At 40.2% G+C, this 114,699-nt stretch overlaps 1 protein-coding gene across 4 annotated transcripts; it reads left to right on the forward strand.

Annotated features, from left to right (window-relative positions):
- Window positions 1–14,215: 14,215 nt before the first annotated feature.
- SEMA4D (semaphorin 4D) lies at window positions 14,216–113,598 on the forward strand. 4 transcript variants are annotated; one of them, XR_009420452.1, is made up of 21 exons: window positions 14,216–14,321; window positions 69,004–69,066; window positions 76,974–77,366; window positions 79,574–79,719; window positions 80,885–80,947; window positions 83,322–83,420; window positions 84,569–84,662; window positions 85,594–85,707; window positions 86,624–86,775; window positions 88,510–88,685; window positions 88,814–88,970; window positions 89,722–89,944; window positions 90,367–90,482; window positions 93,472–93,644; window positions 93,879–93,922; window positions 95,022–95,348; window positions 97,844–98,050; window positions 99,908–99,932; window positions 106,928–106,949; window positions 109,156–109,365; window positions 112,045–112,139. XR_009420452.1 is itself a non-coding variant. In XM_059492863.1 (20 exons), exons 3-20 carry the CDS (start codon window positions 77,273–77,275, stop codon window positions 112,697–112,699), a joined length of 2,523 nt encoding a protein of 840 aa, XP_059348846.1. In that variant the 5' UTR covers window positions 14,216–14,321; window positions 69,004–69,066; window positions 76,974–77,272; the 3' UTR covers window positions 112,700–113,598. The 4 variants fall into 4 exon arrangements, 3 of the variants coding, with proteins under 3 accessions (XP_059348846.1, XP_059348844.1, XP_059348845.1); XM_059492863.1 differs by lacking the exons at window positions 99,908–99,932; window positions 106,928–106,949 and adding an exon at window positions 112,670–113,598 and having other exon boundaries at window positions 112,045–112,142; XM_059492861.1 differs by lacking the exons at window positions 97,844–98,050; window positions 99,908–99,932; window positions 106,928–106,949; window positions 109,156–109,365; window positions 112,045–112,139 and having other exon boundaries at window positions 95,022–97,490.
- The last annotated feature ends 1,101 nt before the right edge of the window (window positions 113,599–114,699 follow it).

Raw genomic sequence — 114,699 nt, forward strand, 5'->3', positions numbered from 1 at the left:
GCCCGGCGGCGGCTCCCGGCGGGCCGGGCACCGAGCACCCAGCGGCGAGGGCAGACGGGAGCCGCCCCCGGCCCGCCCGGCGCCTGCGGGCATGGACGGGCACAGCAGGCCCCGCTCTGCTACGGGCTCTGGCAATTCAGGCCGTAGCTGGGAATTGCTAATCTCAAAGGAAAGTATTCGGTGCAGAATGTGCATAACCATTAACCTAAAGTGCCAGGGCAAATTGCCTGTTCTCATGCAGGTAAACAAGCTCCGGGGACACGCCAATGCCCTCCTGAAGGGAGGACAATGTCGCTGTTATCAGCCTCTCCTATTCTTTTTCATAGCTGAAGGTGAAGCCCTGATGCTTACACAAACGCTAGCCACAGCGGAAGATTCTTTTTCCATCGGATCCCTGGTAGCACAGTTGTCTAGTGCAAAAACTTCATTAAAATTCAGACTTCCACTCCTACCTGATTATTCCAGCAGCGATCCGCAGGAGGTCTGACAAGGCCCGGGCAGGTGGCAATCCCTGTCACATGCGATAGTTTCCGCGCTGCCTTTTTGGAAAGTGGCCAAGAAGCACGAGAAGCACCAAAATTCAGAAAACAACAAATATAACAAAAGATTTGGGGGGGTGGGGGGTGGGTAATGTGGAGCAGAAGTGCCAACATTCAGATGACCCAAAAGTGGTTCCGAGCAGCCTTCTGGGCAGTCCACAAACTGGAGGTGCCATGGACCTCATTTATCCCTGCAGCTTGACCTCTTACACAAATTAAATTTTTGAAAAGGGGAAAAAAAAATCTCCCTATCTTTCTCCAGAGACTATGTACACCTCTGCAGGGCAGCCAGCCAACAACTGCACAACGTAGTGCACATCTGCCTTGGAGATCTTTCCTTCTCATTTTGGCTCCCAAGGAAACATGATTCACAAATGAAAGGGCACTTTACCAGGCTTACAGCACATCTCGGAAGAAATTCAAAGTTTTTATGTCTAACTGTTGTCCCAAAGAGAAAACTCCCCAAACCAAAATGTTATATTCTTAAAATGATAGGAAAAACTACTTTTTGCCACATCCTTCCGTCAGGAACATGGCAAAACCAAGAGCAGTATGTTCTGCATGCTGCAGTGCCTCCTTGTTTCATAATCTAAGCTTCATGAAAAAACTGTTTTCTCTTTCTGTAACTGACTCCGGACTCACTAAGGATGCAATTAATTAAAATTATATTTATTAATGAATAACCATCTTCATTCATAATAAACGCAGTTATGGACTTCCTCTGAAAGGGTTAAAGTGCTTTTTGGCTGCTTACCACTTACTATCAATTTGCGTAGTTAACCCAGCAGGGACTGAAGAGTCAGGCTGGGAATAGCAGTATGTTTCCAGTCTACATCAAGGATGGAAGCCTGACACTGTATAAAGTAAACAAAGATGGAGTACTGCAGAATACTTATTTTAAGTAAGGACTTTATCCCATTTGAGCAAAAAGGATCAAGAATGTTTATGAATAAACCATTGAGTGCAAATACTTTAGACTCCACCATAACAGGCTAGAAATAAACAAGAGATTTCTGTAATTTTAATTCTGGTTTAAGCAGTAACTGTATGCATGCTGAGGAAAATTAAATTACACCAAAATACTTTGTGTGGGAACAAGTAATTCTTATCATTTTATGGTGCTGCACAAATGGTAAATAATATCATAATGCAACTGCTTTCTACAAAACCCGATAGCACATAATTTCTCCCAATTTATCGTGCTGGTTCGTACCAATAAGTTCCCAAAGGAGCAGCTTTGTTAGCAACAGATATTGATTTCTGAGCTCAGACTGCATCTTCCTACTATTACATTTCACTTGAGAAATTAAAATGTTTCTGAAGACTGGCAGTGGGGCGACACATCACCTTCCTGGCAAGGAAATATCACAAGGCACTTACTGCTCTCAGCGCCAATTCCATTTACAAGGCTCTAGTGCATGGGAAACTTTTCTGCATTACTAATGAATAACGACTTCTGAAAGATGGGAAATTAATTTGATAAGAAGCCACCCAAAGCCTTGCAGAGCAGGATAAAGGCATCCAGGAGGAATGCATAAACAGGATGGCTGAGTCGGCAGGGTAAAGCAAGAGGGCTGTCAGAGCAACACTTTGACTTTTCTAGGAGACACTCCTCAAGGAACAGCTTCCCTGAGCCCTGAAAGCCACATCAGCATGGCACTGATTTCACAACCAGCTTCACCTTCTGGCCTTCTCTAGATGGCCCTACTCACATCACTACAGCAGTAGTAGGTCTGGCAGGAGTCAGGAAGGTACTGAGAGCTTCTGACCTCCCTAATTAACTCCTTAGTCATCACAGCCCTTGATCTTTCTAGCATGGCCTGTCTTCCTTGTACTAATCCCTGAAATCAAGAGAAGTGCTGACAAAAGTGTAATTACTCGGGCTGCTGTTTTATGGTATGGAGCATTTGGTGGCAGGTCTACTTGAAGGTGTTCCTGTTCCCCTTGCCTCTCCACTGCTTGCTGCTGGTGGGGAGACCACTACAGCAGCTTTGTTGCAAGCTGCTTGAGGAAATGCCCCAGCTTAAAAAAAAAAAATGAAACCTGCAAACAAACACCATACCTGAGACAGGTCTATTTGTGCACAGAGGAGACATTAGGAATGAAAGCTGATTTCAGCAGGGAGACCCAGAAGCAGGGCTGCCTCAGGCTTGGATCATCTCCAAACACTTGGTAGCCTTAAACATATGAATGTCCAGGGACATTTCTGCTCCAGGAGGAACTCACTGTTTTTTGTATGCCAGGAGACAGCCATGGCCAGCAATAAAATTGCTAGCAAATGTGGTAATATTTCCATTAGGGAAGATGTGTTTGCATCTGGGTTCAGCTTTATGCCTAGAGAGTTATCAATCAGTGCTCCTTCCTTTTGATTCTGCACTATCAAGTCTGATTGGTGTTTTTGTCTCTGAGGTTAGAGACAAATTTATTGTTTTTTCTTCCTAATACCATTACAGCTTTGTCCTTTTGGCTTTGCGAGATACTTTATTTAATCAAAAACGAAGAGATTTTATTTCTGCAAAGACTAACAGGAGGCAAGAGCTGGTATTACCAAGCTTTGAGAACAGTTGCTATCAGGAAAATTATTCTCCAAATGGAGGCTGAGGGCACTGACCACAGTGAACTGAACTGTGACATGTAATTTCATTACTTTGGCTAGGCTAAGCTGCCTAAGCTTATTGCTGCCTTCAGCAAGGGAGCACGCTGGCTTGCAGCCACAGTGGAGGGATGTAAAAGGCTTGAGGGATGTAAAAGGCTTGAGGGTTGCTACAATTTTCCCAAGAGCCTAAAAAGTGTCCAGTTGGTCATTAGCTGATCACCTCTTGGTTTAAACAGATCACACACTACTGTGTTCTGAAAACACACTGGTTAGGCAGTATTGCTGATACAGACTTGCTCTTGAAGAATTACCATGCATACAGGAAATCTGTTTGATTCCCACATGTGTTTGGTTTTCAGACTTACAGGCTCCATGGTGGGGTAGGGGGAAAACCAACAACCAAACCATCATTAATTCCCTTGAGATTTGTGCTGCATTATTTTACTCTGTGCAATCCTTTGTTCTTCATGAGGCTGTATATACCAGTACAGCATTTCTTCTCCTTCCTGGCTCTTTGAAAGTAAGAGAGTAGGATGAATAACAATCTTGCATGGTGGGTATGTATATCTCTCTGTAAACATTTATATGTGACTCTCATGTCTGTGAATTGTGCTGGGCAGATAATCACGAAAACTTGACAGTCTCTCCTTCAAAGCAGAACTGTGAGAAGCAATTACATATACTTTGAATACCAGCTGGACAAGCTTCCCACACCATAAAACACCATATTTAATTTTGAACCTGGAGGAGTTGCATCCTGCCATCTTTACTCTGCCTTCAAATAAGATTACTGCACTGTGTTCCAGGAAAAAAAACCATGATGTTTATCATTTGCACTAGCTGCAGAAAACCCTGGCTGAATTCACTGACCTCTGTGATACACGGGGTAGGACTGAATGATCAATCATCTTTAATCCTTAAAACCTAACAACAGAAAGAGGGAAGTGCACAGCTCCCTCCGATATGTGCTGTTCTGTTATCTGTGGCAGAATCCCTGGTATATAAGGATCTGAGCTTTGTAAACTGCCTCATAAAATCCTGCATTTATCACTGGTGTCGGTATTGGGTGTAACTAAATGAGCATGGAGAGTGGTTTAGCAACATGTATAAACACGACCTAGCAATGCAAATCACAGTTCCTGCAACTCTTTCTGAGCTGTTCTTAGAACAGGGAGGAGCAATACACAATAAAGGGTGAAAATCATCAGTTTTCCCCTTTTTGAGCTTTTCCTTATTGTTAATTGATTCATACTGTGAATTAGTTCTGGTTGGTGGATACATTTCGGTGTTTTGTGAGTCTGAGAGCATGTCCTTACCTCCATTCACATTATGAAACAAGCACAACAAACGTGCCTATTGACTGGGTATCTGCATTTGGTCATTTGAGAAATGTGTCACCATAAAGGTCACTTAGATGCCTGAGGACAGGAGGAAGGAAGGTGTAAGTGTAGAGGCCCACACATTGCACAAGGGCTGTCAAGTGACAGGAGCTGTGGACAGGCTCTTTTGCACCCCCATAAAACCTGCTACTCCACACACCACTGACAGCAATGTGTTCACTTTTTTTTTAACTCAAGGCATATACCTGCGCTCAGTCAGTTTCAAATTATCATTAATCAGCACTCCAAAACCACCCTGAAGTCTTCACATGCTCATTGCTGTAAGTCAGTCAGCCAGAACACAGGAAAAAAATCTTGTGTGATTTAATTTCCTTGGTCTGAAACATCAAAAAGGAGTGTTAACTATGTGGACAAAAATCCTACTCTGATTTATCAGGACTTAAAGACGTTTTTAAGTCACCATTAGCATTTTTCCCTCGGTATATGTACAGCTAGCCACTGGAAGAACAGTTTCTGCTTGAGTGCTAGCTACACCTGTTTATGATAAAGTGACTGGCCAAGAATTATCAGTAAAACCCAGAATATGATACAGGTGGAATTGGCAAAATTAAGGAAAAAACTGTGAACATTCTAAATAATGGCATTTTCTTGCGTCATTTCCTACTATGGGAAAGCTCCGTGAAGAGGGCTGTGTTTGCAAGGATTTTCACAAATCCTACTGAGAAGGAAGGTGTTACCTGGGAGGAACATGTTGTCCTCACGTCTGTACTTTTTGCTAAAGATGAAGCAATTTGCCCTGAAACTTTGTTCCTCCATATCAGGTCAGGATTTTGCACAAGTTGCTCTGGTGCCAAGCTGAGCTGACAGCACACTGCTGACACTTGGGAAAAGGGGAGAGAGGTAACAACACCAAGGAGCAGCCGAGTCTCCCTTGTGCCCACAAAATGCAGCACAGCAGACGCAAGTTGTCTTGCACCACCCTCTGATCAAATTCAGTTGATGATCAGGGAGCTGGGAACAGTTGAGACCATCCCACAGAAATTTTTGTCCAGAGTAATGTTTGAAGACCATGAAGAGGATGGTCTTTAACTTCTGAAAAGATGAGCAAGTGCCATTAAAAGGCCTAGAAAGGGACCTTGTGTAAATTCTATTTGCCTTTTCCATTTAATTGAGAACAAAGTAATTAGCAAGATTCAACAAAGACACAAGACAATAATGCCTCACAACTAGGACATGGTACTAATAGGCTTAAAATCCCTCAGAACAGCATTTGCTTATTCCATTTTTAAATGTGTTAAATAAGTACATTGCATGAAACTTTAACAATACATGGTGTAAGTGCACGTTGTGCCACTAGTCCACTGCACTGAGACTGGAGATAATTTGACTTCTCAACTTGGCCTACTGTACCACTGGCATTGTTTTCCCCAGCTCGTACCACTGGTAATTTCCTGCACAAACAGGCAATCCCAGCCTGCATTTTGAATCTGTATTTAGATTTTGGAAGATGTATCACTTAGCGTTGGTGAAAGTATCTGTTATTTTTGCAAAAATAGCAGGCAGCTTAACATGTCTGGGTTTCAGTTTGGCTTCTTTCTTTGCTTCATGCAGAGACTCATGAGCGACTCTTTTGATGCCATTGGCTTTTTCATCATTACATACTATCTATTAATTTCATATTACCAGACTTCCTTGGCTGTTACGTACGAAATGATTTCCAAGTGACTAACTTGCAGACAAACAAATGAGGTTGGGCTCTGGACCAGGTAAGGGAGCACCAGCCAGGGAGTCTGGCACTGTGTTTGTCTTTGCCTTAAAATGATGGGACTTCATGCAGAAAGAAGGCAGGAGCATCTGTATGAAGTGTGACAGTGAGCAGAAGGTGCTGATATGATTCTGATCCCTGAAATCTATTCAGAAAGTCTTTGATTGAGCTATTTGTGCAGCTGCAAGGTCAAAGAAAAAGTGGGCACAGAAAGAAGTAGATACTTTTTCCTTATCCCTTTTGTTGTAGGGTATTTTTTTTTCCAATAAAGGAGTGTACACAATAGATTTAGACTGAATACACAATGCAAGCAGACTTCCAGTGACTCTCAAAAGCATTGCTTAAAAATGTCTGCCCCTAGGCATATCACTCAACGAATCCCAGAAGCTGGAAACTTCAGACCTACCCTAGCAGTGAAGACATATAATAACTAGAAACAACAGGCCTTGAAAGCAACTTCAAAACCCTAGGATGTCTGGGAGTGAACTTTCTTTATTGCTCCTAATTACAGAATATTTCTTATCTTTCTCCTTATCTCAGTGGAAAAACATATTTTAAATGTGAGAAACATATAAATAACAGGCCCAGCTAAGTCATTACATTTTCCTGGTATTTTTCTCCTGATCTTGTTTTCTCTACCTCTTTTTTTTATTTTTCTTGGATTCCTCTTACTAAAAATGCTTGCTTTCTACTTGACTCTCCTTTCTCTATTTTCATTCCCAAAGCCAAAACAAAGAACAATGGCTATCAGCTAAGGTCCTTCATAATTCCTTTGTTGACATTTTTCTTAGCCTTCTTCTTGCCTCTCTTAATCTCAAATAGAAATGTTAAGCCTTAATCAAAGAAAAACAACGGGTAAACATTATGTCCTCCCAGTTCTTCTAGTTTACTCCTAAGGTTAGTAGCTCTAGCTATATCAGCCATACCTGGTTGAATGTAGCAAGAGTCAGGGTTCCTCAGCAATGAGGTATAAGGAAGAGGTTTCACTTTTGTCCAGGACATGAACCCAAATGCACAGTACAGCCCCTCCCGTGCTCCCTCCTGCCTCCCCTTTATGCCAGTGAGCATGCTGTGGCAGAGGGAAGAGAGACAGCTGTTTGGCTAACAAATCACTTTAGTGTCACATAAAAGAATGCAGAACCAAAATCTGAGCTAATAGGTTTTACTTTACAGTTTTGCCAGGCCCAGCACAGGTAAATTACCAGGGCCCTTCTGGAGCAGCAGTAGCCCACATCTCTGACATCTCTGAGATGTAAACCTGAGGGAACAACAGACCTCTACTGTCATTATTTCCTATCATGCTTCATTACCCTGAAGACTACCAAGAATTTTGGACTCCTCCTTTCTCACCTTAGAATTTCCCTTGATGTTAAAGCATTGCAGATTTACACCAGAAAATCAGTAAATTGTTCCCAGAGAAATGGTCAATCAAATTATTTCACCATTGTTTCAATCAAAATGTTTCATTATACGTATTTTTTAGTGTTAATTAACAAACATTAATTTTCAAAATGAGAAGACCTTCAGGATAAAAACTTTTGGCTAATGGATAAAAATTTTGATCAACTTGATAAATTTAGTTACAAAAAGTGTTTAGTTACAGGAACTAAATCTGTTTTGTTGTAAGTAGTTTTTGTTAGGTGATGGAGAATTTTCAGGATTATATAAAAATAATCTCAACTTGCTCTGCTATGAAACTTTTGCTTCCTCTTCTTCCCAAACGATTTTTTAAAAATTTTCCTGTATGGTCTGGCAGTTCAGCAGAAAGACGAATAAAGAACTTTTAAGGAGGGGAATGTTTTAGACAGAAAAAAGACATCTTTTCCTAATAGCTAAACCTTTTGATACACTTTGAAGGCATTAATCATCAGTCTTTGTATTTTTCTTTCCCTTTCAGGGAGGATGGCAAAGTGGAGATGCTTAAAATGACCTTTTAAAATTATCTTTGTGAGTCTCTTGTCAAAGACTAGCCTTGGTCCCTTCCAACCTATCTTTTATTTGTCTTTTTGTTACTCCCTGGAACAGACGTCTGTGTTCCCAAGAGGGTTTTGATAGTAGCAAATCACTCATATCAGCTTAGAAAAACCCGTCCTCTCCTGTACTGTATGTCCTTTTATTTAATTTATAATAGTGAGGCAATTGGATCCTTTGCTTTGTTCTCTATATAAAGTAACAGAAACCTAATAGGAGCAACCGGTGGAAAGGAAAACCTTACTCTAGGGCAGGAAAAAAATGTCCCTGTGACAGACATTACAGCGGGAAATCATGACCTGGTTTAGCTTCAGCCAAAGAGGTGGTTATTAGGGCAACTTAGTTCAAGAAGCAAGTTACATCAGGTTTTTGCATTCTTTGGGAGTGAGAAGGACAAGAGATGCCAGCAAAAAAAAAAAAAAAAAAAAAGTCACACAAGGAGAGGAAAGCAGTCTGCTTTCACCTTTTATTCACAGTATATTTCCACTGCTGACTTCTCATTTTGCAGATTCATGGTTATCTCAGTGTTGACAGGAATCAATTGGCTTGTCATTACTTGAGATAGATGCGCTGTACAAGAACAGAAGCAACTATGAGATACATGTTTTAACATTAATATTGTTTTTCTATCAAGGTTCAAAGCTGGGAGTCTACAGATTTTAGCTGGGTAACACAGTAGAAGTTACAGTCAAAGATAGTTACAGACATTGGTACAAGTCAAAAAATCCCACTAGTCTTGTGGCCCTCTCCAAGTAAAGTGTGTGTATGGAAAGCAACTGAATTAAAATGCTATTCTGATTGATAAAAAGGCAGACTCTTCACTCACTACTGTGGTGATGCTGAGACATGCATACATAAAAGACACAGGTCTTTTATTACTATCTTTTGGTGGTTACTATCTTTTACAATCAAGTTTGTCACCAGAAAAATCTCTTATAATTTCACTTCTTAATTTGTTTTTGTAAAGCATCATATTAAGTTATTAGTCTATAAAAAGAAGTAAGAAAAGTAAGAAAACATCATAAAATATTGTAATAATGCAGGCAATAAAAATGTAGGGTTCATATAGGAAGAATGCAAGCTTAGTATAAAGTTTACAAATGTCTCAATCCAGTACTGTCAAACCCTACGTTTGCTTTTCCTGTATTAACAACAGAAGACCTTTGTTATCTCTCTGGTTTCATATTTATTCATTTGACTAGCACATGTTACCCCACACCAATAGTTTGATATTGGTATTATACATATTAAAAACATGTATTCAGAAATAATTCCTGAGATTGGTAATGACTCCATTAAACAACTTTCATTAATTTGATCTTTTTGGAAATGTAATTGCATTTTCAAAAAACATAAAAAAATAGATTGAATTTTAGTTTCCTCATTATTTTTATTGTACTGCATTATTGATGTTGCCTCATTGACCTTGTCCCCTGAGGTAAGCACTGCTGACACCTTTTTTATTATTTTTCTCATTAATAAACATGTGCCTTCTTCACTAGCCCATGTATTTCTTCCACCATGTAGAGTGGATAAAGCATCTTTTATCATTCATTTATTATTCATTGACTGTTGATTCCAAGTCTTTCCATGTCATCTTCCTATGGAAAAACCAGTGGAGTGGTTGGTTTTTTAATTTTGTAACCATGCACATAACTTAGCTGTTTGTGTAAAAATTACAGGCTCTGTATTTGGACACTGATAAGTGAAAACAGAAAATATTTATTGCTGTTTTGCCTAGGAACAAAGTATGTTATTAATGTAATTTGCTAGTAATATTTCATTTTAAAATACAAATGCTGACCCAGCACCCCAATGATGGGAATTCCTACCACTTTTGCCAACCTTTCCTAAATTCACCATGTCCCTTATCCCTTTAGCAAACTTTCTAACAGGCTGTGCTGTGAGATTTAATAGACTAGACTACAGATAACTTTATGGTTAGACATCAACCTACAGTGTAGCTCCCCTAAATCTGTTATTCCAGATTAGGAAACAAAAAGGAAACAAAAAATATTCTCTGTGACCTTTACAGTGTTCTTAGTCACACAGATGTACCAAAGGCAGAGAAAAAGACCTTCCTCTGCCACGTCATCCAGACACGCACTTCCCCTACTCTGCTTCATCTAAATGCAGATGGTAATGAGTAACGTTTACTTAGCTCCCTCTTCTCCTGTTTTAGGCATACAAACATGGTAAATACAGGGACACTTTTAAAGTCTCTGAGTGTATAATTGCCATGTTTATCCATAATGATATAGGAAGTGTTCAGTCCAAAGAAACCCAAAAAACCCCAAGGTTAGGAGATAAAACCCCCTGACTATTATAATTTAGTTTCACTGACTCTGTAATTGCAAAAGTGAAGTCAATGCATTTTCTCTGCCTGATGGGGAGGATACAAAAGTAAAAGGTCAAGGCTTTATCCATCTGTGGTTCTGTCACTGACTTAGTGTATAATCTTGCACAAATCACTTTGAGCTGTTGTGTATCAGGTTCCTAACTAGCATAGTTAATGGCGTCTTCTTGCTCTGCAAATAATTTTAGGTCTATGTTAATTCTAGTAGCTTAATAATGTTAATCAACATTAATTTATTGGACAATGCTTTTAAATGACTTTTGTGTGCCTATTTTTCTGTACTAACGCTTCCAAAACTGTTTTTATTGTCATGACTGTAAGATGTATTTTAAATCCTTATTTTTACTATTTTATTTTCCCACAATTGGTAGCAAAAAGGGATTTTCTTTCAGCAATGTGTGCTGTTTTCCTCTAATGCTGGCTTACATCAATGACAAGTGATCTGAAAAGTCATGCCATCACAGCAGTATAAAAGTATAGCTTGAAACTTTGACTTAATTCAGAATTGTTCACAGTTGCATTCATTCAACACAACTATTTATTCTTTTATTCCCTCATCCATTCATTCTCTCATGCACCCTGCTATTCCCTGCATTATGTATCAGTTTGCAAACCTCTGGGCATGTTCAATGCCCTTTTCACTGACTTACTAATAACCTACCACCTGTTCACTCACTCACTCTTGGACAGATCTGCCCTCGGTCTCAGACCTGGCTGCTTTTGGTCTCCTCTCAGACCCTACTCTGCTCCTGTATCTTCTACCCTGTAGCTTATTTGTTTGTGAGTTTAATTAAGGACTGCAGGTTTAAGAGCACCATCAGTTGTTACAGCTTTCTTTAACCCCTTTTTCTTTCTTAATTGCTTATTTATTTTTCCTGGCACAGATTTGATACAGCTTGCCTAGACTTAATATACCCATGTGTATATTCAACCTCAACACATTGTCTAAATAAGTGTGTTAGAACTGAGGCAGTCTTTATATACTATTACTTTGCAGAAAGCATTATGTGTCCTTTTGAAGATTAGGCTTTATTATGCTTATAGTAGAGGTTTTTAAAAGCATGTTTCCTCCATGTCCTTGGAATATCCATTATGGAATTGATGTGGACATGTATTAATAATTGTTCATTATATGATCTCATTGCCACAGTATGCAGTATTTGGAAGATTATTATCTCTTTTAAGAAAACAAAATCAGTTGTAATTACCATGAGGACCAGAATCTTTAGCCCTACACCACTAGCTCACTTACAACCCAGATTAATATTACAGGCCTCTGGAAAACCTCTCAAATTTGTGTCAGAGGTCATTTGGTTTTTAGTCCTGTGAAAAAAATTACTTATAATTGTAACCAGAAGGAATTTTCAGTGGTGCAATTCATGGTACCAGCTGTAAGTTCCCAACACTGTTATTACTAGTGCTTTCTTTTTCTCATCAAATCCCATTTGGTAATAAATACTTGAAAGAAGGTTTTAAATGTGATTGAGAATCTGCCATTTGACAAGGTACAAGTGTAAATTCATTGTTTCACGTCCAATCTTCAAGTCTGTAAGACTCTCCAGGTTTTGCTGAGAATGGAGATTGAAAGCTACTTTATAAAAACTAACAATATAGTTCTTAAAAGGTAATGACATACAACCTCAATAGAGTCAGAAATAATGGAAATTTTGTCTTGGTGCTAGCCTTTGCTCCAGTTCTTGTGCCACTCCCAGTTTTTGGAAATTTGCGCACACTGCAGGCTTCAAGGGGAAACCTGACAAAATCCCTGTGATTTTCCTACTCAGAGCTAAGAACTGCCCAAGCCTAGATTTTGTAAAATGAGAGATTAAAAAAGCATCTTTGTTTCTTCCCTTGGAATATCATTTCATAGTTGTATCCCTCAGGACATGCTTAAAGTCTTGCCTACACTATGGGGTTTTGCTAGCATATCAATACCAGCAGTCAGTCCCAGTGGAGATCAGGTTCATCTTCTGATGGTATAAACTACAGCAATTTCCCAAATACAAAATGGCAAAGACTTTTTTATCATGCTATTCTATTTTCAGCAAAGATTTTTCTGGCATGGGTTCATTTGACCCTTTCATTTATGCTCCTGTAAGACTCATCAGAAGTGGTTCTCCCCCTTTCTTCCAGACTGTGGCTTCTCAGCCTCTCCTGCTTCCCCTTGCTGCTGTCCCCCAGAGCTGGGCATGACTACTTTCTTCTCCAGGCTTCATATCCAATGCTTTGATGGCATTATGGCCCTATTTGATGTCAATGGCGTGATGAACACTGGTTATCCAGTGTTAAGCTGGACTAAGTTACATCACCATTCTGAAAATGTAGCGCAGGAAAACTCATTTCCCACTGTTTACCACACAACAGACTGTTTTCTGGCTATGCTAGTACCTTCCTTCAGATGCTACCATTTTGTACACTGAAATATCAAGGCTGCTTTGCATGTAACTTCTTTAATCTGAAGTTATTATCATGTCTGCATGCTTTAAGATGCTCGATTTCCTCAATGATTTGTTCTTGACATTATTTCTTACCTCACCTAGCTAATGTGAATTATTAGAGATTGACTAGCATGTTATTGTAAAAATATAATATTGTGTAATGCTGGAATTTAAAGGTCAGCCAGTAAAGCAAGTGCTAATACCTGACAAACTAAATATTTTGTTCAGTCTTGCTTCAATGACTACTGCTAACCAAGCTATGGCAATCTCATGACACTGGTATCACCAGTTCCACAGCAATAAAAAACCCAAACCAAACCCCAATCTAAAACCAAACACTCATGTGTTGGTCCATGTCATTCATCTGAACAGTCACACCAGGCGTGCACGAACATGATGGTAATCAATAACTCATCAGTGACTCAGCAGAAGGATCGCAGGTGAGATCTGTGCATTTACTAACCTATTTTCTGTCCTCCTTTTATATACCGCCAAGCAGTCACCTAAGCGAACCTCTGCTTTTAAGGTGCAATACGAGTTACTTCATTCCTATGGTACCGAGAGGCTGGATCCCAGGGGCGGTTTTCCCTGTGGTCTGCGGCGAGCGGATCCATCCTGCCCGCGACGAAAAGGCGGAGGAGGAGCAGTGGAATGCGACAAGTGGCACTAGGTGCGAGGAGCTGCGGCGGCTCTCGCTCGGCCCGGCTGAACTGCGGGACACCGCACCTGCTTTCGGCAGAGGCGCCTCGGTGCCTTGCTAAGCCGCGCAGCCCCAGGTGGCGCGGGAGGAGCCCCGGCCGGGCTAATGTCACCCGGTGCCGTTGCCGCTCCGGCCGCGCCGCGGGGCAGCTGCCGTTAACGGGGCCGCGCCGGGCGCGGGGGGAAGGCACGAGGAGCACCAAAGAGAGGGCAGCTCAGGCCCCTGCCCGAGCCCCGGGAGCGAGGGCCGGGCCCGCCCCCAGCACCGCTCGGCCGCCATACTGCGGGGCAACCCAAACTTGTTACACACGGGCACCAACTCCTCCTCCTCCTCCTGCCCCTCCCGCCGCCGCCGCCCTGCCCCCGCCGGCGAGGGGAGGAGGGGGCTGCGCCGGCCCAGCCCCAGCCGCGGGGAAGGCGCCGAGGCAGGCAGGCGCCGTGCGAGGGAGCGCCGCAGCCCCCCGCAGGTAGGAGCGCCCGGCGGGGCGGGCTGTGCGCCGGCCGGGGAGGAGGAGACCGCGGCAGGGGGCGGGCGGAGAGAGCAGGAGGCGGCGGCGAGGGAGCGGTCGGCACTGGGGCACCGACCGTCCGTGCCCGCCGCGCCTTCTCCCGCCGAGGTGGGTGCGGGGCTGGGGGACCCGGGCGTGGGGGGGGGGGCGGGGGGAGTGGCGCGGCTGCTCCTAAGAAACGCAGTCCGTCCTGCCGCCTGACAGGGCCCGGGCCGCCGCTGGGCTCGGGCGGGGGGCTCGGGCGCTGGCAGCCCCCGCCTGCGACGCGGCCGGACCGAGAAGGAGAGGAGGAGCCTCCAGCTGCAGCAAATGAGCGAGGGCTGCCAGGTTTATAAGTCTGCTTTTCCTCCCACCGCCCCCGAGCCCCGCTGAATCCGGCGGCAGCGACCGCCGGCTGCGGCCCCGCCAGGTGCGTGCCCGGGGTGGCGGTCGGGCCCCCGCCGCCCGCGCTTGCCGCACCTGCCGCGGAGACGGGGTCCGGGGGCGCGCCCCAGGGTGGTGAGGACGGATGCGAGGCGTTTTCGCCTGGCTGAGAAGTGGTCGGTTTCCAAGGGCCAGCAGCTCAGGTTGCCAGGAGTGTGTCCGGGCGTTTCGGGGAGGCCGCTGTCTGCTGGGAGCCGCCGTCCCTCGTTGAGCGAAGAGCAATACGCGGCACTGGGTGCTTGCCGTGGGGTAACCGGCTGCATGTGTTCTGAAGAGCTGTTATGTGCTGCTTTAATTTTTAGCTGTCAGGAGAGTTTAAATCAGGTTTCCACAGAGGTGCTGAGTTTGCAAGGTACTGGTGAAGAGAGAGTTTTCTATCCCCATTTGCCCCTCAGCTCATTCTGAGGGGATGTCCTCACTGCTTCCCGGAGGTGTGGGTTGTTGCATGGTATTTTCCGCGTATACAAAACTACGCATCATGGGCGTTTAAGGGAGAGGGATTGAGTGGATGAATGCAGCCGTGGTAACTTCATTGTTGCAGCTCCTTTCTATTACGTGACTGCCTTTAGCAGGGAGGGGAACAGGAGCTTGATCCTGCCCTGGTGTAGGAGGGAACCTGATGGATGTGTAGATGGAAGGGATTTTTCAAGTCTGCTTTTTGGTTTAATGCTGAAACGTGTTCCTGCCTTCATGGCATTATTGTCACGTACCTCTTACGGGGAGTTACTTCGGCTGAAAAATGTGAAAAATCACCTTTAAGTTTATAGCACCCAGGTATTTCTAGTAGCTCTGGAAATCAGTGTAGTAATAAAGCCTCTTTTTTAAAGAAAATTGAAATTCTCGCAGTAATTAGCACATGTCTGTTGAGTGCTTTGTGCCCATCAGGCTCAGAAATAGCTACTGACCTCATACTCCCTTTTGGATACCTGTCTGGAGATTTTGTTAGAGAACTGTTTAATGACTTCTTTTATTAGAAAGAGTGCAAGCTCAGGCAGTTACGCAAGTGCGCCTAAAGGAAGCTGTGCTGGCTGCATGGATGGCGAATGTGGAGGCCGAGCCGGAGTGGGAGTATCGTTTACAAACTGAGTTAGAAAGGGGCATTGTAAGAGAGGACCGAGTGGCTCGTGTTGGGTGACACGCTGTACGTACCATGTTCCCTGCTGTGCAGGGAAGAGCGTTTGTACCGTGTGCTGCCTATGGATGGATGGCCACTCATTCTTTCTGGTAGCAGAGATGAATTATAGGTGACTTTTTCCACTGGAAGCAAACGGGTGGCATGAGAATGTGTTACTGCGTTTATATGCTTAGAGGGGAAAAAAAAAAGGGAGGCTTTGTAAATGGGGAGCTGGATTGACAGATGAAGTCTGTCTTTACTATCATCTCTTGGCTTGTAGAGGAAGTATTTCACCATCTCTCCCTCCTTCTCTGAAGCAATTACTTTATATGGCTTTTTCAATGGTCCAGGATTGCTGCAGAGTCTGCTGACAAAAGCTGCTTGCATTCATACCTACCAAAATAGGTCTATAGCTGGTTTTTAAATTTCTCTCGTGTTTTTTTTTTTAAGAACAAAAGCCATTGTAGCTACTTCCACAACAAATTAAGTGTTTGATGTGAACGGTTCTGTTTCAAAACTGTAACACTGATTCATAGGTTTTTCTGGACACTCTTAAGTACAGGTGTGCCCACAGACTTAATTTAATATGATGTGTTGCCATCTCTTTGCTGGTACTATGATTCAGTCTTCTTTCCTCCCCCCACCATCCCAGTCCCTGCATAAACAGCTATTACATTGAACACTTGATAACCTTTTCTTCCAAAATGCGTGGATTCATACCATTAAGAGGTCCTGCAAAAAGAAGAGATGTTCTAGATGCCTTGGCACATCCCATGCTGGCCTGCCTCTTGAGCAGCTGAGCCTCAGAGTTGCCTGCTCCGTGCAGCCTTTTGCTGGGGAGGAGCTAGAGAACTCGAGAGGATCTGTCATCTGCTGAAGGCCACTGGGGTGGAGTTGAAAGCTACACTGTGCTTGCTCTGCAGCTCACTCTTGTCCTCTCTCCCACCTGTCTTAGGGGGTGTGTGCCAAGTGAATATTTTCGTTTTAAAATACATTTTCTTAGCTGTTTTCTTGCAGGGAAGCAAGTGGGAGGTTTCTTTCAGTCATGTCGAAATCAGTTATTGTTCTGGGCTGCTAGCATTAGATGTAATACTTGCATATGTCACCTAGTTTGCAAAAGGTGTTGATAAGTAGCTAGGTGGTTGTGCCATAATCTGATTGTTAAGTATGGCTTTTCTAAGTGGGAGTCTAAATCAACAGAAATAAAATCTTGGAGCATTTCTATCATGGTTATGTTATCTTGGAACTCCACTGATTGATTGTTTTGTTTGAGTTTTGGTTTTCTCCAGGAAAAAGGGAATCTCAAGCTAGTTGTTGCAACAGGGATTTTGTAGATAACAAGAATATAAAATATTTCTCCTGAATGTTCAGAGCTGAAGTTATTTAACCCAGGTTTTGCCATGCAGAGGTAATGAAATAATTGCCAAAGTTGACTAAAGTGTCTTGTAAGCCTCCAGTGCTTCCAAGTGTTGGATCTCGTTGAATTCATATTTTGTGATTTGAATGAGTTGAAAAGTAGCTTCTGAAGGTATATGACCATAAGAGCATTATTCATGAGTGGGTGGTGATTGATGATGAGTCTTACTAAACTAAAAATCAAATACTTGTAGACATGACTGAGACAATTTCTCACAGTGTTTTAAATTCTGGGTAGCATGTGAGAATAAGGTTTGAGATTTAAAGATGACAACAGAAACAAGTAAAGCAGATAGGAAACTTCCATTGTGGTAATATTAAACAGTTTGGTGGGGGAGTGTGGTCTGTTGTGCCCTATACTCAGTTGCTGTATGCCATGTTAATTAACTGAAGAAAGGTATGCTCATTTGGAAACTTGCATAATATACAAGGAGCTGGAACTGCTTTTGGCTTTTTGTTTGGTTGCTTTTTCTCTGAAGTTTTCTGCCTCCTTTTTTCTAACTAGTCATTTCTCTGATGATAAAGCAATGTTTTATAAGGCCTTCTTCATCTGGCTTTGCATGGTAGTCCTGTGCCTGAGTGTTTAGGTAGATAGGTAAAAGAAGTGTATTGAAAAGAATGAAGAAAGTCCCACTTAAACTTTACTTATGTCTTGAGCTTGGGAAGTTGAAGTGCCTAAAGAGCTGCTTTTCATGGAGCATACAACTGGTTGAGTACCAGAAGGTACTTGGGAATGCCAAAACTTGGGAATGCCAAAAGGCACTGCCAAAGCTTCCATTTGCAGTTAACTTGCCTGTGTATTGATATAGCTGTGCAGGCTAGATATAGAAGCTGTTTTAATTGTTTTCCTTCTGATATGAAGGTTTTGTCCTTGTTCTTGGATGGACTGATGAAAGGAACCAAGAATTACTTTTTCTGTTCCCATAGCTCTTCAGCTACAAAGAGAAAAAGTAGAACCTCCTATTTCAGACTAATGTATGCTGCCATCCTGGATTGGGAAGTTACAGATCTTGCTGTCCAGAATGGGATTAATGAGGTCTTACATTTAATTGTATTCTGGCCAAACAGCTTTTATGTTCTTTTATCTGCCTGTAAAGTTCCAGGAACGCGAAGGCCTGTTTAGCTTCTGGATGTGCTACTTTAGCCTGCTTTCATTCACCACGAGGGAGGATACTGCCTGCCTGCAGTAACAAGTATGTTGAGCTCCTCTTCTAGCCAAGGGTGTCCAAGAGCTGCTCTGTTTCCTCCTGCTCCCTGTAACACCAAGTTGTGGTGCAGTGAGCTTCTGGGTATGTCTATCTTTCTGAAAACAAAATTAATAAATGTACCAGAGCTTACTTTTACTAGGTGTAGTGCTTTCTCTTTTTTGATTATGGGATGGAGGAGGGAAAGAAGACTTGTATTGAATGAAGGGTCATGAGTGTTTTTTTCAGTACTGTAACTCTGAGACTTTTGACACATCAGTCTTTTAAAGCACTAAATAGCAGCCTTTACTTCAAGAGTATGTTGTTCTGTACTGGGGGAGCCAGTTCTTGTGGCCTGGGTGAGGGGACAAAACAGGTGCCAAAATAATAAAGAACTGTAAACAGATGAAAATAATAATAAAAATCTGTAGATGTAAGCAGATAAGGAACTTAGGAACCTTTATAAAGACTACACAGAGTTAATTGAAGATCATGTTTGAAGTTTAGAACCAAGTTTGTTGGTACAAGAAATAGTGGACACATTTTTATTTTTCTCTGTTCTTCCACCTATTTCTTTTTGTCTCTGTTCATGTACAGCAGTGAACTCATAATCCACTAGGCATTTTCTGCATTGATCCTCTTAAAAAATTAGTATTAGCCTATATATGAAGCAGGCTAAAGAGGATTGAACACTGCTGCAAAATTAGTACCTGTTGGCCTCATTGGAAGGACAGGCAGGTTCCCTGTTTCTTGTATGGTTGTGTGTTCCACTGCAGGGTTGTGCAGGCTGAGCAAAATGTGTTGATAAAGCACTGGTATGGAAGTGACTTGGGAATATATGGAGTTAGCAGACTGGGAAATTGTGGTGTCGTTCGTGCATCTGATTACTTAGCTAGGAGACAGAAATGAATATGCAAAGCAGGGGAGGGTTTATGGAGATGGCTACTTCTACTGGGAAAGCAGGGAGACGAGAAACTTTTACAGACTTGGTTAGCTCTTTGCTGGTGTACAACAGAGAGACCAAAGGTTGCCTGGAACCTAAAGCAGGTCTGACACAACTGCAGCAAGGCGAGACAATGGGGAGGCTGGAGTTCCCTGTGCCTGAGTAAAACCTCCAGGTCCATACAGATTTGCATACATTGCAAATGGCAGAGCCAAGGAGTAGGGGGAAGAATGCATGAAACGTGATTATAGTTCTTGCTTTGTTGAAGAGTGGTTTTCACCGCCAGCCTTTAACAGTATTTCTGAGGTTTTTTCCTTCTCTCAATATAAAGAAGGCATTCTTCTTGCCCCAAATCGTTGATTTATAAGTATATGCTCAGTTGTGCTTTTTTTTAATAAACAAATGATACTGTATGAACTTTGCCATTGAATATACAAAGAGATGAATAGAAATGTGAAGGCTTTTTGTTTTTATAGAATGTCTTTGTTCTCATTTCCACTGAAAGAGATAATGAGTTACAATTGTGTGTTAGTGGAAAAATAATGCAGGATGTATGGAAGAGACCTAGAGATGTGGAAGCTCTTGTATTTATATGTGAATTCTCTCTCTGTGTAGATTTTAGATATTCTGGGGAGAATGGAGCAATATAGACTTTTTAAAAAACAAAATGCACATTGAATTGACGTCTTAAATCAGGTCATTGAAGTTGTGCTTGACATTGGTTAGGTTTGTTGTAATTAAACTCATAATTCTGGAACACTTCAGAAGGAGCTGTTGTTGGTTTTGCTGAGCATGATATGGACTGGTCAAAGTTTGTGTGAGGACACATTTAATTCCATAATTTAGCTCCATAAAATGCATTCATTAGTTTACCTTTCTGGTTTGCAGATCATTTCTTGTGACAGTAGGAAAGACTAAACTGGTAATACTGTGTGGTGTTTGGGACTGTCATATGGGCATGGACAGTACTGGTTTGTTTGCTAGAATTACAGTAACTTGTAAGAATGCATGTCAATGCAGTATTTTACATATGCTCTTCTCTGTGCTTTCACCTCATCTAGTAATGCTTGAATTTATTCAGAAGATATTTATTAAATCACATTTAAGAAATAAAATCCCAGTTGTTGCAAGCAGAACACTTAACTGTTCAGTAAAATCAGATGAGACTCTTTTTCTTTGTCTGAGGATGTAAGGAAGACAGTTTGTGGAACGGGGGGATCTTTGGACCAGCTGATACAATGACAGGCTTTGGGACAATCAATATTCTCTCGACCTAATCTTATAAAATATTTATTGCCCTTCTTTCTGAGCCCCATCTTGGATGTTCTCAGTAGACTGTAATTCATGCCAGACATTGCACTGTGGGCCATGAGGTATTGCTGTGTCTAAATCTGTACTCAGTTTGAGTATTGTAAGAACTCTCTGCAAAGCACTTTAGAAGAGAAGAGTGGTCTGCGCACAGAAGTTAATAATCAGGCCCTCGTCTTGCTAGCAGGTTTGTGTGGGTGGAACGTAGCTGAGGCTGGGCATATGCCTGCTGAGGTTGCCCTCTAGTACAGGGACCCGCGCAAATACGCTCTCTTGACCTCTCAAAATAACAACGACAAAAATCCAAACCAAACAAACCCCCCCCCCATGACAACAACAACAAAACGATCCAAACCGGCCAAAAACACGCACACAACCCCCCCTAAAACAAAAACCCCAGTAGCAAGCTTTAGTTGTCTGCAGACTTTAGGAGTCTGCTGAACCAGTGCTATGCTTAAAGCTTTTTTTTCTCCCATATAGCTGTTGTTTCTTTTCACTAAAAGTGCCCTAAAATGGCCAGAGGCAAGAAATTCAGGCATTCCTTTTTCCACTCAGCAATTGAATATAATTACTAAGGATTTGCTGTAGGTGAATATGTATGCACACACAGATCCCCATCTGTGTATGGCTAGATGTACCCCACCCAAAGTGTCTATTTGTCAGAAGATTATTGATTGATCAGACCTGTAGATGTAAAGAAAATAAGTGCATTTGATGGAATTAGTGTCTCCGCCCAGAAAGCAAAGCTACAAAAAACTCTGCAAAGCCATTAAAAAGTGTCTGTATTTTGCACAGTGGTAGTCATTAATGTTTTCTTTCCTGTTAAAATCTAGTCTTATTTAGATGAGAGAGTGACTGCCTTTTTCTTCATTAAATTGTTGGGATTGTTGAAAATCTAAATGTTTAGATGTTTGGCCCTATGGAAATAAATTTACTGCTTAGTTATATCTTACTTAGGTTTTACTCAGCATCAGTGATACTGATAAACTGCCTTGAAAGGTCATCTTGATTATCTTCTAGGTAAGTGAGACATAGAATGTAGTTTCATTTCTTTGGTACTGGAATCAGTTGTGAAGGATTGTGTGATGAATATGTGAGACCTTTCCATAGGCTTAAGAGCTTTTATTTCTACAATTTCCTCTCTCTGAAGAATTAAAAAATAAAAGAACCAACCCATAGGTATACATTCTCAGTATATTAACTGTTTAATGTACTTGACTAGCTATTTTTAATGAGAGTCAATACTACTGAAATAGTTTCTTTCTTAAGATATGTAGATAAATTTATTCTAAATGTATGTTAAATCTTACCTTTTATGTGTCTAAGGGATTTATTACTCCAATGTCAAAGGGTATGTGGCACAAATCTATTTCATACAAACATGTGACTGTATAAATGTGTATATTGGCTCATGTGTGTATTAAGATGTTGATAAGAACGCATTTTTAGATGGTTGAATATGCCTCTTTGGAATTAATTTAAAATAATATTTTATAAAGGCATCTGTTTTGCAGTTGCCTTGAAATGGGCTGCCTATGTGCATGAATTGTGCATCAAATGGTACATGCTGATATCCAGGAATTCCACTGAGATTTTTTAAGAACTTCTTTTTCCCTCTTTAGCGCTTACAACCATCAGAGGATTATTCAGACGCTGTCTTGTGTTCTCTAATTTAATTGTTGGCTTTTATGAGAGTTCAGTTCCTGTTGCTGCATGTCTGCCTCTGTTTTTCGTCATAGCTCTGCTTTCCATCTTCTGGAATAGGATGGAGAGTTATTGTATGTCAATTGTTTTGGAAAAAGGAGTTTCTCAGCAGATTATGAAATGACGCTCTTGATCAGGTGGAGCATCTGATGGCCTGTGCAACATCTGGTTTCTGATTAGTGTTTGCTGAGAAGGCAGTATACTTTGAAGATGAATTAGCTGTAATGTGAGGGAGGGATGATGCTGAAGTGGATTTGGGAGCGTGTCCCGGGGGAATGGGTGAGTGCAGCAGAAAGTCACTTGAGCAGGAGTAGTTACTGTTTGTCTGTGGACGGTAAATGGAGTCAGCTGTGCTAATTTCTATGCAGTAAATGGCCTCTGAGAGTCAAAGGTGCTAATGTGGCCCTGTCATTACAAGGCGTCTGGCAGGGAAGGGAGCTTTGAGGTTTCCACAGAGAGATGTTGGCCTGCATATTTCCATGGCAACAGCCATCCTGTACACGTTTAAAACCTTTGATTAAAGATACAGAAGGGAGGGGGAGATGTTTTTAAAGTTACAAATGTATAGCTTTAACTTGATCTTTCATTTTAACAATATCCCTTATTTACAGTCCTTGGAGTGTGGAGATATTTATAAGGAACAGAGCTGTCGTTTTCCCATTTGACAGACTCTGAGATGGCATTTGGGGGCATAAGTGATGTTCTGGAGATGAATATCTGACTTTGATTGTAGCTGCACCAACATCACTCTGCCAGCTTAGTTGCTGTTTGTTCACATTAGTGTATTTTGTACCAAAATTCTACTCAAAGTTTATTATGCAAGGGGTTTGTTACTGATAAAAGTGTTTGTGAGAATTTGTGCAAGAATTTTAAATAAGTTAGAGACAAAACTTCTAAATTGTTTTAGATGGTGGGATCTATTTTTTTTATCTTTTACATAAGCAGGAAAGGTGAGTTTAGCTCACATCCTCACCACATGGCTTAGAAAGTAACAAGACTTCTAGTTAAAAAATCTTTTCAAAATTTATTAACTAATAAAACACTACTAATAAAGCTATTTATACTTTAAGTTAATATTTAAATATTTTATCATAAAGACTCATGCTACAGGGTAAGCTTTCTTAACTAATCATAACACACAAACCTACAATACTATACCCTAAAGCTCTAAATTTTCCTCTACTTAGTTTAATGTGTTTCTACTTTAAACTATTAATCCACATTCTCACTTCCAACACCTAAATTTAGAAGACTTTTCCAAAGTCTCAGATCAAATCCTATGTTTAGTTCTAAGCTTTGTCTTACAAGCCCAAAGTTCTGAGAATTCCCTGCATTTCAGATTCCAACATTTGAGGAAACAAGCTGCTAATTCTCTGTTGAATAAGATTTATTTTCAAAGCGGAGGAACATGAGATAGCCTAAACTGTAGTTTCTTGAGCAGTATAGTAGCTGATGTGCAAAAACCTTACACTGGAGGGGAGAGCAAACTGTTCCTGCAGAAACTTAGGCTTTCTCTTGGCTTGCAAGCTATGTGGAAGGCATATTTGTGCTTGCTGCATCTTCAAATCTCTGCCTCCTTTCCCCATCTCTGTGTTCTTGACAGTATTTTTCTTCATGCAGTGGTGGCCAGGTATCAGGATTGCAAAAGGAGTGTTCTCTGCCCAGGTTAGCTGTTCTTACTTGTAATTCTCAGGTGCACCATGTTGCACTTCCTGGGAGTTTTTGTTACCAAAAAGCACTAGAACTTTGCCACCCACCACTTCTCTTGGATCATCCTTGTGAAGAAATAGTGAATTACTTTTGCGTTTCACGTTTGTGCTAGAAGTTGAGCTGTAATACCAGAACTAATGCAATGGGACCTTTGCAGAAGGATGAAATAAAACTCTGTTTCTTCTGTGCCTTTACTTTGGACAACTAGGCTGTCTTTTTGCTTTGGACTGGTCAGTGGTGACTCTAGGTGAGGCCGTTACTATATTGGTGAGGGAAAATGACAGATATTTTGTCGTGACTGCATGCAGAATCACTCCAGCATTTTGCCATCATTTCTTTCAGAAGGAAGAGGTGTACTGATGCTACTAAGCTTAGTGGTTGGTGATTGATAGTTTAAATGGACAGAGTTGCCTAGGGTTGCCAAAACAGGAAATTTTAGTGCTGCAGATGTATTGTTCCATCTGAATTGCTAAGGCTGAGCAGACTGTGGTTACTACGAGCCTCAAGTACTGCTTCTGCCTTGACCATGAAGCAAAGCACCCTTCATGCTCCACTTATACAGATCCCTGATGTTCCTTGAGGGAGTTTTTGGTACTGAATGACCCAGTTGGTTACTGTGGAAAGTTCATAGTGACTATGCAAATAGGACTGGAAAGTTCACGACGCTGGAAGATATCCCAGAAGGATAATCTCCATTATAGAAGACATAGGGAAAAAAATACTTGGAGGAGAAATTATAAAGTATTGCAAACTCCCTTTTTTCATTTAGGCTGCAAAGGATAATGATCCTGTTACTAATCTGTGTAATTTTTTATTAATTCCCATGTGTTTGGAATGGTTTACAGTGACTTCTGATATGAATAAGTATTTCTGCTCACTTTGAAATAAGAGATATGTGTTGTCTGCTAGGGATCTAAGTAAAAGCAGAAAACAGGTCTTTGTGACATCCGGACCACATATCAAATGGACATGGCAGCATAGTTACAGCATTTCCATCAGTTTTCTCAAATTAGAAAGGTCAGTATGGGTGTTTGGTTTTTTTTAAAGTAGGCAGAGGATGAAGCATTGTTTTGACAATTTTTGGTTTTAAGCAGAGTTAAACAGATGCATTTTAAAGCCAGAGTAGCTTTTGGGTCAAGTTGCCTTAGTGCCTGAATGCAAGATGTCATGCAAGTGAATATAGTAACATCCAGGATGACCATGATCATGTCTTCTGAGAGAAGAGTTCTGTCAGTAAAACACCAGTCACAACCCCCCTCTCTGGGGTTTTGTTCTGGTGATTACCACCGGAGAAGAAAGTTGTGCTGTTTTTTTCAGCTTCTGCAATGTGGCAGAAGGACATTCCCATAGCAGTTTTAGTGCTAGGAATGGATTAGAATAATGCTTGAGAGTAGAAAGCATTATTTGTTAGCTAGCTTCTCTCCCAGTTACAGCTAAGATTCTAATCACTGTTTTAGGGTCCTGAAAACTTGTTTGCAAACTTTGTGAGGATTTATGTCCTGTGTAGAGGATAATAGAGAATAAAACCAAGCAAGATCCATATAAATAACATTAATTGAAACTGCCTAAAAGGGAGATAGAGATGTCTAGAGGTGGGAATTAAGTGGTCTAAAGGATACTGAAAGTGTGTGTTCGAGTTTGTAGATGGGTACATAAAATGCAGAACAGACTCTGATGATCTGAACATGTGCTTCTGATTGGAGAGGTGCTGTGGCAGCTCTGAGCTTGAATTTTCAGACCATGATGTTTGGGTAGTCTTTGAACATTTTGCCCTGATCCTGAAATGTCTGCCTGGATAAAGCTCAGCTGGAATAGATATGCATCTAGAAGATAATACTGTAGCCTTTGTTCGGGTTTTGCAGAGAAAATGAAAAATGTTTGGCTTCTGAAAAATGTTTCAATGATCTCACTAGGAAAAGCAATGTGGATTTTTAATGTAGTACTTACATTACAGCCAGTAACACCATAAAAATGTTTGGTTAGATGTCCTTGCAGGATTGCTGCTGTGACTTCAAAACTTCTTCAGATGTGATCAAATGACTTCAGCAGGCTCTTTTGAGACCTTTCCTGAGGTGTTGAAATCCTTTGTGGTTGCATGAGTTCAAGATGTTAAAGTCCTGAGATGTAAGACTTTATAGAGTCAAAAATTGTACATGTAGCTGAGATTCTGTATTTGGTTACTTAGGCAACGTGCTATTATTTTTTTTCTTTATACATTGCCACCCCTGAGCGTGCCCTGTGTTCAGATAGACGAACCCTTTGGTTAGGGTTAAAATTAATCAAATTGACAGTAAAGCATTTTTATAGGCCATACTATCTGAAGGTGGCATATATTAAGATTATTGTGGGAAGCAAGAGAAAATGAAATTTTATTTGCTGAGATACTGAAAATAATGATGCATATCAATTTTAGCATTCAAAGAGGGAAAGTACAGTTTTGAGCCACTGTTTGTTTTGGCAAGTCATTTTTTTTCAAATGCATTGATGGAACTGTTTGTACTGTTGTGAGCCAGAACAATGTCAGGTGGGTACTGCATGTACTGGAACAAGCAACTTTAGTGTTTCCTGAATCATCCTGAGTAGAGGAATGTGAAGGACAAAACTGTAATAAAAACGTATGATTATTGCTTTTTGCTGAAAGAGAAAAGTTGTAGCTAAAATTCAGCTTAGTTTAAATTCTTATGTTTCATTTCCTTTGCTCCAAAGGAGTTCATAAAAACATAGTTGATACCTTGCTTTTGAAGACAAATGTATTCCATGTGAAGTCAGGCTTCATTAAAATTAAAATCACTTTAGTCTAAATTTTAATATCAAGCTTCTCAGTAATTTTTTTAATGTGAATTTTAAATTAAAACTGCAAAGATAGAGTTGGTGTAGTGTGTTTTTAGTGCCTGATAAGTGTATGTTGTTATATAAATCAGGTTACATATGTAGGTGTTTCTAGTACCTAGGACAAAGATGTATTGTATATAAAGCTTGTTTTTCAGTTGCCTTAAATTCCTAATACTATCATGTTCATCAAATTACACACATAGCTGTTTGTTCTCTTTGCACATTGGCACAGATTTTCCAGACTCATGCCGAACCAGTAGTGGTATTTGTGCCAAAGGGTTGAGTGTTTGGAATAAGAGAGAAGGCGTGCAGTATCCAGGACAGCGCTAGCAGTGTGATGATGGTGTTTTCTGGGGCTCTGCTGTGATTTGTAACACAAATCTGTACACAGATCAGTCTGTGTAGCGATTGTTCAAAACCTTGTATTTGTATTAGTACTTTGAGTGCCTGTGTTTGTGGCAGAGGCAGGGAGTGGGAAGGTGAAAGCTGTTAACTGTTCATGCGCAGCAAGATGAAGAATTCATCAGAGGCTCTGTCGTGGCTCAGCTGTTAGCCAGCAAGTTACCCATAGGAGTAAAGTACTTGTGCTTGTTTTGGGGTTGAACTTTGTGGCAGGTGGAAATCAGGAGTTCACCAAAACAGCTGAGTGTTTGCTGTGGTGATTGTGGCATGTGTCTGGACTTTGGCTGTAATTCACTGCTCAGCTCTTTGGCAGGAGGACAGTGTGATCTGGTTTTAAAGCCTGAGGTCTCTGAGAGGCATGTGAAACAGCCTAGCTCTGAAACTGCTGAAGGGGGAGAAACTGTGATAGCAAGGAGGATCAGTAATGAAGCTTAATGCTTCTTGTGGCCATCTGCAGGGTTGAAAACGTTTTAGTGAGGTTTGCTGTTCGTTTTGTAATGGGCGGTCATGTAGACATGCATCACAGAGGCATACATTGATTAATCAAGAAAGTGTTTCTAGTGAGAACAGGAAACACTTAAAAACCTGAGCTTTTTATTAGCACTTCCCATTTCCTGTCCAGCCTCTCTGTTTGGTGAAATACAGGAGTTTTACTCTGGAATTGAATCCCTTAATTCACAACATTAAGTGGCAGTGGCGATGACTGTTGCTGTGGGAGCCTCACTGAGGCTCCAGCCTGCTTACTGGCCATGACAATCTGGCAAAACTTTCTTGAACTCAAGGTTTCTTTATCTGCTTACATTGCTGCCATGTTTCTTCAAGTTTCTCAGGATGCCTTGATCATTTTCAGGATATAAAGCACTTCTTACTTTTGTATCTCCCAAAGTACAGTTTGAGAGGTTCTTTCTCCATTTTCAGAACTGTGATTTAATTTTAATTCCTAATTGTATTTGTTTTTCAGAGTTTGTGTGAAAAGGTTGAAAGTATTCCTGTATTACTGTGATGTGACTTAAAGCAAGGGTAGTTTAATCTTTTGTAGTTGATGAAAATGTGAGCTTTAAATAACATTCAGGAAGCAGAGAAGGAATATAAGAAGAAATATATGAGAGGTTGGGGAAGTAGTTATAAAGGCTTCGGAAGCTCTCTTCCAGCAGTCACACTGTGCCTGATAAAGCCAAATTAGGTAGTTCCCTTTATGTGGAACAGAGGGACTTGGAGGTTGTGAAAGGATGATGTTTGTTGCTTTCACAATTAATGAGTTCCATTTTCAGCAAAAATCTAAAGACTTTAGGCTCATGTCGTATTGGTGGCTTTATGGTGCTACCAGTGCTGTCATATTCTGGTGGCATTCCAGGGCCCCAAACAGGCAGACGTGTTAAGAGTTTGTGGTACCCAAGTGCCAGTGGGAAGCATGGTCATTGCCACATGAAGTAGTTTGAAAGAAGAAGAAAGTGAGCCTTATGGAAGGAGGAGAAGCGGAATTTTGAAGATAATTTGAGTGGTCCTGCTCCTTTGAGTCACTCAACTTTGCCTTTGGCTGTTATATCTGAAAATGCTTTCCAGGTAAGTCTTTCTGTGGAAGTGAATCCCAAATGCTTGGAGGAGGGAAAGGTCGCAGTAGCTGTTAGTTTATGGAATATACAGCAAAATTAAAAAGGTATGGGGCAGGGGATATAAGCATCAGCCACGTGTTTGAGCTGTGTGGCACAGACATCAAGAGTTAGGAAGGGTGTGGAGTTGGGAAGGATGGAGAGCTGTATAAAAAGAAAGATGTGTGGGATTTACATTTTCTTACAGAAAAGGTAATGTCTAGATTTTCAAGTGAATGTGTCATGTGGAAAGCGAAGATGACTTGCTCTGAAAAAATGCTTCCATGCAATTTCTAAATGCTGATGTTTCATTGTGGAGTGAAACTATAGTGTGTATTACTGATCTGATGAAAGGTGAAATACATATTATTCTGATTCACACATTACCTTCTTGGTATACCCACTGCAAGTATATCAGCAAAGCCCATGATCACATTTTTCTTCTCCTGGCCTCCAATTTGCTGAGAAAAAGGTAACTAGTTTTATTTTCTAAGGTATTTGTGCAGATAAGTAAATTCATTGCATTTTGTAAATCTAGTGGAATTTTACTGATATCCTTCCTGTGGCAGAGCATTAGAACTTGCAAACCTACTGATGCTGATTACCATATTCACACTATGATAAAAATTTAAAGATAATGCAGTTGATTATTGCTTGTGTTTTTGCATCTACGTATACCAAATATGCTGGAAATTCATTTCTACAGATGAATTTTCCCTAAGGTTTGTACTCAGGCTGCACTGATTGATCCTTGGCATAGTTGTATCAATAAGCTAAATCCTAATAGGCAGCTGGTAATTGGGTTTTTAGAGGGGAGCCTTATTGGCATATGGCTCTCATTATGGGGCACTACCGCATCTAAAGTCATTTTAGTTCTTGATGTTGCAGTTGTGCCGTGTAGGGATGGTGCGATTGCTCCAGGGAGAAGATGGAAATGCCTCACATCACTCAGCTGTCCTCCTGCTGATTAAGGAGTGACACTGTCCAAGATGCCTTTAGGAGGCAGGCAATTATTTTCAGACAGAGAGATGTTAACCAAGAACTGAAGCCTTATGGGAACAAAGGATAAGCAGGGCTGGAGAGCGGGGAGGCTATTCCCAAAACATTTATTTTGCTGCTTTTTAGTATTAGTGTCTCTTGAGAAAGTCAGCTCACAAGTGCTAAATGCTTCACCATGTAAATGGAAAACCTGTGTGAAGAGCTAAGTGTTCGCTGTTTCATATTCTTTCTCTTTACACTTGCTCAAATGTAAAACAACCTAGTGCTAATTTGCATCCTGTTAGTGAGACCAGCACTGATGCTCTTTTTTCTTTCTACTCATTTCAGATAGTATTTCGGGGTTTGTTTTGTTTTTGTTTCAATACTGATCTGAAATCTAGTTTTTTAAGCAGGAAAGGGATTTATATCCAGCAGGATGCTGCCATGTGGTCATTATTTTTGTGGCAGACTCATTACTTGATGACAAAATTCAGGGCATTGCCAACTGCTCAAGGCAACCATTTGCTACTGTCCTTGTAATAGAGCTCTCGGAACAGCCATGAAGCTTGAGTTGCAGGTAAGAAATTAATTTTTTAGATATTTTGTTAGGCAGAGTAAATTAGAAGTTCGTTTAGAGATTCTTCTAGTAAATGAGGTGTCACAATAGGGAATAATTTAGTGGCAGTGGAAAAGAATTATCTTGTAAAATGGTGTAATCTAGGCTCCAAATGGGAGAGGTTTACATGGTGTAGTCACTGTTGACTGATCAATTTCATGATATCATAACTTAACAATGAAGCTGTTTGAATTGCTTAGCAGATTGAAGTTTCCTAAACTAACTCTTGAGTCATGTTGCCTATGTAGTGATTAATTGTAAGTGTTCTTATGTGTACATCTACATCAGGATATCTTTCTGTGACTAGTTTTCATCATTTCTGTAATAGCCTTGGTTCATTTGGAGTTCATACAGTTGTAGTCCCCAAGAACAGCAATGCCTCAGTAAGGGCCTCAGTGTTGTCTACTAGGACCTACCGGGAAGCTGTTTTCTTTGTTGTTGTTGTTGGTACATTGTTTATACATACAGTGTGTTTTCTTTTGCCATACAGCTTAAATGTGAAGAAATCGTGAAAAACACTGATACCTGTTTTGAGTAAATTGTAGCTGAACAATTGGCTGCTTTGTTTGCACTGTAAGTGTGCAAAACTGTAACTTGAATCTTGAGATTTATTTTGAAGACGTCAGGCTTTGGTGCGATTTTTAGAAATGTATACAGAATAATCTGTGTTTAGAAAAGTGGATGGCAGCTGCATATCACTATTTTTTGCCCAAAGACATGAAGTTAGATGAATAAATGGAGGTTGGGATGACAGGCACAGACCTCAGTTGTGCTTGTGCTCTAGAATGTACTATTGCATTTTCTGGTTATTGCTTTTGAATCGTGCCAGTGCTTTTGCTTTTATTGAAACTTGTGGTATGTATTGCATAACTAGCATTTGCTTTTTCTGGTTTTGTGATTTTAAAAATTTAACTGTACCTTGATTATCAGCATCACTGAAGCTCACTTGAATAAGTGAATAGAATGCACTCTGCATAAATGCAATATCAGTAGGGTGTTATTTGGAAATATGTGCAAAACAAAAGGGCAAACCAAGAATAAAATCTGCCTTTTAGAAGTCATCAGAATAATCTTTTATGCTTGTAAAAGATCTCTTTTCTTTAATAGCAAGAGTCTTATTATACTGAAAGGATACTGTTACATTTTAATTACATTGATGCTTTGTCTAATTAAAAAAAATGTGGAGGTGAATCTGTGCGCACTTTGAGAAGCTAAGAATTTAAGAAGAAACTTACCTGGTACTCACTTATTGTGTATATTTTCTTCAGTATTTTTTCAATATGTTAATTATTCTTTAATATGTTTTAATATGACCTTTAGTCAAGGTCTCACTGAACCTTTGAATTCCCAATGAGTTTTTAGATAATTTGGTCAGAAAAAGAAGACCAAAACTGGAACAATGACAGAAAAGCAGATTCAGGGAAACTCAATTTGTCATTGAGTTGTTTATTGTCAGTTGCATGTGCAGTGCTCTCTGAAGTTCGATATCATAAAATTTCTTTTTCTCTCCTACTATGACAAAAAAGGTGTGTATATTTATGTTTATTTCCAGGGAGATCAGCAGATAGCAGACTAGAGATGATGATGTAGTGTGCAGAATGGGGAAGGATTTTGCAGCAAATGAGATGATGGCAAACAGAAAAAATTGGATACCTCTCTTGAGGAAGTCCATCTTTGTTGGGGGGGGGAAACTCTCCTGAAGAATGTAGCTGAGTGGATGGTCTGCATAGATCAGTGTGCAGGGAGCATTGAATGGCTGCAGGCAGGGGAGTAGAGTTTGGTCTGGTGGTAGGTACTTCAGGAAGAGTTTGCCACAGCAGGCTTTTTTTTTTGTTTTGGTTTGGTTTTGGAGGCTGCTGGGAGATGAGGATTGTTTTTGTGGGTGCAGGTGGTTTTTCTTTGCAGTCGGAGGGATTTGAGAGGGTGGTCCCATCTATCAGTGGGAGATGTGTGTGATACAGACCTGCTTTTCTTGTGAATGGCTGAAACCTGGCACATGGTGTGACTTTCATTGGGGAGCGGTAAGCTGATGCTTCTGGTCTGCAGTAGCTATCATTGGTGTTTTGCTCTCTCCATTTTCTGTCTGGGTATGTAGCTGTGTCTGCTTTTTCCTATTCCTTTCTCTTTTTATTTTTTATTTTAAGCTAGTGCCACATGACTGCTGTCTTGCATAAATCTCTACAGCTTTGTTTATTGATGCACTTGAGTACAGACTATTATTTTGTCTTTGCTTTTGTTCCTGTCGCTTATGTGGTAGTTAGTTTTCCCCTGAGCTCTGCAGGTGCTGGCAGACAGGAGCAGAGGTGCCGGCGCTCTGGAGCACCTTGGGAGGTCCTCTGCTCACCTGGCAGCGGTGCCTGCTGCTGTGGGAGCCTCACTGAGGCTCCAGCCTGCCTGTTGGCCATGGCCTCCACTGCAGGCCATGGGCAGCCGTCTCCAGGAATAAGAGCATGGGAACTGGCTGTTAGGGAACCTCAGATGGAGCCTCTGGGCAGCCCAAGGTGTGAGGGCATAAACCGCAGCCAGTGGTAGCAAGTGGAACTGAGAGAGTGTTTCTCCCGTGAAAGTTGTGTCCCTCTCCACTGCTTCTTTCATTTTACACAAATCACATTTTACATTGTTTCTTTTCCTTTTTAGCCTACAAAACCATGAATTTGCCAGATAATTTTCATAATGCTGTTTTTATTTATATGCTGTGCACTACTTCTTTTTAGTCAAGGAATTGTGCTGTAGACTTCAGCTGAAGAAGTGTAGTTGCAGATTAGAAGTGGATAGTGTTCAGGTTTTCTTTCTCATTACTCTGTCGAGAATGAAATGGTTAAAACAATGAGAGGTTTCCGGTTACCATGTTTGTATCAGCTGACTACGTGTTTTTCTTATTAATGAACTGTAGCTGAGTAGTTGGCATCTGCTGTGAGGGAGGGTGACTGGGAGAGGGAAATGATCAACCATCAGTTTTGTGACTTTGCTTTGTAGCTATTTAACACAGTGCAATAAAACTTAGCAATTTTGGCAATTCAGAATGATGCTGGCAGTCTCACATTGTTTTCTGTGTGAACAAAGTAGCTGTGACTGTTCTGGTAGTTGCTATTAGCCTTCACCAGTCTAAAATAAGGTCCACAAAAACTGCTGTGAAACTAATGATCTCTTTTGAAAAAAATCACAGATGTTTGAGATTAGTGCAGGCGCTTCAGCAGCGTGACCAGGGACCAGACTGGGGGTAGGCAGAACAGCGTGCCAGAGCAGAAGCCAGTGGTGCATACTGGCTTGTGCAGTTAAAATGGTTTGCAGAAATAGTGCTGACAAAGTCACCCCATTGCATGAGCTACCAGAGATGCAAACAGTCAAGTTGTTTGGGAAGAGTTGCAGTGACTGAGTTGCCGTGCTTTATTTGGCCTCTGGAAAAGTCACTGTATGAATGGTAACTGAACAAAGAAGTCAGTTTTAAAAAGTAGTTTGTTCTAAAAAGTTTTAAGTGACTTTAGGTGATAGCATCATGATCTTGAAATTAGTTTAGGTAGGCAATATAAATTTGCTGTTAGAATTTTACAACTGGGAGGATTTCAAAAAGCTCAGTAAAGTAAGGCGCTTACGTTTGCTTGAAAGACCTAAGTAAAATGAGTGCATAGCCCAGTTTTCATGACTGTTCTTTCCTTTTATATTAAATGTTGCTTTAAACTTTAAAGGCATCAGTCAATCAAAGAAGCCTGTACTTTTCAACATTTTTCTAATAAATACAAGTAATTATATCACTGTATTAATATGTATTGTAGTACCTAACATATAATATATACTAATATATTATTATAAGTAATTATAGTAATTACATTATTAATCATGTAAATACAAATTTTCTTGTCTGGAAATCTGGTGCATGTCAGGATCCTGAAGGACCCTATTTGCTTGAAGTTATTGTTATTCTGAGGATGGATGAGGAAACTTTGGGAAGGAAAAACAAGTTATACGTGTTTCTTTGATTAGAGAAGCTACTAGTCACAAGCTTAGGAGTGTTTACTGATCTTGTTATAGTGTCTGCCTTCTGGATTTGGATTTGTGGGTGAAAGAAACAGATTAAATATTTCAGGAAGTAGTCAAGAATGGAGAAGAGGCTGCTTGAGCTCAGTGTCAACTGGCTATGTTTTGTCCATCTTTCTGATTGATCGGGATTCATTACTTCCTGAGGGGACCATCCGTGCCTTCAGAGGTTCCAGACACACAGGGCCTCTGGGAAAGGGACTGCTTTTATCTCTGTGTCAAGAGTAGCGCTTCAACACCAGGCACTAGATCAGTGATCCTCCTCTGCTTAAGAATTTGTAGTCTTGTGAAGGAAAAGACTGGTGTAGGAGGAAAGATCCTCAGTTGTGCTGGCACTTGCTGTTGACTTCACTTTGACATATGATACGCAGGGTAATGTGTTCTGCTAAACCCTTTGGTAACCCATAATGCCTTCTTCAGGGTAGAAACAGTGTAAGCACAACTGGTCTGGTCAAATAATAGTTTGGACAAGATGTGTGATACTGAGGGATGAGAAAGTTCCTCCAAACCATGGCAAAACATGACATAATGCTGCTTTTCTTTTGCTCCAGACTCTCCCAGAGAGCTTCAGATCCAATGTCTGGTTTTCAGAGAGAGTTTAATGATGGCTAGCATGTATGTGGAATGCGCAGTGTCTGGAGGCTGAAACTTTCCCATTTATGCGATTTTATAGTCTGTCAATTTACAGTTCTACGATGAAATTTTTCTTCACATGGGATATCCCATGAAAGCTCTTAATTATCCTGTGCAGTTTGGGGAGTTCCATTTGCATTGTTACATTGCATTTTATCTTGTGTTATAATTGCTGTTTGTGAGCTGCACTATGCTAGAGTTTATCTAGAAATAGTGAAGTAAATGGTGTAGCACTGTGTAAGTTTAAAGTGAAATAAAATTGTACTGAGACATTTATTTTGCATGGCATGAAATCTCTCAGTTAAATATGTAAAAATATGCAACGAGAACATTTGTAATTATGCCATGTAAGGTTGAAGGAGTTAATATGAAAAACTTGTATTGCAATGATTCATGGCAAATGGGAACAGACTTAGAGAAGTGTGGCTTTGTTACAGAAAATTTTTAAAAACCTAGGGATTTTTCAAAGCTATGTATACAGCCAAAGAGAAACGAGGAAGGTTTTTTCACAATAATTTTCCTATAGGTCACTGAGTAGAGCTTTGCTCTGTAATCACTAGACATTGTTTCCAAAGCACATATGTACTGATGGTAGGATTTCGCTTCCAACTTGACAGTGGGTTGGGCAGATTCATCATGGAAAAAAATCTGTGCTGTAATGATGAATTACTGGTTTTTGGTGTGGTGTGCATTTTTTGGGTTGTTTTGGGTGAAAGAATAGAGAAATGTATTTAAAACAGCCTGATTGCTGCCTTGGTCTTTGTTGTCTCTCTCAGAGGTACACATATGAAGTCTTTCTGAGCTCTGCATGGAATGGTAAGGCAGCTGCCTGTGTAGCAGCAGACTGCTGAGTCGGTTTTGCCCTGAGAAGGGGCTGTGCTACAGAGCTGTGCATGCTACTGCTGCAGCTGTGCTCTAGCCTTCATTGCTTCTGCAACTTTGTGGCATGGCTATGTTACAGAACTATGTAAAAAACGTAAAAGATAGTAAAATTGGTTTGCTTGTAGCGCCCCAGAATTACAGCAGCTGGTGTCCTGCCTACTCTTTCAATGCCCACTCTCTTGCTTGAGATGGGGGGGGAGGTTGGAAGAGGTAGGGTGGTGAGCTTCAGCTAAAAGTGAAAACATAACCTGATGAAAACAGTGAGCAACTACTTCCCTGAAGAAAAGCAAATTAAAGGTGTTACCTTAGTCCCTGAGCAACAAAAACCTCTGGAATGGCTGAGTGAAATTTTGTAATGAGACTTGCCCACTACTCTCAGCTTCCCCATGTAGAAAATCGATTTCTCCTTATTTTGATTGTAATGATTGCAAATCCTCCATGTCATCTTATTTCCAGGCATTAATTACTCTCCTCTGTGAGAGCCTGCACATTTTGTTGTTGATCATCAGTTTCTGGCTGCTAGATCTTTTCATACCTTATTAAATGAATGATCATGCTATTCCAATATCCCCTTCTCCAATCAACATGATAAAATCTTAAATTGCTTACATATTGCTTAGACTGTAATAGGTGTTTCATAGGCATATTGGTTACTGTTGGAAGCATTGATGTTTGTGGACAGAAAGTCTATCATTTGTAGTGTTAAAATTCCAGAATATTGTTCTGCAACAGTGGAACCCTTCAAATACTGTAAAATGAGATAATAGAAAAGAAGTTACTTTGAGATAATAGAAAAGAAGATGGCTGCTTGAGGGCCATCTCAAGCACTGAGACAAAATCAGTATGGAATCTTGTTGGGTTTTTTCCCCATGGATTTACTAAATGTTGTAAATACAGTACTGGATAGTTCACCATCTAAAAGCATAGTCCTGGAACAATGAACCTGATCGTTGGGTTTTAAGTAAGTAAATAATTTGGCTGCTTTTACTTTTCCATGTGAGGGTTGAAGAGGAGGATGAATGTTATTGAATGTACTAGTTAAATATCTTAGGCTGTTTACACTGTAACTAATAATGCTGAGTAACTCTGGGAATGAATCTGTTTTCACTTTGAGTAGACAGCTATAATATAATTGCATGCTATATTAAACTGCAAACAGTTTTTAAATACAGGTGGAGTAGGAATGTTTGGACCGGCAAATGCAGTAAAACTTGAATTGAACTTCTTGTTCAGTTAATTGTGTGTTTGTCTATTAACTTGTGTGGCATGGCCTGCTGCCTGTACGCTCTGTAAAAATGAAAGCAGTATCCACCTTCAGCAAATTTAGGCTATGTCTGCCTTAAATCCTTTTTTAAATCCACTTTTGTGAGTAAGTGGAAGGGGGGGTGTTTTAAAGAAAAAACAGCCCTGAGGTGAACAGCAGAGGCGTGGGGAATGCTGCAGTAGACAGTGTACATGGTGGTTGGAGTCCCTTGGAGGTGTGAGATGGGGCAAAAGCTGCTTTGTACATTGCCTATAGATATGCTTTGCCAGTAAAATAGACTCAGCAGGCGGAGTCACAATCCTGGAGAAATAACCTTTTATTTAGCTTTCCTGTAATATTTTACTACAGGGAGCAGTTGCTCAGTTCCCAGTAGCCTTTTTTTTTCTTTTTTTTTTTTTTAATCTTGATGCATCTTTCTGAAGCTGGACCCAAACTTGGTAAGTTCTTGAAAAACTTTATAGAGAAGTATGTACAAAATCATTTTAGGAGGAGGAAGTGGTTGCTACCAGTTACATGAAACTGTTCATGCAGATGATGCTGACTTGCAATGAAAACGTGTGCTCCTGAATTTATGCCCTTAACTTCACGATGCTGATGTGCTTCAGTGGTGATTCTCATGAGGTATACGTATTCAGTCTCAAGCGTGTCCCTTTACAGTAGCCTTTTGTGACGTAGTCTGGTTTTCAGCACAATTTACTTTGACATTTACTTGAGTGGGTTTTTCTGTTGAAAAGGGTATTTCAGATATCGTACGGTAAGGTTTACAAAAGAGTTGCATCTAATTGCTCAGGCTGAAGTGCTCAACCCTCCTGGCTTGCACACACTCTGCCCATGAAACATGTTAATCCCCTCCTGCCCTCCCCCCCATTGAAGAAGTCTGATACATTTCCTTTTGCATTAGTTGGGCCTTCTGGGAAATACATGCAGAAATAAAAGACTTTTCTATAGCCTTTTCTCCCTCAGGAATGCATAGAAACTGGCTCCTTGGATGTGGTCCACAAACTTGAAACTTGATTGGGAGATGGGGGAGGGAAGGAAATCTATAATCCCATGCACATGTTACTGAGAGAGTCCTAATTAAAAATGGAGGTAAAGGTATAGAACTTCAGAAGATCTCACGGTACTTTGCAAATAAAGAATATGTTTGGTTGGGTTTCTTTTTTAAACCTGTGTGTTTTGCTGAGGTTTGCCTCCAAAGCAGGTATTGAAAATTCTTAGCTTTGTGACCTTTGTTTGTCCTTCATCTTCATTAGCAGTGTCTAACCAGACAGTCTGCATTGAAGAGGCTTGTTTTGTTTGCAGAGATTACTCAGGTATTGGAGTAGTTTCTCAGCTAGTGGTGGTAGTTTCTCAACTCAGAAGTTTTACTTTAACTATAGCAAAAACTGGACCCCTTGCCTTGGGATAGTTATTTGTGCATACCGGTTACACATGCATGGAAGCCCACAAGAAAGGTGGCTGCAGGTTTTTACATGGTATCCCTGGGTTGGTAATTGATACCTGTAGTGTACTACAGGCAAAAAGGCCTTGCTGAGAACGGTAGTGTGTTTGGTTGTATAGGAATGCCTGCACCTTGGGATGGTTGGGCTCTCATGTTGCAAAGGACCCTGAGTTTTGAGCTGCCTGTGGCCTGTGTATGCAGTGGCTCTTGAGGCTTTCCACTGCTGCACCTTTACAGGAAAAACCGTGTGAGGAGCTCACCTGGGTTTGGTTAGCTGTGGAGGTATGGTGGTGCTGCCAGAGCATAGAGTATGGACTGGTGTGGTTGCCTGTCCATGTTGTTGGGCATGTGGCAGTGTCCATGCTGCCCTCCTCCTGCCTGAAAGAGGAGTCTGTGATTTGAGATACGTGAAGCACGAATGCAACCTCTTATGGGCAGGACAGTGTGGTTGTTCCCAACGTAGCTTGCCTGTGGGTTCATCTTTGCTATGGGCAAAACCAAAGTTGCCTCTTTCTCCTCCATGATTATATTTATTGTTTTAATGTAGCCTGAAAATTGCACAGTAAAACTCTTTATTATGAATACATATGCAAATATCTAATGTCGCCACTTGCTCATTAAGATCAACTCAAATATAGCAGCATTAATAGTGCTTTATGTGTTTCCCATGGTCATGGCATCCTGGGAAACTTGTGCCTCTCAGTGCTAGTGCACCACTACCATTGCATATGCCAGAAAAGCCACTTGGAGCTACTTCTGCCAGTTCCCACTCTCTCTCTTTGCTCCCATGCAGGTTCCTCAGAAGTGGTCGTGCTGCTGTTTAGAGGCCTGATGCTGCAGCACATGCGTGCTGCTTGCTGATGGTGTGTCCCCACCAGTGACAAAGCAGCACTGCTGCAGGGCCAGGAGCTGCCTCAGCTGGTTTTGCCAGTAAGAGGAGTATTGGTGAAACCGTGGTGCTTTGGTGAGGTGGAGCATGAAAAGGGGCATCAGCAAATTAAGGGTGCATCTGACTTGACTGAAGTGACAGTTTCTTTCAGCTGACAAAAATATTTCATAAGTGTTGGCTTTCATTTATTATTTAGTGTGGAGTTGTATGTCATGTTCATTGGCAGCCCCCAAAGGAGGGAATTATTTTAATTCCACGCCTCTTCCAGAAGCAAGAGATAATGATCTCTGTGATGATGAGTTGTCAGGCTGTCTCTCCCCCCCCAAGTTTTAGGATGGAATTGCAGAAGATGGAGTATTGGTGATCTTTTGCACAATGTCCTCTTCTACTGCTGCTGATGTCTTTTCCTCATGTCTCAGTGCTCTCTGCACCTTGATTTCTGCTATGGGTCAGTTTAATAAGACCATTTGGCATTCTAATGTTACCAGCTGACAGTTTCTTAGAGCCGCTGCATTTTTTTTCTCTTTGATTTTAATTCGGGTTAGTAGTTGATCTTGTTCGTGCAGGCACAGATTTTCACCATGAGGTTCACTCCCAATAGGTGACATCTTGTTTTGTAGGCTTAGTTTAAGCCTGGACCTTCAATGTAGAGGGAGGGCTTTCTTTAAAGTATGGAAGGCTGGTGTAATCTGGCTTTGCAGGCTTTTGGGAACACTTTCCAGCACTGACCAGCTCACTGTGATTAATTACTTGGATGCTAATGAATGGGGGGATGTTTTCTGCATTTTTGTTATTGTCAGTGGTTGGTGCTTTTTCACAGTTTGCATTCTGCTTAAGTAGTTTCCATAAGATATAATACACTGCTTCCAAATTATATTTTTAATTATGTTGAGCAAGTTGCTGATTTTAATGTGGAGTCTTTTTTTAATAATGGCATCTCAGGCTGTAGACAATGTTTTCCTACAAAACTGGTTCACTTGAACTCACTCATATGTGATAGTTGCCATGAAGTTTGCTGGTCCAGCTGTCGTAACAGCAGACTGCTTAATAGGTGAGAAGGCTGAAACCAGTAGTTTTTGTTTAATTTAGAAACTGACTTTCTGTAGTTTGATTCACTTTGCAGCGAATCACACAGTACATAAACATAGCATGTGGTTAATCTTTTATGGTAGTATTTGCTTTTGAATGGTGGAAAAATTCTAAGAAAAGTGTGTTGGAAAACACAGCTGTTTAATGACAGCTCTTAATTTGCTCCTTGATTTGATGTTTAAATTTCTAAGTATGCAAAAATATTTCTGTACCAAACTTACATCATTGGGACATTATGGTGTGCAGCCTCTTTAATCATCTTCCTGAAAGAATGGTTGCTGTAGACATGATGAATCTTCAGTCTATTTGCTGAGGAGTGCCTGGAGAAAAAAAAATGTACTTAGTTATGCTCTGTGTGTTTATCTAGAACTTTAAACTTTTCTAATTTTCCTTGTTGTTTCAACTGCATTTCTTTCAAATAACACTATGGAATAGGGTTTAGGCATGGAAAAGGTATTTCCTCCTTTTACGAGGCTGGTATGGTGCTCATGGGTTGGAAAACTGCGTGTCAGCAGAGTTTCTTCAAAGCAAGAAATAGGTGGAAGTTTGGTGGAGTTTAGTGTTGGGGATTTTTTTTTAATGTCTAGTTAAAATACAGATCATTTGACAAGTTCTTGGTGAAAAACTTGGGTAAGAGTTTCAGGGTATAACATGTAAACTAATGAAAGTTGTCTTTGCCTTAGGAAAAGAAGGTTAATCCATAATGTGAAACAAACTGATCAGCTGATGTTTTTCAGCATGGATAAGATGCCTTTTAAAGGTCTGATAAATCAGTTGTGTGGTTTAACATTGAACAAAGGCTTTTTTAAAAATAATAAACCTGTCTGATATTGTGTCTTAGAGTGTTAATGGTAGATGATAGCTGTAGACTTCCTTCCTTTTTCTGCAAGGTATTTCAGTGTCTGTTGTATGGGGGCCCTCTGGCTGTAGCAGCAGTGTTGGCCAGCAGCTGCTGGTTTGGTGTGACCAGAGTCTTCTGGGGCAGCCAAAGGCTGTTTGGGAATGTGAGATTGGTAGGGATCCAGGAAGGCTCTGAGCCAAACTCTTCACCAAACAGAAACACCACTGGGCATCCATTAAGGGGGGATACTTACTGCTGGGGTGGTAGGCTCTTCAAGTTTATGGCATCTGAAGATTGTTAGGAGTGCAGAATTAATTTTCTTTCTAAATTAGATGTGGAGTTTGCCTTTCTTGTGTTTGACAGCAGCTCTTATTTTGAATATCTTGATGTTAACTTTTTTGTTACTCCTTTGTTGTAAGTATGTGGAGTCTGGCCTAGCAAGATCAGCCCTGGTGTCAGCAGGGCTGTCTTCTGAGGCCTTTATGCCCTTCTTCAAGGCATGGAGCAGGGGTAGAGGACAAGGACGAGCAGCTGCCATGCCCTTCCTTGCTTTCAGGTAGTGTGACAGGAGAGCCGTTCCTGTCCAGCAACAGATTTTGGGAAGGGCTGCTGGAGCTGAATGGGCCAGGAGGAACCCGTTCTGAAGGATGAGTGGGAAGCACTTTGTTTTGCTTTGCCCTCAGTTAGTGGTTGAGAAAGTTGCAATGCCACAGCTCCTTTCAGCAGTGCTACAAAAATGGCCTATCTCTAGTAATTTATGCCTCTCACCAGGTCTTTACACTTGCTGTATTCCATGGTGATCACTGCCTCTGTCAGCTTCTTGCCCAGCTGTGTCCCTGTCTGCTCTCTCCCTGCCCCCTGTGCCTGCCAGAGAGTGCAGGCTCTGGGACCCTGGAATGTGCATCCTCCATCTCTTACCTTCCCTGTGGTTTTTGGGGAATAATGCTGTGCAGCATGGTTTGGTTTACATTGCTGACAGTTGAAATGGTGGTTTGTGAGCATATGGCTCCACGCTGGCTTCTGATCCAGCACCAGAGGGAGAGCAAACCAAAGCCCTGTGGCACACGGCTTGCTTTGCTGGCCCCGGGAGGTGGAACTGGGCCTGTCACACCGGCTCCATGTCCCATTTAATGTTGGTAAAGAACTGTGAATCACCTCTTTGTATCTGTAGAAATTGAATTCAGCAAAAATGGCAGGTTTAACAGGTAAGATGCCTTTCTAGGTATTTGTGTTTGATGATGACAACAGGGCCTATTGTGAGGGTTGGCCTGTGTCTCTTCTGGGTAGTGATGCTGTTAGTAAGGTTTTCTAATGTGTAATCTGGGACTATTCTTTGTCCAAACTCATCTGTTTTGTCTGAGTGCTAACTGATACAATCTGGATCACCAGGTTTCTACCGCGGTATTGGATTGTTTGGGGGTTTTTTTGTTCTTTTCCTGTTTTGGTGTTGCTGAGCTCTTCTCTGTAATCTTCTCAATTCTGTAGGTATCAATTTTTAAAGTATTTTTGCCTGTTGAGAAGCTTTTTAGAGCAGATGAGGTAGCCACTACCTTACAATTCCCATGGTCACTGCTCTTCTGGTGCCCTAGAACTAAGATGACATCAGTTGCTTCCCATATAAGTCAAATTCTGGAAAAAAAAAAAAGGGCCCCCTATACCAGAAAGTCAGGTGGTGGAAAACAGGGGATCCTTTATCTGGCCTTGCTTTTCCCCATTGTTTTCCTCCGTGTGGTTGAGCAGGGCACTCACGTCTGAGAGGACAGGAGCCAGATGCCAGATGCAGTGGTGGCCAGACTGGCTGCAGGACATGGGGAAGCAAAGCTGTGTTGTGGGACATGTGCAGCGCTGAGCATTATAGTGTGAGGGAACTCTCGTCTTCCCTGGTGTTGTAGCTGGGTGGCCCTCCCCTTGCTGCTTCTTTTTACCCACCCTGAAATTCCTTTCTTTCATCTAAGTTTAAGCTCATTTGAGAGGAAGATATTGGGATTCTCATTGCCTGAAGAAGATAAATTCAGATTAAGCTGAGTGATTTCTGCTAAAAGGTGTGGGCAAGTGGTTTGTTGGCTTGTAGTGAATGAAGGGGGAAGAAGGAAGTAAGTCAAAATATTTGTTTTTATAATCTGTATGTTTCCTTTCCTCTTGAAAATTTTTGTGTAGGTCTTAGTTGATGGGTATAAGAGGATGGAGGGGATTTTTGTGTCTTCTAGCAGTTTAAGAATTGGACTGGGATTGAAGAGAAGTACATGTGTTCATGGCATGGCCAAAGTTGTATCACGAGACAGATCTGTTGTGCTCTAGTAACTTATGTCTGCTCATTTCTTGGTTAGAAGGATTTCTACCTGACATACCTCCTCTACCCCCATGAAGTGATGTAGCTGCAGTGGAAAAGGAGTGCAGAACTTTGTTTATTAACCTTAGGAACTGTGCTGAGCTGACTGAAGTTGTGCAACTTAATGAAAGACTTTGGTGTACTGAAAAGTAACTGTTATAAGAAGAAAGAAAGCAACAAAAAACCCCCCAAAACAAGCCCCAAGAAATGGCTTTACCTATGCCCTATATGTTGTAAAGAGTATCTGTGTTTTATAGATTCTGGAAAGTAAAAGCTTGCTGTGGGCTTCTCTTTTCTGTAAGTCTCAAGCTACCTAAATTGACATCTGAGGACTCCAGTTCTGACAACCCCCAGAGGCTGCTGGTCTCCGTCCTGACTTTTGGCTCTTAACCTGGTTGCTTTGAAAACGGGAGGTTTTGGACAGACATTGTCTGAATGTCTCAAAAAAGAGTTTAAAAAGACACTTGGAAGGATTCATTTGTAAGTTTGGAGATTTATTGTAATGTCTTAGTGATTGTGAGCAGATTCCATATATGTTTTTAATATGTGCTGCTTGTAATGCATATCAGTTTAGTGGAACTCACTGAAGCTTGGTTTAGTCTTCTTCCATTATCTGTTTTGCCTGTGAGGGAGTACAGGATATTATCTGAGTCGTGCAGGGTTGATAAGTACTAGAAAATGTTTGCAGTGAGATAAATTCAAGAAACACTGCCTGTGTGACTTGTCAAAGAAAATGTAATGGGCATAAATGGATAAATACAAATGATGAGGAAGAAAAATTTAGCTGACTCTTTAGAGTAAATTATGTAAGACCACAGTGTTTGGAAACTGAAAGCAGGTATTTCAGAGCAGTAATAAAGCACACTTCCATAAAAGAAAAGTAGCAGTGGATTCTACCACTGCTGTATGTTGGGAACTGCAGGAGGCTGTGTATTGCAAAATGCTTTTCTAGGAGAAAGATTTTAATTTTTCAGATTTTAACTTCAGCTGACTTGTGGACAGGTTTAGCAGCCTTCGTTATGCGGAAGGGCAAACCAATTTTCAGTGGCAGCTTCGGCTCTGCTAGCTCCGTGGTTTTTTCCTATCCATATATTCCCTTCTGCTTGTCATGTATTATTTATTATGAGTTTGTTTCATTTCTTACAGGCTTCACCTGTAATTCACAGCACTGTGTAACTGACTTTTGTGCCTCGACTTCATGCATTGTTTCATCCTAGTGCAGAAGCAGAGGTATTTAAAAACATGAGAAGTGTTGGTAACTGGGAGAATTACAGCTTATATCTAGTATCTAGTTTCTTTTGGTTGATTTTGAAGATGGCATTAAGGCATGTCTTAAACTTAAAGTCATAAAACTTAGTGGATTTTGAGACTTTGTTTAAGGTGTTCATCTGTCATTTTCATGAGATTATCACTTACAGGCACTTGACATCAGCCAAGTCAGATCCATTTTGCTAATTGAAAAACATTATCTCTCTATGGGAATTTCTAAATCATGTGGGTTCGTTACATACCCTGACACTAACAGGCTGTGATAGAATAAATCACTACCATTAGAGGCCCTTTACTTGTCTCAGCCTGCTGTTTCATTTTATTGTGGAATTTCTTTCTTTAGCTGTTTCTGAAGCTTTATATGCTCTTTCATAATTTTTCTCTTCTCATGAAAATTGGGATGAAGGTATTTATTCTGCTGTTTTCAGTTGGTCCTCACATTGTGTCACCTGTGATTGCTGCTTGTAGTTAGTGTGATCAAACATCACAATTTAGAAACAACATTGAGACAATTTATTTCTGTTTTTAAATGTGTTATACATATTAATGGAACACCACCAGAAGTTCAAAATCCTTCTCACCTTCCTTTATGAAAGGAATTTTCTCATTACCATTTCCTTACAGTGTTTTGCAATTTCTTATGTTTCTGTAGTTTTACTGAGGAAAATAACTGTCATATCACAAATGTTTTGGAAGAAGTGAATATCTGATTTTTTTTTAGATGCTTGTCTCATACTCAAGTGTCAAAATGTTGTATTTTTTTCATAGATTTGAAAAGTTTCAAAGGAGCACCTCATTACCATTTCCTTACAGTGTTTTGCAATTGCTTATGTTTCTGCAGTTTTACTGAGGAATAACTGTCATATCACAAATGTTTTGGAAGAAGTGAATATCTGATTTTTTTTTTGGATGTTTGTCTCATACTCAAGTGTCAAAATGTTGTATTTTTTTCATAGATTTGAAAAGTTTCAAAGGAGCGCTCAATGTGGTGACCAAGGAGAATGGAAGGAAGGGATAAACTGTCCTTCCTGGGGAGAGGTTTTGTGCTATCTTTTCTAGCTAATAGCAGTAGTTAAGTTGTATGATGTACTTAAAATCTGCTGGCTGTTATGAAAAGGTGCTGTTTAGTGAAAAACTGTAAGAGGAAACTTCGGGGAAACTTGTTTTATTTTTACTAAGAGTTTTTGCCTCTTCTTTCAGTTCATAATCTTTTTTTTCACTGTTGTGTTTGTTGAGAGATGAGAAGTGGAGCTACCTGCAGTAGTTCAAGTCCTTGTTGACTGTACAACAGTCACCTTTTGTTCTCCAGTTGAATATGTAAGAGACTGACTAACAATGGTTTCGTTATGTGATGGCTCCTGAATGCTGTTGCCTGATGGGCAAGGAAGCGTCAGCTTTAATTAATGGACCGTCTGTTAGTACAGTTTGTTTGTTTAAACTATGCTAGGAGGCCCATTGCTCAGTGCTGCACTAACCTACAGGAGTATTTAGTTGTCTGCCTTGGAAACCTTTCAGACTGGTGTATGAGTTGCAGCATCTAAAACACATTGATTGGCAGAAAAGTTAGACTTGTGCCAGTAGCTGTGAATTATGATTTATCTGTTTTGAAGCTCTGCTTCTGAGAGTGACAGGCTTAGTATCCAGTTCTTCTGACAGGGAAGCAAGTGGATGCCATCATGCTTAGGGCTTTAATCACAGACCTGGTTGTGTTTTTCAAGATGGCAGTACTCACCTAAACATTTTAGTAACTGCTGTGCTGTCTTTGGGATCCCTTTACATTTACAGTAAGGTAGACAAGCCTTCTAAAACAAAGTTTCACATACTTGTTACTCAGGGGTGCATAGCATGAAAAGCAAAGGTTAATGAAGTGCCTGTGTGTGAAAGTCTTAGTTGTATGTTAACTTTTTCTTTGGCAGCTCTAAACTATCCTGATTGCAGCTTTTGTACAAAGCGTTTTCTGTCTGCTGCAGCTGTTGTGACTATACTGTGTGTCATGATCAGACTGTCACTGTTCATTGATCTGGTGGGGGGTAGTCATTAATTACTCACTCCACTACCTGCTTCTCTAGAGGTGCTTTAGAATCTTCTGATGAGAGTGCTACTCTAACTTTGATAGGGTGAGAGGGCAGAATTTGGTTAAACATCAGTGTATTTCAAATTAGTTTACTTCATTTGGTTTCTACACAGAACTGTGTCTTTCAGATTGATTTTTTTTGTTCTCGCTGTCTTTCTTGTCTGAAGTTGCATCAGGCTGAGGCCTCTGAGAGTTTGCGTTAAAACTGTAAATGCAGTTGGTTTATATTTGCCATACCTACTGCCTTGATTTTCTAAATGGTCTTTATGGTACATTTTCAGTCTTCAACATATAGCAAGTACATTTTAAACATGCTAACAGTGCTTGTTCATACTTTTTTTGTCCAATCCAAGTAGTGAAATCAGTTTGTGGTACAAATTATACTTTGCTGACCTTGTCATCAGGCATTTATCTGCTCTATCTCACAGTGCTCAAAATGGCTTTTGGTGTTCTGCGGTCAGTGAAGTTGGAAGACAAAAGTAAATAAACAGGCTTCAGCATAGGCAACCTGTCCCTTTCTGTTCTTCCTCAGTGTTCGTTTTTGGGTCCTGCTGCTGACCATTTGTGATGCATCATTATATTCTCATAATGCAAAATCATTACGTCCCTGCAACAGTCTACTAGTTTTCATCAGCATGGGAACAGAACAGGACTGTGGGATCACTGCAATTCAGTGACTTATTTATTTATTTATGTTCTGGGAGCAGCTCACATTTTGGCTGGCAGTGAGAATGGAGTATGGGCATCCCCCAGACACTGCTGTAGAGAGAGGCTTTGGAGGCAGCTGAAGCCCACATTGTCTGTTTGCTTAAGGGACTGAAATGAGGTCTAGGATGGGAAGAGAGCCAAGGTAGTGGGATCTGCACTGAGTCCTGGTACTCTGAACTTGACATCTTCCACCCTTTAGTGCACCTGCATGACAAGCTTTGACACATTGTTGGTACTATTGTAGATCAGAATCCTGTCTGTGGCTGTTTGTTTCACTGATGCTCATGTTGGTGTTTTTGAAGTGCTCTCCTGTGTATGTGTGTGTGTGTGACAGAAGCATCTTGTGCACTTGCACTTATGCTTATTCAGTCCTCTGGTATCAGCACAGAGTTTTCAGAGCCGCAGAGGTCCTGTATGCTTCTCACCTTCACTTTAGCTCAAACACAAGTTAACACAGACTTCAAATAAAATAGGTTGGTATTCTGCAGTGTTTTCTCACTCGATTAGCAAGAGTGTTAACGCTGTGTGTGCTGTGAGCTGAAGAGGCATGCATTACAGTTCATCAAGTGGAGCTGCCAGAAGGAGAATTACATAAAAGAGATTTAAAAAGTTACACTCCTGCAATTAGAAATTGAAGAGACAAGTGGATCCGTGGAAACCCGAACTTGTGAAGAACACATTCAAGATGCTTTGTTCCATGGCAGCAACTGGTCTGATAGCTTCCAGTGTGTTTTCTCTGGTTGGCAGAATTTCAGTGAAAACCATAACACTTTGCAAAGCTGTAGTTCCACACTGTGGAAGAGAGCAAGCATATTCTTCCTGAAAAGACTGCAATTAAATGAGCTTTTGCTTGTTCTCTTGCTTTAGTACTAAAACTTGTCTGGCTCTATATTGAGCTGTATTTAGAAACTGATCTGGCTGAAAAGTGGTGTCACACCTCCATTTCTCCACATAAAAGCAAATAGCCTAGTTTTCCTGCTGAGTAAGTTTTTTGAAACTTCAAATCAAGTGTTTTCATTTGTCTGTAAGAACAAGGGGAAGAAAACTCTGCATGTGTAGCTTTCTGCATCTCTCACTCTAATGCATATGTTACATATATACTGCTGTTAAAGTGTAATTTTAAGCAGTCTCTGTCTGGTGGTTGTATAAAGCCTGGATTTTTCTGCTTGTGTGGCTGATCCTGTTGTTCTTGTCCCTTGGGTGATGACATTCTGTTCCTGGTTGGCAGAGGTGGAGAGAAGATTGTGTTGGTTGCTGGCAAATCTCTACATCTCCATTAAAACACTGCTAATATTTATTCAAATTACCTTCCATCTTGTGCCTGATACTCTTCAAACATTTGGGGGCTTTTCGGATGGAGCAAAAAGCACTTGGTAATTTACATTCTCTTTAATCTTTGGTAAGTAACGCTGATTGGACGCCAGACAACAAGGGGGAAAAAGGCATGTTGATGTGCAGATGTGACTCCATCAATAACCTGGAAAATATATTTTTGCTTAATTTTTTTTTTGTACATCCTAGAAGTATATTTTTTATATCCCAGAAGTATATTCACCAGACCATGGCAGGCCTGAGAAGTGCTGAAACAAGCAGCAGTGTGGATCCCCGCATTAGTTCTTTCAGCTAGCATCCCTGGTTGAGAAAGTGGTGTTCGAGGGAGTGCCTTTTCTCTTTTTGCCATGTTTGTAGAGAATGCCAGTCTTCTCTCTGTATGGCCTAGGTTGGTTCAGTATGCAGTGGGGGATGGTGCTGGGTATTTTAATTGAATGTGAGAAAGAGCTGGATGATGGTGCTGTTTGAGCAGTAAGTTTCCAGAGTAGCCACTGACAGCCAAGTGCAGACTCCCATACCACCTTTGATGGAAGATCTTTTGCTTGCCCTTTGCACAGTGATGAGGTGTGTTGTTGCCTGTCTTCTGGCCTGAGACCAGGGGTATGTAGGGATGGAAGGCGCAGCGTTCTGGAGGTCTGTTCACAATAAGGCCCATCTTGCCATTCCTCTGTAGATGTGCCTTTAGTATGGCACAGAGGGTAATGCTGATGGAATTCATTTAGTGAAGATTTTGCTGCCATGGCACAAATTCTCAGGCCAGAGCAGAGGAGAAGTATACTTGTGTGTTCTAAATCAGTGAGTGTAACAAACACCATACTTACATAATTTTCCTTTGAATTATGAACTGGTTTTGCTTTTTAGAACAGTGTTGGTGTTTTCAACAGTTGTGGCACCGTCCTAGTGCTTTCTGATGTGATTTTCATGAATCTTACGCTGTAGTTACTTAAGGCACGTAGAATGAGGAAATGACACCGTTTGCAGCAGGAGAACTGGCTTCTATGAGAAGTTTAATTTTGGCCTTGTGGAGGCCCTTTGGTGGCTTTGGCCGAGTTTGGAAGCCATCTCTTGTCAGCCACATGTTATTTTAGATGAGTTGCCTATGGCTGTGACCCTAGATGTGTGATTGCTTTTGAAGAATTTTTGAAAAAAATATACTGCTTAATCATTACAGTGTATTGCAGTTCTACTTCTTTTTCATGTGTAAAACCCCAAAATGACAGCCTTGGTTTCCTTGCTCTATGCTGTTTGAAAAGGCCAAGTTTGGAAGGTGGAATTCTGGTTTTATTACAGAGAAATCTGGGAGAAAAAATGTAAATTGAGACTTTTTTTCCCCTCTCTTCATGCTACAACAGGCTTGGCTCTCTGAAGAAGGAGCTAATTGACAATATGTTCTGAACTGTGAGCATGAAATTTTGACACTCAGTGCTGTGAGAACCGAACAAATGTTCACACGTGTTTTGGTGTGGAATTTTGCTGGTTTTGTTTCTTTTTTAAAGTTTTTTTTTTTTTAAATAGCAGCTTTGATCTGATTTTTGCCTGTCCTGTGCTATTGTCATAACTTTCCTAGGCACCAGATGATTACTGAAATTTTGGATATGCGGTGTGTCTTAGTACATTAAGTGTGAGTCCCACAGAGAAACCATGCTTTCTGGAAAAGGTCATAAAAATATTTGAAAGATATCTCCCCTTGTTGCCAGTCTTCTAGGAAGTCTCGCTGTGGAAGCAATGAACCCCAAAACATGTATATTCAGGCTACTTCCCTGCAAACGAAGTAAGATGCGATTATTGTGCCATTTACAGGTTTTTGGTTGTTTTTTTTTGTTGGGAGTTTTTTTTTTTTGTTTCTTTGTTTGGTTTGTTTTTTGGTTTCTGGGTCATGGTGTTAGGTTGGTAATTTAGCATAACCATTAACTGCGTTTTAAAGTGATGTAGAAGAGCCAGGCAAAATTGAAGCTCCCAGTGTGTTTGGTACCATGATGAATGTATTTTCTGTTTCCCAATGGATTTACAGCACTGTTGATTTCAGAGTTCTCTTGGATGCACAATGAAACAGGTTTTGAGCTTGTGGGTAAAGGGAGTATTTTTCAATTGGAAAACCACGCTTACTCTTATTTGTATTGCCAGATGCCACAGAAGTTAATCTTTTGCTGCAGTGTATCTCCTTGGAATATCATGTTTTAAGTTCCTGCCAGAGAGATGCTAACAGATGACAAATTGGAGGAATGTGCCTCTAAGTTTATAGTGTTAAAAGTTTGTATATGTTCTCTATCTTTACTATGTGTAAAAGCAGTAGAAGGTCAAAAGAAGTAGAAATAGGAAGTATCTTCACATAGAAGATTGACCTCAGGTTCATTCTTGCCTGGTTATGCTGCTTCCAGTACTCTTGTCCTGTACATCCCACATGGATGGCAACATCCTGACAGCTGAAAGCAGCTGTCACAGGTGTGTGGCAATTAAACATGGCACTTTCCTGTGGCGCCTACAGCAGTTGTTTTAAATCTGCATTTCCTGATAGCTATTTTACAGATGCATTGGATAGAATTTAAAGGAACTTAAGTTCTTAATTTCTTGGCTGTGCTTATATGAGGCTGTAACACTGAGGTATTTTTAAATTGTCGATCAGTTAGCTTCCTCATTGGAAGTTGTTTACATTACCAAATAATCCATTCAAATATTTAAAAACAAGCATTCCAAGATTTAATCTGCATTCCAATTTACTAGTCTATTGCCTTTCTTCAAAATACAAGTATTGCCAAAAATGTTGTCAGTGACGTGCTATCTGCATATGATATATGCAGATACTGAAGTATTTTAATGTAAATATGAACAAAATATTTTCAGGCATTTTTGTATGCTTTTTGCAAAGGTTGTAACCTTGGGATGCTAGCCAGACTTTGAACTGTAAAAGAGAGCATAAGGAATGCGGGATGTTTTTAGAATAGACTGAACTGTAAGCAGATGGCTTCATTAAATTCTTTTTGGACAAGGAAAGCAGTTGCTGCTTTTGGAACAAAATTGGCTAGAGCAACTGCTGGTACATTGCCATCCTAAGTGTGTGGCAGGTAGAATATTTGTACAACTCCATGTAAAACAACTGGTCCATGTGCCTTCAAAATATAGATGCAGGAGGGTGGTGCCTTTGTTCTGTGAAATGATAGATATGAATTAGAACAAAAGACTGAATGTTTCATCAGTAAATGTTCTGTGCATGTTTCTCTGAGAGTTGATTTTTTGCTCCTTGACCCCAGAATTCTGTTCTTTGCCACAAAATCCTTTGTTTTACTCTTTTTTTGCTTCCTTTCTGGAGAGCACAGTGGAAAAACTGCATTTATAACTAAATGTAACAGAATGGAGTTATAAATGGCTTTTGAAGGAGAGTGATACCTGAAAGGTAATTTTCTTCTTTTAGAATATAAAAAACTCCTGGCAGAAGTGTACCAAGAGCATGGTTGCTCAGGATTTCAGTGTTCTTTTGTTGATTAAAGTTTTGTGTGTGCAGTGAGCAAATTTTTGCTTTGCTTGCACCTAAGCTGCAGTTAGGTACTTGATGCTCAGTTTTCTCCCATTCATTCTAGCCCCAGTGTTAAAAAAGAGCTTGTAAAGTTTGAGTCAAGGTAAATACTCTCAAGTCACAATATCTGAGTACCCTTCTACAAGCAGAATGTCTGTAGAGCTTCAAAGATAGCTTTAAGGAGGAGAATTTGAAGGGCTGTTAGGTCCTTTCAGAGTTGAATGTTTCCTTTAAATTGTTGTCTTTAAAATTAAATTTAAGGCAATAACCTGATATCTAGGAAGACAGTGTCCTGCTATAATGCTAACTCTATTGGTATTGATTGCAGCATATCCATTCTTTTGCCTGTGAAATGCCTCTTTATTACAAATTGGATATTAGCTTGTTTTAAGTAATGGAGGAGGACTGGTGCGTCTGGTAGATCTGAACTTGATTGTTAAGGCTTGTCTGTTGGTATACATTATATTCTGGGGAGTATAAAACAAGGGCTCTAAACAAGCTTCTTTGTTGGTTTCAGCTCTGTTAAAATGCCTCTAGCAGATAATCCAGGACAGTAGTGTTTGGATTAATTTGTTGTTTATGATTGAGTCAGAGGAATGCCTTTATTTATCAAGGTATTTGTGTACTGATTTGTTTCATCATACTGAACCAAATAACTCAGCGTAGTAGTTGTGTGGAAGTTTGTTGTGAATGTTTACACATATTTGAAAAATAGATCAAGACCATAGTTTTTAGCCAGATTGCATTTTAAAGGGTAAATTTGTAATGTACACATGCATTGTGGAAACTGGCTGAGCCAGACATCATATTGCTGGAGGAAATTTTGTGCTTAATTAGAATCAATACATTCCACCATGAGAGTAGAAAATGACCTTGAATTTGGGAGGATGAATTACGGGCATGTTACTGGCCTTGTTTGAAGTTTTCCCTGTGTTATTTGCACCGTGGATTCTCCTGCTAAGCTTTGTATGCCTATGATACTTTCTTGTAAAATGCTGTCTTTTATCTGTGTGTTTCCCAGAACTGTATGTGGTACTGAGAGAGCTGAGTGCCACTATTGTGATAGAAGTATCTGAGCACATCCACTGTAAATGCAGTTCTGACCCTAGCTATGTCATGCCTGCCACTGTCCGTAAGACAAAGCTTTTGGACTTATCCTGGTACATGTTCATGAAAACAGTCATGGCCGTAAGTGGAGCAGTTCACCCCACCCCATGTTGTATCAGGTATTCGCCAAGATTGGCAGCATTTTTCTTACTTCTTCTTTCCTCTCTCTCTCTTTGTTGCTGACAGATGCAGCACTGCTTCTTAAGGTTCTGGAGACCCTAATGGACAGGTGTTTTAGATTCTAGATTGCACCCATTTTCACCTTTCATTTGAGCAAGAACTGAACTTTTATAACCATAGTTCTGGTATATGACTGAGTGTTAGCAATATATGCTATGAAAAGTAGTCTTATTAAATGCCAGTCCTTGCACGTCCTCTGGACAGAAACTCAGTCCTGTGTTTGTGTCTGTCATTCTTTATTGATGTTTTGCAAACAAAGACTGCTAAGCCATTCAGACATCTGGGCTGAATCACATTTAACCAGCTTATGTGAGCAAATGTTTCTACCCATTCACGTAGTGAAATGTTAGCTGCAAAGCCTGGGATGTTCTGCACAGAGATGAATGGCTTAATGTGGTTATGATTTAACTAAATTCACTCAGCTTGTTCTAACTATGGCCTTTTCCTCATAAAGGCAGAAATGATTGCCACTTGGCAGTCTAGGTTCAATCTTTTGACCCATGGAAATTCTCTGCTTTTGCTCTTGCTTTGTTTAGCTTCTGTCAACCACAGACCCTTTATAAGCAGAAGCAAAAGAAAATGTCTGCAGACATTTTGCAGATCAGATGCCTCTTATGTCTGGTCAGCCGTGGTTTGAACCAAATAATACACAACATCTGAAAACATTTTTTTCTAGTTTGGTAGTGTTTTTCTCTGCTGGTGGAGAAGATTTTCAGCTTCCTTGAAACTGGAGATGTAACGATGATCCATATTTTAAGACGATAAAATGTCTGCTAAGACTGGAGTGCAAATAGTTCTTAGTTGGAATCTGCTTTGTTTCCACATTTTTCCTAATATGCAGCAAAGGAAAATTAATCTGGTTCCCATATTCACTCCTGCAACTTTTTACCTGGTTATCAGTGCTGTAGCTCACAGGTAGCTTCACACTACTCTGAAGTGCTGCAGAAAGTGGCCCAGGAGGAGGGTGGGAGGAAGGGCTGTACTCCAAGGATACAGCCTTAAGTCATGGCTTCAGGTTGTGCTTAATTGAGTAACTGCAGTTGCCTCTTCCATGTAATTTTGCTCCCTTCCCTAACCTCTTGTGCTGCTGGTGCTGCTTCTCTTGAGTGAGATCTTCATGATGATGGGACGGTAGAGTGTCCTGGTTTAAAACTTATTCTTTGTCTTATTCTCCTGAGATAGCTTTCTTCTGAACAGCTGATTTTTGAATTTTATTTTTATTTTTACTTTTTATCTCCCCTGTACTATGTGGCATGTTACTTGCCCAAACAAGCTGTGCCTGTTCTGTTCTTGTGTTGTTCTCTTTAGTGCTTAATGCAAATCCTGCTAATCGGTGGTTGTTTCTCTTTCAGGTACAAAAAACTGAGTCATTGTTACACTAGGTTCCTCAAGTCCTCTTGATGGGCAGCATCCACTGTGTAGATTTAATAGTGAATGCTGTGTAAACCCTGGCCTGCCTATAACATTATTTGCAAAGTGGACTAGTAAGTTGACTTTCAGGTCTGTAGACTTGCCTTATCCTTCTTCTGCTGCTGATCGGCCTTCTGCAGTCTTATGGATATAATTGTCACAGACAGGCTTCTGAAGGTGACATGTCATCCTTTCTAATCCAATAGAGTTTAATCTTTAGGACTACGAGCAATTGACGTTGAAATGGGATTTGATAATATTTTATATTCTTTAAGCATTTTATTTGCTGTTTCCTGTTTCAATTTGGCAAGCAAGCAGCAGAAACAGCTCCATGTTCCTCCATAGCTTTGCTGCTATGAAGACCTCTTCCTTTGAGAAACAGTTTTTGTTAAGTCTTCCAGTGTGCTGCAGTAACACACTGAGGTGTTTGCTTTATCTGCTTTAACAGATCACTTTAAGGTGTTGTAATCTTATTTGTCTCAATTTCAAGATGAGAAGACAAGGATTGGAGGACTACAGACTTTTATTGGATGAACATTTCACCTGAAAAATACCATTCAGCTCTAGGTTAAGTCTATGAGGCAATCCAAATGATGGCACATTTATTTCTTGAAATCATGCATCTCTGCTGTTGACATCCCAAGAACAGGCTATGTGCTTTGATGTCTGAGAGAGTGCTTCTTGATGCTTGTTAGTCTGAAAGTTTATCAGTCATCCTGGAGTCAAAACTATGAAATAGGACCCTGCATAGCAATGTGAGAGAGAAGTCCACCTAACCCGTGCCTCTTCTGGCAGCATGGAAGAGAGTAGAGGGTCTGGCATGGGGTCTTTGCTTGCACTCACACCTCTCGCTTAGCACCAGCTCATGGAGAGGGGTTTATTTAGGGCACGGCGTATGGCTGCAAGAAGCCCAGTTAGAGTGCTCCTGAGAGAGTAGGCACTTTTTCATATCTGTCTGCATTCATATCCATGAGATTGGCTCAGCTAATGGATGTTTTCTAACCTTGTGTATAAATACTGAAAGTGTGGTTGTGCTACTCCTGTGGCCAGTGTGGACCATTCTGTGCAGTTGGAAGAGTCCTGTGGTGGCAAAGCAGTGGCTGCTAGAATGAGGTAGCTCTTATAGGTGTCAAGGTAGCTGTGAAGGAGTGTGGTGAGTGACTGGGAGCTCTTCACAGAGGAGAATGGAAAGTGATGGGAGGTACTCACAAGCAAGCTATGCTACCAGCTCCTCAGACTGTTAAAAGGACAGATAAATAATGTTTATTAAACATTATTTGTTTATTATCTGTTTTTCCCCTGAAGCCTTATGAAATGGCTTAGTGGGAGAGAACTATTTGGCAAGTGACATAAGCATTAAGATGTGTAAGCTGAAAGTAGTGCAAACTTTCACTGAATTGCTGAAGTTGTAACTTTCACAAGCCACATGAAAATCCTCACTAGGCAGTCTTCTCACCTTCTTTCTTTGGGAGTTGCTGAAGTCTTCAAGTCTTACTGATTAGTAAAATTTTGCTTTTTTAAGCTGTTGTTCAAGTGCCCTACCAAGAAGAGGCTTTCATTGTGTCCACTGTGACATTTCAGTAGGCTTCCTGAGCAAGGCTTTCACCAGCAGCCTCTGTGTGGGACAGCAGCTGGCGGAGTGCTCTGCTTAGTAGCTGTTTCCCCAGGCATGGTCACCTTCTGTTTTTGCAGTTACCTTGTCCTTTGGAGGTGAAGGAATTGATCCCAGGCTCTTGCACTCTTTCTCAGACATAGAACTGGCAACTGCACTATCATGTATAAAGAGAAGCTTGAGCATAATGCATGGAAAATGTACCAGAGCACTCGAGGGAAGATAGATGCTGTTGACAAGTTCCGAGCCTTGGATGAAAAAAGACTCATCGCCCATGGACTGGTCTGAGCAATTGCTAGTCAGCAGCTCATCTTGGTCAGGACCTGACCAGATTGTTTTCAGGACATGTATTCTCAGGAAGTGTCCTGTGAAGCCTCTCTAGTTAAACAGGAAGGACTCCTGTAGGAAATCTTGCAAAAAATCCTATAGTAGGTAGAATGAAGCAACCCGTTTTCATAGTCTGAGAAGCAGTGGGAGATGCATCTTTGGTTCCCTGTGTATCATGTGTAATTTGGAGAACGTAGATAAATTTCAGCAAGATGAAACTTTTATATCACTGCTGAAACATATATGAAATAGACCTAATTCTTTAGCTTGTCATAAGTTTGTCATTGTTTTGGTGAGGGTTCATTTTGAGCAGTACTTTCAAATGCTAACACCTGCTGAGGAGTAATGCCATTTACATCATCTAAGGCAGCGCAGCATGGCAAGTGTTTTGCTTGCATTCTTGAGGGAGAGGTCAACTGTTGTGAAATTGCATCACCATTTTCTGTCACTAAGGCACTGGATATGCCACCAGCCTTTCAGAGCATGTTAGATTTCAAAAACTTTAACTTACTCAGATACTTCTGAAGTGCCATGGCTCAAAAGAGCTAATGATAAAGTGCTTAATGCCCATTGTGTTAGAAAGATAAACTGTTTGAGCATAGATACTGTGGTACCTGTATTTTTTTCTGCAGAGTGACTACTAGTTTTAGACTTTCTCAGAGAGCAATCAGGGAGGTTTTGTAATCAATAAGGAGCAGCTTGTGTTGTGCCTTAAGGTGTGCAGTTGGCTGACATTGCTGGTGAGCAACTTATACCATCGCATGCAAACTCTAGTGCAGTTTCTCATGTGTCACTGAACAACAAATCTGTTGTTAAAGACTGTTTTGCCAAGCAGAAATATGTCTGCAGCCTGTAAGAATAAGGAAGCTTAAATGAAGCTTGCTAGCAAACAGTCCAGCAGGAGACAGGATTCTTAGCAACAAAAATAATGAGATTTGTCATTCTGTCTTAAATTGTAGAGGAGCGGTAGCAAAGCAGCTAATACAAGGATGTTAATCTGGAGTACTGATTTCAGTTTGTAGTGTGTACACTCATGGTTACCTTGGATGACTTCTAATAGATCTGCAAAAGCTACTTAAGAAAAGCAAGCTGATTGTTAGTAGATTTAAATTCTCAGTGCAAGTCTACACATCCTATAGGAAACTTGAAGATTAGTGGTTTTCAATTTCTAAAAAAAAAAATATATATATAAAATTTCTGGATTCAAAGAAGTCTAGATAATAATTTGCCAGAAAGAAAACTGTGTATCAGAAGTTGCTCCACAAATTCTGGGTTCACATTTTAATAATGGGACATTGTTTTGGGGTTTTTTTTATTATAAATTCTTGCAATAGTTTAATATTTCAATTAGAGAAAATTGGGGGAAGTGTAGGGAGAGTGAGAAGGAAAATAATGCTTTAGTAAGTGTCATTCATTTGTTTACTGTATTAAGTCTGCCTTTATCAAACAAAAATTAAAACCAAAACAAATGACCAGATTTTTAGCAAATAAGCTCATTTGCAATCGAAATTTGAATTTAGAAAATTAATACATCCACAAAGAACTTTAACCTTTAAAGTTTAATTGATTTGAATTAATATAGAAGGATGATGTTTGTTTTCCTTTGTAGAAAGGGCCTATTTATTTTATAGGGTATATGGGGGCTTTTGTTAGTTTTTTGCTTTATTGAGGACGCTTTAAAAGAGAAGGGTGTTTTGTGGCATAGAATAACATTTGGAATATAGACAGTGAAGGTGTCCTCCTGAGTCCTGTCTCCACTTGTTCTGGGTGGTGCACCAAGGAAAGGGGATATAGCAATCTTAAGGATGTTCTTCTTTGCATGTTTTCTGGTAACATGTCACCAGTGTCTGACGGCCACAGAAACTTGTGAAGGGGTACAGGGAAGCAGCTAATGGCTTGAACACCTCTGCAGAATCTGCTTCACAAGTGACATTAATTGCCACTGAATTCTCTGACATATCTCTCTTGTTTGGGATTAACTTTTGCATTTGGCTCAGCTTAACCTAATTTTTCAACTCTGACATTTGAAATGTGAAAGCTGTAAGTGTTCTGGGGGGGAATCTCTGGTTTGAGATAAGACATGAATGGTGGTTTCTGTGGCATTTGGAGGTCAGCATTGCCAAGGAAAGCTTTGTTTCTTTGTTGAGCCCTAAACCTTGTAGGAAGCACATAAATCTCATCTTGCCTCTAATGCCTTTGTGTAATTTTTCAGTTCTGTTTTTCTGTAATATTAAAAACCCTCAAATGTAGCTTTCAACGGCTAAAAACTTGTAGTAATTATCTGTTTTATCAACAAAGTTTGAGGCAGAACCTCTGTGGTGTGCATATCTCCTATCTTTCCTCTTAAAACATCTGTGATAGTGCAAACAAGGTTTTTGAAGTTAATCATCGAGTGTTACAATGACTCTCTCTGCGGCATTTCATTTGGCATAAGAAAAAGCTCATTTTAGGCTTTGCAGGAGTTAAAATCCCAGTAATGCTCATGAGAATGTTCTGCGAGAAAATCTTCTATTAATCCTGTTCCTGACATGCTCCCACATAATTTGATGTGAAACCTGAAGGACTTGCACTGAAAGATCTGCACCTGCATTTTTGGATGTACAAAAAGCAGTAATATGGGCACAAACTGATACCTCGTTACTAGGTAAAGGTCAAAATGACCTTTGCATTATTAATATCAGCACAAGGGTTGTATTGAGGCAGGAACAGTTATGATCAATGCTGTATAACCCCACAGAATAGATGCAACAGCAAATGATTAATCACTGCATTTGTGTCAGAGTTTTGTTTTTTTTTTTTTTCAAACTCCTGAGTCAGTCATTGCTGAGTTGTTGCTGACTGAGTTCTGCTTATGCTTAACAAGTTCTGTTCTGTGCAAACATTTTTGTATTTGCTGGTATCTATAATTTCTTTGTATATTTTACAGAAGAGTGTAGACTCTCTGGCTGTATATAGTTTAAAAAACAGCAAAGGTTATTCGTGAGCAATGGTAAAATAATCTAAGGATGATTTGTAAAATCCATGTCTGTGCTGTCGGTGGAAAGCACTAGCAGTGTATTTCAGAAGTATGGTTCTGTTACTTTTGAGCATAAAAATGGAGTTGGTTGATGTAGAGTTTTTAACACAGTAAAAAAGGATAGTTCATTTCTGACCTAGCCAAATCTTAAACATAGCAAAATCCCAAACCCTTTAAAATGCTTGCCACTGAAGCTGTTTGTGTTAGCTATATCTGTTAGAGTGAGATGATGATTTCTTAAATTTCAAGGCTGTTTTACTGTATTTCTTGCTTGGTAAGAAAACATGAGTTGCATTTTGCTGTTGGAGATGATCTCAGCTATTTTAAATGACCCTTGGAGTGTGTGGTGAATTCTGAATTTTGACCCTAGACCTGATGTGTCATGTTTTGAGTGAGGTTGGCTGGGACATGTGGTTGTGCCATGGGATGTGATCTTTGTCAATCCTTAGGGACAGTGGAATTTCTTGAATATGCTAGCAAATATAATGGTAACACACTTGTGGCAAGGGTTTAAAGTGATGAGAAGGAATTGTAGCTGCTTATCTCTGGCAGAATAAAGTAAGTTGTTTTCATAATGATGTTGCAGCGGAAGAGCAGTGTTTACTCTTGGGGAAGTGGTGTTACCCTTGGGTGAACTTCTGTTCTTTTCAACATCTTTTTTAGCAGGCAGTTCTGCAGGAAGCTCCGTACCTGGTGGGTGCTATACAGCATTAGAGGGGAGAGCTGCATTATGTCTGTCACAGGCCTAGTCATACACAGCCCTCAGATGTTCAGGGTTTTCTTTCATGGACCAAGATCTCTCATCTCTTCCTCACTTTTTCTTATTTTGGTCCTGAGATGAGGCAAGGAGGACTTGGAGTGAGCACTTGGCACTCCCATTTTTTCCTCCTTGCCCAAGGAAGACACAGACTTATGTCTCCCATAGTGTTGCACTTGTATTTCAGTCTGCCACAAGCTAGCATGGCTGCTGAAAGGGACGCTGTGCTTGGATTTAAACTCCCATGATCCAGCCCCTCCCCAAAGCAGATTTTTAGCTTGTGGAAGTTGATAATTTGGCCTCCCTGATCAGTTGCTGGTGTAGGTCTGGATGGGGAGTTATGGATGGGGAGCAGAGGACGCAGAAGCAGCCAGAGGCAGGGATGGCTTAAGTAGGTAGGCTTGAATGCCTTGCCGCTCTAAGGAAGAAGAGCAGTTATCTTGCTTGATTTTCCCAGCCCCATTTTGGGGACCCCAGGGGATGATTGTTTTAAGCCATTCACCCTGGCACATTGCTAAATTTATGATAAGTGTCTCAGACATTCATGTAATTTATCAACTGGTATCTAGGACCTAAATGTGCTGTTTTAAAAGAGTGAATTATCTCATCCTGCAAGTGGAATACTGCAGGAGAAAGAGGAAAAAATTGTTACCTGGTGGTAGACCAGGTGTGAGGGCTGAGAATGTCAGACTCTACTTGTGTCAGTGCAATGAAACTTGAAAAACGGCATTTCTTCTTTATGCTGTTGCAGTGGTATCTGAAAATAGAGCTTCACATTTGTTGTCTGAAAGTCGGGTATCAAAGAATGGGTATGGAAAGCAAAAATAAGATGTTTCTGTTTATTTTCATTAATGCAAGGGTAAACAGACCTGAGGGAAATTACCAGTTTTATAGTATATTGTTGTTAATTATTTATTTTTGTATCAGATTTTCAGTGGAAATAAATTTATAAGACAAAACTGCATTTGCTTTGAGAAGATGGCCTATTTGACTTTATCGCATGAATGGGTGACATGAAAAAAGGAATTCAAGTTCTGTGTAGGCCTTACAGAAACCCAAGTGGTGAGACTTGCGGTGAAAAAGCAGCTTCCCAAACAAACAGCATACGCATAGAGGCACTGGCTTCAGCTTGGAGCATTGGAAAGAGAATTGACAGCATTTGAAAGTGACTCTTCAGGTAACTGCCACAGAAATACAATTAATTGCGAAAAAAAATAAAAGAGGGCTTTACTGCACCACCTTCAATGTGTGTAATGCCAGGTGGAGGAAAAATTGCATGGATTTTACTGTTCAGGCAGCATGATTCATGTCAAATACAAAGCTGTATTTGTGTGGTTGGCAGTAGAAGCAGCTCTGTGGAGGGACGGGTAAAGCACTTGGCAATGATGCTCCTGTGCTCTCACTGCATCGAAAACTGAGAACTCAGAATTATTATCACAGACCTGTTTGGCATTTTTTGTTGTAGTTCTTCATCCCAAATGTAACTGGGAATGTGGTACAGGTGGATTCAAGAATGTATGAATTTCTTGTGGTCCATTCTGGTTGCCTTGCTGTATTGAGTGGACATGTTTTTGTCATGCTGTGAAGTGTTGTCCTAAACCAGTTCTAGTGATTCTCATTATGATTTGTACAATTGAGCGTGAGAGGAAGACAGTTTCAAAGTGGCATGTGTGATAAAGCAGGTGAGGTGCATTATAGTGAGATGAAGATACTCAGAACTAGAAAAAATGCTACCTGTTTATAAGTCAGAGGTTTCCTTGCAAAATTTGGAATACTTGAGGAAATCCCCTTTTATAGGTTTTTAGGGGTTTTTTTGGACACAAACAATTTTGTTTTGGCTTTACAAAAAATGGGCGCATTCCACCTGTGAATTTTAATTGGGATTCTTTTTAATAGCAGATACCGCTGCAAGGTTCAATTTCTGATTTTTATATAGCCAAAGACAGTTAAGTTCTGTTTTCATTACTTCTCCACTGTTTTGAATAACTTGGTTCAAATTCCCTACTTCAGCAACCTTGTGCAACTCCCTCAGGGAGGCTATGCTAGGTCTTACAAAACCAGGAAGCTGACTCTGGTTCCTTGAACTGAAGTTGCCTTTTTCTTCCAGCACAGAAGCTCTTTCTCAGGACGGACAGCAGGTAACCTCTTCCAAGGCTTCTCTTTAGGGTGCAGAATCTTTTGCTGTGCAGTTGAAGAAGTACTGGTTTGTAATTTTATGTGTTGAGGTGAAAATTGCTCCTCTTTTTCCTTCTGTTGCACATGCAAGAATGCCAAATAACTTTTGGGAATTAAAAAAAAAGAAAGAGGAAAGCAGTGTTTTGAATGTACTTTTAAAGTTTAAAGTTGGTTTTGTATACTGTCCCTGAGCAGTGCAGGGTGTTGACAGTGTGTAGGAATATGTGCAGCCAAACAAGTTGATTGTTCTCAGTGGGCAAACTAGCCCAGAGGTGTTTTGGTAGTGAAAACTGCTACTGTGTGGAAAAGGTATTTGTTGCATTTGCCTCTTCTGAGAGTCAAGAAACTTCAGAATCTGGAACCTGTCAGTATCTGGCATATTTTGTTAAAAACTGGCTTGAAAGCCTGAAAAACTAGAATCTTGATACTAAACTGGGTTTTTCTGCACTATCAAGATAGTTAAATAATAATTTCTAAAGAACGTGAAAGATTCTTCATGTCCTTTTCTTGTTGTTTTTTTTTGTTTTTGGAGGAGGGGAATGTTTTTTGGGTGGTTTGTTGTTTTTTTGGGGGGAGGGGGCCAGGTATTTCTCAAGTCAAGAGAGAAAAATACCAAGACAGCATTGAAAAACACTAAATATGAAACACTGTCAAATGTAGGTGTTTCTTAATCTATGCTCGGATAACTCTTAAACATATTCAGACTATCACCTGTCAACATGGCTAATGCAGTTTGTGTAAACAATCCAGAAAAGTAAAACCAGGAAATACTGTAGTATTACATAGTTTAACAGGAACAGAAGTTCTCTGAAAGTGACAAAACTTAATTGCTTATTTGATCTAAGCACTTAAGAAAGCAAGTGGTATAATATGCAGCATGTTGATCTTAGTTTTAGCTTTCCTGGGTTGGCATGTTGTCCGAATGAATATAGAGATAAGTAACTTCTCTTATTAATATTAGAAGATGTTTCTCCATAATTGGCAACTGATAGTCTTTTGGGTAAGACACGTGTTTTTGTGGGTCTTTGGGATTTTCTTAGCTCTTGATTTTCCTTTAGGGACCTTAGAGAACATCTGATGAAAGAGCAATAATGGAAAATGAAGGCAGAACTTAGACTTTTGTTTAGGTTTTTTAACCAGCAAATAATTTCCGGGATTGCTTCTTCTCTGATAGAAGGAGAAGGAGACATGGATTACGTGGGATTTTATGACAAGAGGAGTAGTAATTGTCTCCTTTATATTGATCTTTTCAAAGCAGAAAAATTGTTGATTGTGGAGGTGGTCACAGTGATCTCTGCTCTCCAAAGACTGTTTTTGTATTGACCAGAATATTGTAGTGTTCCTTCTGAATTTTTTTCCTTCCTAAGCAAAGGCTGTGTGAATACATAAAGATTTTACATATCCCTGAAGTGGTGCCTTAAAAAGAATAATCTCAAGCAAAAGTGCTGGTACTTGTTCCTTTCTTTATGCGTTTGTGCCTCCTTGTTTCTTCTCTCCTGCGCTGTGGCTGTTGGACTCGCACAGTTGTGTTGGTATTCTCTACCTTTATTGGAATTTGGTTCAGAACCATTACTGTGTTTTTTATTAAACTGCTACCATGTTTTTTTTATTAAAATATTCTTGTATTGATACTTGTATGTATTGTAACTGGAAGAAAGCTGAAATTGTGAAACCCACTCATATCCTTTTCTGAACAAGGGTTGGGATGCATAGATACTATCATGAAAGCTCCTATTCAGTTTTATGGAAGTTAAGTTGCTTAACAACAGATTCTCTCAATATCCTTAAAAATGGAGAAACTCTCATCATGGCAGTAGCTGGCCCAGCCTTGATATTCTTATTTTGTCATTGGGATACAGAAGGCATTTGTAGCTCTCTGCCACCAGTTTAGTCTCTGTATTTTTCTTGGCTTTTTTGAAGATGCTTGTGAGATCTGAGGAGTTCTGAGGTGACAGGAATTAAAACTGAGGATCCCAGTGGAATTTGGGTGAGATGGAGATGTCTTTTCGAGATCTAACAGGACTTTTTTCACTTCATTGTTTCAGAACAAGGTTTAGCATGGGCCTCTGCTTCAGGTTAAAGCTCATGTACTTATTTTTCCTATAATGTTTAGTAAAAGTAGACTGGTGTTGATAGGCAAGTAAATGGGTCTGTGAAATTAAGATACTTTTTATGAAAAGTAAACTTTGCAGGCAGGAAAGGGGAAAAAAAAATTGAGCTTTTCTCTCTAAATATTGTAGCACATTTGTTACTTGGTTTTTCACCCCCAGTGTCTTGCACAGGTGGTGCAGATATAATCACCAGCCCCATCCAGAATGGGATGGGGGCTGTGTCAGCAGCAGTTATTTTAGTGTTTCAGATCAATTATTTAAATATAGTGATGGTAATATGCACTGTTCTTGAAGTTTGTAGTCTAGCCTACCTTTTCATGTAATTCAAAGCTGTAAAACCACACATGGCATTAACAGGAAAGTTCTTAGTCGCAGACACAGTCTGTGAGCAGCTGTCTGGGCAGTCTTACTCATAGGTGTATATTGGCTTATTGTGGCTTCCACATAAGCTTTTAAAATTAGTTTTTCTAAGAAAGCCAGTATGTATAGGTTGTGGCTGACTTGAAATAGAAGTAGCAAATATAGCTCTAGATTATCAGGGTATTTATCTGGAAATGATATTTCAGTAAGGTCAGTGTATAGTGCTGTAGCACAAGAAATGTTACCAAACTTAAAATTTGCCCCTGTGGCCTCCCAAAGAGACTTTCAAGTAAAGAAAATTTGTTCATAAGTGAGTTTTCTTTTTTCTTTTCTTAATTTAGAATCACAAGGACCTGGTTATAGCAGGCATGTGCTTGAATAGAAAATGAAAGAAATGCTCCTGATCTGGATCATAATTGATGTGCAGGGGAGAAGTAGTACATCATAGTTGTTCTTCAGATTTTTAATTTTTTTTTTTTTAAACAAGTAGGATACGACAGCCAGAAGTGCCTTGTAATACATTAATGTGGTTTGGAATTTGACAGATTAGGAGCTCTTCAAATAAATAAAGTGTATGCAAACACACATATATGAAGGATTGTGGATATTTTATGAAAAATTTTGTTAAGGTGATTATCTCTTTATTCTACATAATGTATTCCAGGCTGTCTTTCATTTGTAATCCAGTAGGTGTTTTCTTTAATCTTTGAAGACTTAGTCACAGTTGTCAAAATAATGAGCTATTCGTGGTGTAATTTTTCTCCCCAAGCTTAAGTAATCATTGCCAGAAGAAACAGTTTAGAGGGGTGTTTTTCCCATAAGTTTAGACTTAAGTACTCTTAAAACCTGACAGGGCGTAAGTTTTAAGGATCTTCTGCAGTACCTGCTGTGAAGGATCACCTGTGAGGTTTGGGTCAAGCAAGAGCACCTGAAGGATGTCTGCCAGCCTGCAGTGCTCACATAGAGGTTTAATTTCATGCTCAAGTCCTAGTTGGATTAAAGGGCTTAATTATGTCATAGCTTCTGGCAAGCTGGGAGTAGTTTGTTGTGTGTAGCATGGCTACAGGTGGTGTCTCGGCAGGCAGGCAATGGCACTGTGACCAAAGGAGAATGTGAGAATGAGCCCCTACTTGCAAACCACCCTTCACCTCAGCCCAGCTACCCTCACACTCAGCCCCATGCCTGCGGGCTTCTATGCTGGAAACACTGGTGGTTACTGGCCCCTTCCCAAGGACCACACTGAGGAGGGATGGACTGTGTTTGGAGCAGAGTTCTTGAGCTGAGGTGGCACAGCTTGGAAGTCCTAGCAGCTCTTCTGCCTCCTTCCATCTCCGTGGTGATCCGGAGGCTGTTTGAGAGGTGGCCTGACCTCCAGCCACCTGCCTCCTGTCCCCAGTGACCTCAGATCATAGTTAGAAACCGGGAGCTATATGCCGAGACTTGAAAACCTCCATGTCAGGCTGTTTAAAGTAAGCCCGGAAAGTATACAGGTCAGCTGATTTGCTGCTAGGCTTTTCAAAGGAGTTTCACATTTACTGTAGCTATTCATTTAGATGTAACTACTTTGTTAAGGTGAAAGTCCTTGTATAGGCTGCTGGAAGGTCTTTCTCTGGAGAGGCAAAAGAGAATTTTTTTTTTCCCTTAAGGTACGTGAAGCTAAAATAGATGATTATAGTTTGCTCTGGGAGCATAAGCTGTAGGGAGCCGTACTTAGATCTGAAAACTCCCGTAGCGATAGTGGCTGTGTTGATTGATAGCCTCTTGTGGCAAGCAGGAATTTTTTGTAAATTTTACCTATTCACTTCAATACTGAGTAGCTAAAGCCATAGAGGTGATCTGCTGTAAGCTGATTTGTGGAGAGCTTCATAACTGATCAGATGGTTTACAGCTTGCCTGCTCTAGTTTGTTTTCAACAGAGTGAAAGGTGGATGGGGTTTTTTCACATCAAAAGTAAGTCAGTTACATTCTGCTACTGTTTGTGAAAAGTAGCCCATTGTTAATAACCTGGATGGGTGTAATGGATTTTTGTGGTGTATCTTGTTTAGAATGATTGTGGGGAGAATTAGACTACCTTGCCCTCTTTATATAGTCCAAAAGATACTGAAAATACTGTTTTGTAAGCAAAAATGTAGCTGTTTGATGCCTTTTGCTATACTGGTAGCCACAAAACATGCACTGTTGAAGGTCTCTGGAAAAGACCTTGTGTAGGCTCACCCTTACAGACAGACCTGCCATATCGAGCTGCTTCTTGTAATTGTCTCTAGCCTGTTTCTTTTGAGGCTTCCTTTTTCTGAGTCGTTATTATCTTCTGGGACAAGAATGAAGCCTTCAGAAGTGCAGTGGAGATTTTATGTCAGGTGTACCATCTTAGCACTTGCATCTTTAGGAACCCCTTTACTATTGACTATAGTGAAATCTGCTTCAGACTGTCAGGTGACCTGCATTTAAAAAGCACTATGCCTTCACATGGCTCAGCCTTCTAAAAGTGCTTTGATGAACATTAGGAAATACATATGCTAAGTACAATCTGATGTAACAGTATTATGAGCCTGCATATTGGAAGCATGTAAAGTAGAAGAGTCTTGGGATAAATGCTTTGTTGTGTTCAGTTGTGATTGCTTCAGAGTGGCCCACTGTGGTTATCACTGTGACCTGTGATTACAGCAAAATAAATATGAGCGTGCTGGGTTTCATTGTCAATATTCAGTGCCACTTTCCTAAGCTGGTGCATAATGCAGTTCTTTAATAATGGAGGAAAGTGTTGGAACTGCTTTATATGAATTTAGTAAAGGTAGTTGTTTGTGGGGCTGGCTGGTGGCTAACCTCTCTCTAGTACATCCTGTACCTTCATGTGAGGGGTCCCAGACTCTTACCAATATCAGTAATTGCTACTGCAGTGCAAGTACTGAATAATTTTGTGCTGGGTAGATATCAGCCAGCTTGGGATAGGACAAACAAATTGAGTTTTAAAAGGGCTGATGTGTCTGCTTTTTGTCAGGTCTGCTTAATATTTTTTTCATGTTAAGTGCAACATCAGGATCTTGGCTCATTGGATGCAAATGTAGCAGTTCTGTTTTTTGTCAGGAATGCTCTACCCTGGAAATCTGGAGAATAAAAGCCAAACTTTTGAGGGAGGATTTATTGTGACTCCCATATCAGAACTTGCCCTTCAGGATTATGTGGTACTGATGTCAAAGCCTGTTTCTTACTTCTTTTCAGGAAGGACGTTTTTCTGACGGCTTCCCAGCTCTGGGGTGTGCAGGAGGCTCCGAAGGGTGGCAGGTATGTACATTGAAACCAGAGGTACATCCCCACAGCAAGGGGGGCTGTGTTGGATTCATGGTGACTCTTTTGCAGGTGTCCTTGTTAGCAAAGCAGATAAATGTGTTTTAAGAATACTGGGGACTTAGTGCATACTGAGAAATATAAATCAGGATTGGATTATAAGTTTGATTTATTACATTCTTTTGCTTCAAGACCAAAATACTTAGGAAATTTCTCAGGAAAGGACTTCTTTCACTCAGGAACATACTCTGTATTTACCTGTTCTTTAGTTACCACTAAAAGGTCATTTTCATGGTTGCACCTTCCTGTGTGATGTGTTTTGTATGTATAAAGGGGTACTGGGCTTGCTTTTGGAGATGTTTGACTCTGAAAGTGTTGTTGGACACCTAGCATAGTTTTTTTTTTAAGGCACACATACCTGTTAGTTTAAACATGCAGGTACTTTCATATGTGCCATTAGTTGCCATCTTCAAATAACTTAAAATGACTCATTCAGTCCTATGAGCCCAAGAAAAAATGAGAAAGAAACTGAGCAATATTTTTTTGATTGTGACAGTATGTTTAAGTAGTAGGAGAAGATGAACTTCTGGAACTTTATTTCTTGCTTGGTTTTAACTGCAACACTGTCACTGTCACAACCCAGGTTTAGTATTTGGGAGTACCCAGTCAGGCAGAAAAGGGTCTTAGAACATGCCCAGGGCAGCTCTTGAATTCTGTGTTTGGGATAACTCAGCATCCAAGTTAGCTCTTTCTTGTTGCTCTTTGAAGTTGAATCCTATTCTTAGAGATCTACCCACAATAACCTTAAAAAAAAGGATTTTAATCTGTCTTGTCATTTTTTTTTTTCATGTAATACTTTATCTTTGTGTAATCTTTGCCCACAGAAAAAGAACGTAGTAGTAAAAGAACAGGAATGTGAGTTTAAAAAATGTAATGGATCTCTAGCAGTGTCCCTCTGGAGATAAATTATCTTCTTTAAGCACAAGCCTTAGTTTCCTGAGGACTGCTTGATGACATATTTATCATGCAGAAACAGAACATCCTGATTTCTGGCCTAAAACTGGGAATTTGTTTCCTCAACATTTATATTTTACTATTAGTGCACATCCTCCAGCAGGCTTTGTGGTAGAGATAAAGACCACACCAACTGTTTTAGGAATATTCATCTAATTTGTAATCATCTAGCAACTGCAAAGTATTTTGGTTACAGTTCAAAAGGCAAATAATCGCATGCTCTACATATATGTTAATCATAAAGGGCTACTGGTCTGCTAGTTTGAGGCTGTACCTTACCTCAGGAGAAGATGAATCCATATATGTATTTTATAATAAAAAGATTGTAAATAATGATGTTTTTCATGAGACTGTATGAAAATGGCACTGTGCTTGAGGTTTGTAAAAGGGTGAGAACTAAAGCACGGTTTCTTCACAAACTATGGTCTGAAATTCACAAACTATGTAAATAAAACTCAGATGTCAAAAGTAATTTGTGCACTTCTTACTTGTTGGAACCCAGGAAATTCCTCTGGCTGCCCTGGAGGACTTAAGCCCAGGCCCAGGGGGCTCAGAGACCTTGGCACAGAGCCCAAGACCCCTGTGCCTTTGATTTAGCCCTTGGAAAAACAATTACCAACCTTATATGAAGAATTACAAGCCACAAAAGTTTAAGTAGAATGATAGTGAATTTATCACTGGGTGGAAAAATAGAGTTTTTGGGGTTTTTAGCATGGGGATTCAGGGGGCAAGATGGAAGAATCTGGGTGTGTCCAACATTTCTTCTTCTTCTTGGCCTCCATCTTCTGCTGTGATTTTGGCACTTTCAGAGTAGAAGCTCGCTGTCTGACATAGATGATAGGTATTGCAAAGTAATTGTAAATATTGTACATGTAGTTTTTATTATAAAAAGAGAACACCACCTCTGAGGGGGCAGGCAGAGTGCCTCTGACTGTCTTGCTGAGTGGACCTCAGCAGAACAGGAGAAAAAAATTTTATAAATAAGATACAATAAACAACCTTGAGACTGAGAAATGAGGAGCTCTGACTCCTTCTTTGACTGCCAGGCTGGGAAAAAAAGACTTTCTAGTGTATCTTGCGGTCACTCTGACCAGCTAGAGTCCCAAGACTCACTGTGTAATCAAAATTACTTAAAATACAAATATTGCTAACTTTTCCTTTCAGTTTTGGAAACAAAATTGAAAAACAGGTTTAAGCAAAATCTCGTTGGATTTCTATGGTTTGTTTTTCAAGCACAGAGCCTTAGAGTCTGTTCTAAAATAGGTATCAATAAATGTTAAAGCAGGCTTGTATTCTGTTAAAGCTTCAAAAGAACGTTATGTGGGGAGAACTTGGAATTTATGCTGTCTGACAGCTGAATACTTTAACTCACCCTTTTCTGCTGGTAGAAGCAATTCACTCAATAAATTTGCCTGTCTTCACATATTGAGCTTCATATCCCTCATCATAGTAACTTAAAAGTTACTCCTTGCAACCTTTGCAAATGTTTTCGGTTTTTTTTGTTGTTTGTTTTCTTTTTTTTTTTTAAATTATCCAAAAGTAGTGGGATAGGCTGCCTGGCAAACCTGCCATGGCATGGTTGTTTCACTCCTGGCAGTGAGAAGGAAGGGTGTCTTGCAATTAGTTGTTCTTTACTCTGAGATCCTCATTCTGCTGTCCCTGGACATTGAGTGATATGGGAGTGATTTTATAGAGAGGTAGGGAAGTATGTGCTTTAAAGGGCCTTCCTTTAAGGAAGGTGGTCTTTTGTCTGGCAGCCTCACTGTGGGGGGCTGACATCACCTGTGGTCATGGAGCTGTGCATTGCTTGTGTTGGGGAAGAAAAGTGGGTGATGGCATGGGAGACTAAGTACAGAGTGGATGAGGGATTGCAGGGAGAGAGAACCCTGTGGAGAAGAATAAAGTGCAATACAAAAAGGGATGAAAATCATAGAGACACTTAGTATGGTTGGGGAATCATGAAGAGAGTGATGAAATTAGGCCAGAATGGCCAGTGCACCTTTGGCTTTCTTCAAGGGAGAGTTTGGATCCTCTGTGATGGTAATGATCATTTTTTGGGAATCACAAGAGTCCCAGCTATGATGCTGACTGTTTCTGGTGTGTTAATAAATTCTCCTGGTTTTAACCTTCATATGCAAAATAAAACTAGATCCACTTAGCACTTTATGTAATACTGAGCCAAACTGAGAAGTTGCACAATGCAACTAAGTGTTTATCGGAAGAAAAAATATTTTGAAACAAGCGTTGCAAAATTGGCCATTTCCTAGCTTTGAAATTCCAGAATCTGGCTAGCTTGTGTGGTATTTGCTCATGTAAGATACACACTTGGATTCAGCTGCACCATGCTGACTGGGGAAGGAGACACTTGCCTCTGGGTTGCATTACTTACAAAAAAACCTGGGTACTGGTGAGGGTTGTGGAATTGACTTCTCTGAAAGATGAAATTTTGTGTTCCCAAGTACTGCTTTGTGTGTACTTTGCCTCTGTGTCCTGGAGGATGAGAAGGATGACAGTCTCCTTCCCATGACTGGTTTTCCAGCTTCTCGCACTGCATGACTAGCATTTTGCATTTTTCCAGAAGGTGGACTTAAGTGCTGCTTCTTTGATGCCCAGTGACACAGGTGATGTGAGAGACACATTGTTTCTGATCTTCATAACAGTCAGTATATGCCATTGCAACTCTGGTTTCAAAGCTTGTGCTAGTATTCCTTACTAGCAGTTATGCAGTCTGAAATTTTTCTAACAGCTTTGAATTTCTATACTTCAAGAGAGCAGAAGGTTGTTTCTACCTATTTCTCTTTCCATGCATTGCAATTTTACATGTCAAGGGGAACGTTCACAGCTTTGAGCTTCCAGTTGTGATCTGCCAAACTGACAGAAGCCGCGTTGATTGCTTCTGCAGTTGCCCTGTTTTTAGTCACCATAAGTACAAGCATCACAGAAAACTCATTTTGCTCCATTTCATCATTACACATTACATCGCTGATGCAAAATTAACATCAGAGTCCCTAAATTATGGATTATTGATCATTTACCTCAGAAAAGTGTTAACAGTTCTACAGAAAAGTAGACCTGTGGTCATTTTAATCAGAATTTATTTATGTAGCCAAATATTTCAGGTTTACTTCTTCAGTGTACTTGTTTCCAAGCAAATTGTGGCTTATTTTTTTGGGACTAACGCTCAAAGTATTAGGAGACTTAACTTTTCAGAAATTCAAAGCACTCAGATCTAATCAAAGCTAGTGAGCGCTGATGGAACCAAGTTGATCTGGAAATGAGGCCATTGTCTAGGCCTTTTAATTTTATTTTTGTTTTACTTTTCTTTCTTGTATGACTTGTGTTATGTAAAAAGAGGTTCATATTAGATTATGAATGGCCACTCACTGGATGTCAGTTAAGGACTTACTCCAGATAATTTTCAGCACAGGGAAGGGAGGGGCAGGGGAGAGTAACTAAATTGAAGGCTAAATTAAAGGACAAGGTTCTGAGTGCATTTTCATCTCTATTTAAGTTATAGAAATAAGAACAAAGTGGGTCTTGCACAATTGGGTGTGTAGTGCTCACCGTAGTCATTTTGTAACATGCAAAATTTTGCCCTAGATCAAGTAATGTCTGAAAAGTCAAATTTATTAATGTGAAAAAGGAGCTTTCTTGCAATCTTGTACAATAGGAATGAAATCACAGATTTCCATTTTGTATAGCCGAAGCGATTCTCAGTCCACACAGCAAAGAAGGCATTAAAGGATCCAGCCAGACCCTTTGTTTCCTTCGAAAGATAATGTAATATGTTTCAAGGTTCACTGTCATTTTGCATTTACTGAGGTAGGCGAGCTGGACTAGGAATGTTATGTGACTATAGAAAACTCAGGATTTTCCTTTACTAGGGCTTATATTTGCTAATTCTGTTTGAAAGTTGAAAAAATTTACAGGACTTCAGAAGTCTTCTCTGGAGTTGTCTCTGCTGTATGGTATTGTACATAACTGATAGCATTAAGAGGTCCTGGCTGTATCTTTAAAAATAAATTTAAAATAAATTTAAAAATTACAAAATAAAATCAAGAGTTAATGGGGAATTGATTTTTACATGCAGTCTTTTCACTAACAAAAGGTAGCATTAAGCAAAGGATTATCTGTGATCAAACTGCTGTTTTCCTCCTTACATTTCTCTTAAAATAGAATAGCTAAACTGCGTGGAAGTCAATAATTGAACTATTGTTCCCTTTTTAAACACTCACCTGTAAAGCTGTTTGCTTGCCTCAGAATATGTCATGCCTTGTAACTCAGATGAGTGGGCACTTTTTAATGTATTGGAGAGTAAAACCTGGAATTGCTTGTATATGATGATAAACAGGAGGGATGAAGGACACACAAAAAAGCCTAGTAACTGAAAACATTATTAAAACCCAAAACGATTAATACGACCTGCTACAAACAGTTGGATTTGATCCAAAGTGCTTACCAAGAGCAAAAAAAACCATAAAAAAAATAGGAAGTTACAGGTTCAGCTTGAGCAAGTTACAGTCTTGTGTGGATTTTTTTCTTAGTAGAGAAGATATTTATAAAAGTAAATGAGATTTCTAAATCTTTTAATCTTGCCTGTGATCATTTATTAAAGCAGGTGTAAACACTTAAAATGTAGTTTCCGGTCTTCTACTTGGCCACTTTACTTAAGACCCACTGGCTGCACTTACAAGAGATTGCTTGCCTTTTCCTGCTGAAAACCACGTCCTCCCAGGGGAATCTTGCTTGTGCTTAGAGATGTTCTTGCTCAGGTTTCCCCTAGTCTTTTTACCTCTGTGTCTTTCAGGTACCGGTCCCTTCCTTTTCAGTGTTACTAAGTGGGCTGATGGTGGCTGGATGCCAGGCTCCCACTCTGCTGCTCACTCACTCTGCTGAGCAGCTGGGCAGGGGAGAGAAAATTTAAGGGTTCATGGGTAGAGATAAGGACTGGTAGAGATTTCTCCTCTAGCGTCATCATGGGCGAAGCGGGCTCTTATTAGAGATATGAATTGAAAACATTATTGACACAATTAGAACAGGAGTAGAATGAGAACTAAAAAATGCCCTTAAAAACAACTTCCACCCCTCCCTCCTTCCCAAGCTCTACCTCCTTACCCCAGTGGTACCAGAGGACGGGGAATGGGGATTATGGTAAATTCATCAACCATGGTTTATCCTGCTGCTCAGGGGGAGGAGTCATTCCCCAGTTGCACCGTGGGGTCCCTCCCACAGGAGACAGTTCTCCTTGAACTTCTCTGATGTGAGTCCCTCTCAAGGGCAGCAGCTCTCTGTGACCTGCTGCCATGTGAGTCCCTCCCATGGACACACAGTCCTCCCAAAACTGCTGCAGCCTGGGGCACTCTTCCACGGGGTACAGTCCCTCAAGGAGAGGCTGCTATAGCAGGGGAGCAGGGCCCCTCTCTCCACGGTTCTCTCACGGGGTCACAGCTTCCTTTAGCATCCACCTGCTCCAGCCTGGGGCTCCTCCATGGGCTGTGGGTGGATCTCAGCATCCCCATGGACTTCCATGGGCTGCAGGGGCACAGCTGCTTCACTTCACCATGGGCTGCACTACAGGTGGCAGGGGAATGCCAGCTCTGTGCCTGGAGCACCTCCTGCCTCTTCTTCAGTGACCTTGGGGTCTGCAGGGCTGTTCCTCTCACATGTTCTCACTCTGCTTTTTTCTGCTCACAACTAAAACTGTTCCACCAACTGTGTTTTGATTTCTTCTTAAGTATGTTATCACAGAGGCATTACCACCATTTGTAATGGGGCCAGCCTTGGCCAACAGCCCTTCTTTCTTTGGAGCTGCCACAGGTTGGCTCTACTGGATGTGGTGGAAGCTTCTAGCAGATTCTTCCATGAGCCACTTGTGAAGCCCACCTGCTACCAAAACCAGGCCATGCAAAATCAATACACTTTCACTTGCCCTCCTGCTGGATAACCTCTAGGTATTACAGTCATCTTGTATTGTAGTGTCTTTTACTAGTGTCACCTCAGTGTCTCAAGCAGTGGTGGCATGTTGAAAATCTAGCATCTTGTGCTGTGCTGCAAAGGACAGCATATTTTTTTTCATCACCACCCCAAGTGTACAGGCCTCAAAACCTGTTTATGATCAAGTAATTTATGAATGCACTCACTGCTTCTGGAGTCTTCACCTAGGAATGGTTGTAGGAAGACAGAAGGAGTGGAGTCTTCTAGAAGATGGTGTAGAAAGCACTGGACAGTTTTGTTTATTAGGACAGGCCTTTCATGGTCTGAGAGTAATGGTTGACTTGAAGGCGCAATGACTTCCATGGTACTTTCATGGTACTAGCAGTTTCACTGTTGAAGTGTTTTCTCTCTTAATTTTTGTGTGGAGTGCATTGCCTCTTCGTTTCTGTAGCTGTGTTTTTACCCCTTGTACACCACAGTTAGTGGCATTATAGGGAACTTCACTAAAAAAAAAGACTTCTGTAAGATCCCAAGTAAGGGAGGTACAGCAGATTGTGTAACCATTCTTACTATTAATGCTGCACTTCTCATGTTCTTTACTCTGTGATACTAATGGTTTTTGTTATCTTTGTTTATTGTTTGTTAAGAGAGGTGGGATTTTCTTTGACACACTGTTGAAAGAATAGACTAGAATCAAGTTTTCTGCATTAAGTGTAATTGACAATTCAAAGTATTTACACTTGGAATTCTAGGTTCAAATGATTGCTTTCAATTATTGCCCATTTGTCATGTAATGTGTGTCTTGTTTTTAAGAATATGATTTTCACCAATTAATATATTTTGTGTCCAAAGTAAGATATGCAGACAGCTGTAGAAATACTGCAACATCAGTGCTATTTTCGGCAGTATTTAGTTTGCTTTCTCTTCTATTTCTTGCTTCCCTCCTCTCTCCACAGCATCATTTATTTCTCTGGTGAAACAGAAGAATGCACTCAGTCACACTTCTCAGCAGCTCTGCAGCCTGTGGTGCGTGTGGGCAGTCTGTGTATGCAGCATCCTGGAAAATGTGCGTTCTCTTGAAGTGATCTGCTGAAAAGCACGTACTTGTACAGTTGTTCCAGCCTCCCTTGTTGTGTTGCTCTCAAGAGCTGAAATGCCTGGTCTCTAATACTCCCTGGGGTCTCCATTTCATCTGCCAAAGAAACACTACCTTCTGCAGTTACCCAGTGAACCCCGAAGAGCAGGGACACTGAAGATGGCTCTGTGTGCTTTTTATGCTGTTTGGGGTTTGTTGCTAGAAGTGGCAATAGCATTTGGCCCAGTGCCAAGGATCACTTGGGAACACAAAGGTAAGAGCAGAAATTTAAGTATTGTAACATTGGACATTGCCACATCCTCAGGGTTTCTGTGGGATTTGAAGCTCCCTGAGGCTTTAGGTTCTTTCAGCCAACTTGCTGTGAATTGATCAGGTGTTGCTACTTTGCTCACCTTATGAAATTCGTAGGACCAGAATATTCAAAAGTCATTCAGGCAGTGGGTTAACTGATTTTGGTTCCTTCAAGCAGCTTTGAAAACAGTTTTTGAAACAGAGGAGGAATTCCAAATTTGGCTTTCTCAGCTGAAGGATATTGCAATTGAAACTTGTTTCAAGGGAAAACCCCAGTAGGTGTATTTTAGTTTAAACAAATTATTTTTTTCTGGAGTCTGAATACATTAGCAAAATGCACCTCTCTGGCTAATAATCTGTTTTGACACCAAGCTGTCTTGAGCATTAAATAAATGGACAAAGGAAAAAATCAGCATTGGGCCCTCTTTCAACAGCATTTTACGGTGTCTCGATATGAAAGTCTTTCACAGAACAATGCTTCTTCTTGCATTTGAAATTGCAGCATGTATTCATAATCTCCCAATACAATAATAAGAAGTCTGCAAATATAAGTGCAAAGAGAAGTAATAGAAATCAGGAAATCCCTAGCTTTTGGTTTGATAATTTAGCCTAGGTCTGAAAAGAACTTGAGAGCAAAGTCTGTAGAGTAGTTATTTGTGAATATATGCATTTTCCCCTTTTTTCTTCTTCTAATCCCCCATTACCCATGTGGCATGGATGCTTTAAGAGATTTTGTCTTTTGGTCCTTCTTTAATGTAAGTAAGCAGCAACTGATTACTTTACCAAGTGTACAATAACTGAACAAACTCAAATACATTGGCTGTATATTGAAGCAGTCTTAAATAAGGATCTTAAATTCTGAGCAGACATTCTGTAGGAAAAGATAGATGGAGATTAAGAATGTAGTAGGAATAAGCAGATCATGGGATGACTGTTTTGCTTGATGGTTAGTATAGCAATTAGTGAGTTGCTGACACAGCCTTTCAGAAAGGATGGCCTACACAAGGCTTGCAGTTCCTACTTAGACTCCTTGATGCTTCTATCTTGTATTTTTGGCAAGTTGCTATTTAATGGCATAGTAAGATACTGCTAACTCACATCCAAATTAGTCAAAATAAAGGAGTTTATTTTAATTCCTGCTATTTATTTCTCTGTCTGCTGAAGATTGTTGCATTTAAATGTTGGAAACCTGCTTTGAATAGGAGAGGGAACTTAGTTCAGTGGAGTTGCATTAACCAGTTCATCCATTTTGGGAAAATTTTCCTGCCAAGTAAAAGATTTCAAAATTGCGTGCTTGAGAATCTATTTTAAAATTAATGTTTCTGGAGTTTTACAGTTGGAAGTAATAGTACATTGTTTTCATCTGTATCATTAAAAGCCATGCTTAATTAATCTTGTGTCTTCATGTACAAAGCTTTCAGTCATTCTTACATTACAGTTGTACAGTCAGAAAAAAAACCCCTTTTGTATTAGTCGGTTTGTGTCACCTTTCTTCAAGTCATTTTGGTCCATTCTACACACTTCCTCATTCCACTGCCTTTTCTCTCATATTTCCCTCTTTTTCTTGTCTTACTTCTATTCATCTTGATTTTTCCCTCATGCTGTTATTTTGTGTGTATGTTGTGTATTTAATCTCTGTTTTCACTTTACAGTCAGCTGCAAATAGTTTGTTATTTGCTTCTGTGTCTTCTTTCTGTTACGTCAGTATGCTGAAGAGTTGTCTTAAGGTGCCGGATATTTTGTAGGATTTGTTCAGGATGGTTGCAAAGGGATGTGGTGACTGGCCTGATTTTCCACAGTAGATTGGTATATGGAAAGAAAAGGTGAGGAACAATCTGACAGTGGATGTGGAAAATACAAGTTTAGAAAAAGCAAGTAGGAAAAAAAATGAAGAAGTGAGTCACAGGGATCACCACAAAAGGAAATACTTGAGCATTTGAAATTGAATGAGAAAGTCGGGGCGAGTGATTTTATGTTGGTGGAAGCTGCTGTTTCTGCTGTTTCAAGCTTCTGAGGGGTCCCTATTCTTTTACATGGGTTGTCTGAATTAACCTTTGTTGTTTTCAAGTTTTCCAACAGCTGTTTAGAGAACTTAGAAAAAATTATTCAGGAGCTTGACCCTAGGTGATTGTTTCTTCATGAGGTGCTATTTTTTTTCCATTTCAACAGAGGTCCAGCTAATACATTTTAATGACTCAAAAGTGTCAAACTATTCAACCTTGCTGTTAAGTGAAGACAAAAACGTTCTGTATGTAGGAGCCCGGGAAGTGATCTTTGCATTAAACGCGGTGAATATTGCTGAGAAGCAGCACGAGGTATGCCTTTTAATACATTACTCTCCAGGTAAAAATGGTACTCCAAATTTGACTTAATTTCCTGATATCTGTAGCATTGCATTTTAGACAAATAGGTACCTAAAAGAGAAGTTGCTCTATATGGTTGACTCCAGTATTATTTCTGGAAGATTTTACAGACTAAAAAAAGAGTAAGAAAATAGAAGCTGGATATCAACAAGTAATTGGAGATCTCCTTGGTTATTTTATTCTTGGGAGAAGGATGGACGAGAGGAACTGTGGGTATCACCCGCAGTGGTAGTTCTTACATGTTTTCTTAGTATCAGGAATGGGCCATTTTCAGTTAATCTGAGTCAAAAAGTAACCTGAAACAGAGGCAAATCTGGGGCTTGCTCAGAGGAGGCTGCAGAGTGTGCTGCAAAAGAAGGCCCTGTCCTTTCAGTCTCATCTTCTGTTTGGTGTTTAGGTGTGTCTGCCCAGCAAGTGGCGGTGCAGACAGGTTGATCAGCTCACTCAGAGAAGTATTTTGAATATGTTTGGGCTGGTTTCTCAAAGTAAATTAGGCCAGGCAGAAGTCTGCTACTGTTAAATTGCTTCCAGGTCCTTCCCAGGCTCCTGCTTTTCATCCCATCAGCAACACAGGCTCACATGTAGAGGTACAGCATGGACTATCACCTAGGGTGCTTTAGAAGTTGCTTATGTGATTTTTAATCCGAAAAACATGTTCATAGGTGGTGGGCACTTTCACAAGCATATACAACATAATTGTAAAGTTGTACTCAGTATAATGCAAATTAGTCCAGTAAATTTTCTTTGATTCCTTTCCCCTAAGTGTTTTTTATTCCAGTGTTAATGAAATAGAGAAGTACTGCAAATTGAAAAAATACTTAAGGCAGTTACAGTTGCATTTCCCTAATGCATATGTTAATGAAAAGTTCATTAGCTGTTTGTGGGGAATCATCATTATGAACCTGAAAGATGGTAGTTTAGTTCTGATTAAGGCACATGCATTTGAAATGTCACCTCCTTGGGAAAAAATGGTTTTGAACCTTTGAATGCTACTTGCAAAATGTCTCGCATTTCCTCTAGATGGGGTTGCCTTTTCTTGTGTGTTACTGCAAGATTTTCAGACCTTGCATTGACTTAAAGTACAATGTGCTTTTTTGTTGCATGTTTTTTGACTTAGTTGCACTGGAAGGTCACAGAAGATAAAAGGACTAAATGTGCAGTTAAGGGCAAATCAGAACAGGTATGTACTTTTATTGAACTTGGAGAAAGATCTTGCACATTTCACTTCAAGAGGAATGACATTGAAAGAAGAAAGTCTGCAACTGTTTGAAATTAAAATTTCAAAACAATCACCTAAATTTTTTAAATTAACTTGAGTGTTAGAAATTGCAGCATGCTTAGTCTTATTTTTAGTTCATTACTTTTCTTGTTGAATATTATTTGAATGTTTGAAAATCTGAACACACCCTAATGTGTGCTTAATGTTAATGTTTTTTCATTAAGATGATAAAACAGTATTACTGTCACTGAAGTAATTGGTAGCAACTGCTGTGTTTTGTTATTGCAATAATTCCCTCACAGCATTTGATTTTACTGAGTGAATGATTAATTTTGTGTGCTTTGCTTTAGGGCATAGGGGTTTTTTATTAGGCCAGTTTATTTCTTTGCTAGCTTTGTCTATGCGTATTTTGTGTTGCTTGGCAGGTGTTCCACTTGTGGTGTGACTCAGACAGCTCAGAGGGCACCCGAGCAGCCAGACCTCCTGTCAGCTTGGCAGGATCCCCTGGTGCTTCTGGGAACCACTGGTTCCTTATGACTGCCAGGGCACAGGCTGAACTGCTTGTCTTGCCTGTTTGCTTGTGGTAGTTGACTGTGTGTGAACGTACCATTCTGTTTGTGTAACACCACTTCATTTAATGATGCAGTAAAGCAAAGATTTGCTGGGAAAGACTGATGGTCAGGCCTTTAACACAGGTTTGAAAGTAGAAGTCTGCAAGTTCTCTGAATACAAAAAGCAGATCTATTCTGCACTTGGAGGTATGTGATCCTTGAACATGCAGCCTGTTTAGTTGATGCTCTTAAAAGCCCCCAAGTGCTTCATCCAGGGCTGATAGTTATCCTGTGTTCGTGTGGTTCATTGGGATGGGAGTGGGCTGTCTCCCTTTGACTAGCTGCTTCTTTTCCTTGACTGACCACTGATGACCCTCAGTACATTATTTGAACATGAGGTATGACAGATATTTAAGGTGTGTTTCCTCCTTGTCTAACTCTGCAGAATAGGATCAGAGAATACTTTTATTTTATGGATCAGTTGTGGTTGGTATTAATAATACTGATACTCAGCCATGATGAATATGGGATATAAGTTTGTCTCGTGCATGAGCATATGTTTAGCAGACATGTGTGTGAATCTCCAGAAGTCCTCTCAAAAATTATTGGTGGGTATAATAGACCCCATAAATATATACTTTGATAGAGCTCTGAATACATTTTATTTTCTCCTGCTCCCAGTGTAGCAGCTCATACTTTAGCAGCTAGCCATGCATTTTCCTCACTTCTAACCTTCTTCTGGTCCCATTTATGGGGTAGCTGTGGTGTTTTGCACAGTGTAGTAGTTTCAAAAGGGTCAAGATATTAAGCCACTACTGCTATTTCTTAAACTTAAGTGGGCAGTTCTCTCCCCCTCCCATCAGCACTGTACTGTACAATGCCAGCAGAAAACATTCATACAGCTGTTCAAGGACCTTATCTGGCAGAAAGCATTCATACAGCTGTTCAAGGGCCTTATCTGGCAGAAAATTGATTTTACACTCTTCCCCCTGCTTTTTTCTCCTATACAGTCACAGAAATACCTAATTTGTCTCATAAGAAGGAGTAGTAGGTTCGGTACTTAAACTTGCTTAAGAAGTTCATGGAAGAGCAGTTAGTGGAGGGATATGGCAGTATACCAGGAAGAATTAGGGGGTGTTATTGACACTGGTTTTTTTTCTCTCTCTTTAAGTGGTCGTTTAGAGTTGTTTTACTTCATTATTATTCTGAATTTTTATTGTATACTTTATTAAGGATTTTGGTCAAACTCCGTGTTCTGTTTCAGAGGTAAAGATATTGTGGAGCATCCTTGGACAGTTTCAAGGACTGGAAAAAAAGAAAAAGATAGCGCTATATGCGACAAAGCTTTGTGGCTAATTTAAGGGTATTTGAGGCTTTGCGCGTAACAAGCAACCTTGGCTGTCATTGTGTCATCTAGATATACAAGGGGTGACAAAGTCTAAAACTCGCTGCATGTTTAACTAGTTGTTCCCATGAACTGGAGGTGTGTTTGGAGCTTGTCCTTCCAATAAAACAGCTTGGGATGGACCCTGCTGAGCATGCTGTCCTGCTAGAGAACTCTGAGGCATCTGCATACTACTGGCTGTGGGAAACCAGCTGCTTGAAGGATTGATTAGAGCTCCTGAAGATTCTAGGGAGATGGTGTCCCAGTGTCACCCGTGTGTCACCTGGGCTTGCCAGTGTGATGTGGCATAACCAGCAGCAATGGACAGTGTTGTTTGTGTATGTTGGAATGTGGCAGCTATGGTTTATCAGACTAGTCCTTTCCTCATCCTCTATTACAGACAGAATGTCGTAATTACGTGCGTGTCTTGCAACAGCTGAATGATACTTTCCTCTACGTATGTGGAACTAATGCATTTCAGCCAACGTGTGATTACCTGGTAAGAAATGTCCATATGTTTTGACCAGCAACAGCTGTAACTTAAAAGCAGCTCAGGTTGACAATGAGTTATTCTCTTTTCCCAAAACAGTTGCATCTTCACTGTTGGCTGTAAGTTAGGAGTACTTGTTGCACTGTCACATCGCAGGGGCAGAGTATACTGTTCCTTTTTCATAGCACTGAATGAATTACTGATTTATCTTGTCTAACTGCAGATCTGCTTTTTCTTAGCTTTTATACTTCTTCATGTATTGTGTGTTAACATGAAGCTAGTTACTAAAACTGAAATTACAGTGGTTGCAACTGCCACTCATTACTGAATCTGCCTGAAATTTCTCCGATTCCTGTCTCTGCTTGTCTCTGCTCCTGGCTGTGCCAAAGATGTGTAGTGCTGAATCCCTCAAAGTGAAGTCTTGGCACAAAATTAAAACTCCCTTTTCTCGCCACTGGGTCTTGTATCATTTCCTTACTGCAGCTCTTAGCAATTCGAAAATTGAGAAATCTTGTAATTCTTTGTGCCTTTAGCTTCCAGTGATTTCATTGCATAGTACATTCATTACATACATACATTTCATTTCATTTCATACTGATTACTTCCCAAGTACTGTGGCTACCTTTCAGCTTTCTGGTCCTCATTCTTTGGTTTGTAAGGGATTTATAAAGTAGCAGCAAAGGTACTCTGTTGCTTTTTAAAGCCTAATTGGATTTTGCCCTATCTCAGAAATTTCCCATCGTCTCAAAAATTGCTTAATCCACCTCAGAAAGCCTTTTTGATTTCTGAGTCTCCATTTTTTTCAGTCTAATTGAGTAATTGCTTGTTCTTTCTATGTATCATTAACTTCTCTGCCTTTCCTGCTGTCTAGCTTTTTTGAGTGCTCGTTCTTGAAGTCTGTCTGGATTTAACTTTCCATCTTTTGCTCTTTTCTGCTTCCACCCTCACAAATTATGGGATCACATTTTTTCTCTGTATTTGGGGCTCAATAAGTTTTTATGAAAACACATATGCCTTCTGTAATTTACTCAGAATGCCTTTGATGCTGGAAGTTGATGACATAGCCCATTATGTAGGGTTCAGTTTTTAGCTAGCTTTGCACAAGTTGAGTGGCTGAAAGAAAAAAGTTCTACTAGCTGTTTTGTGGTTTTCAACAGAATTTAATTTCATTTGAACTTGGAGGTAAAAATGAAGATGGTAAGGGCAGATGTCCATTTGATCCTGCTCAAAGCTACACATCTGTTATGGTTGGTAAGTTCAGACTTCGCATTCCTCATTCTTATGTTTAAAAATGTTCTGTCTTTTCGACTGTCACCCTCCAGTCTGTCATTATCAAAATTGTGGCTTGCATCCATATTTTTTTGTATTGTGTATCTGTATAGATGTTAAAATACTTATGTAGTGAACCTAAGCATGTTTCTTAAAAGGAGAACTTCAAACTAGGTTGTTTTGGAAGCAATTTCTAAAATACCAATTTTCAAACTGTATTTCTAGATGTCAAACATATTTAATCCAGATAATCTAAATGTACTTAGACTGCCCTTGTAGTATCAATTACTGTAATTTTAGTAAATAAAAAAGCAGTATTGTAAGCTGTCCTGAAGACATGCTGCAGAATGGGAAGTGAGATGTTAATGCAAGTATACTTACTGCATGGAAACACACCACCAGATCTTAATCTGGGGAAGCCGGAATTTGTGGCTTTTACCTGCATATACCAAGATCATAAAAGAGAGGTTCAACATCATATGAAACAGGAAATGAGAATAAAAAAATATGCTCCCTGCATTGTACCTAAATCTGTACAAATCAAGTCTGAATAATGGTAGCATAGAAAGAGAGGAAGACAATTCCAGAATTCTGGTGCATTTAAGTAAATTAGCTTGTTTTAAGATAAATTGTAGGTTTTCATGTTAAACGTTAAAATGCCACAAAACCAATGTTGACTTTTGTCAGTTCTTGTGTCAGAGCAATAATACTAATAAACTCAAGTGTGGAAGTGTTAGCTTGAGAATGATCGACAGAAATGTAAACATAAAATACATGTCTAGGGCAATTCAGAGGAAATCCGTGTTTACCTTTTCTTGTGGGAAGTTAAAACTTTGATATTCTCAGAAAATATTTGTGTACCCTTTTTGGTATCCAGTCCATAAGTTCTAATATATTTGATATTGTGTTGAAGATGAGGAGCTTTATTCTGGGACTTCATACAATTTCTTGGGAAGTGAACCTATTATTTCACGTCACTCTCATCAGAGCCCGCTGAGAACAGAGTATGCAATACCTTGGCTTAATGGTAAGTGAGCATAAGAAGTAGTCCAAACAAGTTACTTCTTCTTTTCCAATATCACATGTACAGAGTTTGAGCGTCCTACCTGAGTAAGGAGCAGTTGTCTCAAAGAGACAGATTTGGTTATACTGGCATACACTGAATGTGTGCCCTCCTGCATGCCACCAAGAGATTTTATTTTGAAATTTAAGGATTTTTATCAGCACTGATGATGAAAACGGCTTCAGAATATGCATGTTTCAACTTGACATTAATGGTTTATTTCTCATCTGCTTGTTTGTCCTTGCAATAATGCAGCTTAATTATGATATGGTATGGAATTGAATGTTTTTGGTCTTGAATTGGTTCTTAAATTGAGCCGATCATGGTTTTTGACACTTCAAGTTCCTTAATTTGAAAAGTCACTGAATTTTGTGAATTTTCAGAGGTTTGAGGCTTTGTGCCAAAAGAGACCAAAATAATGACCATTGTCCAAAAAGTACAGGATTCTGAGTTTTGTAATACATGTTGTAATGGCACTGTCATTTCAGTGCTTCAGCTAATAGCTAAAATAGAGGAGAGACAGGCAGGGGAGGGTTATCTCTCCAGGCCCATTAGAATCTGAAACCACATTTGACTGTTGACTGAAGAATGCTGAAGTAATGAGCTGTCAGATCATGGAGATCTCTCAGTGTCTTAGTGCTTTCACATAGGTTTCATGGTGTTCTGGGTTTTTTTCCATTTCTGGTTGGTTTTTGTGGTTTGGATTTTTTTTAGAAATCCTGTTCATATGATGTACAGCAAACTGTGTAAGTAGGTCAGTGAGTGGAGAGGAGGTAAATGCAGTGTGGAGTTTGGGTGAAAGACAACTTCTGAGGGTCTTTGAGGGAATCAAGTTAGTAGTCACATATATAATAGGAAATTCTTCTGTTTGTATCTGTAGAGCCCAACTTTGTTTTTGCTGACGTGATAAGAGCAGATCCAAACAGCACAGATGGAGAAGATGACAAGATATACTTCTTTTTCACTGAGGTGTCTGTGGAGTATGAATTTGTTGGAAAATTGATGATTCCAAGAATAGCTAGAGTATGCAAGGTGGGAGATAGTTCTGTTTACTTTTACTATATCTCATAGAATCTTTCATGTGCATGTTAAAAAGCATTCATTATTCTGGACTTACTGCCAGGTAAATGGTGGTGTTTGAGTTTAGCAAACCTTAATAAATAAGCTGTTCCAGTCAGTTCATTGGAACTGAGAAGGCCTAGTAGTTGCTTTGTAAATAAATACTTGATTTGATTTTGCACAGTTGTGAAATTTCAGTACATCTGGGGGTTCTGGTCTTCTCTGGGGGAAAACAAAGCAACCATGACAAAACCCAGCAACAGAAGAAATGTTGCTTTAGTTTTCATTGTTAATTTTTTTAAACAAGTACATCCCTCTGTGAAGAGGTGACTTTGGTTGGAGCTGAGCAGATAGGATGTGTGTCAAGTGACTTTGAAGTAGCTGTATCCAAACACGACTGTAGCCGTGTCCACAGCAAAACAGTTCTTGACAGTGGTGTAGCAGATGGGACTTCTATGAAGCTGCTACAGCTGCCAGAGCCTGAAGGGAGATGGTCACCAGCAGCCTGATTCTGTCACACTTGCTGTGCTTAAACCTCAGTGTGTTAAGCTGATTGAAATACATCCTCAGGAGAACTGGTTAAAAGTCTTGCTGATGGAAGTTTTTTCAGTAGAAAATGTTTATTTAACAAAAACTTTTTCAGTGGAATGTATCAATTTCCTTTTTTTCCAACAGGAAATTTATTTGGCTGTTTCACTTGTCATGAAGTTGAAAGTTTTATTTTGACTTTACTGTTTTGTATTTAAACAGGGAAGTCAAAACATCAATAACAAGTTAATGCCCTTGAGATTTACATTAAACAAGGAGCTTGGAGGCAGGTTTAGACGGGGCTTGCTATTATGGCATTCTGCCCACTGACAGTGTGCAAACTTTAAAAGAGGAGTATTGTGGAATATGAGAGCTTCATTTATTATATTGTTATATATTTCATATTGTTGTTTGAAATAGAAATCAGTGACAGATCACAAGTCTATAAGCATTTATACTTCATTGTAAGCATGTATACTTAATAAATTTTGCAGATTGCCTTTAATACATTGCTTACACAATTGGATAATGAATGGAAATATTGATACCGTTTCAATATGACTTTTTACAAGGGAAATATCAGTTCTACAGCTCAATTATCAAATATTTTGAAATACATTTCTAGTCAATATATCTCAGCTTAAGCCTTGGTACCTGCAAATCCTTAATACAGGTGGTAACTTCTAGCAGGATTAAACCATTGCTGGATTTCTTCTAATGAAATGATCAGTGTCAGGCAAGTCTTAAGGCATATTGCAGCATTAGAATTTAAATCAGTTTTGATGTCACCAAACAAATGCAGTATTATGTATTTCTCTTAAAGGACAGTATAGTACTTCCATGCTTGTTTTACTTTTTTCCTAATGATGCATTGTCCATCTTGATTTTTCTGAGTGATGCTGAAGTATCGTTCTCCATTAACTCTCATATTCTCTCATATTTCATCTTCCCTCTATGTGTGATAGAAATAATTTTTCAATATTTTTGTTGAACCAATTTTCCTGTGGCTTTGATACTGTTTTGTATGTGAATGTGTTTACAATTATTGATATTGTTGTAGATGAAGTATTGTAAAACACCAGGGCTTAGTAATTGCATGCTATATAGCAGTGGTTCTTAAGTGCAAAAATGCTGCTAGCTCTCCTCACAAACACCTTTTTATTTTTTTAATACCATAAGAGGGACCAAGGAGGATTAAGGACCTTGCAAAAGAAATGGACTTCGTTTCTCAAGGCCAGACTGATTTGTACCATCCCTGATAAGAATTTAATTTTCAATGTTATCAATGATGTTTTTATTCTCAAATCTCCAACTTTGAAGGAACCAGTGATATATGGAGTCTTCACCCCACAACTGTAAGTGTGGTATAGCCTTTTCCTGGATAAGTACCTTTCATCTCAATTGGTTACTACAAGAAAATGATAATTACTCCTTTGGTTTTTTTGGGTTTTGTTTTTTTCCTAATTTCTTCCTGAATTAATAGGAATAATGTGGGGTTGTCAGCAGTGTGTGCATACAATCTGTCTACTGTAGAAGAGGTTTTCTCAAAAGGAAAATACATGCAGAGTGCTACAGTGGAACAGTCCCATACAAAGTGGGTGCGATACAATGGGGAAATTCCGAATCCTCGACCTGGTGCGGTAAGTTTCTGTAGTCTTGGATCTCATGACTTTCTCAATGATCAGCAGGAAACAGACTAGGGAATACTAGTAACCTACTAATGTCACCTGGTTACTTCTTGTAAAAACTTAATGGGAAAATACTCAAGTGATATGTTCTGAATTTTTTATCTGGGAATCAAAGTCTTTGGGTTTTAGGTTTTTTTTAATTTGGAGTTGTTTGCTGGTTTTGTATTTCATTATTTTGTTAATAATTTTCTCATTGTGAAATAGTGTGTTGCAGTTTACACTAGCAACATCATACACTTTTTGTTCAGATGAAAGGAAGTGTAGAAACTATTGCATTGTCTCAGTAAAATCAGCCTGTTTATCTGGTGCACTGCTCTGCACACTCAAATTTTCCTAAAAAAGTGGGTCAGACTTTTTTTACTTCTTTATGTTCCTTACAGGCATACTGTTGCTAATGCTGAAAGAGGTGATGGTTAAAAGTACTAAAGGTGCATGAGAGCACAGAAGGAATATTGTCCGAAAATATATTTTGATCCAAACAAAAATTTAGTCCAAAGCCCAGGGATTAGCACATCAAAATGCTATGAGGTCTGAGGACCTTCCTTGGTGCAATGAGTATAGTGTACAGGTGTGGTTACTGGCCAAAATAATGTGGAGAAGAAAATGTGTGCAGCTGCAGTTAATTGTCTTTATTTTGTACAAGTAAGTGATGCAATTTGGTTCTCTTTTTTCTTTTTCACCCTCTCCCTGTCCCCTGTTCTAGTGTATAAACAATGAAGCCAGAGCATCAAACTACATGAGTTCTCTGAATTTACCAGACAAAACATTGCAGTTTGTTAAAGATCATCCTCTAATGGATGACTCAGTGACCCCAATGGGAGACAGACCTCGCCTAGTAAAGCGAGATGTGAAGTATACACAGATTGTAGTTGACAGAGTCAGAGCACTCAATGGCACCATCTACGATGTTATGTTCATCGGTACAGGTGAGTTCTGCAGAACACCTGGTTTTGGTGATGCACGGATTCTTAAGTTTTCTTAGAAAAACTCTTGAGATTTCCATATTTACAGGGCTTTTATAGCAGATGGTGTAAAAAAAAAAGTAAGGTGTCACAGTAATGGGACAATCTTGGATGCTTTGAAAAAGTATTGCAGGAAAAGAACTGCAGAGCTTCAGTGAATTCAGCAAAACTACACAATATAATCACCAGCTGGTCATTCTGTGCCCCAAAATGTTATTTCCTGCTCAGAAGTCCTGATGGCAAGTTTAATGGTTGCCTTTGACTCAGAGTTGTTCTGCTAAACAGCAAGCAGATTATTGAGACAACTTACAGCAGTTGTGAAGGACTTTTTCATGCTTTTTTTAATTTCAAAGATCTTACTTAAACACATTGCTTTTTTGTTTCAGATCGAGGAGCCCTGCACAAAGCTATCAGCTATGAAAATGGAATGCATATTATTGAAGAAACACAGCTTTTTCCAAATTTTGAACCAGTCCAAACTCTCTTGCTTTCATCCAAAACAGTGAGTGGTATAAGTGTCATAGCATTTATCTCCTTTTGTTCTTTCATAAAACTTCTTTTGCACCACTTTGTGACCTTGTGACAAGAGACCATGCTTTGCATAGAGCCAGCCTAAGGCTGCATGTGTAACTCATCATGCTGCAGCACTCACATATTGCCTGCTGCATTTCAATATGTTTGGTAGGTGGTAAGCTTCTGGAGTTATTTAGACATAGAGAATGGCTTTGAGGAGCACAGGTATACGGGTCTTCACTTGTTTCCATGTGCAGAAGCAGGAAACTGTAAGGTGTTTTCAGAAAATAATTTCCGTTCTGCAGGGATGTAAAAAACCCGACCCCTTGTGGCCACTGCAGATTTGTGTAGAAAAATCCCAGGGATTGAGGTTAGCAGAGGAAGTGGTGTGTGGTTCTGAGGAAATAGACCTAAGAATAGAGAACAATCTTCAAGCATAGGGACTCATAATTGTGTAGTTAATTGACTTCTGCTGTCCCAAATCTTGCGGGCTCCTGCATGCTGATTGTGTCGTGAGAGCAGTCACGTTGCTGCAGCTGTGGGTGAGGACCTCTGGTAAGGTCCTGTTTGCCCACTGGGGTGCCAGCTGCAGCTCCAGCTGCATGGCACAAGAGCTGCTGTGCACTCCAAACCTGGCAGATGTCCTGCACTGTTTATCAGTTGTTTGGTTTATTCCTAGAGTGCTTTTGGATAGTAGGAGAATGGTCACTGTGTGTAGTTTGTTAATGAGTTAGGTTTCTGCCCCTACTTGCTCAGACCTTCACATCCATGAATATATCTGTCTATGCCTAAAGTCACTTGTAGCATCAGTATCAGTGAGGTTTTCTGGGTTTCATAAAGATTGAATGCCTCTTTTGAAGTATCTAGTAGCAATACCAGTATTCAGTAGCTACCTAGTGATCCATACGTAAGTGCTCTGCAGCTTAGGGATTTAGGAATACTTTGAAACAACTTTTATTTTTGTGTGATTTAATAAAATTTTGAATGTCAACGCGATCAGCTCAGCTTTATGTCATAATTTTTACAAGCTCGTTCTGCATTCTTATTTATCCTTTCATGCTTATAATAAAAAGAAAGGACAGAGTATGTTTTTGATAGACAAATGGAAAGCAGAATTAAAATGCCTGTGCTTAGTTTTCTGTAAGTATAATTGTATTATTTTTGTATGATATATCACACTGACAACTCACTTATACATCTTTGCAGATATGTATTATTTGTGTGTGTGTGTGTACATATATATACATACACACACACACACACACACCCCACAATACTTGCTTTATCTGCAAAAATGGTTCAAGCTACTTGCTTTGTCAGGGAGTTTTGGAATTTGCCCTGTCACAGAAGATAGTGATTGATTGCTCTTCCAATATATATGCTAATACCCGTTCTTTTAATTGTGGAATCATTCCTACACTGGCTTAATTATGATTTGCCTATTTCAGGGCAGTGCTGAGAAAGAGATGGGCATTAAGCCTGATACAAATACACATCATGTAGCAATTTCAACACACACTTGGAAGGCTGCTGTAGGAATAATAGCATTGAAATTTATTCACTCTGGGTCCAGGTGCCACATACTCATTGACATACTCAGCTGCCCAGTACATTCCCATAAAACCAGAGGTCCTTTTCAGTGATGGGGAATGGGAGTTTGGGTCAGCTGCCAGTCATGGTAACTGTAGGGATTCCCAAGCAGGGATTCCTGCTGCTTCCCAGCCTGAAAACACAAGTTTCTGCCTCCACAGTCAGTGGCTACTGATGTCCATTGCAGAGCTGGTATTGTGTTACATGTCATGGCATCCCACAGTAGTGGACTAATCACAGAAGGGTAATAATTACCCTGATGGTGGGCTTTGTACTCGGAAAGGACTCTGATTCCAGAGCATTTTTCAGTAGTCTGTAGGTTCTTCCCATAGTGCGTGGAGGGTGGGCAGTCAGATGAGCCTACAGTAGATCCCCTTAACTCCTGCGTAACTGAAAGGTGTATCTGGATTTTTTTAAAAATGGTTTGCTCAGCTTGCTGCATGTTCCCTGGAATCTTGGATGTATGAGCTGGGAAACATGCCAAGACACTATAACCCATGTGCAGTGTTGCACTGTTGCAGTGTAATCCAGCAGAGCACTAGAGATTGAGCAGTGCTTGGTGCACTGTGGGAATCTTTGAGCAGAATGGGAAGCTTTTCCTAGGAAGTTGTAAGTCTCCAACACTATAGACTTCCTTCTCTGAGCACTGCAGCACATGCCTTTTTTGAGCTTTGCCTGACAGTATGTGAAGTCACAGTGTACCTTTAGCTGTCATTTTCCCTGAGCTCTAGAGCAGACGAGTGAGATATAGCAGCTGCCTACCTTTTATAATAAGGATGAGCGTGGTCTCTTCCTGCTGTGCTCAGAGTCAGACTGCTTTGGGATCCCCGGGAGCAGTGGTTCCAATAGCCATTGTGATTATTTCCCCCGTCTTCTCAGTGTCTTGCCAGTGCTGTTTCCTTTGAGTACCACCAGTGTTCTTTCTTAAGAAGTGTTTGACTCTCACAAGGATGATGCTGATGTGGCTGCAGAGACTGGCTGGCTAAAGTGCTGAAGGCAGTAGGGCTGCTTTGGGTTATCACATCAGCCCTACTGCCTGCTCTGTCTTGCATGTGCCAGCGTGGCAGCCTTGCCTTACCTCGCAGAAGGATTATTGCATTCATATTTCTGGGAAAATGGATAAAGTTAGACATGGTTACTTTCCGCATACCCGTTCCAGTTTTTTGTTGTCTTTTTGCACTTTTCAGCATTGCTGCAATATTTCCAAGACAACTTTGTAGAAACAAAAGCTAATCAAATGCTTACTCTACTGAGGCACCACTTTTTACAAAAAAGGCTGTATGTATGCTGCTCTTTAATAACACTTAAAATGGTCCATTAATTGGGTTGTTTGGGTTTGAACAAGTGATTGGCTGTGATGTTTTTTTGTTGTGCTTTGTTGTCTTTAGGGCAGAAGATACCTCTTTGCTGGTTCAAATTCTGGTGTGGTGCAGTCTCCATTGGCATTTTGTGACAAGTACACCACTTGTGTTGACTGTGTTTTAGCAAGGGATCCTTACTGTGCTTGGAAACCACTTGAAGCTTCCTGCATTGATATTTTTAAAGAAGGTGAAATGGAAAGGTAAGAGTATCCTTTGATGACCTTACAGTTACAATCAATATGTAATCAGTCTTGGAATTTTCTAATTTCCAATTTCTAATTGGAATTTTAGAAATTGAATGTTTTCAAATACAGACTTTTTCCTATCCATTTATGTCTGCTGTTGCTGTTTAGATGATCCTTATTAGTACAAGGGGATGGGCAGACTTTAGGAAACAAGATTTGAAGTTGTAATGGTTGAACTTCCTTTTACAGGAACTGGATTCAAAACATAGGTGGAGATGCATCTTCTTGTTCTGGTGAGTCAGTCTTCAAAGAGCTCCTTCATATGTCTAGGTGGAGTGGTGAGAGAGTTTTGTTTTTGTGATTACCTGGACATTCATTTGCATTGTAATAGGTATGGGATTCTGCTTTGAATATTTGAGCATCTGTACAACCTGCATGTTGTCTTAAAAACTGTCTGTGTTTGTATGCATTTCAGTGTGCAGTGCACAACCCCCTGAAATGAATGGGGGCACCTCAACAGTGACTTGTGAATGAAAGCAATACCAGAAGTACTGCTAATGCAGAGGCCTCTGTCTCTTTGATGCAGCATTTGACATTCTACTGTGAGCTTTGACAAGTGCTTGGTTATTGCTGCTAGATCAGATTAAATTGTTCTGAAAAAAAGCTGGTTTTATGGTGAAAGGGGAGGGGCAACTTAGAACATGATGTAGAGCAGCGTGAAGTACCTTTCATAGTGCTTTAAAGCAAGTAGCCACAGGTCCTTTGTTTGTCCTGTGTGCTGCGGCCACCACATGAAGGAGATCATAAAGTGGAGTAGAGTTACAGATTACAGCTGCAAGTAAAAAAAGCTCTTAAGAGTCTGATGTACTCACTTTTTATTTATAATCCAAGCAAAGTGTGGACCGCCATGAGAGCTTTGCTTTTTATTCTTTTAATTAACATATGGGATGCCATAAGTTGCAGGTGTGCCAAAAATGCAAATATCCTTTTTTTCAGAAGAGAGTTCCTAGTTCAGTTTCCTCTTGGATACTTTATAGTTGCTACTTTACTTAAAATGCACTGATTAGATATAAGGTGAGACCAAGTACAGTATCTTTCCCAAATAGTGACTGCTCAGGTGCACGCTCAATTGTGGATCAGTGAGGTCTCACCTTTATCTAGAAGTGGGGCCGTCTTAGAGTTGAGGTGTCCTGTCTCTTAGTTTGTCTTGATGTTCCACGTGCAGCTTGGTATTCTACTGAGATTCTTGCATGCTGTCCACCTGGTCTTGTGAGGTGAATGCCATAATCTTCACGCTTCCAGTAAGACTGTAACACAGTCTGGTGAAGCTGTACAGATTAGAGCAAACTGGAATCATTGCTGATACTCTGCACATTTATTTTGATGTTCCAGATAAAGTAAGAGAGAATCCCCTACAGCATACATTCAAGCATGGGAGCACAGCAGAACTCAAGTGTTCTCAAAAGTCCAATCTGGCACAGGTAGTTTGGAAGTTCAAAGATGATGTGCTGAGAGTGGAGAGTCCCAAGTACCGTCTGCTGGAGAAGGCACTGCTCATCTTCAATTTATCAGAAGGAGACAGTGGTGTTTACCAATGTTTGTCAGAAGAAAAAGTGAAAAATAAAAAATTTTCCCAAGTGCTGGCTAAGCATGTTTTGGAACTGAAAAAAATGCAGCATACCACGGTGGGCCCCACTGCAACAGCTGCACCAACAGAAGGTAATAGTGATGTGCCAAAAGTGTCAGCTGTGTCAACTGAGGGGTCCACTGCTCACATCTCAACCACTCACATGGTACCAGTAACCACAGTAAGGATATTAACAAAGCCCATTGGCCCTGTCCTAACAAGTGTAGCCTCCAACACCGAGCTCTTCAATTCAATTCCTGATGCAGTCCCGGAAAAGACAATGTTCCTCAAGTCAAACGATAACTTCCTGTTGATGTTTCTCTTCCTCTTCTTTTTCATTCTCTTTTTGTGCCTGCTCTCCTACAACTGTTACAAAGGCTACTTGCCAGGGCAGTGCTTGAAATTTCGCTCTGTGATGCTGCTTGGTAAGAAGAAAACAAAGTCAGATTTTTCTGATTGCGAGCAAAGTGTGAAAGAGACGCTGGTGGAGCAGGGCAGCGTCAGCCACCAGAGCGGGGAGCAGCCAAAGCCTGCGCACGACACCGGCTACGAGACGGAGCCCGACTGCGGGAACAGCCAGCTGCAGGCTGGGGACTCGCAGGCCTCCCGGGAGGGGGCCAAGGACAAGCCCTTCGACGTCAAGTGCGAGCTCAAGTACGCCGACTCGGACGTGGAGGGGGACTGAGGGAGCCCGGGTCCCTCTCGGCGGCGGAAGTGAGCTGTGCTCCTGCGGCTGGCTATTTGAGCACGGAGAGCCTGGGTGTGACAGCTAAGCCATGGCAGGGGTCACATGCTTAAGCTGTACAGCAAGCCAATTTTCGTTCAGATCTCAGCAGATTAGAGAAGTGGTGTACTTGTCTGGAGACCATAGCATCTTGTGTTGTACTGTCTTTTTTTCTGTTTTTTTTCAAATGGCCAGTTTCAGATCACCACTTGTTTATTCCCAGTTTTCCCCCCCACTGAGCACTTTGCTCTAGTGAAGCTACTTGCTTGTTCTTTGGCCATATACTTCGATAGAGTAAAAGTAACTTTATAATTCAGTTGGCTTTAAAAAGTAATTCAGTCTTCACATATTTTTAGTTGCCATTAAAAAAAGATCTAGTTTCATTTAATTCCAAATTGGAAATTGAGTTTAGTTTATCAGATTGGTAAATTATAGACTTTTGTCCAGATTGGGACATTTTTTTTCTTTGCTTCTAGTGATTGTTTTTAGTTTTATGCTTTGTTTTGGCACACTAGGTATCTTTAGTTGGTTAAAGTTAATTTTTTTAACTGCTCTACAAGTATCTTAGATTTTAAGGTATAATGGGGATAGCATTGCCTTGATTTGTGTAAGACTCAGGGATAATCTTGTTTAAAGGCTCTTTTCTTTGCTGCTTTCTAGAAATGTAGGTACAACAATATCAGTACAAAACATGGAGTAAGTGGGGAATGGGGAAGGAGGAAACAAATGCTTTTCTTTTTTTTTTTTTTTCTCTTTTTTAAAAATTTTTTTTCCTCCCCCCCACCAGCCAGCCAGCTGGACATAGTCACATTTTATTTTCTATACAAAACTGGATTTTTTTTTTCTTTAGTTTATAGAACAGTACAGGCAAGCAACTGTCAATTAGCAGTGACAAGGAAAGAGGTTTCTTGCATTGTGGAAGCAAAACAGGAATCAAGAAGAATTAACTCCCAACAATTCAGCTGGTGACTCGCTGGAATGGACTGTTAGGACACAGCCTGATGAGAAAACATTGCTGATTTTTTTTCTTCTTTTCAGATTCAGTAATAACTCAGCTTCTTTTTGTGACAAATTCTTGCAGCGTCACCCTTTCTGGATGATACCTTCACTCTCCTATGCAACTGGAGACTGAAACTGGAGCTGCTTAAACAATCAGTCCTTTGAACTGTTTATGTGAATCATTCCTGCTAACGTGAAAGTGTGCATTTGTTCTCAGCCTGGTTCACAGCTGCACTGTTTGTCTGTAAAAGCATTTTATGTGTGCAGTACAGTCTTAAAGAATTGTTCCTCTCACTGCTTCGTTCTGTAAATATTGCTAGAAGTAGAATACCTTTTAACAGTAAATAGCAGTATGCCTGGGCTGCTTTTCTGTGTTGAACCTTCATGCAAACATAATTTAGACCATCTTAGTGTAAACAGTTTATATTTTATAAGATTCAGTTTGGTTTTATTTTTCTATTTTTAATTATGTACATATAACAGAATAAATATTAAAATAAATTGTATTACATCTTGGCTTTTCTGAAATGTGACACAGTGACACAGTGCTTTCCATTTGGCAAGCATTAATGTTCCTTGTGATTTCCTTGGGGGGAATGTAAAAACTTTGTAATTAATTTGAAGCAGCCTCTCAGCTTCAACTAAATGGGTTATAACCCAGGGTGGGGAGGTGGGAGGGACGGGAGGAAAACAGCGTGGGAGAAGGAGGAAAGTGCTCTTCTCCTGAGGCCTAGGGACACTTCCTCTTACCTTTCTAAAACTCATTTGTTTTTTTGCATTATTTCTTCATTGTGTGATGTATTTCTTGCAACTTCTTTCCTTAGTACCCTTTTACTTTCTTTTCTGTCCTCTTCTGTCACACAGCCTCATCTCCTATACCTTTCCCTCCTACTGGTACCTCCTTTTTGTCCTGTGTGGGAAGTGATTCACCTCCTTCACCCACCAGTACCCAGCCTGATGTTTGGTCTAGCAAAGACCCCGTAAAGGTCATGTTGTTGCCACCTTTCCTAAGTGACCAGGCACAGCATGTTAGTGTCCGGGGACCCTTCCACCTCTTCTGCCAAGCCACAGGTAAGTTGGAGGACCCCTGTATAAGCCAGCACTTTCTGCATTAAAGGTTTAGCTATGTCCCCATGTATGAATCTTAACTTTTGTGATGTTTGGGGGTGAGGGGAAAACAAGAACAAAGAGAGGCAGTATCAGGATGCCAACATGCATCAGGGTGCTAATGTGCTCCTACCAAGAATAAGTCACTGCGAGTACCGTGCTGTATCACAGAGGCTCTGATTTCAGCAATCACTTTAGTGTGTTGATCAGCAGTTGATTTTATTTGGCTCACTTGCATGCTGAAGGAAATCAGTGAATCAGGGTTACATATGGATGTTTAGCAGCCAGATATTTTCATGGTCAGAGTGTATGAAGTTTAAGAAACGCACTTTTACTGAATTTGAACTTAGCATATTTTGTGGACTAGGTCGGTCATTCCTTTTTCCGTCTTATTTCCAGTGGTGCAGTACATACAGTAATAGCTTCCATTTTATAGCAGATATATTATCTGAGGTGTACAGGAGGACAAAGATTGTTTTTTTCACTGCAATTCAGCTTTTTTCCCCAGTTTTTGTTTGGATTGTTACAAATTACAGTTTGTAATTGCTGGTTTAAACTAAGTATGATTTAATGGATCAAAACAGGTCTTCGTATGTAACCTTATTCTTTAAAAGAAGAAAGTGTATAGATTGAATATAAAAAGTAGTGTTGTTCCATATTGGCATCTCTGTTAGTGTTATATGGAAGCAGATCAAAATGCTTAAGTATTTATTAGCATAGATCTTAACAAAGGTACTATTTGTATTTCCATGGCTAAAAGGAACAACAGTGGGATGAAGGCTCTTTCATAGACTGGAATCATTCAGATTGGAAAGCACTTTTCAGCCGTAATTTGTTCACTTTTGCAATAGGTAATTCGGAAACTTGGTAGTCCACTATGAAAAAAAAAAGTTACAATAGCAGAGAAGATTTAAACAGTTTGATAATTGTGCTACAGACCTAGACTTCATTTTAGAATTACTTTTTTTCATCCAGCCTTGCCCATCTTAATGTGATGCTGATGCTGCTCTTAAAAGTTGTCAGTAATTGTTTTTGCCCTAGTAATCCATTTAGGAAGGACAGTGTCCTAAAGTCAGCGTGTGGGCTCCATTCCTCAGGAGGTGTAGGGGGTGAATACTGGAACAAACTCTTAACAACCCCCTGAAATCCAAGGGATACAGTAATAGCACAGGGTAGGGCCAAGGTGACCCAGCTATGGAAGTGCTTCTAATGCCTGTCAAAGCAGGGAAGGACTGGACTTTGTATTATGGATAGAGTTTTTGCTCCCTTTGGGAAGCAAGGCAATTGGCTGACACCTCACACTCTTCTCTTACCCAGAATTAACAATTTCAGTCTCTTGATTTGAAAAACAAACAAACCACCAAATGCAGACCAGCACACAGAACTGGTGCAAATATTTGCATCTTTCTGGGTCCTGCACGTGAGGATGTATGAATTCATCTTGGGTGGGGGTAGCTGAACAATTGCTTTTGCAAGGAAGGTCTCTCTTTGGATTTGGTCAAATTTGTTCAATGTCAGTTGATATTTCTTTATACTAACATAGCTTTAGTGGAACATGATTTCTCTCAGCTATGAATATGAGGTAAAATGTGTTTGCAGGGAGCAAAAGGGTTAAGTAAGACTGGCAGAGAGTTAAACGTTGTGCCTGGTTGTCTGCAAGAAAGGATATGGCATCAGTAATTGTATGATGCAAATACATAGATTGCCACATCATCCAGTAAAACCTCAAAGTCTATTTTTAATTAAGTTTCTAACTTAATTGTTATTTTATCAGAATTGCTGAATCTCTTCCCTTTTTTAATTGTAAATATCTGTTTCAAGCTGTCTGGAAACTCAGCAGGAGTTGGTGAGTTATTTTGTTCATCTCTTACTCATCCCACATGTTTTAACCTGAAAGCTTGCCTGGGGATAAGTCTTTACAACCTTGTAACTGGCTCATTTCCATAAGGTAAAGTTAAGTGGATACAGCACGAACAGCACTAGTGGCAAACTGCTATTTTTTTTCTGAAAAATAAGTTTTTTCAAGCATGGAATACTCCTGCTCTTCTGGAAAAGGGAGGAATAAATCTCCCTTGGCAAATTTGCTCCCAGTTTGTCTCTGCTCCCCCAGAGATTCTCACATTTCTCCAGAAACCTGTCTGCTGTATGTGAATGGGCAAACATTAGGTTTGTGTGCTTTCTCTAAGTTTTCTCTCCCATTACGGAATTCTAAAAACTTTTAGAGGCAGTTCAGGCGAGTTTCAGATAAATTGAACAAAATACGGCACCATCTGGTTCAGGGAGAGACAGTGAGTTGGTGGTGCACGCACTTGCTGTATAATTTCTCTGGTGTGCTCTGCTGGAATTAGGTATAGTAGGAATGGGTTTTTTCCAGAGTTTTGGTTTTGCTGGAAGATGCTTTACTGGCACCTCCTCCCCCAGCTTTAGAATAGTATCTCCATGTCCATAATTTCGCAGACTAAACTAAAATGTGGTGAGTGTGCTGTGCAATAGTTTAAATGCTTTTATAATCAAACACTGAAGAACCCTGTGCTTCACCTGCATATCAAGCCTCTCTGTGTACATGGTGTCAAGATGATACCCTCCCTTGATTCCTCTGTAGCTGGAGATTTTACATTTTGGATTGTTTTCATTCTTGGCAAAGAAAAAAAAAACAGTAGTTTCGACATAAAAGTTCTGTGAACTTGAAAATACACTTTCAAGGAGTTACTGTTTCATGGAGATACTGAGATGAGTATCTGATAACATGTACAATGCCTGTTCCCTGTGGTTATGCTATTTTGGGAGTACAAGAAAGTTTCCCACATCTGTGGAAGAAAAGATCCATAACTTGCAAGAATCGTAATTGCAAGTAGATCACTAGAGATTCCTCTTCGGTGGAGCCTGAAGAGGAAAGACACGCAGAAGGGTGGGGAAATTTTTTTTTCCTCAGGAGGAGGAGGTCACCTGTCAAGAGACTGGCTTACCCATGGAAATGAGTAATTCATTCTTGGGAGAGGATTTTTTGCATCATTTGCATGATTGCATCAGCCGTGGTGCCCTGGGGTGGTCTGGTGTGGTGTAGACTCAGTCAGGAGAGGCATGGAGGTGTGCAGCAGCCAGAGCAGAATGAGCCTGCCTAGGAATGTTCTTTGTGCTGGGAAAAGTGTCTGTCCAGAGTGACAAATGACAGCATTTACATTACAGCAAATCACTATCTTACTATTGACTTTACTTGGGTTGTTACTTCTCTCTTCTTACAAGAACACCGATATCAAATAGCACTTTTTCATACACTTGTGTTTTATAACCAGTTGAAGTTGGTAAGTGGCTCTTTATTACAGCTTTGGAGAGATATAATGTTAGTTTTTGAAATGTGAGAATGGTTTAATTGGTAGCCTTGAAAGGAAAAGCTCTGAATCTTCTAGGACAAACCAATCCACTGAACAAATATTTCAACACTTTAGAAGATTTTCAAAATTTTATGCAGTATATTTTGAGATTTGAGCAGTGATGCTTTCATGAAGCAATACCATGACTTTAATCTGTATGCTTAATAAATGGCTGGTTTATCTTCCTGTGTGTAAGTTTGCACCTTGTTAAACAATTTCATATCCCATTTTATTAATTGTCGCCTCAACAGATCTTTTATCATGTGCTATTTGGTTTAATTTCACTGTATTTGGCTAGTTATTTCTTAGCCGTTAATTTGTAATTTTGTGGTTTTGTACCTCTTTTTTTCAGTTATTTTTGCACTTATTATACATTGCTTAACAACACCATGGCACTATCAAACATTTCCTGTGTGCAGATCTCTGACATGCCACATGTTTATTATTATTTAGGATGCATTTGGAAAACCAATTGAAAAATTAAGATTGTTCCTTTAATACATGACAGAAAAGGACTTGGAAGTTTTATAAAATTGGATAAATATTGCAGATCCATTTTGCATACCTTTGGTACTTTAGATTGTGTTATCTTAGGAGTGTAATTTTCTTACTACAATGCTGGCATTTATTTTTTCAGACATGGGGCCTGCTGAGACCCTCCTAGCTAAGTCTGTGTGCAAAACCAACAGCATTAAACACCTTTGTAAGTGCTGCAGTTACCTGAGCTCTGACGTGGGCTTTATAGTGATTTCTGTAATAAAATTGAAAATTAATTTTTATTAGTGACATGGATGATGCATTCTTGAATTCTGGCACCAGCATCAGATTTTGAAACATTTTTGTAAAAATTTTTCTTTGTTGTGCAGTTTAATGTAGAAAGACTGTGGGTGCGGTATGAAATATCTGGAAAGGTGTGCAACAAGAAGGCCTTTCTGCTTGGTTTTTTTTTTTTTGTTTTTTTTTTTTTTTTAATTGTTGTTGCTTTTGGGATTATTTTTTGTTGTTGTTTGGTTGGTTGTTTTGTTTTGTTTTAACTTTATATTAGTTTTCCAATAAAGACTAGAATAAATTTAGTGTGAAAATAATTTAAGCATAAGGCAAATTAAAAAGTATCAGGCATCAAATTAAAAAAGGGGAGAGCAAGAAAAAAACGAAGTGGAACCAAAAGCATCTTGTGATTTTTTCCTCAAAAGATTTCATTAATTTATTGTTTTCCTACATTTCACAGCGTGCAGCTGATTGCACTCGTACAGGTTTTTCCTGCAGAATGGGTAATAAGGTGCAGTTGGGAAACACGTTGTGTGGCTTTTCATAGTTTATAAATGATCAAAACATAAAGAAAGACCCTGAAGTACCTTGGGAGATTGAGTGCCCTTAGGACTAGCAGCTGCAGCCGGCAGTGGTCCCTGCTGTTGCAATGTGTGTGGAACACTTGTGGCTGCACGCCTGCTGCAGCGTGTCCCGTGCACACCAGTTGGTGTTCTGTACGCTCACCACGCACGCTTGCTGCTGCATCTTGTGTCAGCGCAGGGCTTGGGGAAACAAAGCCCTTGCATGGTTTTCAGAGCTTTCCACTGGGAAAAAAAACAGGTTTTCACCAGTTTTTACCCTCACACATTTTGAATAAGCCACCCTTTTGAGAGAGCAGCTTGTTAAGAATTCTGTTGAGGCCAAGGCAAAGAGCTGGTGCCTCTGTGCAGGAGTACCTCTGAAGCAGCACCTTTGTTCAGTTGTGTAGTTCAGCTTTTCAGCTTGCTTGGGGATTGGGTGCTGCATGGGCTGTCAGCAGAGATGAACTGCCTGGGTCACAGAATGGCAGTATTCTCCATTTGAATTTAATGTACACAATTCTGGGAGACTGCGAGGGAGCAGAATCTGCACCAGCTTTTGTATGAGGGTACAAGCTTCTCCTTTTAGGTATGAATAAAAGGAGAAGCTTGCTTCACGCTGGGGGCTTTGAGACCCAAATGCCTTTTAGGATGTCTTCTCTCAGGAGGGAGAGGGATTCACTTAGGTGTGTATTTTCTTCTCTGTACCATTTGTTTGCAGAAGTTTACCTGACCTCCCATTTAGCCTTTCTTTTTTTGCAGTTCAGCATAAATATTTCAGCTTTTTGTCCCTGCCAATGTGGAACTCTTGATTCAGTAATGTCTCAGCTTGAAGCAGTACCCTAGTAATGACTGCTACACCCTGGCCATGATTGAGCACCTGCATTTCCCAGCCCTGCCTAGTGAGATGTAATGGGTTTGAATCTGGACCATTACCGCAATTTTATGCTGTTTTCCTCAGAATATCTTTTTACCCCCTGCCAGCCAGGATTGCAGCATGACTACCACATACACTTGTTTTTCTTCCCCGTGAGAGCTACAGCCTATAGACTTGTAATTAATAATCCATTGATGTGATAGACTGAGTACTAATTTAGAACAAAGCTGTCATCTTTTTTAAACTATTTCAACAGAAACTGCTACTAGAACTGTCTCAGCATTTTGTGTGCATTGTCCCCACAGTGGAGATGAAAATCTCATTTCCATCTCTTCAGTTATCTTCCTGCTAGATTTACCTGTCAGACAAAGCAAATGCAGTAGTTTGTGTTCTCTGGAGAACAGAAGTGATTTTTGGAGATCGTGTTATTCCCTAAAATATTTTCGCCAATTTTCTTCACTTTATTTTAAAACTTAATGTAGAGGCCTTGTTAACTGATAGGATGGCAAAAAATAATTAGGCAAACACAAAGTGTCAGGGGAAGTTTAGGCTGGACATCAGGAAAAAGTTATTCACAGAAAGAGTGATTTGGCATTGGAATAGGCTGCCCAGGGAGGTGGTAGATACATCATCATCCTTGGAAGTGTTTAAGGAAAGACTGGATGTGGCACTTAGTGCTGTGCTCTAGTTGATAAGGGGGGTGTTAGGTCATAGGTGGGACTTGAGGATCTCTAAGGGCTTTCCCAACCTAGTTAATTCTGTGATACTGTGAAAGCAGAAACTTTTTTGTTTGTTTGTTTGTTTGTTTGTTTTTGGTGACAGTCCCTGGTTCTAGCTTATTAGTGCTTCATCAGATTTTTTTTTCACTACTATCCAAATTCCAATTGCAAAACCTTTAGATGGACACTCCTCAGTGAGCATGCAGATAAATGCATGAACAGTTACAAATTGCATTTTTCTCTAATGGGGCAGTCAGCTGTGTTCCTCACCTGCTCTTAAATTCTTAAATTCTCTTAAACTCTGAGAAGACGGATGCTGTGTCCTGCTTGCACCTACTCTAGAGTCACTAGTGTAGGTGCTCTGCCCCACCTCTAGTGACTGCTGCTTCCAGCTCTTATGTGGTTCACGTTCCATAGGAAGCACTTCCTGCTTTTCATCTGCCATAATTAGGCTGCATCAGCTTGTGGTGTTGTTGTTACACAAAGGGATGGGTAATGTAATGAAGCACTAGGTGTCTGAAGGACCTTATGCATTCTTCAGTATGAAATACTTGATATTGGAAGTAATATTCTTTGGCATTTCAGAGAGGCCTGTTTTCTTGGCTTCTTATTGGCTTTTTTTCCATTGCTGTCAAGCTTGTCTTCTAGAATGAATTGCCCTGATGTAACAATCAAACACCAACCAATGAAAGTACAAAAAAATGCACCCCTGTTTAGAGGGGGTACAGGCTATGTAACTTACACTCTATTTTCAGAAAACTGCTAAAATGCTTGTCTCCATTTAAAGATTTTTTTCTGCCCACTTTTCCAATCAGCTTCCCTCTGATGGCTTCACTTCATACTGATTTATTATTCAGTGTCTTATCAGCAGCAATGACTCATTCTCGTACAACTCAAGAAATTGTGACCAGCCCTAAATCTTTCATTTGCATACTGAGTAGTGCTGGTGGTAATGTTTCATATTAATGATTGACTAACCTCTTCTTGGCCTAACTTTGATGTCTATGTAAAAGAAAACCTTCCTGCATCCAGATTATAGTGCCTTTTTAAAACTTAATCCCTGCTCCAGATGAGAGCTTCCTGTATGATCTTGGTTTTCAGAAATCTGGGATGTTTGCTTCAGTAGAATTCTGCAAAGCCGCAAGCTTGATAACAAGCATTAAATCCAGATGCCGTTCTTAATCTGATGCACGTGGTGAGCTTTGAAAGAGGTTTTGCTGTGTATTGGGTTATACAAAGGAGATTTTTTGTAAACCTGAACTTCCCATCCCTGTGATAGCCTCTGGTAGCAGTTCTTTGTCTAGATTACAGGAATTTGCGTAAAAGACTTTTTGTTACCCTGGTAGAATTTCTGTCTGGGATACCTGTCAATTATCTTCACTGGATTTCAATTTGCTGTCAACTTGCAGAAATTATTAGCTGGAGTGTAGGTTTTCTGATGGTTCCTGCTTGTGTATTAACTCTCCTGTCTTGGAAGTGTTTTCATGAATGTAGGGAAGTCTTGTTCAAATGCTATCCTTCTAGCTTCAAATGCTACCCTTTAGAAATGAGGGAGGCCTTGTGCTGAACCACCACCAGTGGTAGCACGGCTCAGGTTTTATAAGGCAGCTTTACTGGGCTGCTTTTGAAATGTCTCCACACTCTCTGCACATGGCAGCGCATGGCCAGTGCTCACTCTTGCTCCCCCTGCCTTATGTCACTGAGCTCTGCTTAATCCATAATCTACTTCTTTTAAATTAGTGTTTCCAAGCTGTCTTGAAAACCATATGTTTATTAGGATGTGATGCGTATATGGCAAATGCTTAATTTGGTCGAGCTTAGCAGGGCGCACCCCCATGCTGCTCTGAATCTGTAGCTGTATACTTCAGTTCTTTCAGTCTGGTTTTATTTACTTAATTCTTTTAACCTTAGGTCACATTTACACCAATAACCCAGTGAATGCATTCAGACTGTGGGTAGAAGATAACAAGCAGTTTCAGTGGTTTGAGTTTCTGTGCTAACAATGGTGGTTGAATTTTTTGTCTCATGGAAAATATTAAGAAATACTCATCTTTATATTAAATATGTGGTTTTTGTAACCCAGCCTGACTTGACATATATCAGAGAACCCATTGTGCTGGCAGAAACTACAAGGGCCATTACTACTCTGGCCGTTACTACCTGGGCATTATCATTTCATTCAAACTAGTGAAAACAGAGAAAATGAAATCTGTGTGGGAAAGAAGCAAATGCTTCCACAGACACTGGAAATTTTGAAGGCCTTATGCAAAGAAAAGAGTAATTCAGATAATGACGCAAAGTTTCTTGTATTTTTGTTTGATAACTGTTAAATTCCCCTTCTAAAATCATCAAGGTGGTGAGGTTGATTTTATTTAATCATGTGTAACTAGCGTAGTTTATTGAAACAATGTTTTTGAAGTTAACTGTTTGAAATGTATTTTATGGCTGCTTAGACATAGTTACTTATGTACCTGTCCTGGTGTGCTGTTTAATTCTCTGCTTGAATATTATGTTTTAATAAAATGACTTTCTTAAAATCTTTCAAGCATTCCTAACATGGATGGCAAAGTAAGTAGATCAGGTCAGAAACTTGTATTTTAAAGGTTGCACTAGACATGTAAAACATTTGTATTAAAATGACAGTTAAGAAAAAGCAGAGTATATGTTTTTATTAGTTTCCTTTAGCTTCAAAAATTATTTTCCTAACCATTACATCAGAGTCTGAATTTCTCACCATAAAGTTGTAGAAAATTTGCATTTAACAAATGTGATTCAAAATTTTTGCAGATGAAACTGTGTCACAGTGTATTTTTTTTGTATTGATCCATCCTGAAAATGAAAGTAGAGAAGGTAATTGCCTGAAAGTTGGAAACAAGCTGCACTGAAACAGGATCAGGAAAACCCTGAGTACTGCTTGCATCTAAATTTTGCTGTCAACCAGTGTAAGTGGGGATGAGTGTGTATCTCTGGGGATTTCCAGTGCTTCTGACTGCACAGAAAAACAATGGAAGGGTAAAATTGCCTAGCTGCACTTCATAAGAGGCTAATCTGAACCAACACAGCTTGCAAAATTTCATGTATAAGGAAATTGCTGCATTTTAATCTCTTGGTGAAATGTGGATGTAAGCTGAAATTTTGGCAATTTTCCAGCACAATTGGGATCTTCAGCACAAGAAAATAGAGCAGGTTCTCTGGTGTGAATAGTACATTTGAAATAAGTTTAGGGAAGTGTCCTGCACTAAACATGCTCCTTCCTTGCATGTCTCTAAAATTGCACTTAGAGATTTTTATTTTTTTGTTGTGCTTGCACTTACCATTCCTCCCATTTGTCCAAATTCCAACTTCAGATTTAGGTTACTGAATAATTTGTCCCTGGTTCCAGACTTTCCATGAACGTAGTGATATGTAACCTATCTGCTGTTAACTGTAGAATGAGTGCAAACATCCATAAAACACATTTGGAAAAAACGGGTATGTGCTAGACCTGCTGTTTTCAGTCCAGTGTGTGCTTGCCCTTTCTGCTTTGTTAGAGCTGCTGACAGCCCTTCAGACTGTGCCACTTCCCTCAGAGAAACTCCACAATGCTTTAACTAGATCATGTCCTCTACATTCACACTTACCCTTACTGCTAATTTGTGTGTCCATATTTGTGGGAGATTTGGAAATAAAACCTAGGAATTAAGAATTTGCCATGATCTCCTTTTTACACAATGTAAAATGTCTACTATCTACAAATATGTAATATGTACACAAATGTAAAAACTATTTGGGTTTTTTTTCTTCATGATTATCTAAAACTTAATGACAGAATTGTATTTTTCTAGGGAAAAAATCCCACATCAACTTGCAATATGAAGTGCTCACAGTAAAAGCTGTGGTAGGCTCTGTTAAAGATATTTGCAGACAAAGTTAATTTTCTTTTTACCCCAAATTTCTCTTCACATCTTCTCTTGCTAAGGCTAGTCTGGATCCTAGGCCCAGAGGGAGAAATAATCATGTTTTAAACATAAGAATTACCAAGTTCTTAGCTTGGCCCAGATGTCTGTATTTTAAAATGGAAAGCTTCTGATGCTGCCAAGTGCACTTCAAGCTACCTTGCTAGCTAGTTTTCTGGGAACAGCTGTTCTGTCCTCCAGGCTACTGTCAATCTCTGATGTATTCAAATGTTGCCCTTGCAGGTTAAGACAAATAATAGTAACAAAGCTAAAAAATTAGATTGCTCTTTGTTGTTGATCCAAGGTTCCTTCAAGTTCTGTCCTGCTTAAGTGCCTGCTGTGCCTACTGGTTCTGTGCTTTTTCCAATTCTTCCTCTTTCATTGCTAGTTCCAGTATCTTTGACGCACTGAGTTCTTGAACTTTTCCCCTCCTGGCCTTTTTTTCAGATCCTGCAAGGCATGTCTCAGGTGGTTTCAGCTTTGAACCAGGACCTGTGTTGGGCAGCAGTAGCAGTGTGTCCTGATGCTACAGGAGCTGGCACAGGCAGATGGTGCTGGTGTTCATTACTGGCTCTTATTGTGTGTGCTAAGTTCCTTGTTGTGAGATCCAGACAGAATTCCTCAATACAAACCCTCAACTTTGGCTTGAACCTAAATTTCCCATGCTAGCTCCTCTCAATCCCAGGTTTTTGGTACCCAGAATTTCAGCTGAAGAAACCTAAGAAATGTTTCTATCAACCATTTATGTTTTTAAGCCTAATCTCGACATGATGGGGTTTGTTTTCTTTTACAAAGACTCATCTTCTATTTTCTTACAGAATAACCTGACATTTTCACAGGTCCAGATAACTCCTACTTTGTCTGGAGGAAGAATGGACAAACGATGAAGGCATGCATCACGGAGCAATCTCACATGCTGCTTGATGGCAGAGTGCATGTTCTCAGCTGGGTGAAAGATTCAGTGTCAGAAAACACAGAATACAGATGTTCATTCATCTCAAAAGTTGGGAACACAACGTCAGAAGTGCTGGTCACAGTGGAAGATAAAGGTAGGCTTGTTTCGAGAGCATGCCATGTTTGGCCCGACCCTGATATGAGTAAAGCTCTGTAATACTCACCCAGAAAATGTGCATACCTGAAGATGGTAACTTTTGCCTTCTCTATTAGTGTGCACTTCGTTTATGGAAAGGATTTAGCAGCATAAAAACTTCTTCCTCTACACCCCCCCCTCAAAGGACTAATGTAAAATAGCAGTTATGATCTAGAAATTGAACCAAAACCTGATAAACTAATTCAAAAAACCTGAAAATCAAATGAGTAATGGAGAGCTACCAATAAGTACTCTGATAGAATTCTACAGGGTAATGTAGAGAAATTCCTTAATTTATAAGGACTTAAGGAAGTCATATGGTAAAGATAAGCCCCCACTATGCTGGATTTTAAAAATTGCATGATTTGTAAACCACTTATGGTTTGGATTGAGCAAGGTCATTCCGTCTGCTCCATTTGGACACTAACTAGGCAGGAGGACACTTAGGTAACTTCAGCAGCTGCAGGGTTTTGTGGCATCAAGACTGCCTGCTGCAATTAGTGCTTGAGACCTTACACAGGTGTAGAGAAGGTCTGAATAGTCTTTAAAAAAACAGCAGGAATTTTATTTGCAAGATGAAGGAAAAATTAAGAAGCTGGTTAATACCAAATGTGAGTCTGTCGAGGAAGGCTCAATGCTTCTTTTTTCAATGACAGAGAAAAGCCATGCAATCACTCCAGTTACTTTGAAGTCTGTGTCAGAAGCAGAATTAAGAGCATCTCAACCAAACTCCTGTAAATGTAAAACAGACAGAGGGGCTCTCACTGTGCTCTAAAAACATATGACTGTTGCTACTGTCCCAAGAGATAAATAGAAAATATGTCACCATCAGTCTTACATTCTGCAAAAAAAGCTGGCAAATAGACCAAGATGCAGCCGCATAGCCCTTTTAAAATTACCAGTGCAAGGAAGTATAAGAATCTCTTGAGTGAAATGACATGACGTCTACAGGAGGTCGAAGGATCAGACCCAGTGAGAGTGGGTTTAGGAGGGGCAGGTCCTGCCTGACTGACCAGCCTGGTCTCCTTTTATGACCAGGTAACCCGCTTAGTGAATGCAGGGAAGGCTGTGGATGTTGTCTGTTTGAACTTCAGCAAGGCCTTTGACACTGTGTCCCAGAGCACACTCCTGGGAAAGCTGGCAGCCCAGGGCTTGGACAGGAGCACTCCTTGCTGGGTTAGGAACTGGCTGCATGGCCGGGCCCAGAGAGTGCTGGGGAATGGTGCTGCATCCAGCTGGGGCCAGTCACCAGGGGTGTCCCTCAGGGGTCTCTGCTGGGGCCAGTTCTGTTCAATATTTTTACTGATGACATGCATGAGGGTGTGAATCTTTCATTAACAAACTTAGGAAGATACCAAGTTAGGGGGGAGTGTTAATCAGTACAATAGGAGGGCTCTGCAGAGGGGTAGGGACAGGCTGGATTGATGGGCCAAATCCAGCAATATGAGGCTCAACAAGACCAAGTTCTGGGCCTTGGACCAAGTCCAAGTGTTGTGGCCACACTATGGACACAATAACCCCTTGTGTGCTGCAGGCTAGGATCAGAGTGGCTGGGCAGTGGCCAGGCAGAAAGGGACCTGGGAGTGCTGGTGACAGCAGCTGGACGTGAGCCAGCTGTGTCCAGGTGGCCAAGAAGGCCAATGGCTCCTGGCCTGTGTCAGCAGCAGTGTGGCCAGCAGGAGCAGGGCAGTGATGGTACCTGGTACTCGGCACTGGTGAGGCCTCACCTTGGGTTCTGTGTCTGGTTCTGGGCCCCTCAGTTTGGGCAGATGATGGAGAGTGAGGTTGAGATGCTTGGAATCTGTCCGGAGAAGGGCAACAAGGTTGGTGAAGGGTCTGGAGCACAAGTCCTGTGGCTGAGGGTGCTGGGGCTGTTTAGCCTGGAAGAAAAGGAGGCTCAGAGGAGACCTCATCACTCAGAACCACCTGGAAGGAAGGTGTAGCCAGGTGGCAGGCCAGTCTCTTCTCCCAGGTCAAGAGGATACAGGCTCTGCTGTCCCAGAGGACGTTTAGGTTGGACATTAGGTGGAATTTCTTCACAGAGAGGATAATTAAACATAGGAATAGGCTGCTCAGGGAAGTGGTGGAGTCACTGTCCCTGGAGGTGTTTAAGGGAAGACTGGATGTGGCACTGGGTGCCATGGTCTGGTTGACAAGGATTTGATCATTGACAAGGATTTTACAAGGTTGGATCATAGGTTAGATTTGATTATCTCAGAGGTCTTTTCCTGATTGATTCTGAGGTCCTGTGATTACTGACAAATGGGAAATACTAACTGGACATGTCCATCATGTTAACTGGTCCTCTCCAACATGTCACTCTTCTGCCCAGGCTTATGATCTGCCTAGAGCATTCCTGTGCTTGTTAGACAGGTTTGAACAATTAATTTGTACATGCTAGCTTTTAGATCTCGAATCACAGATAATGGCACTAAACCCCTTTGCTCTGGAGGCACAGTGTAAGAGACATAACCATTTAAACAAAACTTACTGCCAAATAGCATGAAAGGATGTAGAGCAAAATGAAGGATGGGGGTTCCTTCTAGCCCCATTCCTGCAGGACAGGCAGTCCTGGATCTGATCAGGTACTGACTTCTGCCATTATATGGTTATGCAATCATCCCATTTCCATTCTCAGATAGTACTGATCAGGATGCATGGACCAAAGAATTTGATACCTGGAGAAGTGCCATCAGTGAACATGACAAGATGATGCAAAACTGGAGGAAAACGTGGGTAAGACTTTTATAGACTGCCTCTTGCACTTCTGCAACTGCATGGACTGATATAACAAAATGATCAGTGTTCCAGTACACATCATCATTCCTGACCCACTCAGCAGTAAAGTCTGTGTATGACATTTATTGCAGTTGTGTCAGCTTATTCCTTCAGTCCACTAACCAAGTGCTCATCAGTCAGTAGTTCTGTTCCTGCCCAACACAGTAACTCTGCGTATAGTGAATGGAGTAGATAAATTTCATCACATCTGTAGTAGTAATCCAGTAGTCTGTAGACTAACTGGATTGCAGAGACTACTGGACTTTATAAATGGTACTGTCCATAAAAGCTGACCTTTTTATTTTTTATTTTTAAAAGAAGTCCATACCCATCTCTTAATATTTTTTCCAACAGCTAGAAGATCACTTTTGAAAACTTTAGATATTATGTGCTTGCTGCCTGTGGAACAGTTAGTATAGGCAACCTTAAGCCCCATTTTCATTTTTAGAGTGGTATTAACACATCATTCTCAAATTTTTCTTCAGGAGACCTGCAACAAGAGAAACAGCCTCTAATGGACAAAGGAATTAACAGGCTAGAAGGAGAAACACATGCAAGTTAAGAGTACTTGTTACTCTTATAACATTTGGAGATGTCTTTTCAAGTGTTAGTGCTGACATTAAAACTGATATTCAGGAGAATCACCTCAAGCATGAAGTGGAAGGGGATATTCTTACTGCACCAAAGCTAAGTTACATGGTACAAGAGAAGCCACCCATCCCATCTCTGGTCTTCTTTTGTCAGCTATTTTAGCTTAATAAAGAACAAAAGTAGTCTCAGCAAGATTTGTGCTGTTCAAAGAATGTGATACGAAGTTTTCTGAGTTCATTAAGCCAACCAGATAATTCTGGGCTTGAGGATCTTGGCATAAGATTTAGAAATTAGGATGTGGATCACATTTATTTAAAGGCATTTCAACTTGTACACTTATTTTTCTTTTACTGTGTTTACCCTTATGGTGCCAGGGTTTTGAAGAGCATTCCTTTCTAGAGTCAGCAAGCTCATTTGTTCAAAGATATTTCCTTTGGTAATTGTGCTGGGTTTTAGTTAATTTTCTTCACAGTGGTTGGTGTGAGACTTGATGTTCTGGATTTGTGCTGAACACAGGGTTGATAATGGAGAAATGTTTTTGCTATTGCTGAGCAGGGCTCACACAGAGCCAAGGCCTTGTCTGCTTTTTGCACTGCTGCAATGGCAAAGAAATTGGGGGTGCATGGGAGGTTGGGAGGAGACACAGCCAGGACAGGTGACCCAAAGTGACCAAGGGGATATTCCAGGCCATGTGGCATCATGCTCAGTACATAAAGGCAGGGGGGCACGTTTGGAATGATGTAATTCGTATTCCCAAGTAACCATTATGTGTGATGGGCTCTGCTCTCCTGGAATGGATGAACACCTGCCTGCCCATGGGAAGCACTGAATGAATTGTTTTGCTTTGCCTGTGTGCATGGTTTTTGCTTTTTCTATTCAACTGTCATCATGTCAACCCATGGTTTTCTGGCTTTTACCCTTCCGATTTTCTCCCACTGTGAGAGGCTGGGTGGTACTCGCTGGGCTTAAATCATAGTAATAAAGTTTCTATACCAAATAAAGAAGTTCTGACTAATGCTTAAAATGCAGATAGATTGCAAAGTATGCAAGAAGACTCATTAGTTTTTGCAAAATCTTCCTAAGAAACAAAAGTCCGATGTATATATTAAATTTTCTCTATTATCTGCTCAATCAACAACCTGGAAGCAAGATGCTCCCTAATAATCAGTAAGCTCAGGCGGAGAGCTGCTTCGAGTGGTATCAGAAAGCTTCATACACATCCCTAAGTTCTCTCCTAACTGGTAAGATTTAAATCAGAGTGTTTCTGACATTAAAGAAAGCAGTCTCTTCATGCTAAGACTTGAATGATCTTTTTTTTTTTTTCAGTATCAGACCACCTTGTCACACATGCAGGGTGAAAACTCATTTTTTCCCTACTTTTCTTAACCATTTTCCCTGTTTTTCACATAGGCATTTCATTAATGCTGATGCAGACTTCCAATACCACCAGAGTTGATTTTTTTCTCATTTGTTCTCATAAGTTTTTTGCTCTCAGGACAACTATAAATAGACTTTTCTTGAATTGTTTCTCCTCCATTTGTTGAACCGTTTTGAAGCTTACTTGCCATAGTTCTCTGCTCCACAGTTTAGTTCTCTGGAGTGAGTGGGAATACAAAGTAAGACAGGGTTATGGATGATGTAGCTAAGCTTTGCTTTGTTTCTGCAGGAAATTACTGCAAGTAGTAAAAAGTTGCGAAATTTTTTGTTTAGTTCAATTTTATGGGGAGGCTAAAAAAGAAAAAAAAAAAAGAAAAATCTGTGTACCAGCATTAGTAACCATGGCTGTGACACCTTATAGTAAAATTTTTTATACCCTATAAGAACTAGAAATAAGTCCCTAAGATTGTGAACATGTAATGTTTCTGAAGTTTTATGCTCTTCTAGAGTAAGACAAAATAGAAAGCATGGTCAAAACCCAAACTTC

The sequence above is a fragment of the Ammospiza nelsoni genome, chromosome Z, assembly GCF_027579445.1.
Source record: "Ammospiza nelsoni isolate bAmmNel1 chromosome Z, bAmmNel1.pri, whole genome shotgun sequence".
In the NCBI taxonomy this organism is placed as follows: Eukaryota; Metazoa; Chordata; class Aves; order Passeriformes; family Passerellidae; genus Ammospiza; species Ammospiza nelsoni.

Bases quoted from the DNA above. Each gene is read 5' to 3' on its own strand.
- SEMA4D (XM_059492861.1), top strand. From the start codon at position 77,273: ATGGCTCTGTGTGCTTTTTATGCTGTTTGGGGTTTGTTGCTAGAAGTG. The intron at 80,948-83,321 runs GTATGTACTTTT...CCTCTATTACAG, and splicing joins TTAAGGGCAAATCAGAACAG to ACAGAATGTCGTAATTACGT. The intron at 93,645-93,878 runs GTAAGAGTATCC...TTCCTTTTACAG, and splicing joins AAAGAAGGTGAAATGGAAAG to GAACTGGATTCAAAACATAG.